Raw genomic sequence first — 144,179 nt, forward strand, 5'->3', positions numbered from 1 at the left:
TTTATGTTGTACTTTGAGATTTACTGCTAATGTAAAGTGCCCCTATAAATAAAATGCATTATTATTATTATTATTTTGAACCTTTAAGACAAGCTCCCCATTGTTACTCATGTCTGTTTTGAAGACTACAGGTAAAAGTTGTGGGCACTGGCTGGTAAGGGGTGAGCATTTTCTGGTCTGACCAAGAAAGGTCCTGCCTGGTTTTTGTGCCATATTTGGGAGGACTCGCACCATTTTAGCCAAGTTTGAGATTCAATTTTACATCGGGAAGCTGTCTGGACCATTTTAAAAAATTTTATGTTTGTATCATTTAACATTTTTAGAATGCTTTTGGCATTTATTTTTTACAAATATCCTTCAGATTCACAATGATGCATTAGTGGGGCAGTTCATATCTAGAAAATATGGCAATGATTTTAATGCTTCAGTTGTGGAGGCCAATTGTGCCCTCATTTGTAACCAATGTTAACACAGAGCTTCCACAACTCAGGGATTGAATACTGATACAAAGAGTATATTTCCTTTTCTTTCTAATATAAAATGATGTTTCATTAGAAAATAACAAGTTTGAACTTCAGTGCCAAAGCGTAGGCTTTAATGTTCAGTATGAATAAGGTAAGTACTTTTGCAAGACAAAACAATGAGAGCTTATATAAGAGGATACAACATTATAATGTAAAACATGGTATAAAGTTAAGTACAAATCTAATATTATATTCAAATAGTCTTACTGTTCCTAAAATTAACTCTTAGTATATCGATGACATAATTATTCAATCTTTATATAATGTTATTCATTCTTACGATGAAAGCATAAACAAATTTACCTGAAATTTTTTACTATCTGAGTTCATGTTTAAGAGCTTTGCTTTTATTTAGCTCTAAACAAAACTTTCTTTAATAACACTGATGAGGTATTGGAAAACAAAAGGTCTCAGCTGTCATTTTGCTCAGTTCTGAAGCTATCCAAGATGCTCTCGAACAGGTGTTATTATGCAACGTTAAGGTATCATTGGAGTATTCAGAGCTTTGAGTTGTGACATTTCACCTTCCCACTTCAGTGCATTCATGCGAATTTCATTTCAGGCTATTTGAAGAAATTCAAGGTCACTATCGATTTGTTGAAAAAAACTAATTCAAGATAAACTGTACATTTTTTGTAAAAATAAAGAGCAGGCTAAACTTATCAAATATGTATCACTTTGTCCCAATACAATTTGACCACAACATGTGACACTTGCCTACCCAGGTCATATTTTTTATTTGGCACAATTGAGTAAGGTGAAAAACATTAGAACAATCTGGATACGAACAGGCCATTCAGCCCAACAACGTCAGTCAGTCTTATCCACTTAATTCTTCCATAATAACATCAAGTCTAGTTTTGAAGGTCCCTATAGTGATACTGTCTGTAGCACTACTTGGTAACTTATTCCATGTGCATATGGTTCTCTGTGTAAAGGAAAACCTCTTAATCTTTGTGTGAAATTTACCCTTAACAAGTTTACAACTGTGTCCCCGTGTTCTTGTTGAACTCATTTTAAAATAACAGTGTCGATCCACTGTACTAATTCTCTTCATAATTTTAAACATTTTATTCATGTCACCTCTTAATCTTCTTTTGCTCAAAATGAAAAGGCTCAGCTCATTTAATCTCCCCTCCTAACTCATACCCTGCAGTCGTGGAATCGGCATAGTCACTTTTCTCTGGACTTTTTTTAGAACAGTTATGTCTTTTAAGTAGCCCAGTGAACAAAACTGCACACATTACTCCGGAGGAGGCCTCACCAGGCCACCAAGCTTGAGCAGAACCTCCAAAAACTTGTACTATACACATTAAGGTGCTATATAACTTAACATTCAGTTTGCCTTCTTAATGGCTTCTGAACACTGTCTGGAAGTGTTGAGTTTGCTATGACTCCTAAATCCTTCTCATAAGATGCACTTTCAATTTTCAGAACTCCAATTGTACACTTAAATGTAATATTTTTACTTCCTATGTGTAATAATTTACATTTACTAACATTAACATTGCACAAATCTGTCTAAGCCTGCATGCTGTCAAAGTCCCTCTGTAATGATTGAACAGATGCAAGATGATCTGCCAATCCCCCTATCTTAGTATCCTTTTCAAATGTAACCAGCTTGTTACTTATATTCCTATCCAAATGATATATATATATATATATATATATATATATATATATATTAAAATAGCAGTGGCTGTAGCAGTGACCCTTGAGGTACACCACTCTTGATATCAGTCAGTTCTGATAAAGTTCCTTGTACCATAACCCTCTGCACCCATCTACACACTACACCCTGAACTCCCATTTCTTTAAGTTTGATGCCCATCCCCTCATGTGGTACCTTATCAAATGCTTTCTGAAAGTCAAGATAAATAATATTATATGTACCACTTTGATAATTTTCTTTTCTTGCTTCCTCATTGAATTTCAGCATGTTAGTAAAACACAACCTCCCTTATCCAAACCCCTACTGGCTGTTCAATAAAACGCCCGTTTTTGACATGTGCTGTTCAATCTTTTCTTTAAAAATTCCTTCCATTAATTTACATGTAATGCAAATGATGCGAAAGATGTCACAATTTGGAGAATTCGGGTAACTTTGTGTTCCCTGAATTGTACAACTTGTAGCTCTGAGTTTGCAGAGCATTTATGTGAAATTTCAAACTCAGAAACTCGTATTTACCATCTGTCTGACAGCATGTGAACACAGTATTAGGACCCCTGATCCCTGAGAAGAACTAATGGAAAAACAAGCAACCTTGAATATGTTAGACATTAGGAAAAAGTTTGTTTAATGTGACTGGTGAGAGCTTTTGCAGAGATACTCTTTACAGCACTGTAAAGAATGCACTATTTGATTCTATTAAAACTCCCATTAATTAATTTCCCCATTTTTCTTTTCTGGAAGGTAATGACTCATAGCTCCAAATCCCAGCCTAGTCACTGTCAGTGTTAATTTGGCGCATTTTGGCTTCTGACTGCACATATTTTCTCTCAGTACTCTAGTTTTCCTCAAATATATCAAAGATGATCATATGTTAGGTCAATTCTAAACCTTTTCTGAGTGTGGGTGAGTGAATAAGTGTAAGTCTGTGATGAATTGGTGTCTCATCTGGGTTTCCTAAACTTTACCAGATGTTACTTGGATATGCTCCAGATCCCCTGACTCTAAACGGGGTAAACAGGTAAAGGAAATGAATGGATAGCTAGATAGAAACTACATTGAACCAGGAGTGACCTGCGCTGCAAATGGAGTGCATAAGTGTGTGAATGAAACACATTTTCAAGCACTGAATGCACTCAACCCTTTGGTATTAGTACCCATTTTAAACACACATTATTTTAATTCCTAATATAAAGTGTCTCATATTAATTGCTGCTTCACTTTCAGAAAATTAATCATTCAAGCAATGGTTTAATTTGTAAAAAATGCTCTTTTATTTGTTAGAAACAATTTTGCACTATTGGAGAGAAAAACACAAAAGCAGGTTAAATGAGAATGCAAAGTCTTCCTCTAGTGGCCAATACAGTATATGCAATAACAGACATTTTGTTGTTCTGATCACTTGCCGGCATTTTGGTATCACACTGTCTGCATTAACACATCCATCTTCCGTTCTGACATATGATGAGCTGGAAAACAACTGAATCCAGCTTTCTTACTTTTCAGGCGGCTAGGTGGTCACATTTTGTTGTTGCTCATTTATATTTCTTGTAGCTCCTGTTTGGAACTTAAACTGATCTTCAGGCATAACATTCAGATTCAAACTAACAAATTGCCTCTTGTTCTGTACTTTCAAAATGACCTTAGCCACCTTGTATCAGTATTTTGGATTATATTTACATCCCTGCCTGTTTTAATTTCTACACTTGATTTTGTTAATAATAAAATTTTAAAAATATACTTTATAATAGTGCTTACTATAATAGGCACTACTAAACTAAACATATCATTTAAACTATATGCTTATAATTAATATGCACAGTTTTGAGATCGTTGCTTAAAGTATAAGTTTGCTGTTCTTAGTATTTCTTCTTTGCCATTCTAAAAGCTCAAGTTAGTACAGGTGTAGCAAATATCCTTTTATAGTGAACATTTACAGAGCCAAGAAAAAAGTTGAACCTATGTGGTCTTCACTTCTGACCATCTGGTATTTTTAGAGATTCATGCATCCCATTACAAATGATAGCTGCCAGCCTGGGTTAGATGCAAATTCAGAGTTCAGGTGTCTGGATTTTTACCTTGATTCTCTAGGTTTCAATTTTAGTCAGATCATGCCCTGCTTATTCCTTATAAGTCTGTGTGACATTTAATTTCAGAGGTCTGCTACACATTGTTTAACTCAGGGAGGCTAGTTTTTATCAGACTTCCCTTGTTTACATATACCCCCCTTATATATTCAGCTTATGAGCCCAGGTACGTAGTTTTCTGCATCAGTTCTCTTTAGTTTTCAGTTACCCACATTTTACTCCTGTTTCCTTGTTTCAATTATCAAATGCTGAATATTTAGCTACAAGTAAATTTATTGAGTCATCAGAATCTGGCAATTTCTAAAATTTCTGTTTTTTGGTATTTCATTCCAGTCGTCGTTTTGTTTTACACCTAAGTTTCATTGTTTCAGATAAAGATTCCATGCACCATTGTTTACCACAATTTTCTTTTTTGTAGCTGCTCCTGTTAGAGGTCGCCACAGCAGATCATCTACTTCCATATCCTCCTGTCCTCTGCAACTTGCTCTGTCACACCCATCACCTGCATGTCCTCTCTCGCCACATTCATAAACCTTCTCTTAGGCCTTCAACTTTTCCTCTTGCCTGGCAGCTACATCCCTAGCACCATCTTTCCAATATACCCAGCATCTCTCCTCTGCACATGTCCAAACCAAAGCAATCTCACCTCTCTGACTTTGTCTCCCAAACTGTCCAACCTGAGCTGACCCTCTAATGTACTCATTTCTAATCTTGTCCATCCTCATCACACCCAGTACAAATCTTAACATCTTTAACTCTGTCACCTCCAGCTCTGTCTCCTGTTTTCTGGTCAGTGCCACCGTCTCCAACCTATATAGCATAGCTGATCTCACTACCGTCCTGTAGACCTTTCCTTTCTCACTTGCTGATACCCGTCTGTCAAAGATTACTCCTGACTCTTCTGCACCCACTCCTCCCTGCATGCACTCTTTTTCACCTCTCTTCCACAATCCCCATTACTCTGTACTGTTGATCCCAAGTATTTAAACTCATCCACCTTTGCCAACTCTACTCCTTGCATCCTCACCACTCCTCTGACCTACCTCTCATTTACACACATGTATTCTGTGTTGGTCCTACTGACCTTCATTCCTCTCCTCTCTAGAGCATATCATAACTGTCTGTTGTTCAATTTCTGCTTCTGGATCACACTTGCCATGTCCAATTCAGGTTCCTAATAGTTTTGCTTTTATACCAAAACCATCTGAAATTTAAATTCAGAGCCATACTTGCCACTTTTTTCATATTTCCAGAATACAATTACAGGTGCCAGATTTTACCCCACTATTTCCGGTGCCAGTATTTCTATTAATATGGATTTTGTATTGCAAATGTGCACAGTACACCTTCTTAGTTAATGTGACATCAGTTCTTTAAGTATTGATTTGGGTTACTATCTTAAAGGGTAAGTTTTGTATTTTTCATGTCATAGAAATTTCTTCACAATCATGGTATATAGTAATTTGCCATATGAAATTGTGTTCTGAAGTGAAGCATATCTTATTTCTCTATTATAAAAAAAATCTTGGGTCGAGATGTCACCTTCTTGGAGACACTTTAACATCCCGCGAGACAAGGCAGTCAGACAAAAGGACAGCTGCTGTACAGGCTTTTAAATGTTCAAAGTGCTGCGCGACAAGCAGATCACATGGCACAGCAGCAGCAGCATCAGCAGCAGCAAGCCAACAGCGATTGAACACAGAGGAGGTAAAAAAATGTATTTGTTTCCCACTGTATCACCATTTAAGAGAGGGTTTTCTGGAGGAGCGACCGCATCTCCTTAGCGTGCGTTCAATCCCCCTCTTCACAACGTGAGCAGCAAAGTCGAAGTGCCTGGTGCGCTGCGCGCCCCGGAGTACGGGATGGGTGAACGAAGAAAGCAGGGGGCAAAGCCCCCTAGTAAATTTAAAAAATAGCTAGCCTGCTCTTTAAAATGGAGCTAAAGGGTACCAGGGTCCTAAGTGAAAAAAGCATTAAAACTTACAGAATACATCAATTTTTCAAGACCAAAATATTTTGAGTATTGATGTACATCTTGAGATTGTACACACATTGCAAAACAGTGTATCCATGTTGTTTAAGGAAAGAAAAATATAAAAACGCGTTTGTGAAATTCAGCCATTTTAAAAGGAAACTGGCGATGTACCTCGCTTTGCTACTTGTCTTCTTCCATGGTACCTTTCAGTACCAGGAGCGAGGATTCATATAGTGGAAAATCATCGACAAGCACAGTTATTAAGATTATATTGAATCTTGATGTCCAGATGTGAATAACTAAAAAAAAAAGTCATACTTACAATTGCTCATTTTCATTCACTATATGGACGTTTATTTTGTTATTTCGTAAAGATATTGTCTACTGTCACTGGTATGATAATGCACACGTGTGCTTCTCTGGTCTAGCGAGAGAAAGACTGAGCACAAGAACTGAACAGACATTATAGTTATACATCTAGTTTTATTCAGATTGGAGTTTATGATATTTTAGGACAGGCAGACTGGTAGCACAGTTATTCAGGCATCACAGCATCAGGTTTTTGCGTTGTCCTTGCATATTTACAGATTGATTAGTATCAGTGAGTTTACTCACTCAAAAATGTTGTCCCCAGTTCTTTTATTACGATATCCTCAGCAAGAAGGACTCATCTTGTTTTAATAAATTTGGTAATTAGTTTATGGCACAAACTGTTTCATTGTGGTTGGGCTCTAATGCACACCCTGCCCTTTTCATTTCATCTGTATCTTTTTTATCATGCATTATCATTCCAGATAAAGAGGCGTTTGTTAAAGGAATCTGTAAGCAAGTGACACACCATCTGTGGTCTAGCGACCCATGTCCTGCTTACAGAAGAATCAAACCATTACGCACATCCGAATCTGTTCCTTGGAGAGTCGCAGTCAGGGCGGCTGATGGAATGGTCCTTACAGATGACACTGCAGTTGTGACTCACTGGGCTGGCTACTTTGAGCAGTTATTCAAAGGTGATCCTCCAGCTAGGATGTTGGATATCTCTGGGTCCATGGTCCTTGGGGCCAATCCTCCAATTAGCTGTGAACCACCCAATCTCACTGAGATTGCACAGGTGGTGAACCAGCTGAGGGGGGGAAAGGCTGCAGGGATCTGTAGTATCCAAGGTGAACTTCTCCAGGCAGGTGGTAAGGCTGTCCTCCTGGCATTGCAAGCAATCTTTGCTTCCATTTGGGAGACTGGCATCATCCCAACTGACTGGAAAACTGGACTTGTCGTCCCTATCTGGAAAGGGAAGGGTGATCGCCTGGATTGCAGCATCTACAGGGAGATAACACTGCTCTTGGTGCTGGGTAAGGTCCTTGCTAGGGTTGTCCTCAATAGGATCTGTGATCACTTGCTCACCTACCAGCGACCGGAACAGTCTGGTTTTTACGCCTAAGAAGTCTCGACCGCATCCTTGCACTGAGGGTTCTCATGGAACGCAAACACGAATATCGGCAGAGTTTCTTTGCAGCCTTTGTTGATTTTCGTAAAGCGGTTGACTCAGTTGATCGAGCTGCCCTGTGGGACATCCTGAGGGTTCGCGGGATCCCCTCGAGGTTGCTGGATATCATGGCCGGCCTGTACACTGGTACTGTGAGTGCTGTGCAGAGTGGAGGCAGAACCTCTGTGTTTTTCCCAGTTGATTCTGGGGTTCATCAGGGGTGTGTTCTTGCTCCTACTCTGTTCAATGCTTGTATGGACTGGGTGTTGGACAAGGTCATGGGGTCCAGTGGCTGTGGGGCATCTATTGGTGAAGAAAGATTCATGGATCTTGCCTTTGCTGATGATGCTGTGATCTTCGCAGAGTCAATGGAGGCTCTGATCAGGGTGCTCGAGAGACTGAGCAAGGAGTCTGAGTGTCTGGGCTTGAAAGTGTCCTGATAAAAACCAAGATCCAGGCCTTTAATGACCTCTTGGGAACAGCCATCAGCAGTGTGTCTGTTTGCGGAGAGAGTGTTGACCTTGTCGAGAGGTTTACTTACCTGGGCAGTGACATTCATGTCTCTGGCGACTCTTCCTATGAAGTCAGTAGACAGATTGGGAGAGCATGGGGGATCATGAGGTCGCTGGAAAGGGGTGTGTGGCGCTCCCGATATCTATGCAAAAGGATGAAGGTCCAAGTCTTTAGAGTCCTGGTGCTTCCTGTCTTGCTATATGGTTGCGAGACATGGACGCTATCCAGTGACCCGATACGAAGACTGGACTCCTTTGGTACTGTGTCTCTCCGGAAAATCCTTAGGTACCGTTGGTTTGACTTTGTGTTGAATGAGTGGTTGCTCATGGAGTCCCGAATGAGGCACATTACCTGCATTGTGAGGGAGCGTCAGTTATGGCACTACGGCCATGTGGCGCGTTTCCCCGAGGGTGATCCGGCTCGTAAGATCCTCATTGTTGGGGACCCGAGTGGCTGGACCAGGCCAAGGGGACGCCCACGGAGGGTGGGACTGGACCGCGTGTCTGCTTGGGGGGTTGCCAACCTGGATCCTGAGTTGTTTCATTGTGTAGTGGGTGCGGCAACACATTGTACCAGAGTATGCTCCCCAACTAGAGTTGTATTTTTTTTAATCGTGCATTATCATTCCACGCTACGGAAAGTGTGATATGCAGGTGGCTTGGCTTTTTCAAAAATCTAAAGTATACAGTAAAATGAACCTCTTATGTGTGCCGTTCAGTACAACACCGCAACTTGATGTGAACCTCACTCTGTAGGCGATGTACAATGTAAAACAACAGCACAAATTATAACAGGTGAAAAGTAAGCACCATTGAGGAAAAATAATCAGGTGATTTGAGTGTGCATCTGTCTGGCAGAGCATAACTTCTGATGAAACGGAATTACAAAAGCTATGTAGGATAATAAGCAGAATATAGCTTGGCAAAGGGAGAGTAGTCATAACTTGACCCATGACACCGGGTGGGAGCAGACAAGCGAGCAACAAATGTATCTTTACCTCGAGAAAATAGTACCAAGAATCTGTGATAAAGTGTATTGTTTCCAGTTTACTTTTGTTGTCACAAGCACGCCTTAAAAAATGCAGTAGGCACAACCTCTTTAAAAATCAAAAGCTTTGCAACTTTAGTGCGGACGTATTCAGTAAGTTTTAAGGCTTTTTTTGCACGTTGGGACCCTAGTATCTATTAGTTCCACTATAAAATGCAAGAGCAGGCCAGATATTTTTTAAAACTATTATAAAGTGTGTTTCACTTTAGAAGGCTATTTCATGTGGCAAATTACTATATACCAAGATTGTGAAGAAATAACTACGACTTGAAATATACCGAATGTATCTATTAACCTCTATCCCTTTGTTTACGAACTGTTTTCAATTGCAATTTTTAAATTTCAGCTTCAACTACAGTCATTTTTTTCCTTTCTGGTTCAAGATGACATTTTCACTTCAGTTCCTTTATGTTCAGATATTGATTGCACAAATTTTTAACCTTCATTCTCTAGTTATCAAATTCTGATTCCACAAAGCATACATCTGAGACCTGATGTCGATATTTTGTGTTCATTTTCTCATCTGTAATTACTGGTTCAGGTTATCATTTTTTCACACATCTTTAAGGTTCATGGTTTTTAAATAATAGGTGATTTTTTTAAATCTCACTTGTATATTTTTTAGCCACAGATTCGTAGTACTTTTTAAATTCATACTACAAAAGCCTAACTAGTAGATGTAGTAGATTTTTAATTTTGATTCCCAAGTCTTCAGATTATGCTTCTGTTTTCCAGTTTCTTGCCACAGTTCCCTGGTTTACATATTACAAGTTCAGATGGCAATTCCTCACATAAAAACTCTCTAATTTTCTGATTCTCATTATTGGGTGCATTTTTCCTATAAATTATTTTTCAGCTAAAAGTGTGATTTTTAAAATTAGATACCCTGAATTTTAGTTACTGAGTTTAAGTGCTAATTTATTACTTTGATTCCCTGGTTCTGCTTTTGAGCACAGGTGGTAATGTGCCTGCATTGACAAGTGGGGGAATTGCACTTTTGACTTATTAGAGTAAGATGCCTGTTTATCTTCTATTGAAATGGGGACTGGCTTAGTGATGTGAAAGAATGAAACAGCATCTATGTAGCCATCTGTGCATTGTGGTAAGGAAATGAAAAACTGATACTGGACGTAAAGAATGCAACAAAATGATAAAGTGAGACGAATCAGGGACAGCAATCTTCATTATCTGAGTGATAACAGCTTCAGATATCCGGTCCAGGGTCTTGATTTCACTCATGTATTAAAGCAGAAGAGTAGTTTAAGACTGCAAAATGTTTAACTTTAGTGTAAAGGGGAACCAGCAAAATATTTAACCACATAAAGTTTGCTCTCTGCGGTGGGTTGGCACTCTGCCCAGGATTGGTTCCTGCCTTGTGCCCTGTGTTGGCTGGGATTGGCTCCAGCAGACCCCCGTGACCCTGTGTTCGGATTCAGCGGGTTGGAAAATGGATGGATGGATGGAAGTTTGCTCTGAGTGTTTAAATCAGGTAAGGGTCAGGCATAGTAAGTAAACTCTCTGCAAATCTTGGTCAGCATGGTGCATGTTTCAGTGACGAAGTCTCACTGTACTTAGATTTCAGACTGGGATATGTTACAGCCTTCGCAGAGTTTGTAAGTTTGTCTTTTGGTTAATTGAACCAGTTTTCTTTTAATATTCTTGGGTTCAGTGTTGACATTTTGGTGTGGCACCCCATCCAAGCTGTAGGTCCATACACGTAGACCTATAATTCCAATAAGAGGAAAAAAATGTGGAGAAGGGTGAAGAAGATGGAAATTTGTCTTTGTCTTGCCCAGGCCTTGGACTGTACAGTACATGGCAGAAAAATCTTGCTTGCATATGTAGAACAATAAAGCCACTTGACTTGACTAGACTTGAACATGTACATAAACAGTACATTTCTCAATCTGGTCTTCACTTCATAACAAGGGCTTTTTTATTCAAATTATAATTTTTGAATTGTTTCTAAATTGAGAGAAAAAAATAAAAATAAAGATGAAAACAAGCACTTCAATGCCATTAATTCTAAAATGCATCAGATTCCCTGAGGATAAATCCATCATCCAGCATGTCTATGAGTTTCAGTTCTGATTTCATAAGTAAAGGTTAAGTGCAGAAGGTGTGAGGCAGCTAGCCATGAATTTTGGCCTACAGTGTAGCCGAGGTGCAGCTGACTGAACTTTCTGAGATTTCTTTTGATGGTGTTGTTCAAAATGGAAATACTTACGCCATGAAACCCAGTCTTGTTTTTTTTATTGCTGTTTCCTAGATATATGTCCACTCAGCATGTCCAAGCAGCTTTAGATTAAAGCTCTATGAGGTGTTGCTGCTGTTTCCAGCTAAAGCTTTATCAGTCCCATGAAGGTAGAGTGATCCTCAAGCACAATGCCAGCATTAAAGCGAGGAACAGAAAGCTGGAGTACAGACCCTTTCTCTAAGAAGTACATCCCTGTGCAAAGATAAAAGAAAGAGACACAGCTGCATAACAAGTTTAGCAGAATGGCTTGAGATAAATTTAAAATATGTTAGAATGATGCAGTTTAACTAGCTGAGAACTTTCCAGATACAGTATGCTAAACCAGAATTCTCCAACTCAGCATATGCAGGATCCTTGTTGCTGTGGGTTTTTGCTCCAGCTAGTTTCTAACCAGAAGACAATTACTGCTGTTAACAAAAAATACACCGTATTTTCTGCACACATATGTAATTGTGGATTTTTCTTTTTTTGAACATTAGAAACATTTTTATGAGAGCAGGCTTTTCAACACAACAATGGCCACTAAGTCTATTCACCTAAGGTTTTTTCAAAATAACATGGACATTAATTCTGAATGTCCCCTAAGTACTATTGTCTATGACAGTGCATATCTTACAGTGTGCATAGCTTACTTGGCAAATTAAACTTGTGTGAAATTTACCAGATTCCACTTGTGGCCTCATGTTCTTGGCCATCTCCACATTGAAAAGTTTGTTCCAGTTTACCATTTTTTAGGCTTCATCGCATCTGGTTAAAAGTCACACTATTAAAAGATAGGTGCTTGCTAAAACACTGTTAAACTTATTGTATTATGACCAATAAATTGCTGACCCTCTGACACAGGAAAGAAATGGGGCACCCACCAATATTTAGAGCACTACTGTAAACACAGAGTTCTGTGAGCACCATTTCTGCACAAGACCCAAGTGTGTCTTGACTTTACAAAAAACATGAAGTGCATTTGTAATACTAAAGCCTAATTAATGGTGCTAGACTTTGGTGCAGACTAAAAAAAATATCCAAACAGTGAAGACGCAGAACTAGACTGGATTTGATTGAAAGCAAAGAGGTGGGTGAACAGGGTGGAAAAAGTCATTGAGAAAGGGGATGTGAAACAAAGGTTCAATTGTACAGTTTGAAATCCGGGAGGGATATGCCCTCATCTGCCCTGGCTGAAGTAATAACTGATTATTGTTAAACCTTTGACAATGTGCATTCCATAAAAAAAGACTGCAGCAAACTTAACACCAAAAGTGAGGGGAAGGTGGGAGTTGGGATACACGGGTAACATTACACTCACATAGTTTAAAATGGGTAGTATATTTATTTTTAATCACAAACAGACAAGACTTAAAATGAAAAATGGTTAGATTGTTCTATGAATTAAAGTATGCTCTTAAATCCAAAAAACTCCTCTGGATAACTGTATTTAACAAAGCTTGAAGTGTATCATTATGTTTTTTGACAACATTTTTAAGTTCAGTAATTATCAAGGATGAATGATTGCGATCAGCTACCAAGGCACCATCACTCTGGGCCTTGAGGATTTTATTTGTTGGGCTAAGAGTGAACAATTCCAGTGGAGTTCCTCTACTCAAGGACACCATTTTGACCTAATACAGTAAAATCTTTACTGTATTAGTAGTGTTACAGGGACAGAATTATTATGTAGCAGAGTCAGAAAAATATGTGAGTTACAAAGAGCTGCTAATGAATGAGCATTCTCAGGAGAGTGTTGCATGGACTCCCTGATAAGAAGATCCTAATGCATTGATCACCTCTACTCTCTGAATTCTCTCCTAATTATTATAGAAATATCCCCATAAATCTACACCACTGTAACCACCTTGTCAGTTCCTCTCCTCAGCCTATCAATTAACACTCTAAATATGGATTACAGAACTAGCTACCTGCCCCTACTTATTTAACTCTTTCGAGGCGGGTGTCGACTTACAACAACATATATTAGTGTCTTCCTGCTACACAGCTGATGTTGCTACATCTCTTTCGTTTTTGATCTCCAGATCACTTGCCTCAAATTTGGAACGCAATAAGTCACAGACCAATTCAGCAATAATACGCAAAACGTTTTCTACAGAGTATTTTGCTTTGTGCATTCGCTTCGCTCTCTCGCCAGATCCGCCTTTAGCTCCGTGCCTGTGTGAAGACATCTCAGGTGGCCGGCAGCTGATCTGCTGTGCGTTCCTGCCAGCTGCCCGAAAAAATATTCAGCCCTCAAAGAGTTAATTTGTTCTAACATGCCAGGCTGCAAGTCAGGCCAGGAGCCTATCCACCTATTTAAGGAAATCTCCAACCTGTTCTTCAAGAAGGTAACACACTGTACAAGACTCTCTGTTCTTGGAACAAACATGAGTCCTTGACTATTACTACTCTTTCTAGGAACTTGTTTGAGCTAACCTATTAAGGCACCTCATCCCAGCCTACCATTGCAAAGTTACCAGAATCATTGTCCAGAACCCATAAGGTCCTGAAAGTAGTTGGATACATCCTACTCTGGCATGACATCCAGGGATTCTTGCCCTACATTTATGTCCAATCATGATTCCTATATCTCTTGCTCATTGGTTTGCCGTGTCCTCCTGTGCCACTTTGATGGTACATGCTATTTCTCAAAAGAATTCCTAGGCAACAACCAACAATTTACCACTAGTATAGAGGCTAGCTACATCTTCCCTTTGCTCAGAAACTCTCACATTGAGTTTTGAAGTAGCTGAGATCTCATCTCACGCTTTAGTGATAACCCAATAACAAAATCTGTAGGAATAAACCCTGTACAGGTCAAATACCTTTATAGCAAATAGTAAGTAACAAAGTTTTCAGAGTAACGAATACTTTTTGTTAGCCTGGACAAATGTTCATACAACATAAAATTTAACTGATTTCTTTTTGTTAGCCTGGACAAATGTTCATACAACATAAAATTTAACTGATTTCTTTTTAATGAAATGTAAATTTCAGTATAACAAACATTTTTTCAACCACAAATGGCAATAATAATGCGATGCAAAAATCACTTAATGCCGCGCCTATACTTTCACAAAGTCTCAGGAACCCTGCAACAGGCTGTCTCGTTCTTGTTAGACCACAAGAAAATGATAGTCTGTTGCAAAATGTCCGGTTTCAGGAAGTCTCTGCGAGGCTTGGCAAGAGTGTAGGTATGACATCATACAGGTATAGCCAAATTGTCAATGCTCCACCAAGTGCCCATGTGGGTAGCTGTGTTGTGTGTGAATACTGTACTGTTTGAGTTTCATAGTGCTTCTCGTGGCTGAAAACAAGTTACATCTAGCGCCTCACTTTCATTCTGTATTCATACCTGTATTTTATTTGTATATAAAAAAAGTTACATCTAACATCTCATTTTCAAGTAAAATATTATCTGCAGTTTAAGTAGGGCTGTTTTTTATACAGGTATTGTCAAGCTTGAGTCACAGAGTTGCACAAGAAGGTGAGTCCAGGTTTCCAAGGAAAATAAAGGTACTTTATTACTATATAGAGAAGACAGGCACAGTCTCAAGACTTTTTTCAAAATAGTGACTGCTACTTCAGTACTCAAGCACACAAGACAAGAGCTGTAACACAGGGATAATCGTCCTGCTTTAGCTCCCATCTTTAGATTAGAAGAACACCAGTGGCTTGGAATCACCACTGTAGCAGACCAGGAGAGTGCGAGAAAAAGCAGGTGAAAGCCCAATGTTAAATGTTCTGAACATTGTGTGACAAGTATGTTATGCAGTAAGCCTGATCATGCAGAGGACAACCAATTGCTTTGCCCTTAATTTACTGTTTAAAAGATGCAGCAGAATACCTACAGAGCTGTCCTTGTGCCATTGCCATTAGAGATGGCGAATTGCCGGCGACTCCGGTCACAATAATATACGTATTTTCCCCATATTCGTGCCTGCAAAATTTCCATTATAATGAAATATTTTTAAGGTCCCATGAATTTTGTTACAATGGGATTGCACTTGTATTTTAATCCACCTGACCAATCCTCTCCTCCAAAGGCAATGCTTCTTTTTAGGTAGTTTTATTTTAATCTTAGATTTAATCTATGTTTAACACAGTGCAAGCACCCTTGTGATTCTGGGTATATTACTGTCCACAAAAAATCTAGCTGAGAAAAAGAAAAAGAGAACAACATAAGCCAAAGCTGATGACACACTAAGGTCTGATGCAGTGAAGGCAGAGAGTGAGACAGACACAGGAACTGCTTAAAAGGGTTCTCAAGTTGCAGAAGCAACCCAATTAATTGGAGCTTCTCTGGCAGTGACCAGGTTTGTTTGAGAGAGAAGCTAGTAGCAAGGACAAAATGATCCCAGGAGGTTGTCTAAAAAGAACTTACAGAACATAAAGAACACACAGAAAGTGTTCCAGGCTTTAAGAAATTATTAGTCAAGTGAATGGACAATATAAAGCAGAATATAAATCATAGGAAAGATCCTGTTTAAGCAAATGACTTGAGCACTATGAGTGCATGCTGGACAAAATGGAGAAGGATCTTGAAGACAACTTTGAAAAATGGGAAACAGTACTGAGATAAAAATAAAAAGTGAGGCAAGTAAATTAAAGCAGGAACTCAATTTGTTTGGTGCTTAATTCGGTGATATGAAGAATATGTTAACATCTCATGTGGCACAACTCAAATATGATGTGTTCAGAGGACGAAAAAGTGATGGTCTTATAAAATGAATGTAAATTGCTTTGAAATAAAATAACCAAACTGGAGGACAGGACAAGAAGAGGAAATATTTGCTTTCTTGGTATAATGGAAGGCTCAGAGGCCGCATACCACAAAATTAACAACCACATTCCTGCCCATAATGAACTGTTAAAAAAAAAAAAAAAAGCAGCAGGCAGGGTTAACATAGTTAACTACCTCCTGAAATTTTTATTCTTGTTTCAGAGTATTGCTATAATTATAAATATATTATTTTTTAAAAAGCTTAACTCTTTTTTAAGCTCATTTATATAGAAGGCAAAAAAGACGATATATTAAAACAATCATCATTACAAAGAACAAAATAAGAAGGTGGGTTGGCATTAACTGACTTTCAGCTACACTACTAGGCTTGAAATATTTGAAATTTGAGACAATGTAAAGAAGAAGATAGTACTGAATATGCACATGTCTAGCTGGATATGGAAAGAAAATCTTGTAAGTAGACCTCTCTGTATGTTCTGCTCTGTACTTTGGTCATTAATATTTATTCCCAATTGACTTTATTCCTAATTGACTTATTATTGATTTAAGATTATCCATATTACTAACCGAGAATGGTAAACCGGATATGGACGCAGGTACATGCCTATGGACGCAGGAGACATAGTGCGCAGGCGCCACACAAAAACGAGGAATCAGCCCCCCGCCCCAGAGTGAAACGGGAGAGACTATGAAGGACACAGCCACACAGACAAGAGGAGTCAGCGCCCCGCCCCAGAGTGAAACGGGACAGACTACGGAGTCCACAAAGGTTCACAAATCAAACCCGAGATATTACGGTAAGCGGTAACGATACAGCCCCCCGCCCCAGAGTAAAACGGGACAGACTACAGAGTCCACAAAAGTCCACAACACACAGCATGATCAAACCCGAGATGGTACAGAAAGCACAGGCGCCTACAACGCGCTATACACCGCCAACAACGAAAGAGCTCAACTAACAGAAATAAGAAACAAAGCAACAACCCCAGAGAATACGGAACCCTAAACGTCCACACCACACAGCAGAGGCAAACCCGACATAGTACGGAAGGCGCATGCGTCATCGCCATATTGTGAGTGGCACTACTGCGGAGTGAAGGCGCAGGCGTCACCGCCATATTGTGAGTGGCACTAATGCAGAGTGAAGTTAGGAATAATGTGCTGCTTGGGATTGTACAAACTGCTGAATGCTTTACACCAAATTCAAACACAATACAGCTCAACGATATAAACATGAGCCCACCTGGATAAGATCAATGAACGCAGGCACCTACAACGCGCGTCTGAAACTGCGGAAGCAAAGCAGACACGGGTTCAAAACGAACGAGCTCGACTGACGGATATACAGCGCGCGTCTAAAATGCCGCGGGGAAAGCTGGCTTGGCTCCAAAATGAACGAGCTCGACTAATGTATTTCAGGATACCCAACGCCGGGGGTAGGCAATTATCATATAAGAGCTCACCCATCAAAAAACACTCAGTCGTGTAGTACACACAGATCATGTGCTCTCAGCACATATAAAGCGTATAAGGACAATACGGAGAGTAGAGACCCAAAGGCGTTGGAGAGAAAAAAAGGCAGATAAGAGATTATGAAAGCAGTGGAATTTGAAAGGCTCCAACAAACGATGGCACGATACACATGCAGAGAAAGGTACAGAATATGAAAGCAGCAAAATCCAAAAGTATTGTAGCGTCCCAGCCAGGTTGAGGGCTGTTTGGTTTTAAGTGACTGTTAGGTCCGATGGAGGGAGGGCGGAGTACAGCACGGAAGACTGATAGCGGGGTATTGATTGATGCGGTAAGGGGGGGCGTTGGAGAGGGTGCTAGAAAGTTGTGTTTGGGGTTAGGAAGTCGGCAATTGTTCAAGTAAAACTTTTGTGACACTTTATCATGTCATTCGCTACAGTATCAAAGAAAAGATAGAAAAGATCTCATTATCGCAAACAAAAGGTGATTAATCATCAGAGCCAGGTGTAATTGAAAAAATAGCAGGCCAAATCAGGGTCAGAAATAAAAGGCAAAGAGTAAACAACAAAGTCTTTTCGCATTTGCATCATTCAATGCACAAAACGTGGATTTACACAATAATGGACCATACACCATGAGAATCTGTGGTCCCGGAACAGTTAAAGCAACAAGTTAAATCTCAAAGAATACACAATTCGGTCAGGTGTATATTGATGATCACGGAGAAGCGATACAAATTTTAACAGGCAAAAAAGAAAGGTTATGTATATATTCCGCAAATAACATTACACACCAGAGGAGATCGTGATATGCCATTCGCATTAAAATGTTTATGGTTTACCGTGAGAATAGCATTTGATATGACAATCGATAAATCACCTGGGACAAACATTTGAAAAAGTCAGATTATTTATTAGAGAAACAGAAACACTATTCACTTATGGGCATTGTCACAATGTGTCTCCAAACAAAATTGTTTTTAATGAAGCTTTAAAGTAAAAGTGCAAATAATGAAATTGAAACAATTCCAAAGAAAAAAAAAATGTAAATTGTATATCAGATTAACCAAACACAGGGGTTGGTGAGCGAAGCGAGCAGGGGCCGAAGCCCCCTAGTGCTTCACTAAATGAATCTGAATATAATTTGCATTAGGTGCACAAATCAGGTGCCAATGATAAAAACACATTTTCATTAGTGAGCAGCTTGAAAGATCCAGCTTTACATGAAGAACAGTAATTTCATTTAATTTGGACTAGTATGTTACTACCCACACACATCTCATCATGCCAATATGTATAAGATGTACAGAGATTCTTGAAGTCCTCAGAAGAAATACTGGTGGTGATCATGTCACAGTCATGGGAGAAACTACAAAGATTTTTAAAATGACTTTCAAATCAATCATTATAAGATTTTCTATCAACATATTGCTAATAATCTACCATGAACAAGCCATCATGTCAAATACTACTCACTCTCTGACTGAAGAATGCTCAAAGAGTCTAATAACTCCAGGTTAACATCAATATATTTCTTGTGACAATTAATGAACAAATGCACAGGTTAACTATCAGAAAAAGACTATATGGAGTTGGTTTACTTGACATCAGCTATTCTAGCCAAATAAATCAATTTATGATTTCTCTCTTTGAAATCTCACCAGACTTTTGCCATATCCCACCAAAATCAGAATGTCTAGAAAGGGGCTGGGTGTCAGGTTGGCTTAGATGAGTTGCATTTAACTAGATTTTTTCTAGTGATCTTATTTGTAACCTGTGTTGACAGGAATTTTTTGTCCTGTCCTCTGGCATTAACTTGTTTTATTTATACTTTAATGTTTAAATATGTTATTACTGGAAGAAATTTTAATAAATTATATTTAAAAAAAACAATCTAATATACAGTACTAACAAAAACATGCAAATACATGAAAGATACAAATTTTATCGAGAACAGGTGCCTCCACAAACAAATGGTCATGGAGTATAAGCAAATTAACATCACATTGCATTTAACTTCATGGTTTAACATGCTGGCTACAGCCAGTTGCTCATTATGTTGAATACCATGAATGGAAGAAGATATTTCAATGTCTATGGGAAAATGCTTATTTTTGGGATATATTTTGCTGGTGGTTTAAGTGATAAACACAGCTGAACTTAAACATTTTTCACAAGGAACCGTAGCTAAAGAGATGTTAACAAAGAAGTCAGATTAGAACATGTCATCAGCTATGGGCAAAAGAAAAAATCCCTTGACTCTGACATCCATGCATTAATGTGTGATGCAAGAAAAACAGATAAACTCTTTCCTAAAGCGGATGCCAGTTCATGGAAAAAAAATTTCATTACTTGTATTGCATAATCTACATGTATGCTCAAAATGTGCAAAACGCATGCATTTTTTGCTAAAATATTGTTGAATAAATGCTTCCGGAAAAATCAGGTATAAGTAGGAAATACAATTTGCATGGAGTAAAACTTGAATTGAAGATCTGCCTCTCCTCCACTTTCAATGGTCAGGAGTCACCACAGATAACCATTCTATTATCGACTTTTTTTAATCTCCATTCTCCATGAAAACATGAGATAAAAATTTTTTCTTAGTCATCACTACAAAACACATGGGGCAACTAACATAATTAAAATATTATTTTTGGGTGAAGTATTCCATTAAGATGACTACTTGTGCTGAATGCCACTACTTTAAATTGCATTTACTTGGTTTATGCTTTAGTTATTGTAATACAAATCAAATGCAAAATAAACGGTAGCCCCAATTATTTTACATTTATTACAACATTTTCCTTGACTATATATACAATAGACAGCGATCCTACATTTAACTGTAATTTTGATACTTAAGTACACTTAATATCAGATACTATTACAATTTCTACTTGAACAGTTTCCTTATGACCAACTTTTACTTTTTATTTGGGGTCACTTTCCAGAAAGGTATCTCTGCTTTTATTCAAGTATGACTGTTGTGTACTTTATACAACACACCATACCTCATTCCAGTATACTGTAATTCTAGGCCCTTTCAGCATCTATGCCAAGGTAGGGTCTGGCATCCCAATTCCCTATTAAAGTAATTTGTTTAGGATTGTCTTATATTTTGTAACTTACAAGCTGTAAGTGCTTGAGAGGGTGGAGGATAGTTTCTTACCCGGACAGGAGGCCAGAGTGGAAGGACAGATGAGCATGCCAGCTGGCTGTGGAATAAGCTGTCCACTGTTTTGGGCTCAGTGGCACCCCCTTCTGGTTATAAAGTATATTCATTTTGATGTACATAATACATAGTGGTTTTATTTTAATTTAATGACTTTTGTCATTTTGTTAAAGTGCACATTTTGCCAGTTTTATATTTGTAGACTCTATAACACTCTAAACACACTGTAAAAAATGGAAAATGTGCTGTATACAATAAACTGAATTTACATGAATTACAATCCCAGCCCCAGGTTCATTTTGCGCAGGGCCTTTTAAGAACTAATGGAAAATCAGGAATGCCCTATTAAACTTGAAGTTTTCTAGTCCAGAATTGCCTCTATTGGTCTTAGGCAGAAATACCCTCTGAGCTTTCTGTTGGTTTTAAGGGAAGTACCAGTACAGTCATATGAAAAAGTTTGGGAACTCCTCTCAGCCTGCATAATAATTGACTCTACTTTCAACAGAAAAGATAACAGTGGTATGTCTTTCCTTTCCTAGGAACATCTACTGGGGTGTTTTCCGAACAAAGATTTTTAGTGAAGCAGTATTTAGTTGTATGAAATTAAATCAAATGTGAAAAACTGGCTGTTTAAAAATTTGGGTCTCCTTGTAATTTTGCTGATTTGAATGCATGTAACTGCTCAATACTGATTACTTGCAACACCAAATTGGGTGGATTAGCTCATTAAGCCTTGAACTTCATAGACAGGTGCGTCCAATTATGAGAAAAGGTATTTAAGGTGGTCAATTGCAAGTTGTGCTTCCCTTTGACTCTCCTCCAAAGAGTGACAGCATGGGAGCCTCAAAACAACTCTCAAAAGATCTGAAAACAAAGATTGTTCAGTATCATGGTTTAGGGGAAGGCTACAAAAAGCTATCTCAGATGTTTAAACTGTCAGTTTCAACTGTAAGGAATGTAATCAGGAAATGGAAGGCCACAGGCACAGTTGCTGTTAAACCCAGGTCTGGCAGGCCAAGAAAAATACAAGAGCGGCATATGCGCAGGATTGTGAGAATGGTTACAGACAACCCACAGATCACCTCTAAAGACCTGCAAGAACATCTTGCTGCAGATGGTGTATCTGTACATTGTTCTACAATTCAGTGCAATTTGCACAAAGAACATCTATATGGCAGGGTGATGAGAAAGAAGCCCTTTCTGCACTCACACCTCAAACAGAGTCGCTTGTTGTATTCAAATGCTCATTTAGACAATCCAGATTCATTTTGGAACACAGTGCTTTGGACTGATGAGACAAAAATTGAGTTATTTGGTCATAGCAAAAAGAGCTTTGCATGGCAGAAGAAGAACACCGCATTCCAAGAAAAACACCTGCTACCTACTGTCAAATTTTGTGGCGGTTCCATCATGCTGTGGGGCTGTGTGGCTAGTTCTGGGAAGGGGGCCCTTGTTAAAGTTGAGGGTCAGATGAATTCAACCCAATATCAACAAATTATTCAGGATAATGTTCAAGCATCACTCACAAACTTGAAGTTACGCAGGCGTTGGATATTCCAACAAGACAATGACCCAAAACACAGTTCGAAATCTACAAAGGCATTCATGCAGAGGGAGAAATACAATGTTCTGGAATGGCCATCACAGTCCCCTGACTTGAATATCATCGAAAATCTATGGGATGATTTGAAGCAGGCTGTCCATGCTCGGCAGCCATCAAATTTAACTGAACTGGAGAGATTTTATATGGAAGAATGGTCAAAAATATCTCCATCTAGAATCCAGACACTCATCAAAGGCTATAGGAGGTGTCTAGAGGCTGTTATATTTGCAAAAGGAGGCTCAACTAAGTATTGATGTAATATCTCTGTTGGGGTGCCCGGATTTATGCACCTGTCTAGTTTTGTTATGATGCATATTGCATATTTTCTGTTAATCCAATAAACTTAATGTCACTGCTGAAATACTACTGTTTCCATAAGGCATGCCATATATTAAAAGCAAGTTTCTACTTTGAAAGTTCAGCCAATGATAAACAAAAATCCAAAGAATTAAGAGGGGTTCCCAAACTTTTTCATATGACTGTAAATATTTTTGGCTGCATACATAAAGGGGGAGGTGATTAAGGAACTAAGTGAATATAAAACATGTATAAAATACATAAATAAAAGGCTGTCTGAATCAGAAAACTGCAGTCTCTGTATCCTTACAGTACTGAAGATACCCAACTTTGATTTATCTGCAACAGAAACTGTGAAGGACAAATAGCCTAAATGGTTATTTATAAACTGTTTTTATGTTCTTATAAATAATTTTAGATATATGTTTCTTTGGACAAAAAGTCCCAAAGGCATGGGTCCTCACCTGCACTGTAACAAGTATTGAAAGCTTGCTCTTTCGTACTGGGCATGCTCTGTATACATTTCAGAAGTGTGACTTCATTGCTGGTGTGGTCTCCAACTGTTCTCTTCATTATGACGTGACCCATGACAAAGGTCATATCTTTGTACAAGACCTTACAAAATAAAAATTCAAAAGGTTTTCATTAGGAGGTTTAATAAGATCTGTGAATAAGAAGGCTCATTTAGTAAGGCTGCTTATAACCAACCACATTATTCAACCCATCTTATACATTTATTAACTTCAAAAACTTCAGTTTTTCTTATATTTTCCACAGTTTACAAAAATGATTTTCTGCACTCATTTTAGTTTATATTATTTCCTGTGGTGAAGTTTGGAAATGATTAGAAATCAGTTCAACTGGGATTTATCCTAATCATAAAAAATGCCAGTCCTACCTGACTGTATACGTAATACAGTCCACTGTCTTTAATGGTAAGCGTTGTATGGTTCACTTCAAAGGCTCCCCCTTGCTTGATGCCGATTTTCCACTCGATTTCGGTAAGGTCCAGGTCTTCTGAAAAGTTATGAAAAGGTCTTATGAAAGATGCAATTGAAAGACAGTGGAAGAAAATGTTTAATTCCTCAGCAGCGCTGCTTAGGGTCAGACTTGCTTGGAAGCAGCACATGGAATGGCATGGAGAGGTATGAAAAACAAACTATTTATATCTACAGCACAGTTTAGGGTAACTAATCATTCTGCATATCATTACCGATTTAGACGTTCCAACTTGTTCTTAAAAAATCTTGATATGTTGTGTATTTTAGACATAACTGGTGAATAATATCCCATACGCACTGCAGAAACACACGCATGCCCTGAGGCGTTCAGCTCATTTCATCACACAAAGAGTCCTGTTTTTAATCACCAATCATGTTACCTGTTTTAGACATAAATGGTGAATAATATCCCATACGCACTGCAGAAACACACGCATGCCCTGAGGCGTTCAGCTTATTTCTTCACACAGAGTCCTGTTTTTAATCACCAATCATGTTACTTCTGTTTTAAACTGACACAAGATTCAACCAATCACCTTCTGCGCAATTCGACGCTCGTGCATATGTCTACGCGCGCCATGTCCAATTTGCTTGTTGTGCAGTGTGTGATGGAAACATAAGAATGATCGCTTCATGTGAAAATTTGAGCACCCAAAATGATGTCAGCTAAGTAAAAATGTTGATAAATTCTGTTTTTTGAGCTGTCCGAACCGCTGTCACTAAAATAGCTCACTGTTTTAATATACTATTTTAGAGTTTATGGTTCCCCTCCCATTTTTGTTTTTTGTTGTCGATGTCAATGTTGGAAAAGCATATACTGTATAACGCTTTGCCTACAGTACACTGATGAAGTAGCATTGGATGTTTTTCAGGAATTCTTTTAAAAGTCACAACTTATTCTTCCTGATGTTTACAGTTGTTTAATTTTGAAATCTGTTCTTTCAAATGACTTGTTATTTCTGCTATTTTAGCTTTGAATAATTGCTTAGTTTTGCATGTAAAGATTTGCATTCATATTTACCCAAAATGCCAGACTTGCAAAGGAAATATTGCATTGGTAGAGAAATTTAAAAAATGCACAAGGTGAAATACTGTAAAGTATAATGAGAAAATATGGTATTTTTAAATTATTTTTTTCTTCCATACTATACTTTTTTTGGTGGCACGGTGGCGCAGTGGTAGCGTTGCTGCCTCGCAGTAAGGAGACCTGGGTTCGCTTCCCGGGTCCTCCTCCGTGTCTGCGTGGGTTTCCTCCCACAGTCCAAAGACATTCATGTTAGGTGCATTGGCTATCCTAAATTGGCCCTAGTGTGTGCTTGGTGTGTGTGTGTGTGTGTGCGCCCTGCGGTGGGCTGGCAACCTGCCCGGGGTTTGTTTCCTGCCTTGCGCCCTGTGTTGGCTGGGACTGGCTCCAGCAGACCCCCATGACCCTGTGTTAGGATATAGCGGGTTGGATAATGGATGGATGGGTACTGTTTTTCCTATTAATTTTATGTAGTCTTAGGAGAGTTTGGACATTCAAGATAAGGCAGATGTTGTTAAGAAATTTGAGATATTTAGTTAAAATATTGTTGATATATTCTTAGCTTATGGGGCACAGTAGTGCATGCAGATTAGCACTGCCACTTTTTAGATTTCTGAATACTAGATTCAAATTAAGCAACCAAATGCCTCCGTGGAGTTTGCATGTTCTCCCTGTGACTCTGTGCTGTTCTTCTGGGTCACTGCTGTTTCCATCACACAATCTCAAAGCCTTGTATGTTTAGTTAAATGGTCCCAGTGTGGGGGTGTGTATGAATGAAGCTTGTGATGGAATAGTACCCTGTCCATGCCCTTTACCTTTATTATGCCCAGTACTGTCAGGATAGACCCCTGTTCCCTGCTCCTCTGATTTGGAGTAAGCAGGTTTGAAAATGACTATGACAATGATTAGTTTGTCAGTGAGGATATTTGCTTTGAAATAACTATGAACTATTGTTAAAACCAAAGAACATTTCTAAAGGATCATAACAGAATGTGCAAGCGAATTATGGGATCATAGGGTACAGCCTACTACAGAGTCCTCATTTTTATGGTGAAATGTCTTTGTTTTCAAAGTTAGAGGTGGCAGCCTTTACCATGGATATATCTACAGACGATTTTTCTTCAAGTTATCCTTGAGCATTGTTTCGTGTTTGTCACTGCTTTTACTTTTAGGTTTAAAGGCAGTCTGTCCACTGCAGACATATTAGAGAAATGATATTTACAAATGTCTAAAGTCAGTTTGTTAAAGGAGGGAAACTGAATACAAATTCACTAAACAATACATATGAAGTTTCTTCAGTTTTTTAGAATAATTTTCGTGCAAGAGAATACTAAAGTCTGTTTTTAGCCCTCAATTTAACAAAGTTTAGTGAGTTCCATGTCTTTGACACCTGATGCACATTTGTGCAGGTCCACTTGAACAGCTTGATCACATTGCTGAAGTCTGCAGCTGCAAGATCCATTTAAGAGCAACTGTGACACATAGCTGACATCCTATGCATGCAAGATTAATGAAAGTAAAGGATAAAAAAAGTTAATTCCTAAGTAAAAATAATGAGGCACAATTATAAAATGGTAAATTTAAAAAGACATTGGAAATTTTTGCACCAAGCAAGACAGATTGCTAACCAAATAAATATCTGTGGGAAAAAAAAAATCAAATTTTCAAGAATGATTCAATTTTTTGTGTGTGATACTTGCAATTGCTCACCAAATTTCAAGCATATACGTCGAAGTATAGAAACGCTGGAATTTGGGTAAGGGTAGATTATGAAAGTGCTGTGTTGTGATTTATCCATTTCAACAATTAGAATAAGCTAAGGATGTTTCACCTGCAAGCCTTTCTGTTCTGGCCTTTTCTGTCCGTATGCTAAAGGTAACATGCCAGTCATTTAATTTTTTTATTGTGCTCTTCACAGAGTTTGCTCAGAGCACTTGAACATACATTATGAAATCGTAAAGTATATGCATAGATATAAATATACAATTTACAACAAAGAGTGACTTCACTGATAAACATCTTGCGGAGCCAGACATGATTCTTAAATGAACATACACATCTTTGGACAACCTGATTAAAAGTGTGTAGTGAATAGCGACAAAATCCTGCGCCACAAAGGTTTCACCCACAGTGCTTCTTCCTAATACATCAGCCCCCAATTTCTTCATTCAGTACATTTTAAACTGCTGCTGGGGTTTTAGGAGAAGAGCAAAAGATACTGAACAAAATACATGATGCTGAAAGAAAATAAGAAGCAAAAATTGCTCTTTGCCATTCAGTAGCAGAAGATAACTGAAACTTAGTAATTAATCTGCATATTTTAATGAGCGTTGTGACAGTGGTGACAGACAGACACACACACACTTAGACCACCACTGCTACTGGGCTCCACACGTTTGAGAAGTGACTCTGTCTGCTATAGTATCCTTCTGTCATTTTAATTAAAACGTAATAACAACAAATAGAGTTGCATTGTGGTCTGTGGATATACAAAACACTGTGGCTATTCTGGCATGGCATGTTTGCATTTCCAGTTAGACAGTAATGTTAACTTCATTTAGTTATTCGTTTAGATGTACAGTCAGATTGTGGGTGCTGTGTGGCTTTCTCCCTGATTTTTCTGATATCATTAGGCAGGTTTGTTGATTTGGGTGTTTTGAGTTCTGAAATCTGCACCTCCTGTGGCTCCTCCTCGTTATCAGCTCTCTTAACAGCTGTCCGTTTGATGGAGTGTGATACACCGTTTACTTCAAAAGCACATTCTGAACTCCATATTTTCATGAATATACAGTACTGTGCAAAAATTTTAGGCAGGTGTGAAAAAATACTGTAAACAAAGAGTGCTTTCAGAAATATAAATAATGATTGTTTATTGTTATCAATTTACAAAATGCAAAGTGAGCGAACAAAAGAAAAATCTAAATCAAATCAATATTTGGTGTTACTAGCTGTTGCCTTCAAACCAGCATCAATTCTTATACTGTAGGTACACTTGCACAAAGTCAGAGATTTTGTAGGATTCTAGTCAGGTGTCTGATCAACCAATTCTACCAAACAGGAGCTAATGATCATCAATGTCACACGTAGGTTGAAACACAGTCATTAACTGAAACAGAAACAGCTGTGTAGGAGGCTTAAAACTGGGTGAGGTACAGCCATACTCTGCTACCAAGGTGTGGTTGTGGAAGACAGTTTCAAGTCATGGCAAGATTGAGCACAGCAACAAGTCACAAGGTAGTTCTACTGCATCAGCAAGGTCTCTCCCAGACACCGATTTCAAAGCAGACTGGGGTTTCAAGATGTGCTGTTCAAGCTCTTTTGAAGAAGCACAAATAAACGGGCATCGTTGAGGATCGTAGATGCAGTGGTCGGCCAAGGAAACTTTGTGCAACAAAGACACATCAAGCTTATTACCCTTCGAAATCAGAAGATGTCCAGCAGTGCCATCAGCTCAGAACTGGCAGAAACCAATGGGACCTAGGTACCCCATCTACTGTCTGGAGAAGTCTAGCCGGAAGTGGTCTTCATGGAAGAGTTGCAGCCAAAAAGCCATACCTCCGACGTGAAAACAAGGCCAAGCGACTCAAGTATGCACGAAAACATAGGAACTGGGGTGCAGAAAAATGGCAGCAGGTGCTCTGGACTGATGAGTCAAAATTTTGAAATATTTGGCTGTAGCAGAAGGCAGTTTGTTCATCAAAGGGCTGGAGAGCGGTACAATAATGAGTGTCTGCAGTCAACAGTGAAGCATGGTGGAGGTTCCTTGAATGTTTGGGGCTGCATTTCTGCAAATGGAGTTGGAGATTTGGTCAGGATTAATGGTGTTCTCAATGCTGAGAAATACAGGCAGATACTTATCCATCATGCAATACCATCAGGGAGCTGTATGATTGGCCCCAAATTTATTCTGCAGCAGGACAACAACCCCAAACATACAGCCAAAGTCACTAAGAGCTATCTTCAGCGTAAAGAAGAACAAGAAGTCCTGGAAGTGATGGTATGGACCCCACAGAGCCCTGATCTCAACATCATCAAGTGTGTCTGGGATTACATGAAGAGACAGAAGGATGTGAGGAAGCCTACATCCACAGAAGATCTGTGGTTAGTTCTCCAAGATGTTTGAAACAACCTACCAGCCGAGTTCCTTCAAAAACTGTGTGCAAGTGTACCCAGAAGAATTGATGCTGTTTTGAAGGCAAAGGGTGGTCACAGCAAATATTGATTTGATTTAGATTTTTCTTTTGTTCATTCACTGCATTTTGTTGATTGATGAAAATAAATGATTAACACTTCCATTTCTGAAAGCATTCTTTGTTTACTGCATTTTTTCACAACTGCCAAAAACTTTTGCACAGTGCTGTAGCTCCCAGTGTTTTGAAGTTTATGTAATGGTTATCAACTGAGAGCACACACAGCACCTGAGACCATGAGGTCTGATTTAGATCATTTATGTTTGGTAGAAGCCCTATGGGTGCGGGGCGGTCTCGTGGCCTTACAGTCTATCTGGAGATTTTTTTTTGTTTTTTCTGTCCTCCTGGCCATCGGACCTAACTTTATTCTTTGTTATTTAGTATTGCCTATTCTTATTTTTGTTTTTTATAAACGTTTCTTTCCTCATCTTGTAAAGCACTTTGAGCTACACCATTTGTATGAAAATGTGCTATATAAATAAATGTTGTTGTTGTTATAGTTCATGTTTACCATTCGTCCATTGATAACATCTGTGATAGACGGCCGGGGACCTTGCCCCACCGGGAGACCTGGAGAGGGGCAGTTCCTACCCCGGGATGCAAGATGGCAGCCCTCTGGGATCACATGTGAAACTCAAACCTGTGGGGATCCATAGCCACCACCAGAGGGCGCCTGGATGGTTCCAAAGCCACGACTTCCACCACACCAGGAAGTGCTGCCGGAACAGTAACCAGGTACACCCAGAGTGCATCCGGGTGACCATGCAGCACTTCCGCCACACCAGGAAGTGCTGCAGGAAGGTCATCAGGGACCACCTGGAGCGCATCCGGGTGCATTATCAAAGGGGCCGCCAAACTCTGACGGTGAGCCTGAGTCGGGTGGAAGAGGATGGAGCTTGCGAGGAGTGAAGTAGAGGCGGCAATAGAAGAAGAAGAAGACTTAAGAAAGGACTGTGAGCATTATTGGGGGTTGTGCACTGTGTGTGCTGTGCAGAAGGTGAAAATAATAAAACGTGTGCGTTTTAGACATCTGGCTGTCTCAGTGTCTGTCTATGTCCGGGCTTCTTTCACACATTGCTTGCCAATGTATAATCTGATAGTACAGAAAGGTTTTCCCCTTGCGCCAGGTTATGTTTATTTTTAATAAATAACAGGTTATGATAATTATTTTAAATGGGCAATGAGCTCTGTGCTCATGTGACACACATTTGTCTAATAGGGTTTTGTTAGGAGACTTTTTGTAAACAAAAGCTTGCCCTCTGTCAGAACAGATTATCGAGAGCACATCTGGTCTCTGTAGTTCAAAATCACCACCCCAACTTTGAATGTTGCCTTCGTGAAGTGTTGGATTGACTTAGAAACGTGACAGTCAGTGAGCCATCTAATTGTTCCCAAGCAAAATTCACCAAAATATATATTATACGTCTGGGTTCAGTTAGACTAGATAAGTATGAACAAATCGCAAAACCATAAAAGTTGTCAGCGTTGTAATTGAGATGTGACAAGTTGTAAATAGAGGGGAGAAAAAAAATGTAAAATGAAAGAACCAGTTTATACATGTGTAAAAGCAAGTATAGAATTACATAAATTATCAACCACACAATTAAAATTTTAATAAGCAGCACAAAATACATTTTTAAGCAAGCAATCAATAAATCAATCATGTCATAAAAAGAAATCAGTAACACATCATCTGTAGATTGTCAAATCTGCTTATTCAGTTCACAATTAACACTAAGGACGAGAAACCAACTCTGAACAGAATGTCTGTTCATCTCATTCACAACCCCATTTACTCCTAATGGGCTGGAAGGAAAACTCCATGTAGATGCACAGAGAACATTTAAACTTAAGGCAAACAGTAACCAGGTGCAGGGTTCAAATCAATGACACTGGAGCCATGTGGATAAATATTCAATAACCAAATAATGAAAGAAATAAATCAGTTAATTGATCAGTAAAAGGAAATAAATATAGAAATAAACAGATATACCAATAAATCAATGATCTCAATAAATAGAACTATGAATCATTAAATAACTAAATAAATACTGTCCGTGAATTAGCAAAATTAAACTAATCAGTTGCTTAAAAAATTGCATCAAGAAAGTTTAGCAGAAATATTTTACATGAGACTGATATGGTCAAGTAAAAGTAAATAAGTGTGTCATTGAAATATCAAATGCCATAATAAATAAGCAATAAGAAACCACATCAGCCAGAAAAAAAATAAAATTACATCAGGAACAATATTGCAGAATTGTTTTTTTTTTCAAAGTTAACTGAAATGATCAAATAGTAGAGATGCAACATACCGTTTGTTTGTGTGGACAACGGGACAAGATGAACTACAGATCGTCTCCCTGTGGGGTAAGATGGCAAATGGCAGCAAGTAAATATCAATGCCATGGATTATGGGTCACATATGAGGTAATGCTTGTGGTTTCTTTCTTAAGCATTTTGTGTTAATGATGGATTTGAAAGGTACTGGTTACCCAGTTGTCTATTTTTTGCCTATTTAATGGTGACAGTTTCCTCTCTAACAGCAATTATTTTACTTTCTAGGAAAGAACAAAAAGACATTTGTGTTATAATTTCTTGCTATAACAAACATAATCCCAAGGCATTTTACAAGTACTTATGCTATTTATCAGTTATATTATATTTCTACGTTCTCTTACAGTATATACTGTATTACTGGTTTATATACAGTATAGGGAAAATATCAACAAAATTTTCACATTTTTGGTATCTCTGAATGTGATTTGACCAGTTGCACAGTAATTTTCACTTTTCTCTCTGTGTATCGTAATGTGGGTCTGTGAAATAATCAATTCAATTGAAAGTTGGCACAGATATTATCATTGTAAATTCACATTCATTATAAAAATTGTAGCACAAATGGAGAGATGGACAATATAATGTTTTACAACAAGATATGATTCTTACATTTCATTTTACAAAGTAAAGTATTGGCCTGCAAAACTCACACTTTGATACTGGGAAAAGTCACATACTAGACACCTCAAATTTTTTTTTCTTTTTTACATTTGGATCCCATGCAGGTAATGTGACTTGCTGTTGGTCGCACATTGGGTCAGGGGAATGAATAGAACCAGTAGCCTTTGGGTTTAATCTTGTACTTCTTAAGAGTCAAAATTGTATAAACACATTGGTTTGTACAGAATCAAGGAAGCAATAAAACTAAATTATATGATTTTGTTGGGCACTAATCAGCCAATTTATCTTTATTTTATCTTGCACTTTTTATGGTGACAATTTTCTTAAAGTGGTAAATCCCTTTTGCATGTTCCATTTAGTACAGTACCTTGATATGTATGGTCAACTCATAAAGCTAACCAAGGCTGTTCACATTCATGCTTACTTGTGTAGAGTAATAAGTTTGTTAGTTCAACATTTATCTTTTATTGATAACATGATAACAGATATTCTTGGACCTGCCTAACCCAATTCAGGGTTGCACCATCAAGTGCAAGGTGAAGAACCAGTCATGGACAGGGCACCAGTCCATTGCAGGGTCAATTCACACTCACACAGGGCCAAAATAAGAATGCCTGTTAATCCAACTGTAATATTTTTGGCATGTGGAAAAATAAAACCTGACATAGATATGGGAATTATTACTTATTTATTATGCTGACAAATTTATCTAAGACGACTTACAATATTTGAGATTGGTTACATTCCCTATGTTTTTCCAATTGGAGCATGGGCAAGTGAAGTGACTTGCTTATGGTCACACATTGTCAGTAGTGGGATATGAAACCCCAACCTCAGGGTTTGGATCAAAAGTCTTAACCACTATGCCACACTGTACATATAGACTCTTCACAGCCAGCTATCTGTCACCCAGTATTCAAATCTGGGGGAGGTGGGGGTGGGGCATGTGTTGTAGTCATGGTTTTGGAACATCTTGATCTCACTTTTGGACTTTGTGCTACTTACATTGTGTATGTGCCATAAGAAACAGATGTGTATGGCAGCTGGATGTGAAAATGACTTCTTGTCCAGCCAGAGGATTTCAAATAATGGACCAGTGGAAGCTGGAGTCCAGGAACAGTTCCATCCCCCATACGACAAGTGGAAGTGGTACTCCTAAGGTGTTCCAGTTTGGACACCTGCAGGGGTATATGGGAGGTGAAGTCTGATATTGAGACCTGTTGCGGTCCCTGGGTGTCATTAGAGGGTGCTGTCAGGGGAGGACCTCCATGGTTTCCAGATGACTCGGAAGTGCTACCAAGAGGACACACTATGGCACCGGAAGAATTCCCGGGTCCAGCTTTAAAGGAGCCCACCGCATCACCTGCATGGGTCAGAGTCGAGAGGCAGTGGGTGACACTCAAAAGGAGGAACAGCAGGAGAGAAAGAAGAGACATTTGCTTTATAATTGTGGTTTGGCTGGTTTTGTACACTTGATAATTTATATTATGTAATAAAAATCCTTTATTGGAACCCGGGACTGTGTTGGGTAATTATTGTGTCTGAGGTTTGGGGCTCACTGGCACCCCTTTGTGGTCACAAGTGTTTTTTATCTTTATTCTGACAGCACCATTTTGTGTTCTCTTTGTGGAATTGTTACTGTTATTTTGAGGCTGTTTCTGCATGGTGACAGACATATTGTTTATTATCTTAATGTCAATCAGGGTTGACAGGTTCCTAAAAAAATTGTAGCCCAATGACTGCTTAAAAATAGCAAGTTTGTCCAAAAAAATAGCCCAATGCCTGAGTTAGACAAAATGACACACCAGAAAGTGAGAGGCTATGTCAGAGCAGGAGAGTTAGGTACATACCAAAGCTGGAGTTTTGGCCCCTTTGAGATATTTCAGAATAATAGAATAGGTATATACCACCACACAATGGGGGGGGGGGGGTGATTTTACAATGGTAAAGAACATAATACAAGTGCGAATAGCAGGGGAAGGGGTGCCAGATGGATGAAAAACATGTTAAAAATTAATTGGGGAGGTTTTAAAAATGGCCCAAAATGCAGCATTGTTTTTGAAAAAATAGCCCAAAAGACACAACCCATGAAAGCCCATATTTTCCCACAGATGATGAACCAAAATTGCCCAATTGGGAGAGAAACCCGCAGCCCCAGCAACACTGATGTCTATTGAGAGTCACATGACACAAATGAGATCACATTATCCATCCATCCATTTTCCAACCCGCTGAATCCAAACACAGGGTCAAGGGGGTCTGCTGGAGCTAATCCCAGCCAACACAGGAACCAATCTCGGGCAGGGTGCCAGCCCACCGCAGGACACACACTAGGGCCAATTTAGAATCGCCAATCCACCTAAACTGCATATCTTTCGACTGTGGGAGGAAACCGGAGCGCCCGGATGAAACCCACGCAGACACGGGGAGAACATGCAAACTCCACGCAGGGAGGGCCTGGGAAGCGAACCCAGGTCCCCAGGTCTCCCAACTGCGAGGCAGCAGCGCTACCCACTGCGCCACCGTGCCGCCAGATCACATTATGGCTTGTGTTATCATGTTTTGCTGCTTGCACAGCTCCTGGTGTCCATGTACTGGTTTTCTCTAATAAACCTTCTATTTCTGTGAACCATTTAGTGTTTTGACTTATTTGTGTGTTCCATTGATTATGATTCTGGATTTGTCTTTGGCTTTGTTTACTTGGTCCTTTTTCCTCTCAGTTATAAATCTAGTCTATTGCCTTTGTGTTTTTTTTTTGCTAATGTCAATGTTTTAAAACAACATCAGTAATGCTTTAGCCAAAGTGCTTTACATTAAAACATACAATAAACATAAATAAAATAAATAGAATAAAATACAATAAAATGCAATACAACCACCAGTAAATTGAAAACAAACAAATGACTAAGAGGGGGGAAAGTCACTGAAAGCTAGAGAATGGAAGTGAGTCTTCAGTCTAGTTTTAAACCGTTCAATTGAAGGTGACTCCTTAATGTAGTAAAGTAAAGAATTACACAAAAGAGGTGCAGCAGCTGCAAAAGCCCTGTCTCCCTTAGTTTTACACTTAGTATAAGGGAGCACAACAGACAACTGACCGGTAGATCTAAGCTGTCTGGATGGATCATGTATAACACATAATTCAGATAAATAGACGGAAGCATACCCATGTAATGATTTAAAAACTAGCAGTAAAATTTTAAAATCAAGTCTAAAACTAGCGGACAGCCAGTATAAAAAGGCTAAAACTGGAGATACAGAGGCAAACTGAAAACAAGCACCAGCATTGTGAACCAACTGCAACCTGCCTGTCAGGGATTTACTGATCCCAGAATACAATGAGTTACAGTAATCAAGCCGAGAAAAGATAAAAGCCTGGGTAACTTTCTAAAGATCCCTAGGAGATTAAAAAAAGGCTTAACTTTGGCTAAAATGCAAAGCTGGAAAAAGGAACTCTTGACCTCAGAATTAATCTATCTCGCAAAAAAGAGATTACTGTCAAAAATAACCCCAAGATTCTGAACCTGAGGTTTGCAAAAGTCTACGAAAGAGCTAAGAAGTTCAAAACCAATTTAAGCTTTGGCTGCAGATTTAGATTTAGATTTAGATTTCTCAATTTAGATTGAGAAAATTGTCAGCCATCCAGGATCTTAGTTCTACAAGACAATTGTGCAGCCAATTCATTGCAAATTACACAAAGGAATAGAAACCTGTGTGTCATCAGCATAACAATGAAAAGAAACATTAAAGTCCGTAAAAATAGCTCAGATAGAATGAATATATATAGAACATAAAATAGGACCCAAAATTGATCCCTGAGGAAGACCATAGTTAACAGGAGCAGTAGGTGAAAAAGAGGAATTGAAAGCCATTGAAAAGTGTATAGCAATAAGATATGACCTCAACCACTTGAGAGTAGCCCCTTTAAGCCCCACCAGAATGCTCAGGCCACAACAGCAAGATCTCATGGTCAATAGTGTCAAAAGCTGCAGAAAGGTCTAGGAGGACAAGGACTGTTGCCCCACCTCAGTCAGAAATAAGGGAGGGCCGTCTCAACACCATGATAACTCCTAAAGCCAGATTAGTAGATCTCAAACAAATTACAATAGTTAAGATGATTAACTAGTTGATTATAAATAATTCTTTCTGATACATTATTTTAGCCAAAAACGTTAATTGAGAAGTTGGATGAAAATTAGCTAGCGTTTCCAGGATCAAACATCAACCTTCAAGGCTTCTGTCATAAGGGACTGATATAATCTCCTGCAAAGCTGATCATAGAGCACTGAAGGTACTGGCTCATTTATGGTTTGCTTACTTTAAAAAGATTGGATAAGATGTTAACACCAGCACCAGTTACAATATACTATAATGCATGCCTTTAGAGAGGTATACATTTTAAAAATTGCATATCTTCTTAGCAAAAATTGCAGTCATTCAGAAATATATCAAAGTGTGCGTTGTTGCATAAGGAGACTGGACAGCCAGTTGCAAGCAGGATTTTATTCCACCAGTCCTGACTCCCTTTCCACATTAACACTGACCACAGTGCACCTGAACTTTGGCAAAAGCTGTAATATGTGTAGAACCTCTACATCTTTGCCTAATCTACAAAATAATAAAACCATTTTGTATGTGTGTGTGTGTGTGTGTGTGCGTTTGCGTGTGCGTGTGCGTGTGTGTGTGTGTGTGTGTGTGTGTGTGTGCCCAGTCCCTCAGAGCAATCTGATTGGTCAGTTTGGTTTTGGTCACACAGTCAAATGCAATAGGCACAGGAAGTGCTTGGAAAGAAAAGTTGATGCACACAATAGGATACCAAGGAAAGGCCTAAGAGGAACATTGAGAATTTCCTTCAAACATGATATGCGCATCAATGAGCTTTGTGTGCCTGCGACCCTTGTCACTGGTTCACATGTGTCCTTCCTTGGACCACTTTTAGTAGGCACTAACCATTGTATACAGGAACACCGTACAAAACCTGCTGTTTTGGAGATACTCTGACCCAGTTGTCTAGCCATCACAATTAGTCCATGGTCATTCAGATCATTACGCTTGCCAATTGTTCCTGCTTCCAACACATCACCTTCAAGAACTGAATATTTACTTGCTGCCTCCTTGACAATTGCTATTGCAATAAGGCAATCAATGTTATTCATTTCACCTGTCAGTGGTTTTAATGTTGTTACTGATCGGTGTATATTCTAGTTGAAAAGTGCAAGGATGACTCCCACATGTCTTTTCAGTATTTTACTAAGGATGACAAACTACTTCTGGCTTACCTAAACAAATGTTGATCATGTGTTTGACATCGCATTAAACCACACTACAAAGAATATCAGAATAGCATGTGTGGTACAGGCATGCAGGCTACATTGACCTTCTATTCAGTAAAGTGGTTGGTAGCCAGTGACCTATGTTACCTGTGTAGGTGTAATTAAAGAGGTTGCTGCGTGGACCTAATCCACCCTAACTGATGCGCCATGTAATATCGATTGAAGGAGATTTTTTCTTCTGAACAATTTTTAAGGTCATGCCTAATGCAAACATGTTAATAATAAACAAATATGATAATTAAATCCAACCTGCTGTAGGCTTCTCTTGCTTGTCCGTCACCTGTCCTAAAAACAGAGCAGACCTGTTATGTGTGGGCCTTAAGGAGCCATGGACCTATCAGACTACTAGGCCTGTCCAATAATGTTTTTTTAATGATGAAAAATAGTCTTTTCTATTTAAAAAAAGATGTTAAAATATAAAAACATATACTTGTGAATTTACAATGAATTAAGCAGACTCTTTTAAATTGAAAGGTGCCCTTCTAGCAGTTGTGTTTACACTTCTTGCCCAGATTTGTTTTTTGATGCTGGCTGTAACTCAGCATTACGTTAGGCATGAGCTTTGGGCATATGTGCAGAGTCTTTAGTATTAATCATTGATAATTACAACAACAGCAGAAAGAATCATTTTTCAAAAATCACAGTATCAATATAAGAAGCTACCTAAAATCACACACATTTTATTATAGAAAATATTGAAAAAGACTCTCCCTTCTATTCCTTTATCGTAAGTCCTGCAGCTTGATGGTGATTTGAGGCAGAATGCAGATGACAAGCGATAGGGCTTGTGTTAGTATTAGCAGCAATGAAAGCACCAAGCAGAATCAAACTAAGTGACTAGTTGGCACAGTTGGTTTGTACATTATGGATGACACTGGTGCAGACAGTCCTAAACAATACACGCACATACTGAGGGAGCTCCACATAGTGAGTTAACGTTGTCGACTCTCTCTGCTTTGTTGCATGTGTGCCCATCCTACTTCTGTCGTGGTATTTGTATTGCATAAATTTTATGTATGTATTTTTTGTACCTTAGTGATGCTTAATTCTGGTGTTGTGTGTGTCATTACTGTATATATTATAGAGTATAGCCATTGATTGTTATATTTGTTTAATACATTTTTACATTATGCCTACCACAAAATGTTTAAACATTTTCTGTTTGTATTTATGTGCTGTTCTTTGGTTACCTCTAGTTTGGCTACTGTGTAAAGATCTTGCTCATTGATGTTCCTTTATTTGCTGTAGTCTTAAATATCAGTCTATAGTCACACCGACTTCTTGTTACAAAATCGTCTCTTGTAGTGCTTAATTTATTACTACATTAGCATTGCTACCACTCATTTAATTTTAATTATTTTGACATCAATGCTTTATTAAAGTAGTTGCTGTTAAGTCTTGGTTGTTTCAATTTGTATGTTTTATATACAGTATATTCCTGTTTTAGTAGTCAGTACAAGCTATTGAAACAGAGGCAGAGGCTTCTGCATGCATTGTGCTGCCTGTATAAACAATGGCTTTGTGGCCTGAGCAAATCTCAATCACATGTCACACAAAACCCTGTTAAAAAATATTTCAAAAAAACAAAGATTTGAGATCTGGTTGATGAAGTAAATAAAAAATAAACACACTCCAACTTTCAAAATAGTTAACCCAATCTTAAAATGCACCAGAATGTTATGTATTTCTAACTTGTTAAAAAGTAAAAGTAGCTGTTTTGACACAATTTCAATAAGTAGGCAAAAAAGCTTAAAAAGCAACATTTTCTGTCATTTCAATATCATTAACAGTACTGTTTTCACTCACCTAGTATGTGTCAATATGAGGGAGATTTACTTACTATTGTATAGTAACTTTGTACTGCAAACAATATATGATATTTGACTTGGGATATAATATGAATATGTAGCAGTATGGTTTTATGGTTCACCTGGTCCACCAGCCTAAATGACCCACTCCACCCATGGTTAACTAACATTAATCAAGCCCACATCTGCTACTACAGTAAAGTTCATAGCTAAATTGTTGAAAATGTTACTAACCAATATCCTACTACCTTCCTTAGCAACCTGTGAATAGCTATTTGTAGCACAAGAAGAGCAAGAATAGATTTCTAAAAATTTGAAAGCCAGCAAATTTTTAAAATGAACAACAACCTATTAGGCTTTAAATAAGAATAGAAGGACAAAAGAGTTCTGAAGAGAGGGAAACCAAAAAGGCAGGGGTAGAAGGCATACAAAAAATAAGGGAGAGACGGTGAAAGATAAAAGGAATAAAAAAGAAAGGAAAGGTTGGTTAAAAATGAGAAACTGCTTTGTTTGCACAGTTACAGTGTAAAGGTATACTGTTGTTATTGATTTTTGATTTAAAAAAATGTTTTTTGTAAAAAGAAGGTACCCTGGATTAGTTTCCAGTTTGTAAAAACTGTTTAAAACAAGGAAAGGTTCTACATGAACTTCTACTTCTATGTAGCAAGTGTTTGTGACTTTGATATTTTGTTTAAACTGACACTTGCTAGTTAGAAGGTTGCTTTCCTGATCTGTCCCAAAAAGCACAAAAGCTTGATTTGTGCCTTCATCATTACAACAACTGTGACTTTCAGATGAACATAGCCACTGCAACTGCGGTTTTGTTTGATTGAAAATGCTTGTTCATATGTCCTTACACACCAACAATATTAGATAGAATCAAAAACGTTTTGGCTAACTAGACATGTAATACACAATAATGCCCATTGCCATGTTGATTATTTCATCATAAACTTCATGTAATGATCCTTAACTTCTATCACCTAGGCGGAATTCAGTTAGCAGACAGTTGCAAAGACTGCACAGTTGGAAGCTTGTGCGTGTCGTGATACAACTGCTAAGAAATGTGTTTTTTAAAGTTAACTTTATTTTGTAGATTAAAAGACAAAAGTCAAGTTGTTTGTCCATAATCTGTTTGTCTGTCCAGAATAAAAAAGGTAAATGAAGTGTTTTTCTGGTTTTCAGTATTGCATTTGAAAATTAAAATGAAAGAAGTCATGTCCTCCTGTTTCTAAAGTGCCACCATATAATTCTGTAATGCTATAAAGGACACAGACGATCACTGGCATTTTAAGACACAAACACACCACCTCCAAGGAAAAATTCATTAAACATTTTAGACAAGAGTAACTGAATTATTTAGAAGAGCTGCACAGAGCATGTATGAAACCTTTCTGAAAAGCTACATTTTTGAATAAATTTGAGTTTCTGTATTTTATGTAATACATTGCTTTATGTGCTGACACGAGTGGAGTATTTTGCACAGTCTTATCTTTGTAGCCGATTTCTTGGTATTTTAGTGTTATACTATATTAGAAAGATCAGGTGGCTCTGTGATACATTAGAATTAAGTCTGATGTTGAGTAGCCATGAAAATGTGTAGTTTCAGTTTGGGTTCATGTGACTTTTACTAATGCAGCAAAATACGCTTAATGAAGCTGGGGGTTACTATTATTACATATTTCTAGAGAGTTTTTGGTGTAATGCCAGGTGAAAAACCATACCTGAAATAAATTAAGTGGCCTAATTTTATCCTACACTATTGTTTCACATTGTGATTATTAAAAATAAAAGTGAAGCATGATCATCTAAAGAAATGTGTGTTTTTAGTCTCACACATCTTCTTTTTCTTCTTCTTTCAGCTGCTCCCGTTAGGGGTTGCCACACATCACGCTATAAAAATATTTTAAAATCATTACCTGTTAAGAACATTTGTGTTTTGTTCATTTGTGTAATTTGAAGTATAATCAGATTTTTTGTTTGGGATTAGTACTATATATTCACTACCACATTTCTGTGTCTTGTTACGCACACTCCCCAACCCCAATCAGCGATTTCTGAAATCCTTTTCCATGCTTCAATCCACATTGTCTAATGTGAATCAGCAGGGTTTCTGTAGACTACTCACTTACAGTAGTTACAGTTGGGCTGGAACTAATTAAATTCTATTCAAGGCTTAGTCTTGACTTGGTCTCAGCCCCCTTTTAGACTTGGTCTTGACTAGCTGAAGTCCTAGTTTTGTCTTGCACTTGGTAAAGACAGTCTTGACTACGGCATTAGCTACTGGTATCCATGTATTGGATATCTCTCAAAAACACCTACTATCTTTTTTGTTAGTGGCAGTGGAAGTTAAAAAAACATTTAAATCTGTTCCTTTGATTATGACTCTGATTTAGTTTTACTCTATTCTTTTGTTTCACAGTTATATCTCTTACATGACCTTGATACTTCCATACCCTTTGCTTGTCTCTTTCCTGGTCGAAAACTATCATTGACATTGATTTTTACACCATCAGGGAGCAGTGCAATGTGCCATCCTCCAGCCATCCTGTATTGAATTTTTTTCTTGCCTGTTTCATAAAGAACATTTTGAGGTTGTTCTCTGTGAAGGACACTATATAAAACAAATTGCTTGATGGATGTTTTTGCAACTTTCTAAGTTTACAATTGCTCCAACTAAGAGAGTGCATTTTCACAAGCGGGAGGAACTGTTGTGCTAAATACAGATTGTCATCTGTAAGGATTTAGCAATGCATATGTAAAAGCCACAAGAATGGTGCTGGCACAGCTCCATGGGCTTGCCCACATTACCCCATCTTTGTACAGTATTTTCCATTCTGTTACAGATTTCACTGAACGTCACTTATTATTACTCTTTTTATGGGTGAGTGCTTTATCTTCATTACATACAGTATGTAACATACAGTAACACTACAGCACAGAGTCAAGTGAAGTAGTTTTGATTTAACTTTCTTACTTCCTGAAGGTCCCCGTCCATCTTTTCCCGACTGCCTCCTTGCTCGAAATGCATTTTTCCCTAGAAATGTGTCTTCATCTCCTAGGGGCGGAGGGCTACAAGTGACCTGGAAATATTAAAGAAATTGATTTGTTTTTCTTACCACAGTCTATGGCATCTCTCTGAAAGGTCTGCCAAAAAAAACCAAAAAAAAAACCCAAAAAAGACAAAAAAAGTTCATTTTCTTGTATAATATGCTCATGCAGTTTAAAAGGGGAAGGAAGTGCCTTAAGAATGAAATGACTTGATTTCTAAATGGAAAGCTATGCAGATACATGAAGACCAAAATGTCTTTCATCGAGAGACAGATATGTTAATTCAAAGTCCAGTAGACTGGCATTGTTAGCATGGGGCAAGGGAGACGGTATTCTATTCCTGAAATTCAAGAGCTGTTACAAGTGAGAGGTAAGACATGTTCTGAGAGCAGCTGCATTCCCAGCTTTTTATGGTGACATTTTGTCTCATATGTTTGGAACACCTCTAAAACCTTTCTGTGTGAAGGCAGCATAGTTTGATGTGGTTACAGAAATACATGCTTGGAATTTTTTTTCTTGTCTTCAGGGTCTTCCCTTTTTTTGTTTTTAAAACCACAGGAAACAAAGCAAAACCAAAGCTTTACATATGTATGTTCCTTACAGGCATTATCAGTGTCAGTCATTCCGACTTACCATGCATGGTTGAGATGTATGTTCTTCCCGACTGGCTGCTTGTAACGGCCTCCTATTGGACTCAATTTGTTCTCTTAGCTTCACCAACTCCCTTTGTACCTCCTGCATCTGAAAGGACTGTGAAAGCAGCAGGATACAGCAAACTAGCAAGCCTAGAAGAGCAACACAGCCCAGCACTGCTGCTAGGCTCACCTTTCTCTTCTGCTGCTCTCTAGCCATCTTCTGCAAATGTTTGTCACCATCTGCAAGAGAGACACACAAGCACACTCACACGCACACGCACACACAAACATACACACACATGCAAAGTTACTTTCACTTTCTTGTAAACCACAACAGCAAATAGGAGGCAGGATTGCATTCTGATTGGTTGAATCATTTGAAACAGCCACACACACAATCACATTGCAACCAGGAATACGCAGAATTAGCAGCCAAAAAAAAAATATATATGGTCAGTATCCAAGAATTAGAAGAGAATAAGCCAGAGAGACCAATACAGCTGCTAAAAATGTGGGAACAACTTCTGAAATAATGTAAGTGGATGGTAATACACTTCCGTCGGGTTAAAAATTTATGCAGATTTTTGGAATCGTAATAGCATTATCCCTACAGTAATACTATAATTAGGCAGAGTGCCTGCTGTTGTTTTAAAGGATGATTATTAACCTTTGTCATTCAACATTTAGAAACACTTTACATGTTTAAACACATGTCTGCATCACCATCAGATACTGGCCAAAAATAAAAATTCAAACCCTAGTTTATCCATGCTGCTGACTTAATATATTCCAGGGAATTAGACCAAATGCTAGCACTGCCAGTCCTAACTGATTTACAGTAATTGTTGTCAGCACTCACACAGTATTGCATTCTAAACAACATACACATTCCACAATGCCTGTAGAACCATCTAAAACTATATTAAGGCAAGCTGCTGTACGACTTAGGGCAAAGACACAACAGAAAAGGAATGTCAACTGAGACATACAATTCAGGTGTATGTCAGTGAAAAGACATACTGACAGGGTCACATTAAAAAATGACTGCCAAAAAGAGTGTTGAGTAAAATACCATTTGTTAACAAATGGCAAATGTGTGACAGCTGACAGCCTTCCATCAGTTTACTGAATTTAGTATTTTTACTCTATCCTGGTAGAATTGGGTACAAGGCAGGAAACAACCCTGGGTAGTCCATTGAAGGGCACTCTTGCCCACAGACTTATACTAGAAAAATTCATAGTTATCTATTACCCTGCTCTGCATTTTTTTGGGATATGGGAGAGAAAAATTCATGTTTGCACAAGGATAACCAATAAACTCTACACAGACAGTAAGGCTGTGATTTTAAACCAGTCTTATGGAGCTGTGAGGCAGCAGCAGTGCTAGACACTATGTGACTGTTCACTAATATGCCATCTATAAATAAATATGCAAATATGTGTTAACAGAAGACCAATGCCTGATATGTACTACACCCATTGGCATATTACGAAAGTCTGTCACATGAAATGAGCAATAATATGTTTGTTAACAACGGATTGCTGAGTATAAGGAACAGTGTAACCAATCACAAAGCTGTCAAAAGCAGCAGCAATAGCAGCAGCCATGATGGTAGCAATCTGATTTACATGTGGAAAAACTTTTTCCACCCTCAGCAACCCAGTCAGACATAGGATGGCAATAGAAGCAGTCACCGCCACTGGTTGGACTGCGTGGTCACTGACTAAATCGGTTGCATTGTGGCATGATTCTGTGCACAGTGATGACCATATGGAATTATGGGCTATGAGACTGGGTTTAAGCCGCAAGCTCAGTCATTATGCGCTGGAAGTACAATGTTGTCTGGGTTGCACCCTACTGTCTGATTGGGCTTTTAGTGCTGCAGGCAGGGTTAATACAATACAATTTATTTTTGTATAGCCCAAAATCACACAAGAAGTGCTGTAATGGGCTTTAACAGGCCCTGCCTCTTAACAGCCCCCAGCCTTGACTGTCTAAGAAAACAAGGAAAAACTCCCAAAAAAACCCTTGTAGGGAAAAAATGGAAGAAAGGAAAGGCAGTTCAAAGAGAGACCCCTCTCCTGGTAGGTTGAGCGTGCAGTGGGTGTCAAAAAGAAGGGGGTCAATACAAGACAATACACAGAATGGAACACAAGTAATCCTCAATACAGCATAAAAATAAAAATATTACAAGTACGGAGCAGAATGTAACAGTAGATATCACATAATATGCTTTGGATTTGTTTAGAGTCCTGGAGGCCTCAGCCATCAAGCTGCCTCCTCCATTTGGCCATTCCACAGCTGAAACAGCGCTGGGCCAGCCAATCCGATGAAAGGACCCCTCTACCTGACAATTCCTGCGATCCTCCATCAGGGATGACTTTACCTTAGGCAGGCAAAACAACTTGGCAGGTGGGCCATGGCACAAAGTGCCACATTTGAGTACCAAGAAGAGAAACAGAATAGGTGAGGGTTAGTAACAAATTCTAACTATCATGTTACTTATGTTTTAGTGCTAATAACTAACAGCAGAGATGCAGTCTGCACAGTTAATCAGCAGCTCTAGTCAGGATATGCTAAATTGAAGTAGTGAGTCTTCAGCTGGGATTTAAAAGCTGAGACCGAAGGGGCATCTCTTATAGTAGCAGGCAGACCATTCCACAGTTTAGGGGCCCTGTAACTGAAAGCTCGACCTCCCACTGTTATTTTATTAATCCTTGGAATCATAAGCAGACCAGCATCTTGAGATCTTAATGTGCGTTCAGGTTTGTAAGTCATGATAAGTTCAAACAAGTAAGCTGGACCTTGGCCATTTAAGGCTTTATATGTTAAAAGGAGGATTTTGAAATCTGCCCCAAACTTAACTTGGAGGTCCGGGAGCCAGTGTAAGATTTAAGAACTGGGGTTATAGTGTTCATATTTTCTTGTTCTTGTAATAATTCGTGCAGCAGCATTTTGGATTAACTGGAGGCTATATAAAGAACAGTTTGAACATGCAGTGATTACCGCATTGCAGTAGTCAATCCTACGAGAATTAATGCATGAATTAATTTCTCAGAATCCTGTTTATTTAGAAAGCGCCTTAATTTCCCAACATTTTTAAGATGGAATAAACATAATTTGGACAACTTTGTAATGTGCACTTTAAATGACATGCTAGAGCCTAGATTGCGGGCTGATTCAGTGAAATTAATGGTGATTCCAACTGAGTTAAAGAAGACAAAATATTATTGTGATCAGCGTCATTCCCTCCAATAATTAACATCTCTGTTTTATCGGTGTTTAAAGATAGGTAGTTTTCATCCATGCACTCCTTTAATTCACTAACACAACTAATTAAAGACAACATTGGAGAAACTTCATCTGATTTAAATGAAAGGTATAACTGGGTGTCATCTGCATACGAGTGAAAATTAACATTATGTTTCCTAATGATAGATCCCAGTGGAAACATGTAAAGTGAAAACAGTGAAGGTCCCAGTACTGAGCCCTGCGGGACACCATATCTCACTTCTGTGTATAATGATGGGGTACTGTCAGCACATTTCTGTACATATTGGAATCGATTTGATAAATAAGAACTAAACTAAGCAAGCACAGTGCCTGTAAGCCCAACATCATTGTCTAGCCTGTACAGTAAAATAGAATGGTCAATGGTGTCAAACGCTGTGCTTAAGTCTAACGACATAATTACAGTGAAGTTTCCTTCATCAGAGGATATCAGAATGTTGTTTACAACACGTGTTAGTGCTGTTTCTGTACTATTAATCGGTGGACAGACTCACATTCATAAAAATGAGTCCTGGATCAGAACAGATTTCCAGCTCTCTACTTAAGATTCCTGGCGGTAGATCTTGCCTGTCCCTCTCTATTGCCTTCTCTTTCTGGTTTTCTGTAATTCTTAGGATGCTTAGCTCATGATGGCCAAGGCTCATTGAGTTCATGCTTCCTTCCTGTTTTGATATTAAATTCTATTACTGTTATTTCAGATATATCAATTGGGGCCAAGCCTTAGTAGGATCATGCTTCCTGCTCCTCTTGCCACTGTCTGCAAGAAATTTTACTGTTCTGATATTTAATCCTATTAATTTTATCTTAGGGAAACACTGTAGTACAATGGTTAGCACTGCTACCTTACAGGTTAGGTCACATTTTTGGCCACAGTAATCAGTCCGGCATAGTAGGTGAATACTAGCATTCAGGGACACTTAACAGACCATTGCACCATTATAATCCACTCAAAACTAATTCAGTTCCTCCTTTCCCATTTTCCTTCCCGTCCCTTCATTTCACTGAGTTATGCAAAATTCCAGAAGCTTTCTGTGATTTTGCCACACTCAAGGCAAAATTAATTCAGCAGTGTTCATTCATCACTAGTTACAAGAAACACACTGATTAAATGTGATTCCGATTATACGGTTTGTATCAAAGTGTACTGACGCAAAGCATGTTGAGTGAAAAGGAAAGAGCAAATGTCTGTCCATAAATACGAATCATTTGATGCACAATACAGCATACTAGTGGGCGTCAACAAAATTATACTTAGGGAAGAGCACAAAGCAAATGCCAGTGAAGTACTTAGTAGAAAAAAAGTAACCAATTATGTATGAGATATCAGTATGCCACAGGGTATATTCATGTACACATCAACTGTCATTTATAGCTACCAGTCAGTCTAATTAGCATGCCTTTGGGATGAAGGAAAAATCTGGAGCAAAACTAAAATGGATATTGAGAGAATGTTCATATCCTACTCAATACATTGAATGAAATTTGAGCATGGAACTGGTTTGCTATAATATATATATAACTCTAAAATGAATTGGGGGCTATCAGTTGATCACATAATATTGTCACAGATCTCTCCACCTCCTTGTGATGTTAGGAGTAACTGCATAGAGAAAACCCAGGAGCATCAAAGAGTGGTTCCTCTTTTTCTCAAGTATGAACCAGAATTTACTACAGAATAGACGTTCCTAGGAGAGTCAAGGAAACATCCCAGGAAAAGACACACCTTAGAATATCCTCAGAAGAGCAATCAAGGATCACTCTTTCCTGATGCATGATCCAAGAAAATGCTTTTAAAGGGGCAACTGGAAAGGGAGAAGGCAGATCACATTTGGCTGCAGCCAAAGGAGGAACTTCACCCTTTAGAAGGTGTACTGTTTGCCTTTGTGAGATTAAGCTTATAAAGAACTGGACAGCATTTCTAGATGGAAAACAAGACTTTTTAAAAGAGTTAGTTCTAACTTTGTGGTATACAAGAAAACCTGGTAGGTTAGTATTGAATTGCATTGTTTACATTGTCATAAATAGTTGATGTTTTCATAAAGAGCAGCCTATATGTGGTATTCTGTCTCATTCTGGTGTTCAGAACATCCCTATAAGGTGTCAGTATATATACTGTATATACTGTGTATCTATATAATTACACACCATCAAAAAAAATTAGATTGGAGGACTGGAGTACTTATCAGTTTGCATTTACATGATGATATATTTTTCTTATATATTTTTTTAGAGTTATCTCAAAGCTCTGGGCAATAGTGGTAACCCATCCTTCTGCTGATACCAGCATAGGAGAGAGTTTCCCCCCACCCACAATTACAGCAGCCAAGGTAAGCAGAGAGATGAGGAGACTTCGTGCCAGCAAAACAGTGGGTCCAGATGGAGTATCACCACGACTGTTGAAGGCCTGTGTGTAGGAATTGGGAAGTCCTTTACAGCGTATCTTCAATCTGAGCCTGGAACAGGGGAGAGTCCCGAGGCTTTGGAAAACATCTTGCATCACCCCAGTCCCACAGGTATCATGTCCTAGTGAGCTGAATGACTTCAGGCCTGTCGCCCTGACGTCACATGTGATGAAGACCATGGAGCGGCTGCTGCTTCACCACCTGAGGCCACAGGTCCACCATGCCCTTGACCTTCTGCAGTTCGCATACCAGGAGAAGGTGGGAGTGGAGGATGCCATCATCTATATGCTACACCAATCTATCTCCCACTTGGACAGAGGCAGTGGTGCAGTAAGAATTAAGTTTCTGGACTTCTCCAGCACCTTCAACACCATCCAACCTCTGCTTCTTAGGGACAAGCTGACAGAGATGGGAGTAGATTCATACCTGGTGGCATGGATTGGGAACTATCTTACAGACAGACCTCAGTATGTGTGTCTCAGGAACTGCAGGTCTGACATCGTGGTCAGCACCACAGGAGCGCCGCAGGGGACTGTACTTTCTCCGGTCCTGTTCAGCCTATATACATTGGACTTCCAATACAACTCAGAGTCCTGCCATGTGCAAAAGTTTGCTGATGATACTGCTATTGTGGGCTACATCAGGAGTGGGCAGGAGGAGGAGTATAGGAACCTAATCAAGGACTTTGTTAAATGGTGCGACTCAAACCACCTACACCTGAACACCAGCAAAACCAAAGAGCTGGTGGTGGATTTTAGGAGGCCCAGGCCCCTCATGGACCCGTGATCATAAGAGGTGACTGTGTGCAGAGAATGCAGACCTATAAATATCTGGGAGTGCAGCTGGATGATAAATTAGACTGGACTGCCAATACTAATGATGTACAAGAAAGGACAGAGCCGACTATACTTTCTTAGAAGGCTGGCGTCCTTCAACATCTGCAATAAGATGCTGCAGATGTTCTATCAGACGGTTGTGGCAAGCGCCCTCTTCTACGCGGTGGTGTGCTGGGAAGGCAGCATAAAGAAGAGGGACGCCTCACGCCTGGATAAACTGGTGAGGAAGGCAGGCTCTATTGTAGGCACGGAGCTGGACAGTTTGACATCTGTGGCAGAGCGATGGGCGCTGAGTAGGCTCCTTTCAATCATGGAGAATCCACTGCATCCACTAAACAGTGTCATCTCCAGACAGAGGAGCAACTTCAGCGACAGACTGCTGTCACCGTCCTGCTCCACTGACAGACTGAGGAGATCGTTCCTCCCCCACACTATGTGATTCTTCAGTTCCACCCGGGGGAGTAAACGTTAACATTATACAAAGTTATTGTCTGTTATACCTGCATTTTTATCACTCTTTAATTTAATATTGTTTTTTTATCAGTCTGCTGCTGCTGGAGTATGTGAATTTCCCCTTGGGGATTAATAAAGTATCTATCTATCTATCTATCTATCTATCTATCTATCTATCTATCTATCTATCTATCTATCTATCTATCTATCTATCTATCTATCTATCTATCTATCTATCTATCTATCTATCTAATCAATGGTACCTTGACCAGGTGTTAAAAACCATAACATTACAAGCAGCTTCAACTGACTATACCCAAAATGATAGAGAGGCTAATGTAGTCATGTACCCCACTAAAAGGGCAAAAACAGAGAACTGACATGTATATATTGGTCTAGGGAAGCAGCTCAGTACAATAGGTGACCAGACTGAGACCATATTCTTTACTACTATCTAAAACCAGAAAGCAGGTGATCTTAAAGAAATCTGCTGTCCTCAGGGGAGTGTAGAAGAAGGAGGCTATTGAAAAATTAATCACTGCTACTGACAGGTGGACAGTGAAGTGTGTGTGTCTGTTCAACTGGACTGGAGAGAGTATGTAGGACTGTAACTCTATGGGATCTTCATCAAAAATATTACATAGTGCAGAGAGAGCCTCAAGATGATTGTAGATTAGGAAAAGTGAAAAATGGAAATATGTGTTTTTACATGAATTCTAAGCTTGTTTGGCTGTATAAGGATGTCTGATGATATGTAAAAACACGTCGAAACTTATAACATTATTATTAAAATATTTTATTAAACTCCTAATGCTTCCAACTTTTGTACTTACTCTGAGTTTTGTTTTATCTTTTAAAACTTCCATGGGCATCACAAGAAGTTTCCCATTCTTCATGATTTTATAATCCTTCGTGAAGTTGTTTCCAGGTAGTAGATTCATATCTTGGCATTATTAGTGGGAAAGTAGATAAAAGTGAAATAACCTTAAGGAGTTAACCTAATATATTGGGAAATGTAGTGTTATAACTACTACTAGGTGTGACTATAGCTTCAAGGGTAGAAGTTCATTTCATTAGTGCAGTAGGATAAGTCAGTTTGCTGGGCTGTTGATCACTGAGTTCTATAGTAAAATATAAGATGAACTCCACCCGTGGTGAATGTATCACAAATGTTAAACAGCAATGATACAACATTAATATAAATATTAAAATAAATAACAGGCTTATTAAGAATGGAGAAAGCATGAAGACTTGGTCATTAATTAAGTTAACAAATGTTTCCAGAGAAATGGATAACAATTGTAACTTAGCCGGGAAGCAGACCAGATTGGCACAGGGAAAAGGTTGGGGCACCAGCTGGGTCATCTCGTTTAAATTAAAAAAAACAAACCGTGTAACTGGACCCAGAAATAAAACAAATGAAAATGGCTGCAGTCAACCTTGCTTTGAAACAATATAGTATCATCAGACCTCTGTCCTCCTCAGAGGTCAGGCTTGTAAGAGATGCCACCTTCCAGGAGTGGCACAGGGTGGAACTTCTTACCTACCAGGTGAACATGCTTCACAGAATATTGACCCATTTATTTCTTGTGTGCTGGTTAAATTTATTCATAACTCTAAATTGGCTTACTGTGAATGGTAAATACATGTATCTGATAGTACCAGAGTAGGCCTTTGTTCCCTGTGATCCTGTAATACAAAAAGGAATCTATTATTCATTGTTTTATATATACAATACCCTTCCTGGAGCACACTACGCACTTTACAAAGAAAACAAGTGCAACTTAAAATAAGATAAAGGACAGAACAAGATTAATCAATGCCTAATACATTATAAAGAATCAGTTTGAAAAACCTACTATAAATAAGCTGACATGAAGTGACATTAAATGACAGTAAGTGCTGACACTCCAGTAAAAATAGGACTAGTGTAGAAATTTTGCATAAAAGAGTCAGTTGCTTTAATTTTTCTGTAACATATTTATTTATCTTGTGAATATCAAGACTGTATACCCAGAATATAAACCATGACAAAATCCCGGAAGTTGCACAATCAATTCCAGAGAACTAATAAAGTGATGGAAATGTCAAATACAATTACACACAGCTGTTACTCAGTCTCAAAGCCTTATAAACAAAAAATTGAAATAATATTTGTCAGATTAGTCATCCTACCTCCATGGTAATTACTTTTGACCTATTTTGAACCATACATATTTTAAGAAATATATGATTGTCCTAATTGCCATACACATTAAAATGATTTTATCCAATTATCCGAGCACATAAGTTTTGGTATGAACATGACAAAAATAAAATATTTCTTGTAGACTTTTAGAATTTTAATATCTTAAGATATACCTTTTTTCTGTACCCACTTAGGGCTTTCTGTGGGAATTGGGATCTATCCTAGCAGCACTGGGCACTAGGCAGAAATCAATTCTGTGTGAGTTTTAAGTTTGCAAAATGTGAATTGCACACTGACACTTGCTCCACACTCACACCATATTAAGTCTTATTTGGCTAATTTAGACTTGATATTCATGAGAACACTAAAACCATCTTTGGGGTCTTCTTTAGGATATCTTGGGTATCCCCACATGATGACTCTCCAGAGCTCACCATTGTTGCCTTAGCAATGAGCATCTGACTGAGCCCCTGGTGAATTCAATTGACAATACATTTCATGAGTTGCAAGTGTTGAGGACAGTTAAGCTTTCACAAATTCTCAGGTTGGGCTTCCTTTACCCATGATACCCATACCAAAGAATAATAGCAACTGTTGCTTTTGCATGAACTGATACATCCTAGAAGGTCTCAAATATACAAGAGTGCTTCAGAAGTGGGTCTACCTTTTTCCAAGGCAGAGATTATAAGCCTTAGAAGAAGGGGCCTTGTTGGGTTTTGTTGGTAGTTGAAGAGAGGCAGAAGGTGGTATACTTGCTCCAGTAACTGTTGTCTGCATCCATTCCAGATGACTTCTAATCCTTAAGTGGACTCCCTCGTCTAAAAATCAATTTTGTCCACCTTCTTTAATGCTCAAACCCTGGAAAAAGAGAACAGTAAAGCTAGTGAGAACTAAACTGTAGAACAATGGTCTCAAACTCTGGTCCTGGAGGGCTGAGGTGGCTCCAGGTTTTCATTCTAACCCTTTTCTTAATTTTTGACCAGTTGTTATTGCTAATTAATTCCTTTTCGTTTCATTTTAATTGACTTGTTTTTTAATATTTGTTCCCCTGGATTTCTTCATCGTTCCTCTGATTTGCTTCATTTCTTTCCTTAAATGGCACCCAAACAGAAATGAAATATGAAATGAGTGAGCCAACAGAAGACCAACTAAGTCAGGGGCTCAAACTCCAACCAGTTGCTTAATTAGATGCTGAGTCTTGTTAATTAAACTTGTTCTTTAATTCCATGGCTTGTTGCTGCTCTCATTGTGCAATGGCAGACATTTCCAAAATTATCGATTTTCTCTTTCCTAAGAGCACTGTTAAAATGTTCTGTGGACCTGAGCAGATCAACATTCCTGAGACCTTCACCTTTCTTTATTTTCAGATATTGTATGACAGACACAGTCTTCTGGTCATGTTTGGGCTCATTTTGTATCTCATTATTGTTTGGCTGCTAATTAAGGAAAAAGAAACAATTAAGGGTATGAGTCTTCAAGAACATGTCAATTAAAATTAATTCAAAAGAAGTTAATTACCAGCAAAAACAGGTCACTGATGAAGAAAAGGGTTAGAATGAATCCTGCAGCCACTGCAGCCCACAAGGACAGGAGTTTGAGACTACTTCTGTAGAATGAGAAGAGAGAAAACAAAGTCTGACTTGGCTGTAAGGAATATCTGGAGAAGAAAAACGAAAAGGGAGTGTGTAAATTTTGAAGAGTGTAAAAGAAGGTGAGTTGGAGGGAAAGGAACAGGTGAAGCTAGAGAAGAGAAGTGATAAGACGATAGGTAGGTCATAAGTTCATTTTTATTCAGATCTCTTTTGTTTTAGAGGAGTTTTCCATTACTGCCAGTGGAAGGTTGATAGGGCTTCAATTCCAAATAAATGGACGCCATGCAAATTTGGAACCACAAGCTATATGACTCCAGTATGTTATTTGCCTTTCATTATAATACTTGACATTCCACATTTGTAGTATGAATAAAATTACTGATGTTGCTGGAATTTTATTGTGTTAGATAATAAATTAGAGGGAATGAAACATCAATAAAGGTGCCCATTCCCCAGATACTCATGCATAAATGGAGGGCATTTCACACAAAGCAAAATGACACTGTAAACAATTTTGACAAATTCCACTTCTTGGAATTGCACTTATGAATCTGCATTTTTCTTTATTAAGTGCTTGAACTTTTTGGAGATGCTAGAATTTCGGATGAAAGCCCAGATTAATAATGTACTGTCTGTTTATTAGACCATTTTAAGGACACAAATAATCTCATTTAAAGAAATAATGATAAAAAAGGGGCGACACAGTGGCGCAGTGGTAGTGCTGTTGCCTCGCAGTAAGGAGACCTGGGTTCACTTCCCGGGTCCTCCCTGCGTGGAGTTTGCATGTTGTCCATGTGGGTTTCCTCCGGGTGCTCTGGTTTCCTCCCACAGTCCAAAGACATGCAGGTTAGGTGCATTGGTGATCCTAAATTGTCCCTAGTATGTGGGTATGCGCGTGCCTTGCCCAGGGTTTGTTCCTGCCTTGCGCCCTATGTTGGCTGGGATTGGCTCCAGCAGACCTCCGTGACCCTGTGTTAGGATATAGCGGGTTGGACAAAGGATGGATGGATGGATGATAAAAAAGAAGAATGTCTGCCCTTGACTGCTGTTGCTTTCTAATTTGTTGGGTACACTTCCCTCAGAACGTGGAGTATTGGTAAAAAAAAAAAAAATCAACAACAACAACAACAACAACTGTAAAGTAGTGTGAGGGATGGCTGGCCATTTACCCTGGCCAATACCCCCAGGCCGCTAGATGGAGCCCTCCCTGTAGCATGGAAGTGCCCTGAAGACCAGCAGGGAATTATGGACAATGGAGTTTTTATTCCCAACCCTGCTGGACACCGTGGGGCCCACCAGAGGACGCTGCAGGGAGGCTCAAGGACTCTTACATGCCCTATAACCCGGAAGTGCGTCATGATCACATGACAAGAAGAAACGATGTGCTTCCGGGTTGAGGATTATTATTATACAGTTTAAGGTTTAAGGTCTCCGTGACCCCTTGAACCCTCAGACCACACGTCAGACACCAGGTAAAATCCAAAGATGAATATTTATTATAATAATAATAATGTGCACAAAGAACCACTACTCCACACTACTCTAATAATTAATAAACAATAATCCAATCAATAAACAATCCTCCACACTCCCAGACACGTTGCCACCCTTCCACCCAGCTCAGCTCAACGTCTGGGATTTCCCATTGTCCTTTTATATTCCCTGACCCGGAGGTGTTCCTGTCCAACAATCCCACAAGTCCTTATGACTTCCGGGTAAGGGTAAAAGTCCTTTTCCTCAACCCGGAAGCACGTTGTTTCTTCTTGTCATGTGATCATGACGCACTTCCAGGTTATAGGGCACGTAAGAGTCCTTGAGCCTCCCTGCAGCGTCCTCTGGTGGGCCCCACGGTGTCCAGCAGGGTTGGGAATAAAAACTCCATTGTCCATAATTCCCTGCTGGTCTTCAGGGCACTTCCATGCTACAGGGAGGGCTCCATCTAGTGGACTGGGGGTATTGGCCAGGGTAAATGGCCGGCCATCCCTCACAGTAGGGATACATATTGTTGAATATTAGCCTGTGCCCACTGCATATTACAGTTGTTACAGTCAAAACAGTCCTGGAGCATCAATTCTGCTCCTTCCACTTTGCAGGGTTCCATGGGATTTGGAGTTGGGCACAACCCTGTTGGGTTCCGTGACAGCCTCTGGGTGGACTGCAGAGCCGTACTTTGGGCTTTCACCACACCTGGGAGTGATTCCAGAACCCTCTAACGAGTACTCCCTGGTGCAGCTTAAAAGGAGCCACCTACCTGTCGAGGTGGAAGGACTGAGATAAAGAGAAAGAAGAAAAGAAAGTGCTCTTTTATTGTAGTCTGTGCTGGGACTGTGCACAGAGAAATGATTGGGAAACATTTCCCCTGTTAACAAAAATGTGTGTTGTGCTTTGAACTTGTGCCTTGTGTCTGTCTATGTTGGGTTTGGGTGGCTGGTGCGCCCCCTGTTGGCCACAATATACAGCTATACAGTATATACAATGGTGTGGTGCTAATGCTGCTGCCTTGCAGAAAGGAGACTAGTGTTTGCATCCAGGGTGTTCCCTGCGTTCAATTTGTGGGTGCTCTGGTTTCCTCTCGCAGTCTGAATACATGCAGGTTAGGTGGATTGGCATTGCTAAATTGGCCCGTGTGTGTGTGTGTGTATGTTCATCCTGCGGTGGACTGGTGCCCTGCCCTCGTAATGTTCCTGGCACATGGCTGATGATTTCTATATTGTGCCTTGGTATAAGGTAAGTCAAAAATCAGGATTTAAATGTTAGCACAAATTAGGGAAATTGCTATACACCAAACTTCAAAGATGTACAAATGGACACAAAACAGATCAAAAGCTTGGAATAATGAAAAGCACAGGCACACATTTTTTGGAGACTGCCCATTACTTTATAAATATTCAGCATTTGCCCCCAATAATTCTGAGTTGGAAAGAAATATTAATCATATGCCTGCTGTTTTAGAAAAGATTATATACAGTAAACTTCACAAGGAAGTTTTGGGACTTCACTCAAAAGAAAATAAAGCCAACATCCACATGCTGTCCTAAAAAATTAAGAAAATCACACCAAAATATCCTCCTCACTCTGGACATCTACATACAAAAAACTGCATGTAGTTAAGGTGCTCATCACTTCTGAATCAAATAAAGTTAATCTCACACGCCTCTTTCATGGCAAGAAAGGCTCTCATTACCGTAATGCTTATCCCATTCTGAATTAATTCAGAAATTAAAATTGTGTTTGCTGTGAGAAGGCGATGATATGGAGTTTGTGACCAATCAGCTGTGAGTTGTGAATACTTTAACTTGCCTCATGCATTTGTTATGAAAATCGTCATCAGTATCAGACAAATTATTGTTCAACAGGTTAATATCTGGACCACTAGTACAGATATGACAATAGCAAAACCCAGGGGTGCCACACTAAAACATTTCATAGATCTTTTATATCCAAAAATGCTCACAACTTTTTCTTTTTCTTCTGAAGCATACATAACAACACATTGTTTTGATTTTTTTTATTTCAGAAAGACATAATTTTTCAGGCAAGGTTGTTACACTCTTTGATCATAGTGCTGGATTGTGGTGACATATTACGTGTTGATTAGCATGTGCAAGTTAAGAATGTCACTTTACTCTTATGTAACCATATTCAGATGCATTTATTACTGATGAAATAGGAGGCCTGTTTTTATTTAGATGATGACATTCGACCAAGGATAATCCTGTGCAGCATGCATCTAAAGACACATTTAAATGACAATTCACAATTCAAATGGAGAAGATAAAGTACAAAGCACAAGGATATAAAAGGAAAAGGATAAAAAAAAATCAAGACCAAAAGTGCATACAGTATAGCACAATGGCTTCCTGGCTTTGTATCCCACAACCAGGTGTCCTGTGTGTAGCTGGCATGTTCTCTCTGTGTTTGTGGGAAACTTTCTTGCTAAATGCCAAAGAGGTGCATGTTGACTTAACTGGCAAATCCTTATTGGTCCAGTATGAGTATGGTTGTATGTGTGAGTAATCCTAAAATGGACAGATAGATAGATAGATAGATAGATAGATAGATAGATAGATAGATAGATAGATAGATAGATAGATAGATAGGAAAAGCACTAAAGAGAGATAGACAGATAAGTCAATACATATTGATAGATAGATAGAGCACTATATAATGATAGATAAATCAATAGCACTTTATTTGCCTGCAGGGGAAATTTGGCTGGCTCCCCTCTCCAGCATGGTGTCCCGCCTTATGTTGTCTGGTTAATCTGTGGGACCCCTACAACCCTAACCTGGATTAAGTGATCTTTAAGAGTCCAGCCTTGCATGTTTTGGATGAATTTAATCCGTGTTGAATACAAGTAAACTTTTTAGAAAACCAAATATTTTTTAATGAAAGACCAAAGATAAGAGGGTACTGTCTTGTACATACCTAAACATCTCAAAAGACCCTTAATTTTTTCATGTTGTTGTTGAGGTGTTTTTTTTCTTTTGTAGTATATAGACTGGAAAAACATGCTTAAATCCTTTATTGTTTATTTCTGCATGTTGTTTTGAAATGCACTTACTGTCACAGGTTCTTTGCTGCCAACTAGTGGCTTGAGAAAGCAGTGTCCCCTATGGTTATGGTGGCGGATGCCTCCTTGAGAATCATCTTTGGGGCATACATGGTGATCTCAGGGATTACAACATCCATGTGGTCCTGCCTAACTGCACTGTTTTGCAGAGTAGCTGTCCAACTGTCCCATTCAATTGGACAATCAATGACAATATCAAAGGTCCTGCTCAGGCGCACATCCACATGGGGCCTAATTAGAGTCGTCAGTTAACGTAAAATGCAAGTCTTTAAGATGTGGAATTAAGGATGAGAAATGTGTACTTACTCTGTACTGTTAACACAGTAGTTACATGCTGTTAATATCTACAGCACCTATTAAAAGTATTCACCCCCTTGGAAGTTTTCACATTTTATTATTGTAAAACATTGAATTGTAGTGGATTTAATTTGGCTTGTTTTGAGACTAATCTACAGGAAAAAAAACCCTTTATAGAAATGAAAACAGACCCCCTGCAAAGTTGTCTAAATGAATTACAAAAATAAAACACAAAACAATCGACCCCATTGAATCCTAAGAGGTCAGTATTTAGTAGATGCACCTTTGGCACCATGACAGCCCTCAGTCTGTGTGCACAGGCTTCTATTAGCTTTGCATATCTGGACTCTTGTACCACATTCTTCCTATAAAACTACTCAAGCTGTCAGGTTGTATGGTGATTGTGAGAAAACAGCCCTTTTAAAGTCTGGCCATAAATTCTCATTTAGCCTGAGCTCTGAACTCTGACTGGGCCACTCCAGAAGATAAACATTGTTGTTTTTAAGCCACTCCTGAGTAGCTTTGGCTTTATGCCTTGGTCTTGCAAGGAAAACAGATCTTCTGCCAAGGTGAAGGTTTCTTGCAGAATGCCTCAGATTTTCCTCTAGGATTTTCCTGTATTTTGCTGCTTTAATTTCCCTCTCTTCCCTCACTGGCCTTCCAGGACCTGCTGCAGACATGCATTCTCATAGCCAGAGGCTGCCATAATCGTGCTTTACTAAGGGGATGGTGTGCTTTTGATAATGTGCAGTGTTTGGCTGACACCAAATATGGTGCTTAGTCAAATGACCAAAAAGAGACTTGGACATTTTTTGTCACCATCCTTTGACTTGTGCTTTTCAATTATGGAGTTTCTTGTTGTGTTATTTGGTCTTTATTGTGTAGGTTAACCAACCATACTGACTCAGCACAAACTGGACCTTTTAGATAAGGTGCATTTAGACTCCAGTTGAATGAAACTACTTGAAAGATGAGAAAAGTCATTTTCTGTGACTTCTAAAACCAATTGGCAGCCTCAGTGATGATTTAGGTGTGTCATATTAAAGGGGGAGAATACCTAGGAGATCAACCAGCTGGGTTTTATATTTGTATACTAGCTCTGTTACCTGGTCTTGGGAAATTTCCTAAAATAATAGCAATCGGTTACAGTGCCAAGGGTTAATCGGATGTTCAAGTATTATGTAGCTAACAGGACTTTTTGTACATGATATTTGTCCCCTCTCCCAATATTATGAGGTTACTGGAGCTGCTTACTCTTGAACATGCTACATTCAATTGCACAGTAGTAAAACATTCTTGCCGCAGATCAATTCCTGCTTATGTTGATAAACATTTCAAAACGCAAATTTAGGGGGAAAAATATTCTTTTGAATTCAAAAGGTTATTAGTTGAATAAGGGGAAATTTTGGGTATAAATATAAATTTCACCTGGTAGCACATCCTGTAAAAATGGTAGCTTCAGACGGTTTTGAATGTTACACTTTGATCTATAATCTTGTACTGTTATGAAGATTTAGAGGGTTTAAATTAAAATCAATATACACTGAATTATAGTTTAATTTAGTGAATTAAAGAAGAAATAATATAGCAAACTATGTACAATGTCAGCCTTCTCTGTGTCCTGTCCATGGGGGACCTCTTTAGTGAGCTGCACAAGTGTTTAAACTGACCAAGGCACTCAGGTGGAAAAAGGACACGGCACCTAAGAACAGCCCACTCGATACAGCATTACCACCACCAAGTTCTTTTTTCTGTAATGTTACCAAATTTCAATCAAAACAGTCTATAATGTGTGGAGGGGAGAGGTTATTTATCAAATTATCCTGTCTTAATGGACACCTACTGCCCTAGATGTACCATCCATCCAGCCATCCATCCATTATCCAATCCGCTATATCCTAACTACAGGGTCACGGGGGTCTGCTGGAGTTATTCCTAGCCAGCACAGGACGCAAGGCAGGAAACAAACCCCAGGCAGGGTGCCAGCCCACCGCAGGGCGCACACACACCCACCAAGCACACACTAGGGACAATTTAGAATCGCCAATGCATCTAACCTGCATGTCTTTGGACTGTGGTAAGAAACTGGAGGAAACCTACACAGACATGGGGAGAACATGCAAACTCCACGCAGGGAGGACCCGAGAAGCGAACCGGGGTCTCCTAACTGTGAGGCAGCAGTGCTACCCACTGCGCCACCATGCCACCCCTAGATTTACCATTCTGGTGAATTTCAGCCTTATAACTAAATGGGAAATAGTGATTTGTTGATGAATCAGTCAGTTAGTCAACCTTGCCTTTTATTTTATTATATATATATATATAAATTAACACGCAAATACTTTTTAAACTTACACTTTTACTGTAAAACTTCAGTAAAAACAGTTTTTTGAGTTACATTTTCGTCAATATCACATTGAATTTTGATTCTGTGTTTGGACTTACATTGTGACAATGCAACATATAACTGCCCGTGAGTGAAGGCCAGACAGTGTTAACAGTTGTAGATATTCTTCGGGATATTGTAAGTTGATGTTTTCATTTTACGCACGATCACCAGCAACTGTTTCAGCATAGTCTACTAATACGCATTTAACGAATCTGCTGTGTAACCGATCGACAATTTTCTTGTTAATTCATTTTACTTCATTGTTTCTCAATGCTAGGATTGCCTGTTTACTCATTTCTTCTGTTGATAACCCTTTGGAATTAATTTCTTGAATAAGATTTGGACATAATAAGTCTTCTTCATTTGGGAAGTTAAAGTGAGGAAAAAGTAAAAATTTATAAGAGCCGAGAGAGCAGCATTTCTGTCTGTCAAAAGCATTCACATGAATGAGAGGTGAGAGGACCATGGTTGAGGAGGGTGGGACTTGAAAAAATCTCTTGGAAATAGTCTTGTTTCAGGATTTTCTTTTATAATATTTTATATATATATATATATATATATATATATATATATATATATATTAGTGCTGGGCGGTATACCGGTTCATACCGAAAACCGTTTTTTATTTTTTTTTATGATATGGATTTTTCTTATACCGCAACACCGGTTTAAATTGCCTAAACGACGTTCGGAACTTGGCGCAGCGGGAAACTGTTCAAGTGGGGACCTTTTTCACTGCTACACCGCTAAACACAGATTTGTTGCACTAGGGCTCTTTTTCACTGCTACACCACCAAATAGTGGGCGGTAGCATAGGAATGCTGCGTGGTGAAAATGGACAGAGAGCCAGGAGATACTTTAGTTTTAAAAGGTCAGATGTGTAAATACTGTTTCTATACTACTGGATAATACTGCAAGCCAAGTTGTACTTGTTTCATTTGTTTTCAATACAGTGTAATGTACCTGGGTACTGTGTAATAGTGTGGCGACATGTTTTCAAACCCCGTCATAAGTTATATAGCACATTAAATGCTTTGTGTTAAGTGATTCTTAAACCGACTTCTTCTTGCACTAACAGGAGGCGCCGGCAGCGATCGCCACACAGAATACATTCACTTCATGATCTTCCTTCTCTCTGAACATTTAGAATGCTAAAATAAATACTTAATATAATTTTCATGGTGAAATGCATTAAAGCATGCATTAATCATATGGGGGCACGGCGGCGTGCCTGCCTTGCATTTGCATATTTTTCTGGTGGGTTTACTCGGCGCTTCAGTTTCCTTTCAAAGTCATATAGGATGTGGGGTTTTGTTATGCTATATTGACCCTGCTAGTGTATGTTTTGTTTGTATTTATCCTTTGATATGCTGGCGACTTGTTCAGAGATGGGCGCAACTCTGAATGGATGGCATAATTAAACATGTATAACGAAGATATTTTTAAAGTTCTGAACACTCCGTGGGCCAAGTTTATAACTAGTTTTAATTTCACAAAGACGTTTATCGTGTGGTGATTGGTTATGTGGAGAAAGAAAAAGGACGGATAGGAACTGGGGTTTTAGTACGTCAGATAGCACGCGTGCAATAAATTAAGCCCGCTCAGAAGAACATGCATTGAATTCTGTGTTCGTGTCTCCGACCACCAGATCACAAACCCAACATTTACACAATATTTAAGTTAAACCTGTGCGATACCCATTCATACATCCAGTTTTTTGGAGCCTCGTCACACCTGCCATAAATGTCTCTACACTGAATATACACCTGGGGACACCTTACTGCCAGGGAGCAGCACTACCGCCTCACTACCGTGCTTGTTTAATACCTGCTTTAATGCATTTCATCATGAAAATGATATCAAGTATTTATCTTAGCATTCTAAATTTTTAGAGAGCAGGAATACCATGAAATGAATGGATTCTGTGCGGTGATTGCTGCCTCCTCTTAGTGCGGAGGAAGTCAGTTTAAGAAGCGTAGTGATTAACAACTGGGTCGGGGAACACAACACAAAGCATTTAATGTGCTGCATTAACTTATGACGGGGTTTGAGAAAATCAAGTAAATTAAACATTGATTTTAGGATGAAGTTTAGTTTATGACATTCTACTTTAATTATGAAGTAAACTATGAAAATAAAGTGGAAATGTTGACTTTAATCTTGACATAAGCGTCAAAATTAAAGTGGAAATGTCGAGAATAAAGTCAGCATGTCGACTTTATTCTTGACATATACCGGTAGTTTGTTTTTTTTCTTCCCTCTTTACTGTATTTTTTTTTCTTCACCGTGGCCCTAATGCACTTCCGTAGGGCTATACCACACATAGCATTATACAGTAAATGCAAGTTGCAGTTATTTTATTTATGTATATAGCTTAGCTTGAAGCAAGGCCCATATTAATGCAGTTTGCCTAAATGATGGTACAGTTGGTAAGGATGTCATCACAAAGTTGTACTTGTTTTATTTTATTTTAATTTGGTGAATGCTGTGTAATGCACCTGGGTTTGAAGTCTTGAAGTAATAGTGCAACTATCAGTAATAATACTATTATTTATTTTATTGTTATTATTTATTAGCTTAAATATTATGCGGTTTATTGATGGTAAAGTTGTTTAAAAAGTCACTTTAATGTGTCAGTGGACATAGATTGTTAACATTAACAGAAAGTGTAGTTGGTTCACAAAAAATATTTACTATTTATTACTTTTCTAAGACATGTTCAGTGCAATACAAGTTTTGACAAGAACCTCTGGATATTTTACTAAGTCTAAATGCCTCTTTGGATGGTTGAAAATATGTTGTCAAAATCATAGTTTAAGTTTTTGCAAAATTTGTTCAATAAAAAGGTTCTATATTTTGACTGCAACTGTCATGCAATGCGATTCCTTCTTTTCATTAGTGTCACCCCCTTGAAAACTATCACTTTATGGGGCCATGCAAACCTGTATTAATACTTGTGTGCACATTAAAATGTTTTTTTGTACAATGTACAATTCTCATAACAGTGGAATAGGTTATTCTTAGCCAGTCTACTGCAGTAATTGCAGTGGAAAATGTGGTTAACATTCACTCATGCATGGGGAAAAAAATACCGTCCAATACCGCGAAACCGGGATAATTTAGAAAAATACCGTGATATAGAATTTTGGTCATACCGCCCACCCCTAATATATATATATATATATATATATATATATACACATATACAGATAGATAGTGTGGCGAGCTGCTGGGAGCAGTACCCAGTCGGGACACCCGGAATGACCGGAAGAAGGATTACACCTCCTCCGGACCACGAGGGGGCAGCCACCCTGATTGGTATGGGGACCATGGGACCAGAGCATGGAAGCTCAACCCTATAGGGGCCCGTGGTCACCGGCAGAGGACGCCCGGATGCCTGAAGAGCCATGGATGTCAGCACTTCCGCCACATCAAGGAAGAGCCGGCAAAAGTTCATTGGGAGGCACCTGGAGCATGTCCAGGTGAACATTCGATAGGTGGAGTCGGGTGGAAGTGGACATAGCTTGGAGGAGAGGAGTGGAGGCAGTGAAGGAAAGGTATTGTGACAGAGGTCTGGACTAAGGGTGATTGGCGCTGGGCACTGGGTTGTGTGTTAGAACCTTCTTTTGTAAATATGTATAATAAACCATGTGTGGTATTTGAACCTTCGGCGTCTGCCTGTCTGTGTCCAGGCTGCTTCCCACAATAGATATAGATATATATAGATAGATAGATATACAGTCATATGAAAAAGTTTGGGAACCCCTCTTAATTCTTTGGATTTTTGTTTATCATTGGCTGAGCTTTCAAAGTAGCAACTTCCTTTTAATATACGACATGCCTTATGGAAACAGTAGTATTTCAGCAGTGACATTAAGTTTATTAGATTAACAGAAAATATGCAATATGCATCATAACAAAATTAGAGAGGTGCATAAATTTGGGTACCCCAACAGAGATATTACATCAATACTTAGTTGAGCCTCCTTTTACAAATATAACATCCTCTAGACGCCTCCCATAGCCTTTGATGAACGTCTGGATTGAGGTATTTTTGACCATTCTTCCATACAAAATCTCTCCAATTCAGTTAAATTTGATGGCTGCCGAGCATGGACAGCCTGCTTCAAATCATCCCATAGATTTTCGATGATATTTTAGTCAGGGGACTGTGATGGCCATTCCAGAACATTGTACTTCTCCTTCTGCATGAATACCTTTGTAGATTTCGAACTGTGTTTTGGGTCATTGTCTTTTTGGAATATCCTACCCCTGCGTAACTTCAACTTTGTGACTGATGCTTGAACATTATCCTGAAGAATTTGTTGATATTGGATTAAATTCATCTGACCCTCGAATTTAACAAGGGCCCCAGTCCCTGAACTAGCCACACAGCCCCACAGCATGATGGAACCTCCACCAAATTTGACAGTAGGTAGCAGGTGTTTTTCTTGGAAAGCGGTGTTCTTCTTCCACCATGCAAAGCTCTTTTTGTTATGACCAAATAACTCAATTTTTGTCTCATCAGTCCAAAACACTTTGTTCCACTTTGGTCTTTGGAGGTGATCTGTGGTTTCTCTGTAACCATTCTCACAATCCTGTGCATATGCCGCTCCTGTATTTTTCTTGGCCTGCCAGACCTGGGTTTAACAGCAACTGTGCCTGTGGCCTTCCATTTCCTGATTACATTCCTTACAGTTGAAACGGACATTTTAAACATCTGAGATAGCTTTTTGTAGCCTTCCCCTAAACCATGATACTGAACAATCTTTGTTTTCAGATCTTTTGAGAGTTGCTTTGAGGATCCCATGCTGTCACTCTTCAGAGGAGAGTCAAAGGGAAGCACAACTTGCAATTGACCACCTTAAATACCTTTTCTCATGATTGGACACACCTGTCTATGAAGTTCAAGGCTTAATGAGCGAGCTAATCCAACCAATTTGGCGTTGGAAGTAATCGGTATTGCGCAGTTACATGCATTCAAATCAGCAAAATTATAAGGGGACCCACATCTTTGCATAGCCAGTTTTTCACATTTGATTTAATTTCATACAACTAAATACTGCTTCACTAACAATCTTTGTCTGAAATACACCCCAGTACATGTGATTTCTCAGTTTTTTTATTTTTAATAAATTTGCAAAAACCTCAAGTAAACTTTTTTCATGTTGTCATTAAGGGGTGTTGTGTGTAGAATTCTGTGTAAAAAATGAATTTAATCCATTTTGGAATAAGGCTGTAACATAACAAAAGGTGGAAAAAGTGATGCGCTGTGAATAATTTCCGGATGCACTGTAGATAGAGATAGGAAACCAGGGGTGATACAGCTGCCCCAACCCCAACACAAACAGGCACAGACCAACGTGCAGCACAACCCAAGTCTTATTACAGTGGGAAACACTTTTCACTCATTTCCCACCTGCAGTACTCAGTACACAGCCCAGTATGACACAGTCCCATACACACGGTACTTTGTCCTCCTTCTGCCTTCACTTCTCCTGACAAGCTTCATCTTCATCCTCCTGACTCTGGCTCTCTGAATGGAGTGAAGTGGCTCCTTTTATGCAGCTCCTGGGAGTGCACCAGGTGGCTCATGTTACCTGAACATCCTCCCATGTGTGGTGAAAGTCAGAAGTAGGGCTCTGCAGCTCTTCCTTTCGGCCCCCACAGAACCCAACAGGGCTCTCCCAAACTCCAACTCTCCTGAAGCTCTGCGGGAACCCATGGAGCCACAGCAACCCCAGGGCTGCCCACTACTGATTCATCTGTTCCCCCAGTCCTTCCAGTATGTCGGCCTCCTGGCCATGAGGCAAGATCTTGCATGGAGCTCCAGACCAAGGGCAATTGATGGTCATTTTATATTTCTTCCATTTCCGAATAATCGCATCAATAATTGTCGCCTTCTCACCAAGCTTCTTGCTGATGGTTTTGTAGCCCATTCCAGTCTTGTGCAGGTCTACAATCTTGACCTTTGACCGCTCTTTGGTCTTGCCTATGGTGGTGGAGAGGTTGGAATGGAAGAAATGGATTCTGTGGACAGGTGTGCTTTATACACATAACGAGTCGAGATCAGGAGCATCTGTAATTGATTGATTCATTGTATTTGTGGGAGCCAGAATTCTGGCTGGGCTGTAGGGGATCAAATACTTGTTTCACTTAATGACTTGCAAATCAATTTATAACTTTTATGTAATGTGTTTTTTTCTGGATTTTTGGTTGATATTCTGCCTCTCTCTGTTAAAATGAAACTACTATAAAAGTTACTGACTGCTCATTTCTTTGTAAGTGAGCAAACTTACAAATTCAGCAGGGGATCAAATAATAATTTCCCCCAGTGTACCTTTAGTGCCTTTCCCCATATTTGCATGTGCAAATGGCTTCATCAGTGCGCCCTGTCTCGAGGTGCGATTTCCCGTAAAGCCTGCTTCTCAGTCTCCTGCCCAGTTTTGTACTTTCCATCTTTGAAGGCGACTCTCTCAGCGTGCACATTTACCATTCCTTGTGCTTCTTACACTTAAACGTCTGTGTCACCAAAGCCAAAAATGGACCAGTCAGATTGCTTAGAGAGACTGGACAAACAGACCTTCTTGCTTTATTATATAGTAGATAGACAGATATACTGTAGAGATAGATTTAGACCACTTTCAGAGATGTGATTTCACTTTGGCATGAATGAGTCTTTTTCAGTCATTCAGTGCCAAAACTGCTAAATAAGTTCCACTGTGATGGGATTCCGGGTGGCGAATACCTTTTATGTACCACAGTAGCTGCACTGTGAATTGGATGCTGGTAACTGAACAAGTCCATCATAAAGAAATGCTCAAGCCCAGCATTGCCAAGTCTTTGTTCTGCACCTGAGTGATGTGTATAGCTCAGATGCCCAGCTCTCTCATTCTAACAGTTAAGTTTGACCTATCAGCCAAACTGTGTGCAACTCCTTCATCCTAATGGTTTTATTTTCTTGTATTAAGCATCCAAGTGTTGGCTTTATTAATAAAAAATAAATTACAACCGTATAAAAAATAAGAAAACAATTTATTGATAGTGATTGTTAAAACAAAGTACAATATTATGGATAAATAAACTGGTAGTGTTCTCTCTTACAATGAATGCTAACCGTTGTTTTATCATCACATCGTATACGGTACATTATACAAACATATATATAAAAAAAGTAACACCGTTATGACACTGCATAAACCACAACTGTTCCAGCTGTTCAGAACACACAGGTGTGATCTTCTTCTGATTGGATTAGTGGATATGGTGCATTAAGCTACTTTGTCAGTCTCTACTTAAGAGGGTCACTTCAGATATGCTAAGATAAAATGATGAAAACAACTTGTATAAAATTTATGACTCCACTCAAGTATCGCACAGGTCACTGAATTGGTTGTGACACGGATATCAAATTCCGGTCCCTGGGGGTGGTGGCGGCTGGGGTGGTGGTTTGTGCAGATTTTCATTCTAACCCTTTTCTTGATGAGTGACCGGTTTTTGCTGCTAATTAACTTCTTTTGAATTAATTTCAATTGACTTGTTCTTGAAGACTCAGACCCCTCAATTATTTCTTTTTCCATAATTGTCAGCCAAACAATAATGAGATATAAAATGAGCCAAAACATGACCAGCATGCTGTGTCCATCATACAATATCTGAAAATAGAGAAAGATTAAGGTCTTAGGAATGCTGATCTGCTCAGGTCCACAAAACATTTTAACAGAGCTCTTAGAAAAAGGAAAATGAACAATTTCAGAAATGTCTGCTACTGCACAATGAGAGCAGCAACAAGCCATGGAATTATAGAACGGATTTAATTAACAACAAGAATCAGAGCCTCATTAAGCAACTGGCTGGAGTTTGAGGCCCTCACTTAGTTAGTTGGTCTACTGTTGGCTCACTCACTTCACATTTCATTTCTGTTTAAGGAAAGAAATGAAGCAATTCAGGGGAACAAACCTTCAAAAAAAAGTCAATTAAAATGAATTCAAAAAAAGTTAATTAGCAGCAAAAACAGGTCACTAATTAAGAATGAAAACCTTCAGCCACTATGGTCCTCCAGGACTGGAGTCTGAGATCCCTGGGTTATGATGACACCCAAATTGAAAAGGGCAGAGCTTCTGTATGTTAGTTTGTAGTACATATTCCACTGGCATAAAAATGTCATTTTCACTTTAAAAACATGGCTTTGTCTACTAGGATGTACATCTTTTTGTTTATTTCTAAAACACAGGCAGGTAATCGAAGAATACAAAGACATTCAAGCATGTCACCAACTGCAAATGCACATACATTTACTCACAGCAACACTACCGGGACTCACCAGACTTCTTAAGGCTTTGATACCGTAGTTTATGGTGATGCCTGCTGCCTCAAAAGATCCACAAGACCAAGTGTTAATCCGTATCACTCTTGTGTGCCGTGTGTCCCAATCCTGGTCCTTTCAGCCTCTGCCAGCTACAACTCAAATATTCCAAGTGTACTCAATTTTTGTATTTAGTTGAACAATTTTGGCATTTAGTTTGAACCTTCTCAAACACACATGGTTGTGTTTTTATTTTTTCAAATAAAGCACATACATATTTGCCACCACTTTCAGTGTATTACTCGCTGCACAATTAAAAAAAAAAGAACAACAGTCATGCCTACAATTAGAAATGACAAAATAAAGTATATGCATAAAGAAAGAGGGTACTGTTTACTAAACATAGTTCATTTAAAATTTGGAATTAGTCTGATGAAAAAAAATGGTTAGGGCAAAAGAAAAAGCACAAGTCCAATACACCAAAGAGTTCATTGTGGAACTGAAAATACTAGCATGGCAGAGTTGAATTAAAAAGCTTAATGAAATGAAAAAGACTTCAGGTTATAAAGAAATTAGAATTTTTAAACTAAAGCAAATATTAACTAATAGACCCCAGAGAAAAAAAACAAAAATCAAACTCTTATTAAGAAAATGGTAGGAATGAAAAGTGCGACTATTATGGACCAAAAGTTGGGAATCGGCCACTTCAGTTCAGCCTGTGTTTAATGAGCCGGATTCAAAAAAAATGAGGTACAAATAAATGGCTGGCAAGACATTATAGACTTTAAAAAGCACACCTTTGCAAAAGTTCAATTAGAGCAGTTTCTCCATTTACAAGTAGCAAAGTAACACTGACTTTCACATTCCTTTTGTTAAGACTAAACAAGGAAATCTTTTAGTGCTGGAAGGCACAAATGATGATGCGGATGGTGATTCATGTAAAGTGCATTTTGCGGTACCAGAATACAAAGAAAACAATCAGTTGGTGAAACAGTTCAGTCAATACTTCAACCAAAGACTGAAACTACAACCCAAACAGGTTGAAAAAAATAAAATGCATAAATTGCGGAGCGTGAGATTTTCTCTTGCACAGAAAATGTTGCAATCGCCAATTCTCCAGTTCAATGAGTAAGCAAATATGCAGATTAAAGTACCTTATCACGACGAGCTGTGCATCAAATGGCTTAGCGGCAATGATCTTCATCCAGGTCCTCATTCATAGTGCAAGACTGCTGAACAAATCTGAAGTCACTCTGTCTTTTTGCTGGGGTGGTGGGAAAGCTGGTGTAGCTGTGCCACCGAAATATTCACAAAGTGCATCCTCACAGTGAATGTGTTTAAATACATAATGGTGGTCTCCGGAATAAACTATGCGAAAGCTGTCATATCACAGAGAGAGGTTTACAATGTTGTTTAAGAAGAGTAAACCTCTCCTCGGCCGAGGCCACCAGTGATGCTGTTGGGGGACTTCAGAAGAGGGATAGCTATTTCAGTCTTTTGTCTCTAGTGTGGTTTGTAGGTAAATGAGAGGAGCAACACTTTTAAAGCACAGCTCTGTTTTTGTTTATAAAGAGTCTGGGTCCAAGCATTAAAATAAAATTTTTCTTTAATACAATATTTCTTAAGTTGCAGTTTGTTTAGTTGGTATAAACACTTGCACCACATTATTCCAGGAATCCCCCCTTTTGTCCCCTAGTTAGTGAGAAGTTAAGCAAAATGACAGTTTTTATTGGCTAACTAGAATTAGATTACAATATGCAAGCTTTCGAGGCAGCTCAGGCCCCTTCTTCAGGCAAGATCTGATTTCTTGTATGAATAGGTAAAGCTCCCTTAAAGAGCTGGGGTGAAATGTTACTATGAGAAAGGAGAAGAACAGAAATAAAAGTCAAACGTCTCATTGAGAAAGCGACAATATACACAGTAATGACATCCCACACCTTGTCTTGCAGCAGATGTGGCAAATATTAAAAGATAAGCAACTGTTATGGTAGCTGATGTGTGTGAGCTTGGGGGGGGGGGGGGGGGGGGGGTTCATGTAATGGATATTTCTGCAACGGTTTAAGAATAGAATGACAGGGGGTGGGGTGGGGCTGCATCGGAAATCAGCGTTTCATCTTTGCAGTGGGTCAATATAAGCTTTTCTTTCCAAACCAGTCTGAATGAGTAGGGCAAAAGATTGGGGCTCACGTCAGAAAGGGCCTGCAAAAAAATAAAAAAACCCAACAACTTCAGCAGCAGTTGAGTGGCATTCAGTAAGTTAAGAAAACTAAAACTAAGGTTTTTGTCCTCCATTTAGTTCTTACATTTTTCTTGGAACTGAACCAGTTCATTGTTCACAAAAGTATAGTGTACAAGTTGTTCGGATTTTAACTGATATTGCATGTAAATGTATACCTATACATAACATACATATTTATACAATGTCAGAAACAGAATACTTGTAGTCAATAGAAGATTAATGTATCTGTGTGTGTATTCAGTAAATTCTACACATAAATGAGTATTTGGATAAAATGGCAGCTCAGAGTCGAAAGATACAAATGTGGGCAGTGAAAACCTTTTCGAATTGTATTTAGTATGGGAATGAAGCAGAAACACTGTTACAATTGCACTCTATGGACAGGTGCCATTGTTATTCTAGTGCACTTGGGCAATCTGACGCCTGTGAACAGCACTACGGAACAGTGTTTTCTCCTTTACTACCAATATTTGGATATTTTTTTTAAGTATTTGAACCAGAGTGCCACTACTGCTGGTACAGTCTATCGTTCTCCAAGCCTTGATCTTAACAAGTTAGGATGAAACAGTATGGAAATATTTGCGTGATTTTCTAAACTGAATGTAAATGTATACATTTTACTTAATTGTTTATTCTGAAAGGATCAATCTTAAGTCTGTTTAACTAAGTTCATTGCTAATCCCCATGGCAGATATTTAACCAAGATTCCTGCAACAATACTGCACAAAATAACTTGGGAAGAAAGGAAGAACATCTACATCTCACTGGCATGCCAAACAGTGATGGCTGGACAGAGGTTTAGTTTGGGCATCGTTTTAGCTGCTGCTTTATGTAAAGATGCCCCAGAGAGTTTTTTTATCACCAGCCCATGTAGAGGTGATGCTGCACAGAAAATGTAGGGAGGGGTTGACACAGAGAGATGAGCGGATGTCACCAGGAAGTGCGCTACTCACGGTTTTCAGAAGCGGTCTCTGCGTGGCTGACTAAGCTCATGCTATACGGAGGTCAATTCTGAGACACGTTTCAGGCTTTTGACAGAACGCTGGCAGTGTACTGCAAATTGTGGTGCAAATCAGCCCAGCACAGGAATTTATGAAAAAACTTTTAAAATGGAACCATAGCTGACACGGACACAGTGAATTAAACAAGAAGATAACATGGATAAAAACTCACAAGACAAATACAGTAAGTAGTAAACACACCATTTCAAAGAACAAAAGAACAGCTGACATGAAATTCCACTGCATGACTGAAACTAGTTATATTGGTACAATCCCAAATAATGTCTAAGTTTAGTCTCGTCCATTGTCCCAAGATTACTAAGGCCTTTCTGCTACAGCAGATCAATCCAAATTATATGACATTTCCACAAACTAAATATGAACCCTGTCTGCTAGGAGAGATTTTTCAGTGTTTAACAACAAATCTGTTATTACTATGTTACTAATCTGTTACCTGTACTGTGAATCACCGTGACAGATGCCAGATTTGACTTATACTATGTACCTATAAAAATTAGTTTTAATAAGGTTATTCATTTTACAAGAATATATTCATAAGATGAAAGGGTAGAATGGTGAACTCATTTGTTCATCATTAATCATTTAAAAATCGACTGGTAAGCATGTAGCATGGACATTTCTGCTGTAAGACGATGGCATTTTATCATTGCCCGGACACCAATATCCAAACAAAACACTATATGCAGTTTAACAATAAAAACATCACACATCACAAAGGCTCCAGGCAATTTTGCAATTGTAATTCTACGTTCAAAGCAGACATAAGCACCTCAAGACATATTTCTGTTTCAGGACCTCACTACATAAAGCATTAACGTAACCTAACATTCAAACCTGCTTAATCCACATTGTTGTCATTGGGTGGTCAGAGCCTATCTTCGCAGCAATGGTTGCAAGGCAGGAATCAATGCTGGAAGGGACACCAGTAAATTGCAGTGGCTCACTTACAAAGCATACGGGGCCAATCTAGAATTGTCAGTAAAACACACACAGGAAAGTCATGGTTGCCTGGAGGAACATCCCCACAGACATACGTATGTGCAAATTCCAGACAGTGACTGGGAATATTAATTGAAGCAACTCACTAACTACACATAATGGACACTAACTAACAATAAACAAGTATTTTTGATATTAATGTATTTAATATGGGCTTTATTTTTTCGATAGGCACCCAAAATTAAAGGCTTATTAATGCTGGCCCCTTGTAATACTGTGTTTATGGTTTACTAATTTATTTTTTGTTAGAAAGGAATGGTCAAACATATTTGTAATTTAGAGCAGGTCCTCATGTGATTGCTTTTGGACCCCTCCCAACACCCACATCATCCCCAGGTAGTTGGCAATTACAGGAAGCAGTCTACCCTGTTATAATCCTCTCTGCAGGCAGACTTACTATTCATACTTTACAGACCTGCCTAAATACAAAATGATGTTGTGCTGAGGCCTGCAACAATTGTCAGTTAAGTCAAATTTGGCACGAATGGTGACGGAGATGTTAAATGCAATGAAAAGCAGCAGATACAGTTTACTGCAGTGAACAATGCTAAGAAAACCACAGCTATGGAAAAATGGAAAATTTCCAACTGGAGGCTAGAGCATGTAATCTTTACGTATTGCACACTGTTGTTTTAATTTGTAACTAGAATGACTGCTCAGAATCTGAAGGCTTCTAAAGTTAATGGACCTATTGGTCTTTGTGCCAAAATGTGCAACTTTGAAGCAGAACACTGAAAAGTATACAGATAAATGTAGCCAACATTAGTAAGTGATAAGAAATCCAATTTAACTTTAAAAATATGTAAACACTCACTTTTGACTTTATGCACCAAAACAAATGAAATGTTAGATGTTTTAAACTGGAGTGTTATTTACTGTGCCAGTTATAGAATTAATTGGAACTTTGAGGACGAAATGTCTGCCTTGTTGTGTGACTCTCCATCTTCAGGTTTATGCCTATTCTGCTGCTCTTTGAAGAACGCAGAAATGCTTGGCTTTCGGTCCTACAACTAACAGTCTACAGGAAGACAAATAATAAGGAGTTTGTTTTGTTCTTGGATTTGTCTTGGATGAGGAAGTGAATTCATTCTTTGTATCTCTAACCATGTCATACAGACTTCTCTGACCCTGGCTGCTAAGTTTACCCTTGCCATTGTCCCACGCAGCAGCTGTGAAAATAAATGGGTTGCTAGAGAGGAAAGAATATGTATGTGTATGAACTCTTTCAGTTCTTTGGTAATAATCACTTCCTGACAAGTCATTGGAGAGGCACTGGCTGAAGAGCCACATACATCATCTTCTCCACTATAACATGAGAGTTAACAACTCTTTTATCTCACAGGACATGGCAGCGAGTCTTCACTTGCTGAAACTCTTTGCTTTCAGTCCACATTTACAGTTGGTAATAATGGTTTATACTTGATTAAGAAATAAGGGTAGCACTGGTCATTTTCAAAAATCACATATATACTTGGATCTGTAAGTTTATCAATGCAAGAGTCATAAAGATCACTGGTAGGGTTATCCAAATGCACAGGTGGAGGTCGACGCATATCCGGTTTTCCCACAACTGACTTTCCAACCAGAACTTTGGATAGGAAAACATAATGTTCTCCGTTCGGAGATGGTTGTGCATAGCGATGGGAGTAGCTGGCATAACGAGCAAAGTAACTTCCTTGTCCATAAACGGTGGCATGTTTGCCAGAGAGTCGAGGATCAAAATTATGCTTGCAGATAGCATCAATTGCACACTGGGAGGTTCCATGGAAGAGGTGACGTTCATTACGGAGCTTTTCCTGCGGAGACATCTTTCGGAACATATATTCCTTTTTGCTATAAAAAATACAGAAAGGAAAGACCTGAGTACATAAAGAATATCAGAAATCATACAACAAACAATTGATCTAGGATGTTGACACATTATGTTAAACAGATGTTAGTAACTTAGATATGTTTTCTTTACATTCTCATGAAAAAATGATGGCTCTGTTGGATATTTTAGGCTCACCAACGCCCAACAGCAGATGTGGCAAATTAATCACATAAAAGTAAGAACTATTTGTTAACACTAGAATCCCTGAAGCCAATGAAAATATTTGTAAAAATATAACTATTTGTAAACATATTCACAAAAGGTATAACAAAACAAATGTGCTTTTATTCAAGAATATAACCAAAGAAAATAAATTATTCAAATTACATGTTGCAGTCAATGTTTTTGATATTTGGACTTTAGTCTTCACACATTACACACTTCACGTCAGCATTTTTGTCATGATTATTATAATATGAAAAAATTTTGTTTTAGGTAGTGTTCAGCATTTCTTGCCTTGCATTTCCTGTCATTCTACATTTACAGAGATCGTTCTACACATGACATATACATACACATGAAATGTATGCATTCCAAATAACAATGTATTATTTACCCTATACAATTCCAGATAAAGAGACTTCAGCTCTGAGAATTTTGCATCTGACTTGACTTCAGCTGCCTCGGTGTGGAATGAGTGAGCAGGCTGAATGCTGCCAGTGCTGATTGACACAATTGCAAAACAAAGACACTGATGAGGAGATGTGAGGGAACTGAATATGGCCGGGCATTACAAATATTTTTGTAGGCATCAGGGATTTTACTGTTAAATAAACGGTAAGACCTTAGTGTCCCTCTCACAATAAAATAGAAAAAAAAGTTTTATTACAAATAAAATGGGATTCACAAAGGAAGCAAATACAAAATACAAGTAAACAGAAATCACATCATCATTCATTTTCTCCACTGGCCCTGAAAGTCTTTTCTTACTGGTAAGGAGACCCTCTCATTTGCCCTTCTGAAAAATAACAATAAAGCTTCTACTCGTTTTCTGCTTTTCTTTCCCTTAACCATTGCCTGTACTACTTTCTTTTTAGTAAGCCTTTACCATGCCTGCCTCCAGCTTTACCAAAAGTTGGTTAGGAGCTACTGTTTATACTCCCACCTTAGAGATTAACTTTCCACTTTAGTGAAAATGACCTTTTGTGCTTTCTGCCCCAAGAGATGGACTTCCATGTACCCAAGATGAGCTTACCAGCTTTTCTGGTTTCCTCAACAGAATTTCCTTCCAAGGCATTCTTTATGTTTAAAAGAGTTTACTACCCCTGTTGGTATTGTTTAAACCACAATTGTCTTTTTTTTTTTTTTTTTTTAAAGGATTCTGAAATCCTTGAGTGTTTCTCTCAAAATATAAAATCTATCAATTATTTCCTCATTCTTATGCCACCTTGATATCCCTTTGTCAGCCTTTCGAACAATTATATAACAAAAATCAAAGAGGTATGTGTTTTTTTTTGCAGAATGTGAGACAAGCAGGACAGTACTAGAAAGTTCATCACGATGATAAGAATATTTTAAACAATTAATAAGGCAGTCAAGAAAAGGAACAGATTATATTAAAACTGAAATGTTAAAATGACTAACACTTCTAGCCTGAATGTGATCCTTTAATTATTTTGATCAACAGTATTGCACTGTAAATGCTAACTCTTTTCTATAAAAGAAAGAAATACTATGCAAGAGATACTGACAGACTTCCCATTATGTTATGTATCCATCGACTGCATTCATGTCTAAGATGCACTTTGAATGCAAACTTATTATAACTAACAACAAACACGCACAATTAAGTTTATAAAAATGTGAAGGGTGCAACATTTTATTCAAGCTATTCAGAAGAATAACATGGCTGTTCTAATACAACTCACAGTTCAGTGGAAACTTACCGTTTGTACTTGTCCCAAAGAAAGTGGTTCTGCACACGAGCAATACTGAGAATGATGTACTGGGACTCCATCATGGTCTTATGGAAATGTTGATAGACAGTGCGATAGGCAGGATCCTCAACAGCTAGAGATACCTAGTAGAATTATGCAAAAGTACAAATACAAGGATTAAACTATAATTATTAGTTTTCACAAGGAGGTAAACTGTAATTTAAATCAATATTCAAATTTTATAAAAGCAATACTGCAGTCCTATTAAAAGCTAATTAACTCCGATATATTAGTACATTTAGCTAATAGTCTTTCCACACAATAGGACCAGACTCCAAAATTGAGAGTAATATTATTTATGATGACTTGTAGAAAAAAATAAATAAAAATGGCAATTATAGTATGCCAGTCAATAAGAAGATAAAGCAAACTGTAAGACTGGAAGCAAAACTAGATTTTTAAAGCATCGGGGTGTACTGTATGTGTCGTGGGATTCCCAAAAATTAGGTGTAACTCAATTAGCCGCACACTTATTTTCTAAAAATCCTATTCTAATCAATGAGTTTTACTTTAAACAGTGCATTTAATGCCATTTACCAGCAAGTGGTCCTGTAATCTATCAAGATAAAGAGTAGAAAAAGGGGTAATGGCAGCTTGCTTATACTGCTGCCTAGATTACAGTGCATCTCTCTCTTTCATTTAACATTGTTCCTTAGATTTATCCTAATGTGTTTTTTATAAATAGTTAACATAATATTAAAGAATAAATGTTATTAGTTACCTGCTCAAAAATGTTACAATAAAGTAGTATTCATTACTATATATAGTTTTTTGAGCTAATGCTCACTTTAAGCACTGCACGGAGGCACAGTGGTAGGACTGCTGCACTGCAACAAGGAGACTGGGATTTGTGTTCTGGGTGTTTCCTGTATGGAGCAGTTTGCATGTTCTCACTGCCTTCACATGGATTTCTTGCAGGTGCTCCAGTTTCTTTCCACAATGCAAAGACATGCAGGTTAGGTGAACTGGTATTGCTAAATTGGTCATTATGTGTGTGTGTTCATTCTGCAATGGGCTGGCACCTGGTTCATGTGTTGTTCCTGCTCTGGATAAGCGAGTTAGGAAAATGAAAGGATGGATGTTCACTTTTAAAAGACATAATGGTTACATTAGACAAATTAAACTTGGCATGACTGGAAGAGAAGAAACAATTTACAAGTAAAGTTAAGATGCATTTACTAGGAACCGTGATCTCATTAGAAAAATACATGCCCATTAAATTTTTTTAATGGTGGACAGAAGCAAAATAGTAAATTATATTTTTGGCACACAAATGAAGTTAACTCTTCTCATACCTTTGAAAAAATTAATTCCTAATTTGGTTTTTGATTTTTGTCTGATTACCCGATCTCTGTCTGCCTTTCAAAGCCAAAAACATTACACCATTTTGACACATGGAATATTTCCTGCAACTTAAACATTTCATGTATATTCATTTAACTTTATTTCAATCTTGTTTTCATGTTTGATACACAAAAGCTTAAACAATCTCAACAGGTAATGCATGAATAACTAACTGCTACTACTACTGTAATTATCTACCAATTCACAAAGGTAACATGTGTTTTTGAACTGTGGAAATGACTCCACATAAATACAGGAAGCACATGAGAAGCACTTCGACCAGAACTCAAAACTGCTCTCTGGCATTATGAGTATTGATTTAGTGTGTGAGGGAGAAGTTAGATAAATTAGTATGACAAACAGTAATCAAAGTAATCACGAAAAAGTAAATTGAATGGTGGAGAAACAATCACACTACAATCATTACTATGTAAACCCAAAAATAGCATTGCTTTTCTAAAATTCAAACCATGCATATTTCTAATGTACAATAAATCGACACAAGCGATGGCTCTCATCTTGGACGGTGAGTTAATTCAGTGGCCAGGTAGCAAATAAAAGGACACAAAGCCTTTCTGTGGTTCAATTTGAAAATATAAACAAATGAATTAAAAAATCGTATGTTATTAAATGTTTCTCCGCCAGTGCTCAATGCCAACACCACAAGCAGGACGCTCAGATATATTCACAGTAGTGACCCATTTTTGAAAGGTTCAAGATAAATGTTCCTTTCAATTAAAAAAATAAACAAATGGGTGCATTCTAACCACAAATGGTGCATAAATCTGAAAAAAACGGCAACAAAGTTAATGGTCTCAGGCTGTGAAAGATATGCACGCTACCTAGATCACGTATTAAGTTGGTCAAAATAGTAAGTATGTTACTATGGTAAACTGATGAGATTCAAACCATTTACTACCTATGCTTATGAAATCTGTTGTCATACCTATTAAATTCATCTTTTGTGTATCCTTGTCTGAATCCCTTCAAACTACTCAGAAGACATCCAACATATATTGACATCCAAAACGAAAAAAAAGGGCACAGAACACAAGATACCCAATGAATTACATGCACAAGATCACAAAGAAATGTATCACTTATTACATGATTGTGCAACTCCAAAAAGTAGATCAATAAAAACATACATTACATAATAATACAAATGTCTTGTCTTACCCGTACGAAGTCTTGAGTATTATCAAACTGAGTCCAGGTTTCAGGATATGGACTGTTGGGATTAGGAATATGACTAACCGCAGTTGATTTACTTTCATTCCCTGGCAGAGGAGTTCCTGAAAGTGTTCTGTTTAAAGAAAAAGATGAAAGAAAAACAGAGGTAAGCACAGATTTGAACAATGCAGATCACAGTAACAGCAGAGTGCCGTAAAATGGTAATACAGTCATCCCTCACCTATCGCGGGGGTTACGTTCCAGAGCCCCCCGCGATAGGTGAAAATCCACGAAGTAGCGACCTATATTTATTTTATTATTTATACATATTTTAAGGCTTTATAAACCCTTCCCACACTCTTATAAACCTTTCTCACTCTCTTGTTAACCTTTCCCACACTCTTATAAACACTTCCTATGCTCTTAAACACTTTCTACATTCTTAAACACCGCAGACCAACACTGCACACTGCGATCAGACGTCGATGTGTCTGCACTCGCTTTGTGAAGGGGGGCAGCTGAACTCACGCTGAGCAGAAATGGACTTTGTGCTGCTTCTGCCAAAATGCCTGCTTGTCGCTCTGTGCGTTCAGAAGGAGGAGGAGGAGTGGGGTTGTGTGAGGGCTGAACGCACGTTTGCTCAAACCCCCCCTCCCCGGAGGCGCAGTACGCTCCTGCTACTTCGCATTGTCAAGGGGGTGGGGAGCTGAATGAATGCTAAGGAGAAGTGGACTTTGTGCTGGCTTTGTGCTGCTTTTCGCTCTGCGTGTCAATAATTTTAAAGCCTTGTATTTTCCTGTCTCACTGTCTTGTCTTGCGTGAAGTTAAAATGTTTTATAATAGTGAGATGTTACTCATATCCTTAGCCCGACATCCACATATCATATGTATTAACAAAGTGTGTTTTATAAGTTTACATGTGTTTAAAGCATGTGGGATGGGTATTTTAAGGCTTAAACTATAAAAATGTTTATTTATATGGTCTTTCTATATCGCGGATTTTCTCCTGTTGCTGATGGGTCTGGAACATAACTTCCGCGATAGGCGGGCAATCACTTGTATTTAAAAACCCGCGAAGTCGTGAATCCGCGAAAAGTGAACCGCGAAGTAGCGAGGGATTACTGTACTCAAAACTCAGTCCTGGAGCTCCCAGTTTCTTTGTTCTGAAATATTTCAAACTCAGTGCCTTTCCTAGCTGAATTAATTATTTACTGATACAATTTCAATGTTTTACTTTAGCAAGAAGTTTGGAAAGATGTTTTTTTCTTATAGACTCACTCATTAATGTAGTTTTTTTTTTTTTTAATGTGCTCCTTGACTATATCTATAGACAGATACTAACAGATAATAACTATTTCAGTTTCATTTACCAGTGGTGTGCTCATTAATAATGAAAAATGTGAATATCCAAAATAGGCAAACTATTAGCAGCAAGATAAGGTAAAATTTGATACTTCTATGTATGAAATCTTCAAAGACCAAATAATTTCTAATACAATATGAATAAACCTTGTTTGGAATTTCTAGATTGGCATAATACAGGTAAAAAATGGAAAAAGACATTTTTATTCAAGACCTGTGTCTGTAAAAGCAGGAATTGGTAAGAAGAAAAAAAGTAAGTGCACAAAATAAGAAAACAATCAAATACACTTTTGTAAACTTTAATTAATATCTATAGCACTAGTAAAATAATCTTATTTTGATTATTAAGAAAAAAAGTTTGATCACAATCTAAAATACACAACCCTTGCTATATAGTGACCCTGCATTTTGAGCATTAATCTTGCTGTAAAATTTTGCTTTCTGTTCTTTAGTGCTTTTTCTCATAATACTGTACTCATTTTACTTAAACTTTAAAGTTGTTTTTAATTTTCATCAAACAGATTAAATTTGAGCTGTCAACTGTAATCAACAGCTTTAAAATTATGTATGAAGTTTTAAGAAATACGAGGAAAGAGGCATGGTAACTCATGGATTTAATGGTACATACATGGTACATAAATGGATTTAATGCAGTACACTATAGTTACACTATTTTCTTCTCCTGCTATAATTCATCATTAAATATTCTAGCCCGGTAGATTAGATCAGAGTAAATCTTCATGTGTAAAACAAGATGTTTGCTGCCAGCTATACCGCATCCATTGGTTACTTGTGATCTCAGCTGTTTTTCTCATGTGTGAATGTGCAATTTATTAATCAACTTAATTTGAATAAAAAGCCAACAGTGTTTCAACACCTTCACCTTACTCATTATTACTTAAGTTCTTAACCAGCTCAATTAGAATATACATTCAATTGATCCCTTACTAGTACTCATTTTGATTGGTTTAGAAATAACATTTGGCTTCAAGAAACTGCATGAAACAAGCAGCTCTGTGTATCATGAACAGGAACTTTCATGCTAAATGTTCAAAATGGCTTCTCTCAATTTTTAATTGCAGGTACTAACCTAGCAAAATTCAGAATCTCAGAAAATAAAAATATTGTGAAAAAAGTTCAATATTGTAGACCCATGGTATCACACTCCACTCAGCTAATTAACCTCAAACACTGCTAATTAACCTCAAACACCTGCAAAGGTGTCCTGAGCCTTTAAATGGTCTCTCAGTCTGGTTCAGTAGGCCACACAATCATGGGGAAGACTACTGACTCATTGCTAAAGAAGTTGGCTGTTCACAGAGTGAGGTATCCAAATATATTAACAGAAAGTTGAATGGAAGGAAAAAATATGGCAGAAAAAGGTGCACAAGCAACAGGGATAACCACAGCCTTGAGAGGATTGTGAAACACAGCCCACTCAAGAATTTGGGGGAGATTCTCAAGGAGTGGACTGAGGCTGGCGTCAGTGCTTCAAAAGCCACCACACATAGAAGTATCTGGGACATGGGCTACAACTGTCACAGCATTCTTTGTGTCAAGCCACTCCTGAACCAGAGACAATGTCAGAAGTGTCTTTCCTGGGCTAAGGAGAAAATTGACTGGACTGTTGCTCAGTGGTCCAAAGTCCTCTTTTCATATGAAAGTAAATTTTGCATTTCATTTGGAAATCAAGGTCTCAGAGTCTGGAGGAAGAGTGGAGAGACACAGAATCCAAGTTGCTTGAGGTCCAGTGTGAAGTTTCCATAGTAAGTGATGATTTGGGGAGCCATGTCATCTGCTGGTGTTGGTCCACTGTGTTTTATCAAGTCCAAAGTCAACGCAGTTGTCTACCAGGGAATTTTATAGCACTTCATGCTTCCCTCTGCTGACAAGCTTTATGGAGATGCCGATTTCATTTTCCAGCAGGACTTGGCACCTGCCCACACTGCCAAAAGTACCAATACCTGGTTTAATGATCATGGTATCACTGTGCTTGATTGGCCAGCAAACTCGTCTGACCTAAACCACATAGAGAATCTAATGCAGACGAACTGAAGGCCACTATCAAAGCATCCTGGGCTTCCATAACACCTCAGCAGTGCCACAGGCTGATCACCTCCATGCCACGCTGCACTGATGCAATAATTCATACAAAAGGAGCACCGACCAAGTACTGAGGGCATACATGGACATACTTTTCAGCAGCCCAAAATTCTGTATTAAAAATCTTTTTTTTTTTTATTCGTCTTATGTAATATTCTAATTTTCTGAGATACTAAATTTTGAGTTTTCATTAGCCATAATCAGCAACATGAAAAGATATACAGTAATCCCTCGCTATATCGCGCTTCGACTTTCGCGGCTTCACTCTATCGCATTTTATATGTAAGCATATTTAAATATATATCGCAAATTTTTTGCTGGTTCACGGATTTCTGCGGACAATGGGTCTTTTAATTTCTGGTACATGCTTCCTCAGTTGGTTTACCCAGTTGATTTCATACAAGGGACGCTACTGGCAGATGGCTGAGAAGCTACCCAACCAGAGCGCGTATTACGTATTAAACAAAACTCCTCAAATATATTGTGAGCACGGGGGTTGTTTGCACCCCTAGAGGATACGGCCGCTCCTCAATAAACGCTGAAAGATTACCTTCACATTGCTCTCTTTCTTGCTGGGCTTATATATGGCTGATTTGTCAAGCGATATGCTTCCCGCACTGTGCTTCACATACTTAAAAGATCAAACAGCACGTATTGATTTTTGATTGTTTGCTTTCTCGCTCTGACATTCTCTGCTCCTGACGGAGGGTGTGTGAGCAGGGGGGCTGTTCGCACCCCTAGACGATATGGACGCTCGTCTAAAAATGCTGAAAGATTACCATCATGTTGCTCCATTCTTTGCAGCTGCTTTGTCAAGCAACATGCTTCCTGCACGGTGCTTCGCATACTCAAAAGCTCGAAGGGCACGTATTGATTTTTGATTGTTTGTTTTTCTCTGTCTCTCTCTCTCTCTGACATTCTCTGCTCCTGACAGAGGGGGTGTGAGCAGAGGGGCAGTTTGCACACTGGCCTAGAGGATACGGACGCTCCTCTAAAAAATGCTGAAAGACTACCTTCACATTGCTGCCTTCCTTGTCCGGCGGTGCTTCGCATACTTAAAAGCCAAACAGCCCCATTGATTTTTGTTTGCTTTTTTCTCTCTCTCTCTGACATTCTCTGCTCCTGACGCGCACTCCTTTGAAGAGGAAGATATGTTTGCATTCTTTTAATTGTTGAGACGGAACTGTCATCTCCGTCTTGTCATGGAGCACAGTTTAAACTTCTGAAAAAGAAACAAATGTTTGTTTGCAGTGTTTGAATAAAGTTCCTGTCTCTCTACAACCTCTTGTGTTTCTGTGCAAATCTGTGACCCAAGCATGACAATATAAAAATATCCATATAAACATATGGTTTTCACTTCGCGGATTTACACCTTTCGCGGGGGGTTCTGGAACGCAACCCCCGCGATCGAGGAGGGATTACTGTAAACGCTTGAAATATATCACTCTGTGTGTAATAAGTCTATATATGAGTTTCACTTTTTGAATTGAATTACAGGAATAAATTAACTTTTCGATGATATTCTAATTTATTGAGATACAACTGTAAAAAGTCATTTTGTGATCCAGAAGAAAGCCTCTTAACCTACATTAGCTGAAAACAGGCCATATAAAACAATATGTAGTACGGTAACTTTGAAACAAATTGGAATGGTCACTAGCGGAGTGGTCCTAAATAAAATAAAGATTAACCGACTGTTTTAATTGTATTTTTGTGCACTAAAACCTAGAGTACCATGAACCTGATGGTATTCTTCTAGGTTATTTTGGTTTTAGGCTTAGCTGAGCCATATAAAGTACATGTTAACACACTATTTTTACTTCTCATTTAAAATACCACTAAATGCATATATCCTACGCTATGTTAAATCACAATTATAGAAAATAAAGAGTTTAACTAAATGTAACAACCACCTTGTGCAAACCAAAGCTGATGATAATCAATCTAGCAGTTTATTTTAATACAATGTTAACATGGGCAAGTTTTTTAAATTCCATTTTGGGGTTAATTAATATCATTCGATGTTTATGGAAGTAGGTGGCTAACTGTACAGTCTCTTAAGTCTGCATGCCAACAAAGACAAAAAATGAGATTGTCCCAAATGACCTCATTCAAAAAATAATACTTGTACATTATTTTATATCACCCTCAAAATATACTTCATTAACAACATTGTTTATTTCTATAGCACATTTTCATACAACGAATGTGGCTCAAATTACTTTACAAGATGTCTAAGAGAAAGGTACAAGAAAAGAAAAAGAACATAAGATTAGGTAAGAATATTAATAAATAAGTAACAAAGAAAAAAAAATCAATACAATCTTATAAAGCATAGATCTATAATTAGAAGAAGGGTCATTGTGTACAATATCATATTACAAGTCTCTATAGTTGAGTATGATGATATGGTGAGATGTCCGGGGGAACAGAAAAAAAAACAAAAAACTTCCAGTTAAGCTGGAAAAAAAATCTGCAGGGGTTCCAAGGCCAAAACACAACCCCACTGGGCATTTTACCTAACATAAATTTGCCTAAATCATTCCTCATTGTTTCCTGATTTCGTCTGACAGGATTTGAAGTAGTGGGTCTTGTGGACAGGGGTACTCACCTTCATTTGAGTATCACAGATGGTTTTGGTCAGGTAGTGATGGCCCAAATAATAAACATACATTTTCCAGGTAAACTATTGACTTATCAAACATTTTGTTCCTCTTTTCATTGCATTTTTTCAGTTTCATTAGTCACTTCCCATGTTATTCTAAGAACACGTCAACTAACTTAATAGCCCTTCACCGCAGCTGATAGAATTTGATCAAGGCAGGATTGTGGTGGCGGTGTATTTTTGTGGCACACACAAGATCTCTTGACACAAGAACAATGTTTGAATAGCAAAGTATATCTAAACCTTCTTGGCAGTGAACTCATCTCAAGTCTGAAATCTTAGGCCTATCCAGTCCTTGTATACAAATCATTCAAGAATCTGTGGAATGAAAAAGCCATTTGGAGTAAAGATCCACAAGTAGTTAATTTCCAAAAGAAAAAAAAAATGGTGGGAGATAAAATCAAACTGGGTCAGCATTACCACACCACAGTTTTAATGTCATTTTGAGTTTATAATTTTCATACAGGTTTGACAGTAATTATCAGGGCATTTTATAAAATTATTTGTCCTCTCTCTTAAAAGAAAAAAGATAAACTGACTTTATTTTAATGATGATAATTTTCATTTTTTTAATCCTACCTTTAATATTAGTTACCATCTAGTGGATTTAATGAGAGTGATTACAGTACATAGAGTACCATCACCAAAGGGGAGCTCCTTAGGAGGATTAACAATTGTAATTTTCTGGAATATGCAGGATTGGATAGCATTGTGAAGAATAACTTCCTGTTACTCCGACACTGACTATGTGAAAAATCACACCTAGATGCACATCTGCCATGGAAAAGTTGACTGCCTGTCTCAGTGCCTGAACACCTGGAAATTTCTTTCAAATCAACATAAAACAAAACAATTACTTTTAGTGGGATCACTCGGAAAGCTCAAGAAACTTGAGTTCTTCTAGCAAAACTTCAGTTCCTGTAAAATGACCCCGTCTTCCTTTATGATCAACCTTAAAGACACACTTAACAGTAGCCTGTGTTGAATTCCACATTCCTGCTGCAGAAAATCTGATTTATTTTATTGATGTCCCCTCCTTGCAAATTCAAACACACCCTGATTTTCACTGTGGCTAAAATGCACACTAATTGTTGAACTGCTAACTGTAAATATTTTGCCATGCATTAACAATTTTCTGTTTTTTATGACTTTATCTCACTTTTCCACAAGTATGTTATTTTTTATAATTTTACTGTTTTGTATTTATTTGCCTTTACATATTTTTAAAGGACTAATTAGTAAGTATATTTTGTACTATTTGTATGCTTTTTCATCTGTACATTGCTTTGTAAATGTGTGGACTGTTAATGGCACTAAATAAAAGAGTTCAAATACAAGACAGTTAGGACCAAATCTTAGATAAACTCAAAAAAGGGCACAAAATTGAATTTCATTATGGAATTATAAAACCAATCAAAATTGTGCCAACAGTTATACTTGAGCATTAATACAAGGAGGAACACCGGAAAATTAGTACAACTGGCGTTAATGAGTTTTGTGCAAACAATATGGTTATGCTTTGCCAGGGTTAAGCACGAATGTCTCTCAGTTTACAGCTTACTTAAAAAAGTTCGCTGTTATTTAAACATTAGTTTTGTTTGTGCTGAAGAACTTTAACTAACAATACGATGCAAAAAAATGAACAAAAACATGTAGTTATAAAAGTAATTCTTGTTTGTATCTATATTATACATGGAATGCTCTGATTTTAGATTTCTTTAGAAAAATAATTAGCTTGGCAAGATGTTTATATCTGGTTCCCCAGCTATAGTTGGTTTGTGATTTGTACTCGCTAAGATGATGATCAGCTTCAAAGGATGGATGTTACTGTTGGATCTTTGAAATATAGGCATACACCCTTAAGGCCCAATGTATTTGGATTTTCTTTGTGAAACTGAAGAGACACTAAATAAAATTATCATGCGCATTACTTCATCTAGGAAATTTGCTTAGTATTTAGCTTTAGTAGTCTGCTGTTCTAAAGAGGTAAACAGATATTCAAATTGAGTAAATGTTTTATCAATTAAAATGCATGTTGCCACAATATGTACAGGCTGTGTGCTTCATGTTTATTTTGCACTTTCCTATTCAAAATGGCTTTCCATATAAAGTTTAATTCAAGAATACAGTGGTAAAATTTTGGTAAATCAGTGACAGTAATGATGAGCACTTTTCATGGCAAGACTTCATTCAAGTTGGGTTACATACTGCCATTATTCTAGATGAGATTCATACTTGGTGATGTATCATTTACCAAGTCACTTTTAAAATTGAGCTAGCGTGCTCAGCTGGTCTTCTTTTAAAACGGCTCAATCTTATCATTTTGATGCTTTTTTGTTTGAAAATGACATGTATAAGCTATACACTGTGTATGTAGTCTTAAGACACAAATGAATGCTTGACAACTTTCTTAGGTTGAAAAATGACTGCAATCTGCAAGTTTTTTTGTTTTCCAGGTTCTATAGGGTTCAATTGTCAGGAGTTGCTCTGCATTTTTTAAAATTTATAAAATACACTTAACTTTAGAACATTTGGCATGGTAAACGTGTATACCATGTTTGTGAAGAAATACCTTTGACTTAAAAAACACGTAAAGCATCTTTGAAGGAAGATGCTTGATATGCAGGACTGTGCATTGCTTATCCTCAAAAAGATACCCTTTTCACATTAATCACTGCAAGCATCACAATTCAGCAGCATATTATGCCCTTTTGAAAGCAAAAACAGTCACATTACAGATTGTTAAACTATATATAAAAAGAAACATCTTTATCCCCTAAGGCTACTTAAAAATCTTCTTTTTTTGAAGGTCTACATGTTTAAATTATTAAATACCAGTAAACCCCTGATTCTCTAAAGAATCGCAAATGCAAGAATGGCAATCAGTTTCTATTCCCTCCGATCTGTGGAGGAATGAAAAATGATGGAGGGTGGGAGCGTCCTGGTAAAGTTTTCATTTAATTAAATAGACATATTTGTACTAAAGTGGTTTCTTTTTGGACCTGTGACTCATCTGGTTCTGGTGTTTCACAAGCGCGCTGTAGGCGCCTTCGTTTATTGTTTTTATCCATGCTGTCTCGCTTTTGGCAGCGGTGGTAGTGTGTACGACTTGCCTGTTGCCTCTGGCATCTGTGCATATATACTGTACAACCTGGCGTGCCCGCTTTACCTCAGGTTTAGTATACAGGTCGTAGCCATACGGGCTCGTTTTTGTATTACTAATTGTTGAGCTCTTTCTTTTTGGAGCCGTGACTCCTTTACCTCTGCTGTTTCAGAAGCGCATTGTGGGTGCCTTCGTTCATTGTGTTTATCCATACGGGCTCGTTTTTGTATTTCCGTTAGTTGAGCTCTTTCATTGTGGAGCCGTGACTTCTTTGCTTCTGGTGTTTCTGAAGCGCGTTGTAGGAGCATCCGTTTATTGTTTTTATCCATGCGGTCTCATCTTTGTTGTTCTGTGGCTGTGTCGTTAGGTAGAAGTCATTTACTGTTAGGAATCATAATTCAACTTACTTTTAATACCGTATTACCGTTATGTGATTCAAATATGCCACACTGACTGCTGGCACAGTGGATTAGAGCAAGTTTAGTTTACAGGTTGTGTTGTTTGGGCGCCACCTACTGACTCTGGGAAGCCGCTGGGTTTGACTCTGGGGCGCCTCGGTGCGTCCTGCATCCGTGCATATAATTATACAACTGTCGTTTAGTAATATAGATTATAATTATTATATGAAAAGAGATCACAAAGTTTCTTTTAACAGCACTACCGATACTTATGTGCTGTGAAAAGCATGATATTTTCATTATTTCTGCTTTATAGATCTGTAAATGAGAATTAGAAGAAACTAGGAAATGATACCAATCAAAGAAAATGTTTGATACATCACAAACAAGTCTACAACTCAATACAAAAGAAAAACAGGCCTACCTGAGGTATGGCATAAGTACCACACGAGCCTTAAAGACTGGACGTAATCGGATTGCACGTTTCTTCCCTGTAGCTACATTCTGCTGAAAGCCTCCAGAGAAGGAGATGAGGTAGTTGTGTAGCACTGTTGACACTTGGGCCTCTAGCTGGCCCTTATTTAAGGCATCCACAATTGCAGTTAAAAATTGCTGTGAGATAAGGAGATTTATGGTACGTTAGCCATTTGCACATTTTCCAAACTGAACAAGAGTCACTTTGTAAAAGCAAATGTCATGACTTTGAAATCTCATACCTGGTTGTACTCCTTCCAACAACCCTCATCTCTCCAGTAGTACTTGTACTGGAAATGAATGGTGTTAAAAGGATCAGAGGAAGTACTGAGTCTTCTAGCAGCATCAAAAGGCACATGCACACCTGGCCAATGAGTTATGGACATGTCAGCAAAATTCAGTGTGCAGCAAGTACCTCTGTAAAACAGAATACAACAGTTTAAAGTAATTACAACAGACCAATTTTGGTAGTAATTCAGTGGGGTTTTTTTGACAGTACTTAAAAGGTCCTAAAAATAAATATATGCGATTTCCTTCTAATCATGATCAGCAACACAACCTACAACCCCCCAAAACAAACCCAACAAACTAATAGTTAAAGATTCAGTTTCACTGTTTCTGAAACCAGAACCACATCCTGGTTTACAAGCAATGTTCTTATACACCCAGAGACAAAAATATAAATGATGTAACTCTACAAGCTTATTTCCTGGCATCATGCACTGAAATAGTTACACAAGGCTTCTTTAAGTGCTGGGAAAGCAAAGAAGAAATGTTCAAAAATTTCTTCTGTACATAGTTTCAGGCAGCTTCCCTGTTTAAACAAATAGCTATGGCAGAAGCTCTTATTTTTAGGGCCATGTAGTACCTTAAGCAAAAGAAACTAACTGAAGGTCATTAAATATGAACCACAGGCACACATATGGTCTCTCACTCTCTCTCTAATCCTGCACTGAAGTCAGCAGAAAAACTGCAAATTCATTTCAAGTCTGCAAAAAAGCCTAGTAAGACTTATTGTGGGCCAAAGGACCAAATATAACATTTTAAATAAAAATGACATTTTGATTCTAAAAATAAGTTGCTGTCTGCGGTGGGCTGGCACCCTGCCCGGAATTGGTTCCTGCCTTGTGCCCTGTGTTGGCTGGGATTGGCTCCAGCAGACCCCCCCGTGACCCTGTGTTCGGATTCAGCGGGTTGGAAAATGGATGGATGGAATAAGTTGCTGTGACAACTAATGTTGAAAATGTTGCTAAAGTAAATGATCAACTTTAAGACTGCATTCTTGAGCCTTCAATCCTAAGCATATTAAATACAACAGAATTTATTTTTGTATAGCCCAAAATCACACAAGTAGTGCCGCAATGAGCTCTAACAGGCCTTGCCTCTTCACAGCCCCCCAGCCTTGACTCTCTAAGAAGACAATGAAAAAAACCCAAGTAGGGAAAAAAATGGAAGAAACCTTGGGAAAGGCAGTTCAAAGAAAGACCCCCTTTCCAGGTAGGTTGGGGGTGCAGTGGGTGTCAAAAAGAAGGGGGACAATACAATATACAGAACAATACACAAGTAATCCTCAATACAGTATAACAGTAAAATAAAATATTACAAGTACAAAGCAGAATTTAACAGTAGATGATATCACATAATATGATTTTAATATGAGCCATCAAGATGCCTCCCTCAATTAGCGCTGGGCCAGCCAATCAGATGAAAGAACCACTCTACCTGATGATTCCTGTGATCCTCAGGCAGCACTGAACAGTAACCTGAATACCATTACATTTAGAATATTAGCTGATACATTTTTACATTTGTTATGATGTAAGTAGCACCCTGTTGGTTAGGTAGAGCTTGGATATTTGTGGTTAGATCAGGCAAAGTCTCTTAGGTAGGTACAGGTTTGACTGTGTGAAAACCAGAAATGTTACTGCATTTTAAATACCTCAGGGTAAACAGTTACTGTAGTTTCAGATACCTTTTTTTTTTTTTTTTTTTTTTTTTTTTTAAATGTGTATGTATGTGAATTTAAAAAATACATAGAAATCTGTTCCTATATAGCTGCTGAGCATACTATTAAAATGAACTTTATATAATATATAGTAGGGACACAAAATTCACTTTAAATTCCACACATCAGTTTAAACATGCCCATCACCTTTTTGAAATATTTTCATACATGTATGTATTAGTTACAATTCTATAATTATTTATAAATTATAAATATAATTATTTTATATTATTGGATTTATTTCTTTATGCCTTTTTAATATATAACATTTATCCATTCTTTCATTTCACATAAAGAAAATGCTCAAATTCTAAATCATAATATATGGTTTATTCTAGCCTTGTCTCCTATGTTACCTAGGAAAGGCCAACAGCCCCATGACTCTGGTCTGGATTAAGGGAATAGAAAATAACATGACATGACAATATGTAAATCTGAGCTGGATCGGATGCCTTGGGTGAGATAGTATTTTAATCTGCAAACTTTAACTGATGTTAGTTGCTTCACAAATAACATACATCTTGAAGAAAAGTAAATGCATAGTTAATTATAAAGTTGGATAATTCAGTGTAATAATACACACAAAAGACAAATAGCAATACAATTAAAAATAATTCAATTAATGTTATTTTGAATTTACTTTTACGACCACACAGCCATGAACTGGACTAAGCTTGTTTTAAAACAGAAGTATTAAAGACTGTATTGTAAGTCAGAAAAAAACCCAAAAACTCTTGCCCAGACGCTGTTTGTGAGGAGTTTGCACATTCTCCTTGCGTCTGTGTGGTTTTTCATGGAATACTTTGATGTTTTCCCTACCCCTCAAAAATGACTTTGTTAGGTCAACTGGCAAGTCTAAGTTGGTTCCCTGTGTATTAGTGTATCCTGAGATGGACTGTGGTGCTGTCCAATATTAATGTCTAATTTCTGTCCAATGCTCCCAGGAGAGGTACTGGCTATGAACAAATCAAACATGTTGGAAAAATAAATGTTTGGGGTATTACAAATTTTGTGCATATATAGATTAGTCAATCAGGTAACATAAGATTCTCCCCCTCAACCATGTATGCTTTTCAAATCACTAACCATTGCACAACATTGCGAAGCAGTGGCTTGGATTAGAGCATAGACCTTTTTTTAATCTTGGTTCTCCATGAAAATATGATATGCATTTTTTTTTCAGTCATCATTACCAAATCCATGGGGTAAGTAACATATTAAAAAAAATATTATTTTTGGGTGGAGTATTCCTTGAAATAGGTTGTTTCCTAAATTTCATGTGAGGTGTTTACATTCATACCAACTGTTATCTGTTATAAAAATTTCTGCTATTATTTTACTTTGTATACCACACTATAATAAGCCTTTGGGTTTATTCAAGGTTCAAAATGTTACTTTTTACATTTACTTATTTAGCTAACACCTTTATCCAAGGTGACTTACAACATTTATTATACAATTGGTTACATTTCTTTTGGTTTTCCAGTTGCAGCACAGGCAGGTCAAGTGACTTGCTCGGGTCACAGTGTCAGTAGCGAGATTTGAACCCTCAACCTCTGGGTTTGAAATCCAAAGCCTTAACCAGTAAGCCACAAACAACTTAAAATGGTGCATCAAGAAGAGATAATAAAATATATATAAAAGCTTTAGTGTGTGTGCGTCTGTGTATATACATATTTTTTGACACATATGCGTGTCAGAGGGTCAACTTCCAAGTTCTTCACAGGTAGCCGTTACCATCCCAAACTGAGAAGGGGCGCAGCCCCCACTAACTACCTTATCTCCTCTCTGTCCCACAGCACAGAAAGCCCACCTAGTGAGAGCAATTAACTCTGCCCCTTCTGATCACTGGGCTATAAATTCAAGGCAGTCATGGGGAAAAATGTCACTTGAGGCTTAAGTGATCAAGGAGGGGAACATCAGGCGTTAACAGATAGCGCTTTAAAGAAAAGAAGATTCGACTACCTGATTGCAGAGGGACAACTTTATTTTGTTTATATTATTATTAAATGCCATCATGTGTTACTTTTATTTGTATGTGTGTCACGTAAAAGGGAACAGCCAGCTTGGCACTCCAAAGTGTTACAACTGTACCAGCCTATTATTCCTTGGACAACCACTGTATATACATTATATATAATAATAATACATTTTATTTATTTGTAGGCGCCTTTCTAAACACTCAAGGACAACGAACAATAGATAAAACACAGATTATAAACAAAACTAAAATACAACAATTAAAATCAGATAGAGCAATTGTAATCAAAGAGAAAAAGCAGTCTTAAACAAATGAGTTTTAAGTTTAGATTTGAAAAGTGAAAATGATTCAATATTTCTAAACCCAGATGGTAGTGAGTTCCAGCGCTGGGGAGCAAAGCAACTGAATGCTCTGCTCCCCATAGTGGCAAGAAGGACGAAGGGGACAGTCAAGTGGATGGAGTAAGAGGATCTAAGGGTACGGGAGGGAATGGCAATATGGAGGAGGTCAGACAGATATGGAGGGGCAAGGTTGTGGATAGCCTTCAAAGTTAACAGAAGAATTTTGAATTGAATGCGGAACTTAACTGGAAGCCAATGAAGCTGCTGCAAAACGGGAGTGATATGGTGAATAGAGGGGGTTCTAGTAATGATGTGGGCAGCTGAATTCTGGGCCAGTTGAAGCTTATAAAAGAGATTTGCGAGAAAGACCACAGAAAAGGGAATTGCAATAATCCAGATGAGAAGTGACAAGGCTATGAACAAGGATAGCAGTGGTGTGGGGAGTGAGGGAGGGGCGAATACGATTAATGTTACGCAAGTGGAAATATGCAGTCTGGGAGATGTTATTGATGTGGGACTGAAAGGATAAAGTACTGTCAAGGATGATACCCAGACTGTGGGGAAAGGGAGACAGAGGAATTATATATATATATATATATATATATATATATATACACACACACATTGTGAAAAGGCACTATTGTAGGCACTCGACACAGACTGGACACAGAGTCACACGTAAAATAAATAAAGAAAAGGCACTATTGTAGGCACCTGACACAGACTGGACACGGAGTCACACATAAAATAAATAAACTATTTATTTTTCTTCACCTGTGGGCATGTCTTCCCCGTAGTCCCCACAGGCACAACACTGTCCCAAGCACAAATACCAAGTAAACACCAAGCAAAGCACTCTTTTTCTTCCTCCACCACTCCTCCCAGGCAACCTCGTGTGGTGACTGCTGACCCGTTTTATAGTTCACCCGGAAGTGCTCCAGATGCTTAATTGCCGAGTTCCTGCTGCACTTCCGGGTGTGGTGAAAACACTGCCCACAAGGGCTCAGGAGTTCTAGCTGCAGCCCCCCCGGCGGAGCCTGAGGGAGGACCCAACAGGGCTGCTCCCAACTCCAATTCTCATGGAGCCCTGCAGGAAACTTAGGCACCGCTCCAACCCAGGGGAGGTATTACACCATCCATGGCTGCTCCCACTGAGCATATAACGAAGGGGCGTCCCGGCCGAACACCACCACATACATATATATACGTATGTATGTGTGTATATATATATATAAAATATATACTGTATATATACACATACATTGTGTGTGTAGCTTAAAGCTTCATAAATTTTTTAGACATGATGTAAAGTGAAGACTTGTATGCTGGCCTTAGCATTTGTCCTGAAGCACTTGCAAATTACTACTAAATCTTCTGCTAAATAAATAAGCATAATGTATAAATCTGGGCAGTTAATGATAGAGAAACTCTCCTGAGGTGATATAGTGGTTTCAGGGCTTTCTTACAAGTACTGTTATTTATAATTCAGTATCTTGCTTGTGCATTTAAGCAAACCATTTAATTTAATTGATTTTTTTACCATGTATCTCTCCCCTCAAAGATTACAGACATCTCGAGATTGCACTTATCACTTTAAATCACACTATTTAAAGTGTTAACTGGAAAGCAAGTCAATACATACATACACAAACAAACAAACAAATACATAAATAAAGGCTCTTGATAAGCAGGTGCAAGGGGAAATACACTAGCTGCACTTAAGCAAAGTGCTTAGTCATTTCCACAATTGTAAGTATGCATCTAATATTTTCTTTAATTTCTAAAGAGGAAGGAAAAAAAACTACAAGTTTTAAATCACAAACAAAAGTGGAAGGATTAGTAAGGAGGAGAAATTTATTACACTGTTAAGTACTCCGACATGTAGAAACAGCTAAACCAGAGGTCCTCAATCATGGATCAGTCCTTACTGATAATGAAAACTTGGTATTTAACTATATGCCTGGTTAGTACTTAATACTATTTAATCACATTGTCTGCACAATTCGAAAACAACATTCACAGTACAATGGAAAATCTGCCCTAGGTTGCTATTAACACACAGCCATATGTTTTATGGATTTAAAATTTAATTGCACCTCATAATTGCTGTTTAAATGGATTCATAAACATTTATTTTCAAAAAGAGACACTTTGTTTAGCAACACAGAAAATAATTCAAGGTTAAATTTCCCAGAAATATATTTTTTTATTCTTGATTTGTGTGAGAATGACTTTTAATGTTAAGTGACTGTATTTGTTGGAAAGACTAAGTGTGGGTGATATAACCAAAATTAATTATTACTGAATGATATTTACATAATTTTCAATAGTTCCAGGGTGTTGTACCGTGTTAGCCTGAATGTAGTAACAAGTCAAGTAAAATGACACCTTTTATTGGCTAACCAATAGCCAATAAAAGGTGTCATTTTACTTGACATGTACTACATTTATAATTTTCAATGAAAATGACATATATCACTATTTCTAACAAATGTGGGTCTGCTCAGGTCCCCTTGGAGATAAATGAGAGTACAATGGGTCTACATGCAACAATTTACTTCCAGCGTAGAAATTAAAGTAATCTGGTATATACTACCAAAGTAAAATTTGGTATTTCAGTACTGGTATACCATGCGGCACTAGCTCTAGTCTCTGAATATTAAAATGATGAGCTGGGAGAGGGGATGGAATGTTTGAGCATCCCACTTGGAGTCTCAAGATCACTGATTACATTGTAATGAGGAGCAGGATGGTAGGGGGTGTCCTCCTTGGAGATCACAGCATGTTCTTATTCATATACTCCCCTCAAGAAGCGTAAGGGTGGTCACAGCATGAGGTGCCGGTATGTGACCACATTAACTTCCAACGCCAAAATTAATATAATACTGGTATAATACGATTTTAAAATTTTGATTGTAAAGATTCTTTTTTAGTACTGATTTAGTGTGCAATACTACATGGCATAAACCTAGAAATCTAAAAATGTTCTTCTGACTTAATTTATATGAAAGTTACTCTTGGGAGTCTTGTTTTAAACTTGAGAGCAAACAACATTTACTTCTACTATATTTGAACAGTAAGTAAACTACAAATAAACAAATGAAACAGAACAAAATTTACCAAATAATATTTTCAGCAGTGCAAAAGTCACTTGAAAACTTAAGTCAACAATGTGCCACCTTGCGTGTAATGTAAAAGTAAGCAGCCATCATCTAAGTGTGCCAAGTGTCTGAAAGAAGCAAAGCTGTCAGTATATAAGGTACACAACCAGCCACAGTTTGACAGGTAGGAAAATGCACAAAAGATGGCATATCATGGATAGAACAAACTGCTTATACAGAGAGGAGCATACATCAAACCGATGCTAGCTGTGTACTTTGTTTTTCACACTGTTTGAAAACATTACAATGCATAGACAAAAGCAAGAGAAAAAGTCGGCTTTCTTTGCCTCTGCATGCATCTGCACTTAAAATGTTATGGTTCAATATGAATGAGTGTATGTAGGGGATTCAAAGCGTGGGTATTTCGATATAATCACCTCATTTGTGGCCAAATACCACGTTTCATTAGTTCCTCCATGTTTACAGAAAAAAAGTTCTACAAGTGAGCGATCTCTGTGGTTTTTAATTTTTATCCACCTCCCTGACTCACCCACAGCTCACTTCATCCACAAAGTGCCCCCTTGTGTGTTCTCCTTTCCCCATGTCAAACTGATTCTGGTGGTGTAGTTTGTATTCCAAGTGTGAAAACACATTCCAGTACAATCTGAGGTGAGTATATATTTTTATAGCTAGATGAAATGACTGGAGCACTAAAGTTTTTGGATTAGTGTGTGATATTTTTTATTACGTGTACTGAAAAACATGACTGATTTTTTTCTGCAATTATTATAAAGTTGTCTGTAAGAGAGTGAGAGAGCAATACATATTTGAGTAGCAAATACCATATGGGTGAGTGTGTGTATATGATTCATTGCAAGCGCCAGTATTCCAACATAGCTGTACTCAAATCTTATATTTTTTCCCTCTCATTCATGTCAAAGTACCACATTCCATCTATCCTTCCATTTTCACAAATAAAGCATACTGATCATTGTTCACTTTCTTTTTCTATCTCCACAGTTGTAGCTTCTCATGCTGAATTGTGCCAGAAGGCAATGGAACACCCACTCCCCACTATGTGCATCACCTTTGCAGCAACAGGTGGCATTCTGATGTGCCAAACTGAAGTAAAAAATAATATACAAAAATTTCTCATGGTTGACAGATTTCTGCTGGTGTTTTGTTTTTGCTGCCGTACCGCTCACTACTATCTGAAAGCATTTTGTTACATTACTGAATCTGATCTCATCACCTAAGCATGTCATATCCATATTACTAACCGAGAATAAACCGGATATGGACGCAGGTACATGGCATGCCCATGGACGCAGGAGACATAGTGCACAGGCGCCGACAGCGAGCACTAACGGAAGTACAAAATAAAGCAACGAGCACAGACAATATGGAACCCTAACCGTCCACACTACACAGCATAGTCAAACCCGACATAGTACGGAAGGTGCTACAGTAATACAATAATATGAGTACTCACAGACAAAACAAACACAACAGGCTTCGGCGTCCCGCCCCACAATCAATCCGGAGAGAGTCCGGCGTCCCCAAACGTCCACAAAACACAGCATAGTCAAACCCGAGATAGTACGGAGGGCGCATGCGCCTACAACGACTACATGAAACACACACACGGCACTGGAGGTATAATATTAGCTCAACTAACGTAAATAAGTGTCTACAACGCGTCATGGCTCAAAAACAAAGGAGCTCAACTAACGTAAATAAGAAATGAGGCAACGCGCCCATAGGTAATGACACAGCCAAACAAAAAAAGAGGATTCAGCCCCCCGCCCCAGAGTGAAACGGGAAAAAGTACGGAGTCCACAAAGGTCCACCATACACAGCATAAGTACGGAAGGCGCGAGTTAGTACAAAAGCCGAAGGCGCCTACAACGCGTAATAAGAATAAACGAACGCTCCGTTTTAAATGTACATCATCCTCACACGTCCAAACTGTAATAAGAATAAACGAACGCTCTGTATCGAACGTATGTCATCCTCACATGTCCAAACTATACAGCATAAGTGAATCACATTACAGTGATGCATTATTAACAGTACAACCATAGAAACCGCTCCATATTAACAGGAAGTGCAATTATTCATATTACTAACGGTGAACAACGGAGAACTAATGGAGTCACGATCATGGCTCCAAAACTATACAGCTCCACTAACGGAGCTACAAACACGAGCCTGCATGGACAAAAACAATAGACTTCGGCGCCTACAACGCGCGTCTGAAATAAAGTTTCAGAAGATGAAAAGAGGTGACAATCCGGTTTTCATGCGGGCAGAAAACTTGGTGACAGTGGCATGGCACGATGGCAAATGGGTGACTTGTCTCTCTACAGTACACACTAACAATATATGTGAGAAAGTGCAGCAACAGACAATTGAAAAGTAGGCACCAAAGCAACACATATTGTAAGGAGTGCAATGTGGCAATGACTGAAATTGGCTGCTTTGAGCGAGATCAGACTTTGCAGGACTTTGCTGTGTAAAATGTATGTGATATGTATGTGAAATCATAGAGTATGCAGGCTCATACAACATGCAAGACAGTAACATTTGTCAAAAGTAAATATTTTTTGTTGATTTGATATGTTAAACAATTGCTTTGTGTTCTTTTTTAAAAAATGTTAGTTTTTGGAAAAATATTCAGCCCTGGGAGATAAGAAACAAAAAAAAAATTAGCCCTAAAAGAGTTAACAATGGTGCATAATGAATGACAACTTGTGTCTAGTTTTAAAAATCCATCAAACAAAGGAATTGCAATTTTCTCTCTCTCAAATCTGATGATGGAAAAATAACTATAATGTGTCTGTGTTTCTTTTTTTGTTATTTTAATGCTTTTCAAATCATGATCTTTTAAGAACATGTTCAATGCCACAGCACTGTTTTTTGTTGGCTAAACAAAAAAGAAGATTTTTACTAATCTACAGCTTGTTGTACCTTAAAAGCAAGTACCTATTTTATGCTGCCATTGACTTTTTAAAAGATGGAAATTATTTTAGGCCTTCATCATTTCTTATTCATCCACATCACTAAAATTAGTTATCACTGTACCAAGAATTAATTCCCACAGGAATGCTGGTCTATACTTCAGTCCACATATACTTTATATTTATAAAGTCAGAAGTACCTGACAGAATTTCTCAACATTTCAATGAGACTTCTCAGAGACCAATAGCACCCAAACAATTGGAGGGCTGAAATTTCATACATGCTTTTGTTAGCTAACTAGCTAGGTACAGAACACAAGTAAAGGTTACAAGCTGTAGATTTTGGGTAATTAGAAGACAAGCATATTCACATTCAGTCACAATGAACCATACAGAAAAAAGACGGAGGAAAAAGCAATATTCTATTAAAAACTTTTTTGACAAAATAGATGCACTGTGTCCTGTTATAAGGTAACACAAAAGCTAGTAACTGTTGGTAAACAAGTGTTTCTAGTTATAAAACTTCAAAATTAGAAAGTTTTGAAGAAGTTACGATCCTAGGTTAGTTTTGAATACATAACTAAATTTAAAAAGGCACTATATATAATTAAATTTCATCACATAGCATACGAGCCTTTTCACTACTGCTGAGGATAAAGATTTAAGCACAGGAATATCACAGCACTTCTTTCCATTTAATTTATTCATGTGTCGTTATTTTAATTTATTTGTCTAAAATAAAGTTCCGGTATTGGTGGAATCTTCCAATTGTGTGTATTTTGTATTATCATTGAAAATAACCCTTTAAGTGTACATGTAGCCATCACTTTCTGCAAATTGCAATAATTTCCATTATCATTAAAAATAACTTTAATTGTCCTATTTACTTTTGCTCATGTCATCCTCCCCTAAGTCTCAACAATCTTGTTAAAGAAAACTGAAGAAGTACCAAGACTGTAGTAGTGAATACCTATAGCATATAATACATATTTCTATGCAAAAAAGAATTTTTCACAATGCAGGCAGGTAAGACTATTCAAGAGTTTAAGATCTTAGGCAACAATTCAGCACAAAATGGGGCCACAATAAAACAGTGTAAACCATTAAAATCAATCTTAGACTCACAATATTACTTCCATATATTAAAAGTACACATTATGTAACTTCCTAAACAATTCATAAGTTTTCGATAATTTAATTTCAACCTAGAGGTGGGCGGTATGACCAAAATTCTATATCACGGTATTTTTCTAAATTCTGCCGGTTTCACGGTATTAGACGGTATTTTTTTCCCCATGCATGAGTGGATGTTAACCACATTTTCCACTGCAATTACTGCAGTAGACTGGCTAAGAATAACCTATTAGACTGTTATGAGAATTGTACATCGTACAAAAAGACATTTTAATGTGCACACAAGTATTAATCCAGGTTTGCATGGCCCCATAAAGTGATAGTTTTCAAGGGGGTGGCACTAAAGAGAAGGAATCACATTGCATGACAGATGCAGTCAAAATATTGAACCTTTAATTGAACAAATTTTGCAAAAGCTTAAACTATGATTTTGACAACATATTTTCAACCATCCAAAGAGGCATTTAGACTTAGTAAAATATCCAGAGGTGTTTGTCAAAAGTTGGATTGCACTGAACATGTCTTAGAAAAGGAATAAATAGTAAATATTTTTTGTAAACCAACTACACTTTCTGTTAATGTTAACAATCTCTGTCCACTGACACGTTTAAGTGACTTTTTAAACAATTTTACCATCATTAAACTGCATAATATTTAAACTAATAAATAACAACAATAAAATACATAATAATATTACTGATAGCTGCACCATTACTTCAAGGCTTCAAGCCCAGGTGCATTACACAGTATTCACCAAATTAAAATAAAATAAAACAAGTGCAACTTGGTGATGACATCTTACCAACTGTAGCATCATTTAGGCAAACTGCATTAATATGGACCTTGCTTCAAGCTAAGCTATATACATAAATAATAAAAACTGCAACTTGCATTTATAATGCAGTTAGTGGTATAGCCCTATGGAAGCGCATTAGGGCCACTGTGAAGAAAAAAAAATATGGACACGGAAGAAAAAAACAAACTATATGTCGAGAATAAATTCGACATGTTGACTATGTCAAGATTAAAGTCGACATTTCCACTTTATTCTCATAGTTTATTTTATAATTAAAGTAGAATGTTGTAAACTAAACTTCATCCTAAAATCAATGTTTAATTTACTAGATTTTCTCAAACCCCGTACAAGTTAATGCAGCACATCAAATGCTTTGTGTTAAGTGTTCCCCGACCCAGTCGTTAATCACTACGCTTCTTAAACTGACTTCCTCCGCACTAACAGCAGGCGCCTGCAGCGATCACCGCACAGATAAACATCTTTGTGAAATTAAAACTAGTTATTAACTTAGCCAACGGAGTGTTCAGAACTTTAAAAATATCTTCATTATACATGTTTAATTATGCCATCCATTCAGAGTTGTGCCCATCTGTGAACGAGTCACCAGCACATCGCAGGATCAATACAAGCAAAACATACACTAGCAAGTACAAAAACAAGTACAACTTGGCTTGCAGTGTTATCCAGTAGTATAGAAACAGTATTTACACATCTGACCTTTTAAAACCAAAGTATCTCCAGGAAACGGACGTGATTCCTTTTTTTTCGGCAAAACTTTATCGTCAGCTTCAGTTTCGGAATGCTCTCTGTCCATTTTCACCGCGCGGCATACCTATGCTACCGCCCACTATTTGGTGGTGTAGCAGTGAAAAAGAGCCCTAGTGCAACAAATCTGTGTTTAGCAGTGTAGCAGTGAAAAAGGCCCCCACTTGAACAGTTTCCCGCTGCGCCACGTTCCGAACGTCGTTTAGGCAATTTAAACCGGTGTTGCGGTATAAGAAAATCCATATCATAAAAAAAAATAAAAAACGGTTTTCGGTATGAACCGGTATACCGCTCAGCACTATTTCAACCTATAAAAAAATTTAACTACTTTAAGTCTAGTACATTTTTTCTACTACAGCATTTCAAACACAACTGACCTTATAAGCAAAGTGACATGGTTGCAATTTGGGTCACAGTAAAAACGTTCAATCATTTCGCCGACATCATCTCGAAGGCTTTCCCACCACCGAGTCCCTTTTCTGCGCAGCTGCCAATGATATGGCAATGCCGTGTGGTGTTGTGGACACTGACTGGCATGCCAACACAAACTGCTAAGAAAATAAGGGCAGATAGAGATGCCATCCTCCTGATGAGTGTGATACCGTAGCTGCTCTAAAAGTTCAACAACATTGTCTACCAACATATTATCCTCCTGATTAAACATGTCTGTGCCACTCCCAGAGCTGCTCTCTGCCTCATTCACTTCTAGTTCCATCAGATCACCCCTATCCAAAAGTGGAGGCTGCTGTGAAGGGGCCACTCCATCAGTTCCAGTTTGAGGCAATGTCTGCATGTCCCCTAAGCAATCAGTTCCAGGAATGTCTGTCTGTGTTATGGCAGATGACTTTAAAGGCTGCCCATTTGCTGTCCCTTTTCCACGTCGATGGATTCTGTTCAGTAAGTGCAGTCGGGCTAGGTTCTTGTTCTGTTGTCGCAACTTTCTTTGCTTCAAAAAGTTACAATTTCTTACTTTTCCAAACCTTTTATGTTTGATCACTTTTCTCTTTCTGGCTACTGCACATTGGCAATGAAGTGGCTGGACAGTTGCAGTGGTAGCACCACCTGAGGAAATAGGGACAAGGGCAGGAGCAGTAGAAGTGGCAGAAGCAGCTTCACAATTCATGTCCATCATCTCACTGTAGGCAAAAAGAAAAAAGAAAAATTAATAATAATAATACATTTTATTTTTTGTAGGCGCCTTTCTAAAGACTCAAGGACACCGAACAACAGATAAAACACACATTATAAACAAAACTAAAAATGCAAAAATTAAAATAACACAGAGCAATTATAATCAAAGAGAAAAAGCAGTCTTAAACAGACGAGTTTTAAGTTTAGATTTGAAAAGTGAGAATGAATCGATATTTCTAAGCTCGGATGGTAATGAGTTCCAAAGCTGAAGAAGGGGATCTAAGGATGTGGGAGGGAATGGCAACGTCCAGGAGGTCAGACAGATATGGAGGGACAAGGTTCTGGATAGCCTTAAATCTTAAGAGGAGAATTATGATGTAAATACAGTACTTAACTGGAAGCCAATGAAGCTGCTACTAAACAGGAGTGATATGGTGAATAGAGGGGGTTCTAGTAATGATGCGGGCAGCTGAATTCTGGACCAGTTGAAGCTTATAAAGTGATTTGCGAGAAAGACCAAAGAAAAGAGAATTGCAATACTCCAAACGAGAGGTGACAAGGCTATAAACAAGGATAGCAGTTGTATGTATGCAGGTGGAAATATGCAGTCCGGGAATTGTTATTGATGTGGGACTGAAAAGATAGAGAACTATCAAAGATGACACCCAGACTTTTAACCTGTGGGGAAGGAAACAGAGGAATTATCAATAACAAATGAAAAATGGTCAGTTTTGCACAATGATGATTATGTACTAATGAAGAAAACCTCAGTTTTGTCACTGTTTAATTTAAGAAAATTTGAAGAAAACCAGGATTTGATTTCTGCTATGCAGTCAAAAAGTGGGGAAGGTGGAAAGGAAAAAGTATGGTTGCTAGTGAGGTTAAGCTGGGTGTCATCAGCGTAACATTGGAAGTTAATGTTATATTTACGAAAGATACTGCCGAGGGGAAGGAGGTTAATAATGAAAAGGAGGGGCTCCAGGACAGAGCCCTGGGGCACAACTGAAATATCAGTGGTGGGTTGGCATGTGAAAGTTTTAGGTTTAATGAATTAAGTGAACATGTGTTGCGGCCAAAAAGATAGGATCTGAACCAATCTAGTGGAGTGTGGGTAATGCCAATCGAAGATAATCTATTGGGAAGAGTAGTGTAACAGTGTCAAAGGCCGCACTCAGATCAAGGAGGATGAGAATAGTGATTAAACCAGAAGCAGCTGCCACAAGGAGGTCGTTAGTAATTAGCAATCATGTTCTGGTGACGCTCTCCCAAAAATGAAAACTAAAATCAGAAATCAATAATCAACATCTATATAATCATAACAGTTTTTTGGAAGAAGAAGTATTGGTATTTCACTGTTAGTAATACTTTTTTATCATCTTATCCTATGAAACAATAACCAATATCTCATCCAACCAGTTTAATCTAAATACATTGTTTACATTTCAAACATTGGAAGAGACAAAGATAATTTGAACCGATTTGTCATATGCAACTGATCAGTTTTAAAACACTGATAAAAAAAAAAAAAACACTTCATGGTGGACACTAAATCGGGAATATATTTTAACTCAAGAAAATTACACAGCAAGAAGAATCTGCAATTTTGAGAGATATGTTCTTTGTACACACTATCTTAAAAACACATTTCAGCACTCACTTTTTCCATATTTTAAGAATATGTCTGTGTGGGATTTTGACATGTTAGATAGGAAATATCTCTGAGTCATACATTCGTCATCACAGAGTCCCTTCCAAAAGGAATACTAAATGAGTAATAAAATAAAAATGATGACATCTCACTTTTTATATACTAATTAATTTAGGTCAGTGCTTTTAATATCACCTCTGGGTACTTTTTAGGGATAGTCTTTATTGACATTGTGATCTTTTCCCCATTTCTCTTAAATGCTCTAGCTTTATCATCTTGAGGAATAGCAATGGATTACATCTGAATTACTGTTTTCCTTCAAACATTAAATTATTCAATAAGCTGTTTATGCATTTTGTTCATACATGTTTTCTGAAAAATTGATGCCTTCAATTATGTAAAGGGGAAATATTTTTTCTTCATGTTCTGTAATATATGAAAACTTTTTAAAACTTCCAGTTAAATTAGAACAATTTTGTATATAATTGTTGCAAAAAAAAAAAAAATCTTACATTAACCTTTGACAAATTCAAAAATCGGGAGTGGTCTCCCCTAGACTTTCTTGTATACTCAGATATGGGGATGGATATTTGAGGAGTAAACTGCAAGACAATGAATATATTTTTTATATTATGTACATTAAAGAACAATCAACAAAAAATCAAATAAAATTAATAATATATTGAGCAATTATTATAAAAGTAAAGTTATATAAATTGTACTCTGCAGCTGCATTAATAAAAGGTAAAGTTTTGTACCTAATACCTGTATGCAAAATTTGGTTGACCTAAGTGAAAGCGTACTCAAATTATCATGTTTACATACAGACAAACACACTGACAGACACACAGGCATAATTCTAAAAATGGTATTTTCTGACTCATGGAGGTATAAAACGTTGATATTCAACAAAATCATGAAATGGAAGATTTGGAGGATTCCAATACTTTCCCTATATTTCACATACGAGAAAGTTAGGGAGGTCTAAAACGACTATATTTATCAAAATCTTGACATCAAACTTTTGGACGATTCCAATACTTTCCCTATAATTCATATACAGTGCATCCGGAAAGTATTCACAGCGCATCACTTTTTCCACATTTTGTTATGTTAACAGCCTTATTCCAAAATGGTTTAAATTCATTTTTTCTTTAGGAATTCTACACACAACACCCCATAATGACAACATGAAAAAAGTTTACTTGAGGTTTTTGCAAATTTATTAAAAATAAAAAAAAAGAGAAATCACATGTACATAAGTATTCACAGCCTTTGCTCAATACTTTGTCGATGCACCTTTGGCAGCAATTACAGCCTCAAGTCTTTTTGAATATGATGCCACAAGCTTGGCACACTTATCCTTGGCCAGTTTTGCCCATTCCTCTTTGCAGCACCTCTCAAGCTCCATCTGGTTGGATGGGAAGCGTCGGTGCACAGCCATTTTAAGATCTCTCCAGAGATGTTCAATCAGATTCAAGTCTGGGCTCTGGCTGGGCCACTCAAGGACATTCACAGAGTTGTCCTGAAGCCACTCCTTTGATATCTTGGCTGTGTGCTTAGGGTCATTGTCCTGCTGAAAGATGAACCGTCGCCCCAGTCTGAGGTCAAGAGTGCTCTGGAGCAGGTTTTTATCCAGGATATCTCTGTACATTGCTGCAGTCATCTTTCCCTTTATCCTGACTAGTCTCCCAGTCCCTGCCGCTGAAAAACATCCCCACAGCATGATGCTGCCACCACCATGCTTCACTGTAGGGATGGTATTGTCCTGGTGATGAGCGGTGCCTGGTTTCCTCCAAACGTGATGCCTGGCATTCACACCAAAGAGTTCAATCTTTGTCTCATCAGACCAGAGAATTTTCTTTCTCATGGTCTGAGAGTCCTTCAGGTGCCTTTTGGCAAACTCCATGTGGGCTGCCATGTGCCTTTTACTAAGTAGTGGCTTCCGTCTGGCCACTCTACCATAAAGGCCTGATTGGTGGATTGCTGCAGAGATGGTCGTCCTTCTGGAAGGTTCTCCTCTCTCCACAGAGGACCTCTGACAAAGTGACCATTGGGTTCTTGGTCACGTCCCTGACTAAGGCCCTTCTCCCCCAATTGCTCCATTTAGATGGTCGGCCAGCTCTAGGAAGAGTCCTGGTGGTTTCGAACTTCTTCCACTTACGGATGATGGAGGCCACTGTGCTCATTGGGACCTTCAAAGCAGCAGAACTTTTTCTGTAACCTTCCCCAGATTTGTGCCTCGAGACAATCCTGTCTCGGAGGTCTACAGACAATTCCTTTGAGTTCATGCTTGGTTTGTGCTCTGACATGAACTGTCAACTGTGGGGACCTTATATAGACAGGTGTGTGCCTTTCCAAATCATGTCCAATCAACTGAATTTACCACAGGTGGACTCCAATTAAGCTGCAGAAACATCTCAAGGATGATCAGGGAAAACAGGATGCACCCGAGCTCAATTTTGAGCTTCACCGCAAAGGCTATGAATACTTATGTACATATGCTTTCTCAATTTTTTTATTTTTAATAAATTTGCAAAAATCTCAAGTAAACTTTTTTCATGGTGTCATTATGGGGTGTTGTGTGAAGAATTCTGAGGAAAAAAAATGAATTTAATCCATTTTGGAATAAGGCTGTAACATAACAAAATGTGAAAAAAGTGATGCGCTGTGAATACTTTCCAGATGCACTGTATGAGAAAGTAAAAATCTAAGAAAACAAAATGGTTTTACAAGGCACAGTATGGAAGTAACTGGTCTATTTGAAAGCATAATTACTGGACTTAAGCAATCCTGGACTTAAGCAATCCAGGGTTCAGGTTCTAGAAGGGGATGTGGGCAAAACTAATGCCCTGAACCAATTTTTTAATAGATTTTTCCTCTCATTGCTTTCTTCCGAAGACCAGCCCCCAGTCTCTACATCAACATCCTCTACCAATTCAACTGGAATGGCCAGTAATGAGTCCACCCTTGACCTTCAGTATGGACAAAACAGTGAGGACAAAACAATGAAGTAGCTAAATGCAAGAAAAGCAGCAGGACCAAATGGAGATAGGGGAGTCCTTGAGTTTTCAACGCCTGTACTGAACAACTCTTTGGTATCCTCTGTCTCCTGTTCAATTTGTCATTAAAGATGAAAAAAGTGCTGCTGCTGAGGAATACATCCTGCATTGTTTCTATTGCAAAGAAGGTGGGTGAGACTTCACCCAGTGACTACAGGCCAGCAACACTTGCATCTCACATCATAATGACTGGCTGGTCATGGACTACAGGGAGTGATCGTTTGTGGTAGACCACCTGGACCCACTGCAGTTTGCCTATCAGACAACGATTGGAGTGGAGGGTGCAAACATCCATCTCCTTCACAAGGCTTATTCTCACCTGGACAAAGCTGGCAGAACTATAAGGATTACATTTCTTGATTTCTCCAGTGCCTTCAATACCATCCAGCCGTCTCTGTTAATGGGTAAATTCAGAGATGTGCAGGTGGATAAGCCTATGGTGCCCTGGATAACCTGATCATCTGTCAGGCAGACTACAGTTTGTGTGATCTTAAGTCTGTCTCTGATATGAAGGTGAGCAACACTGGAGCATCACAAGAAACACTCTGGTCTCCTTTTCTCTTTGCACATCAGACTATAAATATAACACCAGGTCACTCACAAAAATTCTCTGATGACTCTGCACATATGGAATGTATCGATAAGGGGGATGATGAAAGAGTATAGGAGTGAGGTGAGAACTTTGTTTCTTGGTATAGAAAAAATTATCTGTAAACAAACATTAGCAAAACCAAGGAACTGCTTATTATTTTTCGCCGAACCAAGAGCCTCTATATCCATGGCACTATTCAGGTAGTGTATGTAGAGGTGTTGCACTCCTACAAGTACTTGGGGGTCTACATCAATGACAAAGAAGAACTACCTAAGAAAGTGCAGAGCAGGGTCTTTTTCTTAAGAGACTGCATTCCCTTAATTTGAGTAGCGACACTTTTCATATCTTCTACAGCTCTGCAATTTTCTACATTGTGGTGTTTTAGGCTGGTAATATCACTTCAAAAGAGGCCCAACAAATCAATAAACAACTTAAAATGGTAGGCTTAGTTATGGGATGCACTCTCGACCTGGTGGAGGTAGTAGCAATAGAGAGAAAAACTGAGTGTCATTATTAACAATGCTCCTCTTTCTGACAAACTAACACTGGATACATTCAGCCAACAAATTCTGCAACCGAAGTGTGCCAAGAAACACTATTGGGGCTCCTTTATACTAACAGCAATACGCCCTCATTTTACCTCGCTGGAACTGAAACTGCCAAGTCAGAAGTTTTCTTTTCTTTTAGTCATTCTATTTTTTGTGTGGATGTGTGCTTATTAATGTATTTAATGAGCTTCTGTAAAAAGCCAATTAAAGTTCTAGCTAACCTTACCTAATGCAGAAGAAAAGTTCACACTCGACCTTAAAATTGATTACCACCCAGACGACAAATGATTAAAAAAAAAAAAAAAAAAATTCCAAAAACCACCAAACCAAACAATTCACTTGTAAAAACAGAAAGGTGGTACAATGACTACCAACGTGAAATTTGCCAAAATGACCAAATTTGTATAAATTTTATCCTGTGAAACAGATGATAGCTACTGGTCAAGCATTCAAACATGATCACTGCACTCCGAATAAAATAGCTTAAACTATAGCTTAACTAAAAAAAGCATATTCTGGTACATCCAGAAAGACAGTGTTTCATGTTTTACTAGACAAAAAGCCTGTTTCGACAACGTAAGATGAAACGGGCACGAGTTTGTGTCAGCAGTGTATGAAGAACAAATAATAAGTAAGAAATAAATAAGAAAGTGATGTAATGATAATTAACTAAGAGGTTTGGAATATGTATGACTTTATCACGGCAAAAAATACCGTACACTTAAAAAATACATGCTATGACAAACGTTTTTTGTTTGTATACTGGAGGCCTGTCAGTATGCAACTAAAGTTGTAAAATCTCTCTGTAGACTACATTTTTTGTGAAGACACTCTTCACTGTTTGGTAGTAATTTCCCTTGATGTGGCCCATCTTTAACTTGCACCTTCACATCACTCGCCCTTCTGACTCTTGAAAAAGCCACATACAATTGACCATGGCTGAAAACGGGTTCGGCAAGGAATATTCCTACCATGTCAAATGTTTGTCGTTGTGACTTGTTTATAGTCATGGCGAATGCTAGTTTGACAGGGAATGCCCTTTGAATTTGGAAACACATGTAGTCTTTAAGCTTAATTTATTTTGTGTTATGTGCATAAAAATTGCCATATTTTATAATTATGTAGGCCTATGGCAGTAAAAGGGAAAAAATGAGAAATACAAATCAACGAAAAGTAGAAGAAGAAACTAAGTTTTTTTGTAATGATTTTAGTCCGCTTCACTCATTACTGTACAGGCTTGTACTGTTAGTTGATGAATTTTCCAGGCCTATAGTATAATATTGAATGATGAATGTTCCAGTAAAATATGGAATAGTAATAAGTATAAGCACCACAAACCTGATATAGGTGTATTGAATGAATGCGTAATTGAATCAGAATGCGTAATTAGGCCTCAAGCTGTAGTCGAAATCGCCTTTCAGGCCTCTAGAGCTTTAATCGAAGTCGCCTTTCTCTTTGAATTTTTGCGGCCGTTGGCACCAAGTTGCAAGAATAAGCAGTTTTGAAAGGGCGAGGATGCAAGGGGCATTAAAATCATTCCAGATGGTGCCGTGAACATTCAGTGCTTGGTGCGAATAGGCCAGCAGCGTTTTATTTTACTCAGATCTCAGCAGCAGCGCACGACAATGCGTACCGCTCCACCTGTGGAGATTTGTATGCGGCTTAGAATGTGTACCTTGCTTCGCACACATCAACATCTGCGGACGACGGTAGTGTAATGATCGTGATGGCTGTGGAGTCGTTCCTGCCGCTGAAAGTACTTAATAATAATATGTTCTTACGTATTATTTTGAGTGCGAGGGTTGGCTGTGATCGGGGCTAATATCCTACGCCTGGGCGTAAGGATTTGGGATTTCAGAATAATAATCCCTGCGGTGGATTGGCACCCTGCCCAGGATTGGTTCCTGCCTTGTGCCCTGTGTTGGCTGGGATTGGCTCCAGCAGACCCCCGTGACCCTGTGTTCGGATTCAGCGGGTTGGAAAATGGATGGATGGATGGAATAATAATCCCGAAATGCGTAGGCTAAATCCGACACCTGCCACGATGTTGGGGTTGGATTTCGGTCTCGTAAGGTTTTTCGGGCAGCTGCGCAGAAGGCGACTGCGCATTTGGCTTCGGACGTGCGCAGAAGGCGACTGCGCATTCGGCTTTGGACGGACATGAGTGAGTGAGTGAGGAGGCAGGCGAATTATGTATTAAGATGTGTATTAATATGTGGGGAAAATACCTCAAGTAAGCTGTCAATTTTCTGACTCAACTTGTGGTTGGCATACTTCTCTGCCAGTTAATATCTCTTAAATATATAACTCTGCCAAGAAAACAATGCATAAGTAGTGTCTGGTAGTGACTTAGGGTGATTCCTACATCAGCAAGGTAGTGTTATATGTCCTATAAGGAAAGACAGGTATTCATCAATATGATTAATCTAATCAATAAGGTAAGGGGTCTATCCAGACAGCACTGGAGGCAAAGCAGAAACTAACCCTGGAACAGCTGGCAGTCCATTACTGGACACACATATGCACTCAAATATTCATACACAATGGTCAAGTTAGGAGTTGACATTTTACCATTTTAAAAAAACAAAATAAAAATCTTGTCTCCCCCCCCCCCCCCCCCCCCAGCACAACAGTGCACCTGGAGAAAACCAAAACGAATATCGGGAGAACATACAATGCTGCAGGTTGGAATCTGGATATGTGAGGCAATAGTTATTTTCTACTTTTTTACTGCATTTGCTGCTAAGAAGTCATGGAAATCTGCAGCCTATCCAGACAGTAGTCTGTACAAGACAGACAACTACCCTGGACAACAAATCAATCTACCACAGGATTCACTCATGCACATACACGCTCAACTTGCTCATATACAGTTGAGTGACTTTAAAGCATGCAAAGCACTGGAGTGTTAAAAATTCAAATAGAATAGAACATGCAAACTCCACACAGATAACAACTATGCAAAACTTGAACACAGGATGCTAGACACAAAAAGTGGCACCACCAACTACTGCCCCCCCCCCCCCCCCCCAAGACGCCCATTCCAGATCAAGACCTAGTATAATTCTCATTCATTTTTTGGGTCTGGTAATATGGAGCAAAGCATGCAAAATAACATTAGGATGACAAGAAAATATGTGGACATTGGTAGTGAGTAAAACAAAATTAGCTAGTGACATATAAAAGGACCACTGGTATCTCAACTCTTTTGCAGAGCTTTGTTTTTCAAATCTTTGCAGACATTCTGGTAATTGACTAGATTCTGAAATAAGATGGCTAACCTTCTATCAAACTGAAAGAAAACAGGCCCACTTATTACTAGATGTGGCTATACCTTCCTACACCATCACCTTTACTGCTACAGACTCCATAGACAAACCTCACAGTGCGCTTAGGTGAGTGTAAAGCATCTGTGGAAAGACAGACTCTTGATGCAGGTGCCTCTCCAGTGAAAATTCAGTTTTCTGCAAATTTGCACACTATAAAAGAAACAATTACCTAAGTTTTTTGATCCTTGCAGCTTTATAAATTGCCTTTGCTATTTTTTCAGTGTGCTGTCCATTGCATTTGTATCTACAAGCATATTTGTGATTCAAGTAAATTGTTTAAGGTTTAAAAACCAGACAGACATACACACAAATACAGCACATCATCCTCGAGTTGCAGAGTTTTCACCTGTTAGGATTTATGCCCACTCATGTAGGAATGATGTACAAAAATAATATCACCCTAGGAAACTACTGGGTGTGAACATGCAATTCCCACCAACTGAATAGTTAACCAGATCATTTACTGGATTCTGTGTGAAAGATCCTGTAAGCAACGTACTCATTTTACTCCTTTTATTCTGCTGCCATTTATAAAGCCAGACTGAGAATCCTAGGATTTGAAGTGAGTATCAATTAAGAAATGTATTGTTTAAACCCTATAGCATAATACTCTCAAACCTTCCTAATTTAACTCGGGGTAACAGGATTGGGTCCAAGACTATTCTGAAAGCATCAGGCACAAAACAGGAACCAACCCTGGATGGGGCGCCAGTCCACCGCATGACCCAGCCATGTATACAATTCACACAGTGCCAAAAAGGTGTTGTCAACTGTGATAGACACAGCAAATGGACTCTGGACTCAAACCCAGAAAGCCGAGTGGTAGTAGCATCAACCACTACATCGCCATGTCTTCCATTTTATAACATGGATTTTGTTTTTTTTTAACATACATAAAGAGTACATCAATCAACACAATTGTTATAAGTTGAGTTGGAGTCTATGAAAGCTATTTCTGTCAGCACTAGCCTATTTGGGCTCAGTATTTAATTACATAATATTGTATAATGGTGTTTAAAAAAAGGTTTTGCATGTACTCCACCAAAACATTTAAATACATTGTAACTAATGATATTTTGGAATAGGACTCATTGTTAAAAATATTTTAGAGAGAAAATAGTTGATATCTTGGTCTTTAATTAAGCACGTAAATAAAAAGTAATTGTGCTTCAACTTTCAAATTAAATCTCCGAATGCAACTGAATATTACAGCATTTGTACATTTTCTAACTTGTTGGTGTACTGCTGTGGAATGTAACACTGATACTCATATTCAGCCACAAGTCTAAATTAGCCCAGAGAAAATGAGTGTGTGTGCATACGAGCCTTCAATGTGATGGACTGGTACCATACTTGGTTCCAGCTTTCACCCTATTGTCTCTGGAAAAAAAGGCTGCTTTAAATAAATATATGGTTTGGTCATGCTGACCAACAATTGGATTATATTGTTCTTGGAACAGAAGGTGCCACAGAAAAATGTAAAAAGCACAATAGAACATGTTATTCAGAAATAAAGTAACATGAAAATGGTAAATGGAAAAAATGGCCTGCGGTTTAGGTGTGTTTTTGGGTTAAGTTCATATCCATATTAACAGACCACAACTGGAGTAACCATCTTCCTAAAGACTTGCCAATGACTGGTTTCTACGACATGTAATTCATAAAAATATAAATGTAACAAATTTGATCATTCAAACAATTATCTGTGAAATCTCTTTTATATGGCAGGTTTATTTTCATAGAGCTGCAGTATGATTTGGATGAAACTTAACATGTCTTCCAATTGGCATCATGTGCAAGTCAGAATTTCACTGTACTCTATACATGTGGCAATAACAACCATATAAACCTTATTACATAACATCATAGTTAACTTAGGTTGCATACATTTTTATACAACTCCCTGTGACATTTCTCAAAACATTAAACAGTTAAAAAAATAAATAAATAAAATAACTGCTGGGGCCAGCAACATAATTAGAGTATACAAGTGTGAGTTTACCAAAATGTATGAAATATAAAAAGTCACTACTATATTTAGAACTTTAAAATGCTTTGGACTGAACTCAAAATTCACAAAAGTCTTCTTTCAAAGTCCTAAATACGTATGCCTAATTTTATAAACTTCTGAGCAATGGTTTAGCTCTTATTGATGCTGTCTTTAAAAAACTTTTAAAAACTTTGAGCTTTAAAAACTTAAAGTTGAATAACTGGAAATCATCCAAACTCAATCAACTCTTAAGAGTAACGAGTGCAAGTTGTCAAAAGAATTTCAGAAGAATCAGTCCTTTCACTCTTGAAGTACAGTATATATCCACAATATTTTTTAGCATAGACACAAGGACATGTACATCTTTCCAAAAATGCCCAAATCATGGCCTAGGAATTTCAAAACATTGAAAACTTAAAGATAATTTTTATGAAAACAATTCTTCCTCCATATATGAAATATGAAGAAAGTAAAAAAAGAAAATGGACAAAAAGCTGTTTCCTGCATACATAGGTGGAAAATATGTGGAGCTGAAATTTGATGATCCTCAGTCTCTAACTTTTAGGTAAAATGCCAAGTGCCTGCTTTCAAAGAGTACACATGTTTATGTTAGGAAAAATACCTATGAATAACTGTAAAACATATTAAGTTTAACTGTTTCCATTTTTGACTATTTGATCATTACCCAAAAAATAAACAAATAAAAAAAGCAACAACAGCCACCAAATTTATTAAATAATGAAAAATTTCATACCATACTGTACTTTTTAACACATTTTTTTATTTTCCAAAACCAGAACACTACAGTGTCATTCAACAGATCAAACATATTATAACAACATCCCTGATACAACCATTTACTTCAAATTACAATGAAAGCAAAGGAAAAATAAAAATACAAAGAAAAAACAACAGCAGAAAAAATAAGACAAAAAAGAAAGATTCAACCCACCCCGATAAGAAAGTGTCTACATTCATATTTTTAAACAATTTAATCCTTTATATGGTTACAAAGGGCCTATAATAGGTATTTCGATGACATACAGGACCCATGTCTGCACAGGACACCAGTCCACCAGAGCACAATTGCATAAATGTCCACATTCACAGATATTGCAATTTGCTGTTAACAACCTGACACACACGTACTTCTTTGGGATGCAGCAAGAAACAGTAAAAACTGAAGAAACCTTCCACAAACACAAAAAAAGAACATGCCTACTTTACCCAGAAAATGAACCTGGAGCAGGACCTGAATCATGGTCCCTGCAACTATGACACAGCAGCACAATGTACAGCACCTACATATCATCCCACTTCCATTATATTTTAAAGTGTGATCTCATGGGTACCGTCAACATAGCATAGTGGCTGGGGCACTTGACTTGAAATTACAGGACTGTCATTTCAGTCTTTACCTCTGAATCACTCTCTGAAACAAAGCAAATAACTGGATATGCCTCTGACTTAAGGTTTTTCTTCTGAGTGCACTAGGTACACCTTCATCCCAAACACATTCATGCATGTAAAGTTATCTGGAGACTAAATCAGCTCCATACGTGTAAATGTGAGTTTATGTATTATTCTGCCCTACAGTAGAGTAACACCCAACTCAAGGATGATTCCTATTCCTGCCTTGTGCTTAATGCTGACAGGACAAGATGGGGCTTTCTGCAACTCTGAACTGGATTAGCTGGGTTACATACTAGATGAATATTAAGTAAAGAATTGTAATGGATTCCATAACTTACACAGAGTAAAAATGTATGTCAATAACAACTAATGACGACAATGTATGTTCAATATAATGACTTCATATTTATTATTACTACCTATTATTTGGCTGGAGCCTTTATCCAAGGTGACTTACAACATTTGACAGTTACAGGTGGTTATATTTCTTTTGTTTCTCCAATTAGGCACATGCTGGTGAAGCGACTTGCTCATGGTCGCACAGTGCCAATAACGAGATATAATACAACCTTTGGGTCTGAAGTTCAATGCCTCACTGCCTGCCTACATTTATATAACCCAGAAGTGCACTGCAGCACATAACCCTAACTAAACCAACACTTATTTTATCATATCCGATAAACTATTTGGACTAGCAAGTCCTCCACAATTCCCAAGTGTTTTTCTCTTCCCTTTTCTATTTTTTTTTTTCCAAACCACAGACTAAACTGACTCATGAGTGAGTGTGACAAGTGTCTGGTACAGTGGACTAGCAATCTGTCCTGTTTAGGATTAGTATACTTGCCTTGCGCCTAATGCTTCGAATGTGGACTTTGGCATCCTATGACCCTAATTGTCAATCAGAATACATAATGGATGGCTGGACCAAGTGTGCAATTAACCTGTATCTGTTTTACTATATGTTGATTTCTTATACATAAAAGGGCCATTAATGTGTCTCATATCTAGGTAAATCTGATTAGCATACCCAAGTATGATATTCACTGTACTTAATACACATAGCAGTAATGATACTCAACCTGCTGCCCGTTTGTTTCTATTGGCAAAAACTTGTACTATAAATATAAATACTAAAACGTTCCGAAAAATACATTTCAAACAGGGTAATAAGGAAATCCGAAATAAAGAACCAAAAACACCTCCTAAAACAAAATATGACAATTACAGTTAGATTTACTATCGTCCTTAATACTTTTTATCTCATTTGTCTGATTTAAAAAAAAAAAGTTGCTAGTTCCGATATGGGGGAGGGGTACTTGCCCGTAGAAGGTTTTGTTTCTGGCCGCCTGGTGGGGGATACTCTGTTAAGTGAGGAAGAGTGCTCTTCTAGAAGCCGTTTCAGAAACCGCACATAAAAATATTAACAATCTAAAATTCACTCATGAAAGAGAAGAAAGAGCAAGCCAAACCGTTGAGTGCCAATCTAGATCAAGATTTGAAAACAAGCAAACACTAGCCCAAGAGTAAAGTGCGACTGCACAGTCACGGTGGTGTTTCAGTCGTGTAAAGTTTTGGGCTTGCCCTCAGGAATCCTCATCATCGCCTCCCCCCAGCAAGCGAGCGCGACAAACGATTACCTTCCCCCCACAGTATCTCAAGAGGAAGCAGACATTCGGGTGCATGAGTAGGCACACAAACGTACATAAGTCCGACGACTACTTACTAGTTTAAATTGTACGATAATAAACCAGACAGCTTCTGTAGATATGGCAAATCCAGGGGGAAAAATGAAGCTCTCTCTCGTACACACAAACATATACATGAATATATATATATGTATGTATTCTTGATCTTAAGCTGGATTAAGCGGGTTCACACAGTATGTGTATATATATATATATAAATAAAGATAATATATAAAGACTACATATATTCAAATTTTTTTATTGCTTAACATTTTTCATAACTACATGCATTTGAATGTCAAGCACAACTCTGAATTAAACCCAAGCTTCAAACTTTCAAATATCTTCTTCACAAATTGAGTTTGTCTAATTCCGCTCGTTTACTTTTTTGTTAATTCAGAAAAGACCATTCAGCCTTCCTTAAAAAAAAAAGAAAAATGGGAAATACATGCATATTACAGAAAAAAGATGATCGTTAAGTGAGTTACCTATAATCTGGAGAGGAATGTGCAGCCTGCTATGTCTTCCTTCACTCACTTCTCGCCAGTCGTCTAAACTAGCTTTGCTTACCGGTACGGTACAACTTCCTGCCGCCTTCTGTTTACAGTACAGTACAAGCTATACCAAAGTAAAAGCCACGCCCTCTGGTGATGAATATGGGGCGGAGCCTAGGAGACATCCCAGCAACGCGGGCGGTAAGTGGCAGAGGGGCGAGGCGTTAGTAATGGTGAAGATTTTTTTGTTTCGTTGTGCTTGTAGTTAAGCCACGCCGCCTCAGAGGAACAGGAACAGAAGTCATGTCTAGCACGTCACATCAACGGAGGCTGTTAAAGGTCAAACGCTGATGATAAGTCGTTTTAGTATTGTTAGAGATCAACTTTCAAAATGCCTTGTTTTAAAAACTGAAGTGGATTAATTGTTAAAAAATCCATATTTTACAGCAGTACTGCATTATGAACAGCTGAATTCTTGATACTGCCATCATTTTTGTAAAAATGCATTTTTATTGACACATCCACAACAATACCAATTTACATATAACAGTCATTTTCAAATTCTATCTCTTAACCGAAACCCATACTGCCAATATATGTGTTTTTTCTGAAAGGAAAGACTCCTTTAACTATGATGTCAAACGTCGCTGTTTACGTTACATGTGTTGTATACAGTAATGTGGTATTTACGTTATTGAAAAGTAAACTGTTTTTCCCACGCTTCCTTATTTATTCACATTGTTAGTGGCGGTCTTAGCTCTGTTGCCTGGCAATAAGGACACTGGACCAAACATCTCGGGTGTTCCCTGCGTTAAATTTGCATGTTCTCCCTGTGCCTTCCATGCAGTCCAAAAATAAAGATGTTAGGTGAAACTGTAATAATAAATGGACTGGCGCCCATTCCATTAATTATTCCTAACTTTGTGCCCTGGGATTGGTGATTCACATGGTCCGCAACCCTGCCCTGGAAAAAACGGATGGACAAAGAGCCGGTCAATCCATTACGCTACATTCAAAGCTGTCATCTAAGGGGAGCCATCTATGAACATTAGGGGGAGAGCGCTCGGAACACTGAGGTCGTCGATTTCTGATGATATCGAGTGGGTGTTGTTACGCGCATGCTCCGTACACCATGGGGTGTAGGCTCCATTTAAATCCGCGGTATATACATAAAGGGGCAGATTTTGTGCTACTGATCCGGACACCGATGGGGAATTGCAGTACGTCGAATTATAATAATACCAACTAACCGCTATGGGCAACGAGGGGCGACGTTCGTCCTCGCCGCGTAGTGCTCCAAATGGGTGGATGGATAATGCTGACACATACTTTGTCACTGCAGGTGTACTTAATGTTAAGGGTGCCTGGCCAAGAACTGGCATCCCGCCGAGGACTTGACTTCCTTAACTGTGTTGTTGCCTTTGTAGGCTTTGACCTCCAGCAGTAGAAATACCGCTTGTATTCAAAATGGATATGTAGTTTGATTATGAATTAAAGCTGAGTCATTTTGAAAATAGATTGCATTTGCAACAATCCCATGGTTTTAAAACTTACAAATTATCCATGTATATCTGAACACTAAATCAATTACAGTTCATAGTAAAACGAAAAAAAACTGTATTAATACTGAAAGTGAACGGTTTAAACAGTTATAAACTGAAAAAGTCGATCATAAAGCAAACTCTTGTCCTGCACCCATCAACATTAACTTACAAACTTTGGACTGTGGGTGGAAGTGTCGCTCAAAAGAGAAACTTACATGATCAACAGGAGAACATGCAAACCGCAGAGAAGGGTCCCTAGCTGAGAATTCTGTCCTGGTCCATTTGGTGCCCAATATTTTCATTAGAATTTTTATTTAATTCTTAATGTATATAACAATGTGTATATGTTCTGACAATGGGATTGCCACACTATTACTATTTAAATATATATTTTTTATCAATACGAACATCTTTTACAATGATCAATGTGATTTTCTCAAAATTAAAATTGAGTAAATACTGTGTTTTTAATGAAAAGGTTTCAGCTAATGTTTTTTTTTTAAATTTTGATATACTTAGTTAATGTTTCAAATATTAGATAACCAGGCTCAGAAAATGAAAGAATTGCTGGAGTTTGGTTATTTTTTATGAGTTCCTAAACTGAATTACAAAAGCATCTAACCTTAAAGCATTTTTAAATAAAATTAGCACAATACTTTTAGAGTTGTCTGCCCATATTACAAGGCTGTCTTGGCAGGTTTTAAGTGCTTCCTGTTCGTCAGCGTATCAGTTTTAATTAGATGACTCTGCACTTTTTTCCAGATTCCCACAACTTCTTTATAGGCAAATCAGTGTTTTGGACATTACAGTTAAATGGAAAGCACACTGCTGTTTTTTGGAGTTCAGTTGGGTAGTTACTACAGTTTATTTTTGCTGGCAGACATTAGCATTCCAGTAAAACTCCTGTCGGTAAACTTTTATGTGTCTGCTTGCCTCTTTTTCCTTATCATACACAGTTCAAGAGTTTGATGTGGGCAAGCTTTATAAATAACTACCTCTGTATTCATCTGCTAACCCAAGTCTGAAGTAATATGTGTTTGAAGGTCATGACTCCGTATGAGGGAGTAAATTGTTCATTTGAAGGACTGCATATGGAAATATTTGAGCAGGGAGGAAGCAAAACCTGTACATAAGAAAAACTATTGTGGGCTAGAGCTTCAAAAGGGCTCCACAAAGCTTATTTTTTAGTTTATAAACTAAATGAGCTGTTTAAAAATGTGCTCCCAAGGGACATAAGTACAAGCAGTTTTGTTTTTTTTCATTATATTGTAAAGAAATCAAGCAATAACCTTAGGTTTTAATAGCGTAAGGATTACTACTCCAGCCCAGCTCTGGATTAAGCAGGTTTCAGAATGCTATGTTTTGTGTTATCTTTTTATAATGAACAATAATCCAAAACATTTTAAATGTTCACTGCTTTTGTATCGTGGGGACACTGGCAGGTAAAATGACTACTTTTGAGTCTCAAAGGAAGTGAACCAACCGCCACATTGTTTACAGTTCACTCCTGAGCCAATTTCTTAACACTGCTTGCTATCCCAACAAAATGTAAAATACACAGTTTGAATACCTGTTTTGCTGCAAGCTTGCTAACAAAGCACAGGGAAATAGCTCCTCTTACACATGAGTGTTTGCATCCCCAGAGTTCTGTTCTTATGTAACATTCAGTTTTCATTTCTTTGTTATGAAATCTTGTTCTGCACTGAAAACTGATTTCATTATGCACTCAATTTTCTTTACCTTTTTCAAAAAGGTTAGTGGAGGGCTGAAGAAAATATTTTGCCCCTTGTATTTCTTGATTTACTATACGTTGGTCTTCGGTGGTTTCAAATGGATTGTGGATATTCATTTATTATACTTTTTCCATTATAGAGACAAAAAGAATGCAGAACCTGACAGCCTCAGCGCATAAGGCAAGAACCAGGTCCTGGACGACATGCCATACCTACCATGCAGAGTGCTCAAAAATAGATATTAGTCTGATTTACACTCACCATTTAATCTAAGATGGGTATTTTTCAGGGTGTAGATGGAAGCAACTGACTACTGAGATAAAATCTACTCTACACTGTCAGTGATGGTTGGAAATCAAACCTGGGTCAATGGAGCTGAAATGCAGCAGACTCCAGATCTCCAGACCCCTCTAATGAAAAAAGAAGCTAAATAAATGGATGGCTAGATAATTGGAGCATTCATTCTGTAACATGTCAGATTTTAGATTTCTAGATTGTAGACCAGCATTGATTTCAGGAAAAGATAGAGAAAGGCAGTAAGAGAGTATTGTATACGTATATAAAAGTGGAGTTAAGCATGCAGTATTTCTCTCATTTCTTCTAGTACTCAAGAGGCCGGAATCCATACCTAACTAAACTAATTTAAAAATTAAACCAAATTTTCAGTATACTGTATGCCACACATTATAAATTGTTCATAACAAAAGTTTTCATAGCCTCCAGCTTAAATGTATTTCTTAGAATGCTTCAGTTGCAACAAGTTGTAATAAAGAGGATAACACTGGTAAGTATGCAAAACACTAATTATGTAAAATCCCTAAAAAAGAAAGTAACTCAGATTTAAAGTTAAAATAGAATATATTAGATTGTAAGGCATATACATTATCCTTCAATCAATTTTCTGTACCTTTTTCGTCCAATACAGGGATGCAAGTGAGTTGAGGCCTATCCTGGCAGCACTGGACAAAAAGTAGGAACCAGTCATGGATGGAGTTAGTTTGACACACATAGGGAGAAGGCAAAAAGTCCACAATATTTGATTAGAAAAATGATAAAAGGACTCAGCGTAATATGGGAAAATGTAAGTGTCGGCTGAAAGACAAATGTTCAACAGAAAACAAAATCTACTGTACCAGGAAGTTATTATAATATTAGGAATTGGTTTGAAAGAAAACAGTAAGGGTGGTTCAGATTGGAAAGATCTTAAAGGGATTTAAAAAAAGAACCCATTCTTTGAAAAACAAAGAAGCTCTATTATAAGAGGAACATAAAACTTTTAAAATAAATTTTATTACCTCCACTAATATCTTCCGAAACTAAGGTTATTAAACAACATTGGTCATCAATGCTTTAACTTTATTTGGGGAGGGGGTCATACATAAATGTATCTCAAGGAATATATGAACAAAGTAAGAAATTAAGAAAGAAAAGAGAACATTTTTAGCAACATTTTATATGTTAATAGTATCCAGAAAAAGTCTAAAAAAAGATGTATAGTGCCATGTAAAATATTTTCCCCTTCTTGATTCCCTCTGTTCTTGCAGATTTCAGGGCAACAATATTCTAATATTAGATAAAAGGCACCTGAGGTAAAAAAAATGCACACTTTTTAATTTAAATAATGAACAGTAATTTTCCATACCAACTAGTGCTGCGTGAAAAAATTTTCCCGCGTTAAGACAACCCAATTACGTAAAAAATTTAAATGAGATGATTGAACACCACCAGCCCTGCCAAATTTAAACCTCACTTATTTTGACCCCTGCCATCTACCACCAACTTGCCACTTCAAATATTCAAAAGCATATATTGTCATGGTGAAAGGAAATTCTTGAAGAGATCATAAAAAAGAAGTATGGAAAGAACCACAAACTCCTTTCTAAAGCTCTTGGACTTCATTGACTTACATTGAAAGCCATAGTCCACCAAAAAGGGAAAACATCTCAACAGCAGTGAATCTTCCCGAAGTGTCCAGCTTGCCAAAATCACTCCAATGGTGCAGTGTTAAATTATCAAAATGGATCATAAACAAATCAAAAACAACTCCTGGCTTCTCTTGTGTCAGTAAAGGCCAGTGTTTGTGACTCCACAATCAGGAAGATACTGGGCAGAAATGAGTGTTTTTAGAGAAAGTAAGATGGAAACCTTTGCTAACCAAGAAGAATGTAAATGCTAATCTCTCATGTACCTGGAAGTACCTGGATATTCCATAGGACACACGTTAAACTCTGTAGACAACATAGGTTCATTATGTCTGGTGTAAGGCAAACACAATATTCCACAGTAAGAACATCGTACCTACAGTCAAACATGGAGGTGTTAGCAGCATCTTGTGGGTTTGCTTTGCTGCTTGAAGACCTGGAGGACTTGTCTTAATTAAAGGAAGCATGAATACTGCTCTGGATCAGATAATTCTTAAGGAAAATGTGTAGTCATTTGTTTACCAGCTGAAGCTGAAGTGCAGTTGGTTCATACACCAAGACAACAATCCAAACACAAAAGCAAGTCCAAGTAAGAATGGCTGAAAATAAACAAAATTAAATCTTTGGCCTGACCTAGTCAAAGCTCACACCTAAGCCCACAGGAAATGCTGTGTCAGGTTCTGAAAAAGCAGTTCAGTCTTGAAAACCTGGCTGCATCACCTTCACAAACCAAATTCTGAAATAGTGAAGTTCTGCAAGGGAGTGTAAGCGAAAATTTAATTACACCAACATTAAATACCGATATAGAATTATAGGAAGTAGTTACTGCAACTATAGTTGTTCAGCCAGTTAAGAGTAGGGGGCAGTTACTTTTTCACAGTGCTAACTGATGCTGAGTAAGACTTTGGATAGTCCAACATTCAGTATATAAATAAGTGATTAAATAGTATGTATTTAGATAAAAAGAGACAGAACCATGGAATGGCTGGAAGCTCTTTGTCCAAACTATTAAAGACAAGAGTGTGTATGGATCAAAGAAATAAGAAAGAAAGATTCAGAATTGGTATGGGCAGTGCTGGCTAGAAAATAATGACTCGAAAATTGAGCAGGTCTAGCATGGCAGGAAATGTTAAATATTGTATATCAGATACTAATAATCATTTATTCAAATGGAAATGAACTAAAAGCACAAAATATCCACATAGCAATTGTCAGTAGACTGGAGAAATTAAATACACTTTAGGGGAATGGCATGAAAATGAGAATTATTTCAAATATGGATTTACAAGAGCAAAACAAAATAACTATCAGAAACATAACTGAGTTAAAATAGACGTTATTAAAGCAGCCATAAAGCAAGATATTTTAAACAAAATGAAAAGTGTATTTGTCAGATAGCTTCAGACAATAGCATTTTTTAAGAGAAGTATGCAGAAAGAGTAAGATGAGTAAAAGTCTAAATATATATTGCTAATAGATTTTTGAAATACAATGGTTAGATTTCATGAAAATATCTACCTCTAATCTTCTGAAAAAAGTATTGGCTTTAAAAATCAAAATAAGACAAAAATGTACATAGTGGGAAAAGATAAAAGTACATTTGTATTGTGGGAATATCAAATCCATTGCTATTTAGCGATTCTGGAAAGCATCCTTAGTGGTAATATGGTCATTAGGATAATCAATTCAAGATTCTATTAGTGATCAGTTAATACTCTTCTGGAAACCACTGTGAAGAGAAAGAGTGTGTTCTGACCAAACACTTATACAGACCTTTGAGCATTTGAGAGGGAGTGGGAAGTGCTGGATTCTGGTGATGTTTAAAATGCAAAAGAGTAATGATTTGTTGGCCATTTTCATTAAAATGAAACAGGCAGCACAGTTCAGATTAAGTGAGGGCAGAGTGTACCAGTCATTGCAGTAGAAATGTTTAAGTGCTTCAAAGTGCTGTTGTGGTCAATGATGTGAAATGCAGCACAGAGGTCAGGGAGAGCAACTGGCGTTAGTGCTAAGAGGTGCAATGCAAAGTATAGCTGTTTAATATAATGTTAAGAATCATGTACCAAGTACAATTGGCAGATATTGTTTATCAAATTAATGATTTATATTATGGATAATGAAGAAAGAAATACACATGGAATGTGGTGGATTGGCGCCCTGCCCGGGATTGGTTCCTGCCTTGCGCCCTGTGTTAGCTGGGATTGGCTCCAGCAGACCCCCATGACTCTGTGTTTGGATTCAGTGGGTTGGAAGATGGATGGGTGGATACACATGGAAACAAATGTATTAATTGTTATGAATTATTGGTTCCATTCCTGGCATAATGAATTATATAAACTAGGAGAAACAAAAACTGGTAAACAGATCTGTGAAGGAAATTTCATCTTAAAGGAATATCCCACAAAAAAATAAGTTATGTTTTAAATAAGATACTTACCTCATGCAGTAGAAAAAAAACGTATCTCATGTTTTAATGGACAACTTTCTGATAGAATGGGTGTCTACGCAGAACAATGCTGGACCATAGCAGACAGAGTAAAAATGTCCAAGGAAAAAGTTTCATGTTACCTGTTATGCATAATCCATAAGTCATTATCCAGTTGTGTGCTCACAATGGGCAAAACACATATATTTTTGCTCATATATTATTAAATCAATGATTCAGGCAAATCAGAGCAGTGTACACATATGGGAGCAATCTTCTGAATTGAAGACAAGACTCTTGACCAATGAATGAGGGGGAGAGGCAGGTCTTCAGTTCAAAAGCTCAATCCTGTGTGAATGTGTTTCTTCTGTCTGCACTGCTCTGATTTTCCTGAAGTATTTATTTGATATGTGATTCTTGTACTTTTTCTCATTGTCAGCATACAGCTGAATGATTTAATGTTTGGATTGTGGCACGAGTAATGTGTGATTTTTTTCATGAATATTTTTAGATTGTTTCCTGTGCTCTAGTGTTGGTCTCCATTCTACCAGAAACTTTGTTATCTCCATTCAGCATACATAAGAAACATATGAAATATGACAAATGAGAGGAGACCATTTAGTTAATCAAGCCTGTTTTTTCAGCTAATTTTAAGTTGTCCCAATATCTCATTCAGATACTTCTTTAAGGTTGTGAAGATTTCAGCTTCAACTCCATGTCACCGTAGTTTGTTGCAGATTCCCACAACTCTTTGCATAAAAAAGTGCCTCCTGGCTTCAGTCCTAAATGCAGATTAGTTTAATTTCCACTGTGTCCTTGAATACATGATTCACTGTTTAGTTAAAGGAATTCTCCAGGATCTACAGTTCTTTATTAATGCATTTGAGAATTTTGAAGACCTGGATTAGGTCCCACCACAGTCATATCTGCTGGAGACTAAAAAGGTTTAATTTCTGAGCCTGTCTGAGTATGACGTGTCCTCAAGTCCTGGGAAGCATCTGGTTGTTCTCCTCTGCACAATTCAAGTTCTGCTATGTCTTTCTTGTAATGTGGTGATCAGAAATGCACGCAACATTCCAGATGCTGTCTTACTAGTCCATTATATAGTTTCATCACAATGTCCCTTCACTTATACTGAACAGTTTTTATGATATAACCTACAGTAACATTTTATTTGCCTTTTTAATTGCTTCTTTACAATGCTTAGTCTATGAAAATGTTGTGTTAACATAAACCCCTTAATCTTTTTCAGAGGTTGCTCCCTGTAGAACAACGTCTCCCATGTTATATTTATAATTGATGTGCATCAAAGTATGAGAATTAATTTTTTTCTCATCCACCACTAAAACAACCAGGGTTAAGTAACATATACAAAAACAGTTTTGGGTGGAGATTTCCTTTAACATTCTGCTGTGTATTTTGTCACAAGCAGAGATGAGTTGTCTGATTATCTAGGATAATCCAAGAGTGCCCTAGAACATGGGTGTCGAACTCCGGTCATGGAAGGCCGCAGTGGCTGCAGGTTTTCATTCTAACCATCTTTTTCATTAGTGACCAGTTTTTGCTGATAATTAACTTATTTTCCCTTAGTTTTAATTAATGTGACTCAGCCCCCTTAGTTATTTCATTTTTCTTAATTAGCAGGCAAACAAGACACAGTACGAGCTGCCACATGACCAGCTGACCTGTGCCCATCACACAATATCTGAAAATAAAGAAAGGTGAAGGTGGTCTCAGGAAGGTTGATCTCTCAGGTCACCTAAACATTTGAACGGTGTTCTTAGAAAAAAACACAAAAATCAAGAGTTTTGGAAATGTCTGCTGTGGCAGAATGAGTGCAACAACAAGCCATGGAATTAAATAACGGGTTTAATTAACAGCAAGAATTGGCTTCTCATTAAGAGATTGCCTGGAGTGAAATTGGTTGGAGTTTGACGTTCCAGTTTAGCTGGTAATCTGTTGGCTCGTCTTGCATCTCATTTCTGTTTGGTTGTCATTTAATGAAGAAACAGATCAATTCAGAGGACTGAATCCTTAAAAACAGGGCTATTAAAATGAAGGGAAAAGGGAGTTAATTAGCAGTGAAAACTTGTCACTGATTAGGACAAGGGTTAGAATGAAAACCTGCAGCCACTGCGGCCCTTCAGGCCTGGAGTTCGACACTCCTGCCCTAGAAGGTGGCAGATTCTAATCCTGTCTCAGCAAATTTTGTGGACAAGAAGTAGAAACAACACAATATTTAATATTAGCATGAGGGTTATAAAAAAGTAATGAGAGTAATTAAATCATCAATAAAAGCCTGGCAAAACTGAAAAGCATGGTGTCCTGACCTAGTAGTTCCACTTACTGTCTCACACTTGAGTGAAAACCGTCAACCACCTCAGTCTCTTACATGCATAATTCAACATGAGAAAAATGAGTCATTAGGGCAATGTTCAGGGAAGAATAAGTTACACCACCATAATTTTCATTTTTGCTCTTAACATGCCACAAGAATATCACAGCTTTATGTACTTCACCTAACTTTAAAAAATGTGGCATATTAAAAAATGCTGTTTATTTTATTTGTTGATTTTTTACAAAATGTCATTCATATATTCTTCAATGCAAACCTATGCAGAATAGGCACAAATTAAAGATCTTAAATCACACAAGGGCTGTTTTATCAATGGTTAGAAACTCCCAAAACTTTCAGGAAGGTCAATATCCATCCATCCATCCATCCATCCATCCTTCCATCTTTCTAACCCACTCATCCTGAGGAGGGTCAAGGGGAAGCTGGAGCCTGTCCCAACAAGCATTAAGCACAAGGCAGGAACAATCCTTGGACAGGGCACCACTTCATCGCAGGGTGAAGACACCACACACACCCACACACACACACACACTATAGTCCAATTAGCCACGCCAGTTCACACAACATATTTAACTTTATTGACATGTATACATAGTAAAATGAAATTCTTACTAACACGTCCCCCATTAGCTAATGACTCCTATACAATACCAACAAACATGAATACAACATAGAAAATAATATATTTTGGGTACTTACAGGTCGTTCTTTTAGAATGATAAACACCGATAAACGTCAGATCAGCGGAATGATGAAAACGCATCATCTACTCTTAAAAAATACCGTAAATACTATAAAGGTACAGTTTCGTATTGGGCTGTTATTATCCTGTTGATGAGTCAGTAGTGAAAGTATTCATCGAACAATTACTCAGGAACGTACACCACATATTTCTGTTCATATCCCTGGTTTAAAACGTGCCCATTTTCAGTTTCTTGCTTCCGTTTGAATGAGTCGTGTCGGCGTCATGGCTCGTGTTTGCTGCCGGGCGTAGCAGTGTGTTCTCGCCCTGGGAATGCCGTGCACTTGTAGAACGCAGTCACGGCAGGTTATACACGCTATGTGAATCAAAACTTGAAAAAAAGAAAAACCGAAACTTTACTACTGTATAGATAAAATAACATTAGAAGGATTGCATATAGATAAAACGTGTGGATCAAGAATTAATTTAATTAAATTGCATTGATGGGCGCACTAATAAATACATGATTCCAGAGAAAGCACTGATACTGTATACAAAAGTAGTGTACATAATAAACTGTAAAGTTAAATGTAGCCGGGAAGTTTAATTTGGGTAGTTTCCTCTAGGTGCACAATATTTTCAGTAATTCCGCATCGATTTTACTTCATGTGCTTCCCATATGTAAAATGCATCCCCCAACGAAAATTCCAAGTCACGGTTAAGTTTCATTTTTCATAATGATGCTCGGTACTACATCTTATAGTGAACTGGGCGTCCGGGATTTAATCTGTCTGGGGGAACCACGTTTGCGTTTCAAAAAATGTTATGTGCCATTATTTGTCCAATTGTTTAAACGGCAAATTAATGTAATTGAGCGAAAGGTACGTTTTTTGGAATTATTCTCGTGATCAGATTGCATTAACGTGTGTATCCATTTCACACATTGATTTTCCGGACCTGGCGTCCCATCCAGGAAAGGCTCCAGACCCCGCCATCCATGATTTGGTTAAGCGGGTTTGACAGTGGATGAACTATTTGACAGTGGACCGGTTATTTCAAATCAAGGAGCTAATGCAATTAAGTTTTACTATTGGCAGGAACCATTGATTGTCTTTTTATAAATCAAATTTAGTATGGCACCTTAAAACCGGAATGATTAAAACATGTAACTAATATATGAGAATTGAAATTATAAAACAATTTGACAGCTCGTACGGTTATTTGTGGGATATCGATCCTTATCTCAATCAACAGAAGTACTGTTGACCTGGGCTATTTTACCCCCAATTCCATTTTTGTTTTGTTTTGTTATACAGATTAATAATCCTGAAGTTAAACGTAAATTTCAATTGCGAAACGAAAAGGTTTTTACACGTGCATGACTTTATGATCGACATAGCAAAAGTTAAGAAATTGTACAGAGAGGCAACTTTAACGTAAAAGGTTTCAGATTCTTTACACAACAAATTAAAACTGAATGCAAACACATTTCGATTCTGTTGCCACCGAACTGTAAAGAGTGACAGAAGTCGAGGTTGAACTGGGGGTGATTCATTAGACAAACAGCTCAAGGCCGAGTCACCGGTGCGGCGGACGTCAGAGATCCCGTCGATTGCATGAGAAGTTAAAACTCTGGCATGTGGTCTTTCCTCAGGAGTACGTTTTGTATTTTTATCCAGAAACGAAACTAGAAAAGGAACTGGTGGGGGAGTGGGTCGGGGGGCTGCTTTAGTGGTAGGGTTTTTTTGGAAGGGTTCTAGGAGGGGGAATGGTGCTGGCATTATAATGATGGAGACATTCTCCCAAAAGTATATTATTGTATATCAATAAGAACATAATTTAATATATGAAGTAATACCATTCAGGCAAATACAATTAATTACTTAAATTAAGTTGTTTTTTCAACGCATCAATCCATTTAGTGAACTCACTTAATTCATTTATGCTGGTTTTATTTGCGAAGACTTACTCTTAATGCACGGCAAACTGTTCACCCATCTATCTCGCTGGCTAAAGCATACAATATATTTTTAGAAATGTACAATATATTATTCTTATTATTTTACATTTTTGTGAATGTGTTTCAATTTTCCCCATTAAGCGTGATGGCAGGCAAATAGGTTCGATTCTCGTGTTTTTTCGGGTAGTCATTTTATTCTATAAAAGGTGTGCCTGTTTGATTACATGGTGACCCTCTAGACACAGAGTCTAGACGAAAGTGTGAGCGATGTCCCTTGCTGTGGAGTCGCACTCATTTAATAGTTACTTCTTGTGTAGAGGAACGGCTGCTGGGTTAGACTCCATACACTTTCTGGTGGCTCGGTAAAGGAAAATCATAATTATAAAATGGATGAATGGATGGAAATATATTTCATATCAGAGAATGTGTGAATCTACATTTTCAAATAGAAAAGGAGAAAACTAATTTGAAGAATAACATAGGTCTATGGGGTTATCATTGTCACTTAAAAAAAGTGCCCGAGTGGCTCTTCAGAGAGGTGCCATAAGGAAACGATTCTTGGAACCAAAAACCCATCCACATGAAGACTCCGGCAAGAACCTTTAATTGTTTAGATCTGTAATAAGCTCCATGGAGTTTTAAAAATAAAAGAATAGACGGTAACATGGTCCATGATTAAAAAATGCTATTACTGCTTACAGTAACGCAGGCAAAGTCCAGGTCTCCTTAATCTGTTAGTGTCCTACAGGTAGCCTAACGCACATTGAAGTTTTTAATACATATTAGAAAGTTTTTCAAAGCAGAAAAAAACAGCTTAATATACAAAAACCATTCCCAGAAAGAAGATGTGCTTCGGGTTCCCCAAAGAACCACATAACCTAGTAAAGGACCATAAAATGCCATTAAAGAACCGTTATCTTTAAGAGTGTACTTTGAAAAGTGGAATTCTTATTTGTATGTGAGACCGGGCTTCGAGTCCCGGGGTGCTCCCTGATGGAGTTTGTATGTATCCCCGTGTTCGCCTGAGTTTCCTTTGGCTGCTTCAGTTTCCATCTCCAGTCAGAACTGCGAAAGAATAACTTTTTAATTGCACTTTATGGTTCTTTACTGGGTTGTGTGGTTCATTGTTAAACCTCTGCTTAACAAAACACCGTTTCATTCGGATTCTTTGTATATAAACTTGGCTCTTTGTGCTTTGAAAAATTTCATAATATTTGGAAAAAAAGCTGAAATTTTTTAATGTACAGTAGGCAGTACATGACAGATTAGGAAAACCTGGAGTATATGTTATTGTGTGCAGTGAGAGTTATTTTAAAACCAGAAACCCGTTGGTATTTCACAAATCTGATATCAAGATTATGTGTATGGGGCCTGTTACAGACCTAAATAAAAAAAAGGTTCTTTCTGGAACCTTCAGGTGGGAAAAATGGTCCCCATATGGCATCGCTCCGAAGAACCACTAGGGCACCTTTATTTTGAAGAGTGTATTTGAAAAAATGTGTAAAATAAACGAAAGACGAAACTTGATGCAATGTGCATTTTGTTAAAGAATAAAAAAAAAAAACATTTGTGAACGTAGTTTTTATTACAGGATACAATATAAAGAGGCTTGTAGACTTTACAGCTACATTGTTGCAGACGTTATCTCTGCTGTCCAAGCTCCAAAGCCGATTTTGCGTCTTCTTGTACTTGCCCGGGTTCTATTAATAAGCTTGGCGATGAACCCGCGACCCTTTTATGCAGCGTAACTGCAGCGATACAATTGTACAATCGGACAGAGGACAGAACAGGTTTGGAAAATGGATGAACAGATACTCAGCCCCAGGACTGAATAAATAATCATTACTGTTATTAGATGAAACGGAAAATAACGTTATAACAATGCGGTTACATAATGGTTGTATATAACTTATATTCACTTTTCGCAAGCGCTAAATTCACTTTTTGCAAGCAAGAGGAGATATGAAAGTGATGTTTGCTTAAGATGGTGCGTATTTCACGTGACTGAAGTATTTGTTAATAAACTGTCTCAACACGGGAAATAACATCAGAATTAGCATTTTATTTGCTCTTGCGATATGATATTTAAAGCACAGCATAAAATGAAATACTTGCCAGTGGCGTTAATGCTGACTCGCGCTTATAAAATGCTCGTGTTGAAGTCCACTTGTCATAGTTTATTTTCCAAAGCGTGGAATTCGGTATCCCAGAAAGGAAACCGAAACCTATACTGAGGTTCACTGCTGGCAAATATTTGCAGATATTCAATAAACAGACGAAAAGATGGAGGCTTTCTGGGACACCATAAAAATAATTTATACTGTGTTACAGTTTCAGATAACTAGACGTCAGTTTTTAGAATGGAAAGTTAAAATATATGCGCGGTTTTATGTGCTGAGCATTAAAAATAAAATAACTGTAAACGAAAACGAAGTACTGTACCAAGAAAATGAGAGGATTCATATTCATATAAACATCTTCAAGTTTCCTTAACCCCTCATTCAGCCCTGAAAGTAGGTCCATCAACTTGCAGGGAAAACTTATGGGTTGGTGGCAGGATTGGCACTCCAGCCCAGTGTGGTGCTAAGGTGTCACCCGTTTCCCGGCTGCACTCGGGTTCCAATCCGGGTGGTTCGTCGTGTGATAGGTGAGGCAACGGGCTGTAAAATCTGCGCATGCTCCTAACCTCTCCATCTCTTAATCTAATTCTGTCTCTCCGAGGGCCGGGGCCTCTCCGACAGAATCGGGGGAAAGGCAGGAATCAGGTGTGTAAGGGGTGCCAGTCCAGCACAGGACACATTCACGCGCACTTATCCATGTTACACGCACGGGGCCAAAAAAATGTTACAAAAGAGCCTAATCTGTGTTTCCGCCGGAAAAAATAAACACATGCAGATACAGGGAAAACATACAAACTTAGGATAGATAGGTTTTGTCCATGTTGAAAAACTCTCCCTGTGTCTCTCTGGATTCAGTTCATCCCCCCTTTCTTTTGGCACACTTTATTGTGTTGTAAATACATTTTTAAATGGATACATTTGCTGTGTTTGCCCATTAATATATTAATAACCCATAATGACAAAGTGAGAACATATTTCACAAAGGTTTGCAAATTTATTAAAACTCAAAATCTGAAAATTCTCATTATTGTAAGTATTCTGACCCTTGCTTCAGGACTATGTTAAAGCGCCTTGCCTGAAGTTCCAGCTTTGAGTCTACTTGGTTCTTTACAAGCTTTATACACATCTGGCCAGTTTTTTTCCATTCTTCTTTGCAGATCTTCTCAAGCTCTGTTAGACTGGATAGGAAGTGTCCGAAAACAGCCATCTTCAGGTCTCTCTGGGGATTTCCTATGGGGTTTAAGTCTGGGCTTTGCCTGGGCCATTAAAGGATAGTCATAGACTTGTCCTGAAGCCACTCCAGCCTTGTCTTGGCTGTATGCTTCAGGTCATTGTCATACTGAAAGGCGAACCACTGAGCCAATCTGAACTTGCATGCTTTTTGGAGCAGGATTTTCCTCCAGGACCTCTCTGTATTTGGCTGTTTTCATCCTTCCCTCAATTTTGACCAGTCTTCTGGTCCCTGCTGTTGAGAAGTGCCGCCATAGCATGATGCCCCCAACAACATACCTCACAATAAGGATGTTATTAGGCAGGTGATGAGCAGTGCCTAGTCTTCATCAGACATAGTGCTTGGAGTTTTATCCAAAGAGTTTAGTTTTGTCTCATCAGACTAGAGAATCTTTTTTCTCATGCTCTCTGAGTCCTTTAAATGCTGTTTGGCAAACTCCATGAGGGAATTAGCCATTCTAATATAAACACCTGATTGATGGAGTGCTATTGAGATAGTTGTCTTTCCAACATGTTCTCCGTTCTCAGGCAGTGGGCTTCTGAAGCTCTGTGAGAGTGACCACTGGGTTCTTGGTTACCTGCCTGACCAAGAACCATCTTCTCTAGTTACTTAGTTGGCCAGACAGCCAAATCTAGGAAAAGGTTCCAAACTTCTTCCATTTCACAATTATTGAGGTTGTTATTTTCTTGATAACACTCAAGGCTTCAGAAATGATTTTACACCCTTCCCCAATCTGTGCCTCACTCCAGTTTCATTGCAGAGGTCTACAGAGAGTTGCTTGGACCTTGTGGATTAGTTTTTGTCCTGACATGCAGTGCAAATTGTGGGACCTTCTACACACAGGTGTGTAGCTTTCTAAACGATGTCCAATCAGTTTAATTTGCCACATGCAGACCCCATTCAAGCTGTGGATACATCTCAAGGAGAATTAAAGCAAACAGGATGCACATGAACTCAATTTGTGGTGTCACTGCAAAAGGTCTGAAGATTTGTAGAAATGACAGATTTCAGTTTTTGATTTTTAATAAATTTGCAAATCTTTCTGAAAACATGTTTTCACTTTCTTGTTAAGGGTTATGAGTGTAGATGGAGGGAAAAAATGGCAAATTTATTAATTTAAGATTACAACTACCAACACAATAAAGTATGCAGAAAGTGAGGGGTTCTGAATATTGTATATATATATATATATATATATATATATATATATATATATATATATATATATATATATATATATATAGCGCCTGACCTGACACAGATTGGACATGGGAGGCACGTGTAAAATAAACAGACTTTTATTTTTCTTTGTCTGTGGGCTATGCCTTCCCCGTACCCACAAACACAACACAGTCCCAAGCACTAAGCACACAAGTAAAACAAAGCACACTTCTTCTCTCTCTCTCTCTCTCTCTCTCTCTCTCTGGCATCACCACTCCTCCCAGGCAACCTTGTCCTACTCCACCTGAATCTGGCCGCTGAGTTGTGGTCGCTGGCTCCTTTTATAGTTCACCTGGAAGAGTTCCATGTGCTTGATCACCGAGTTCCGGTTGCACTTCCGGGTGTGATGGATTGGCTGCCCACACGGGCTCAGGAGTCCCAAATACAGCACCCCCTAGAGGTGCCTGCTGGACTCAACAGGGCTGCACCCAACTCCAATTCCCATGAAGCCCTGTAGGAAACCGAGGCACTGCTCTAACCCGGGGGGGCAGCCATCTAGCATCCAGGGTGAGGTATTGCACTGTCCAGGGCTGCTCCCCCTGAATATAGTGTGTAGGGACATCCGGGCTGGGCATGGACCCCAGCCGCCTGCCACAATATATATGGGGTTAGGTCCATAAATATTTGGACAGAGACCACTTTTTTCTAATTTTGGTTCTGTACATTACCACAATGAATTTTAAATGAAACAACTCAGATGCAGTTGAAGTGCAAACTTTCAGCTTTAATTCAGTGGGGTGAACAAAACGATTGCATAAAAATGTGAGGCAACTAAAGCATTTTTTTAACACAATCCCTTCATTTCAGGGGCTCAAAAGTAATTGGACAATTGACTCAAAGGCTATTTCATGGGCAGGTGTGGGCAAGTCCGTCGTTATGTCATTATCAATTAAGCAGATAAAAGGCCTGGAGTTGATTTGAGGTGTGGTGCTTGCATGTGGAAGATTTTGCTGTGAACAGACAACATGCGGTAAAAGGAGCTCTCCATCCAGGTGAAAGAAGCCATCCTTAAGCTGTGAAAACAGAAAAAACCCATCCGAGAAATTGGTACAATATTACGAGTGGCAAAATCTATAATTTGGTACATCTTGAGAAAAAAAGCAATGCAATGGTGAACTCAACAACGCAAAAAGACCTGGACGTCCATGGAAGACAACAGTGGTGGATGATCGCAGAATCATTTCCATGGTGAAGAGAAACCCCTTCACAACAGCCAACCAAGTGAACAACACTCTCCAGGGGGTAGGCATATCAATATCCAAGTCTACCATAAAGAGAAGACTGCATGAAAGTAAATACAGAGGGTGCACTGCAAGGTGCAAGCCACTCATAAGCCTCAAGAATAGAAAGGCTAGATTGGACTTTGCTCTAAAAAAGCCAGAACAGTTCTGGAAAAACATTCTTTGGACAGATGAAACCAAGATCAACCTCTACCAGAATGATGGCAAGAAAAAAGTATGGAGAAGGCGTGGAACAGCTCATTATCCAAAGCATACCACATCATCTGTAAAACACAGTGGAGGCAGTGTGATGGCTTGGGCGTGCATGGCTGCTAGTGGCACTGGGACACTAGTGTTTATTGATGATGTGACACAGGACAGAAGCAGCCGAATGAATTCTGAGGTGTTCAGAGACATACTGTCTGCTCAAATCCAGCTAAATGCAGTCAAATTGATTGGGCGGCGTTTCATGATACAGATGGACAATGAACCAAAACATACAGCCAAAGCAACCCAGGAGTTTATTAAAGCAAAGAAGTGGAAAATTCATGAATGGCCAAGTCAGTCACCTGATCTTAACCCAATTGAGCATGCATTTCAGTGGTTGAAGACTAAATTTCAGACAGAAAGGCCCACAAACAAACTGCAACTGAAAGCCGATGCAGTAAAGGCCTGTCAGAGCATTAAAAAGGAGGAAACCCAGCATCTGGTGATGTCCATGAGTTCAAGACTTCAGGCTGTCATTGCCAGCAAAGGGTTTTCAACCAAGTATTAGAAATGAACATTTTATTTCCAGTTATTTAATTTGTCCAATTACTTTTGAGCCCCTGAAATGAAGGGATTGTGTTAAAAAATGCTTTAGTTGCCTCACATTTTTATGCAATCGTTTTGTTCACCCCACTGAATTAAAGCTGAAAGTCTGCACTTCAACTGCATCTGAGTTGTTTCATTTAAAATTCATTGTGGTAATGTACAGAACCAAAATTAGAAAAAAGTTGTCTCTGTCCAAATATTTATGGACCTAATTGTATGTATTGGCACTCCCTTTGTGGATCTCCAGCTGCAAATATGCAAACCATGTCACAGACCTTCCCTTCCATATATATATATATATATATATATATATATATATATATATATATATATATATATATATATATATATATATATATATATATATATAAACCCTTTTTGTTTAATGTTTCAATTACATTTCTTTTTATTTGTGACATGCTGTGAAGTATAAGGAGACTGGTAATATCAAGCACCTGTTAAATAGGACTTATACATGACTATCTGAAAATGTCACTGTGCAATACATACAATTAAATAAATATATATTAAATTTAAAATACCAATGTGAGAGGGTTTTTCCTTTTATTAACTGAAGATTTCAATGTTTTTACATAAAAAGTAGCACTGCTCATTCTCCTGTTTAACATGATTCATATATTGTGAATTAAATGAGTTAATTGTGTGTAACAGTCAGGACTTCATTTACAATACAGAGATAATATGGCCTCTACTCCTAGCACATGTCCGATTGTTTCATTAATCCATGACCCTTTGAAAACCATGCATACTTTACATTAACAACTGAGTGGAGGATTGTTGTTGGCTTATAGAACTCTTGTCTAATGTAAACTGCCAATATCTGCGTGTAGCCTGTGGTTTCAAGATAACACCTCAGCTTGCTTTTGCAACACCTCACACTCATTTCATGCACTTGTTTTTCTCTTTGAAATGCTTATATTAAGTGTTCCGTTGCCCTTTGTACTGTTGCACTTCTGCAATTCTGAAGTTTTGTGCACAAGATGAGGACCAGACCTAGACCAGGCATGAGCAGTGCAGGAGGAACTTGTGCACCCTTTACTGTCTTTTACACTCAGAACACTTAGAAAAATAAGAAAAAAAGTGGAAATATTCCCACAACAGGCACATTTACTTAATTTCTTCTTTCATTCAAGATATGAAAATATAGTATGGAAACTAAAAAAAAGGAATTCATTATTAATTACATTGGAATAGTAGTAAATTAACTAAATCAAATAAATGATAAAAATAGTGAATAATAGTAGAGTCCTCATTTAAAGCCAAAATGCACCCTTAAAATGAGAACATTTAAATAACACTTTCCATAAAGATAAAGATTAATATCTGTGTCAGCAGTTGGGCTGAAGCATGGATGACATCTTTGATGTCCTGGTGGATGGAGGCTCTCTGATATCTCTGTTGCCTCTCTTGGATGGTCCACTCTTTATTCCAAAATGCACATGTACAGTTCTGTACATTGTTATGATACACACGATAATTGGCTAACTGCTGTAGTGATGGGCAGCTCTGCCTAAAAGCTTTGATCATGAAAATATGTCGAAAACACTTTATCTTGTCAAGGGTGTTATGTGTTGAATATCAGATAACTTTGGGGAAAGTTCCCTCATAGCATGGAAGTTATAGGCTTTATGGTTGATAAGCACTTTGAGTAGTGAGAAAAGCGCTATATAAATGCAAAGAAAGAATTATTATTAAACAGAAAACATTCTCCTATTCTCAGTGCTGTGCCACTCTCATCTTTGCTCCTCACGTAGTTTCACGGCTCTGCTTTGTGTCCAGAGAGTTCATTTATAGCTCACTGCAGTCTGTCTCAGCCTTAAGTTGTACACAAGAACGAAAATAATAATAATAATAACATATTATTATTATTATTTACATTTATATAGCACTTTTCTTAATACTCAAAGCTCTTTACATAGTGAGTGGGAAAATGATATTCAAAACTAACAGCATTCATAAAATACAATTACATGCATTAGAAGATCACAATGTCTACAGTATATGCATTTTAACAGTACTTTACAATGTCATGTAGTTTAAAATGTAGTGAATAAAAGGCTTATGTTGGCTCGGTAGCTTTAAAAGGCAGCAGAATCCACTTCAAGTGATGTAAAAATGGCATCGATTGATGTGCTGTTGTTAGGTGTTGGTTGTGGAGGATCTGTGACTGTAGTTCAAATTATTTAAACAACATTTTGAAAGCAACGTTTTCAGAAGTTTCAAAATAAAATTATTGGCTACTTCGCAAAGTAGGAGGTTAGGAGATTTTTCTTTAAGAACATTAGAGCATTAGAACAATCTGGACGAGAACAGGCCATTCAGCCCAACAGAGCTTGTCAGTCCCATCCACTTAATTCTTCGAAAATAACACCAAGTCTAGCTTTGAAGGTCCCTAAAGTCCTACTGTCTACCATAATACCTGGTAACTTATTCCATATATTTATGGTTCTCTATGGTGTAAACATGTTTGTGTGAAATTTACCATTAACAAGTTTCAAACTGTGTCCCTGTATTCTTGATGAACTCATTCTGAAGTAACAGTCTTGACTCACTAGACTCATTCCCTTCCTAATTTTAAACATTTCAATCATGTCTCCTCTTAACCTCCTTCTTACTTAAACTGAAAAGTCTCATCTCTTTTAATCTTTCTTCATAATTCATCTCCTGTTGCCCTGGAATCAGCCTACTTGCTCTTCTCTGGACTTTTCTAGCACTGTTATGTCATTTTTGTAGCCTGGAGACCAAAACTGCACACAATAATCCAGGCGAGACCTCACCAGTGTGTGAGCTTGAGTTTGAGCAGAACCTCCTTGGATTTGTACTCCATACATCAGGGCGCTATATTACCTAACATTCTGTTAGACTTCTTAAAGGCTTCTGAACACTGTGTGGCAGTTGATAGTGAAAAGTCCACTACAACTCCTAAATCCTTCTAATAGGGTGTACTTTTGATTTTCAGTCCTCCCATTGTGTTCTTTGCTGATAAGTTAATGTGTCAGAGAAATATTGAATTGTTATAATGCTTTTCCATTCTTCAGCTGTCCAGTTTTGGTGAGACTATGCCCACTGCAGACTTAGCTTTCTGTTCTTGACTGACAGGAGTGAAACCCAATGTGGCCTCCTGCTGTTGTAGTCCATCTGCCTCAAGGTTCGGCGTGCTGTGCATTCTGAGATTTTTTTCTGCTCACCACAGTTGTACCGAGCCGTTATCTGAGATACTGTAACTTTTCTATGAGCTTGAACCAGTTGACCATTCTTTTCTGATCTCTCTCATCAACACAGGACTGCCACTCACTGGATGTTTTTTATTTTTTTGTACCAGGAGATCAACAGTTACAGAAATACTCAAACCAGCCCATCTGGCACCAACAATTATACCACATTCCGAATCACTGATTTTTTCTCCATTCTTGTGTTTGGTGTGACCACTGTCTGAAGCTCCTGACCTGTATCTATATAATTTTATGTATTGCATTGGCTGATAGATAAATTGCATGGATAAGCAAGTGCACAAGTGCTCTTAATAATTTGCTCACAGAGTGTATTTGTTCACTCTATGCCTTGCTTTTCTTTTATATTTGTTTATAGATAAGTGAGTTTTTCTTTTTTTAACTTCTAACAAATAACATACCTCAAGGAACAGGAGAGGTGAGCTGGTGTACAAGAGGTTTGCATGCCCGCAGTTCTTCTGATGTTGGACTAACTTGTATTGGGAATCTGTTTTGCTGTTAACTGAAAAAAACAGGAAAATGTACACAATATGCAAGTTGAAATGACTGTTCTCAAAGTAAATTTGAAATAGTGAACTCATCCAAGAAGATGCCCAGATTGTTTCCATATGTTAAGGTAGACAAGTCTGAAAATTCACCCAAGGCTTTTCAAGGGAGATTTTGAAATTTCAAAAGTATATCTCAATGCAAACAACTTTGTCAACAAATTTCCTTGAAGAATAAATTTGCTGAATTTCAACCAAATCAGTCCCCTGAAAACCTAGTTGTTTCATGTTGAGAAGTAGATGGACAGATATGGTGACTCCAGTAGATGTTTTTAGCACTACATACAAATGCACCTAAAAAATGTATTTGCTCAATATTAGCAGAATATTAGTTTGAATTCTTCATGTAATGAAATCTCTAGTGTGACTCTGCACTGGATTAAACAGAAATGCACATGGGTGTTCAACATTGGTTGGTGAGTGCAGATGTGGACATGAATGTGTCTTGATTGGTAGTCTGTCTAGGTTTGATTCCAGCCTTGTGCTGCTAGGATGAGCTTCAGTTCCCCATGACTTTGAACTGCATAAGCAGGTCAGAAAATGGTTGGATGGATGTGTTTGGCAATGACTCTGGTGTTTAGAATATCAAGCATGGCTTTTGACATGGTTCAATGGCCTTTTTGACATCAGTTAAACTCAGAAGTGTGATGAAACAAGAACTTCTCATAAATAACTGACCTAATGTAAAACTTAACTTAACTTAACTTAACTTAGAAACTGCTTGCTTCTTTTGATTCACTGGACTATAAATGCAACATCATCTCTGTCTGAAGTTTGGCCATTTGCTTAGTAAAGATGCTAAACATTGACTAACAGTCTCTTGATTCTGGTATCTGGTGAGAGTCCATCCATCCATTTTCCAACCCGCTGAATCCGAACACAGTGTCACGGGGGTCTGCTGGAGCTCTGGTGAGAGTGTTCAGTCAAATTCCTCTAATAGGTGTCAATGAAAAAACAAAGAGGATGTATTTATTTTTGAGCAGTCCCTAAGACTGGAGTATAAGAATGGATTTGACAAATCACTTGTGTATATACCAAAGTCCTGTGTGCCTTAACAAGTGAATCATTCTGGAACATTCTGAAGCACTGAAACAGCAGTAAAATGTCCAAACCTTCTATGAAATCTTTCTTTTAGCAAGCAATCTCTTTTATGATTATATTGATACTGAATATAAGAAGTGGTAGGTTTCCATAAGTGCAGAAATGCCTCTCCATCTGGATGCTAAAAACTTTAATCTGAATCCAGTCAATGAGGTTTTTGACACTGCAGATGACACTTCATATAATTGTTATAGCATCCTGGCGTAGCAACATTCATAGCTGAGATCATTCTATTTTTTTTACATAGCAATGTTCATAAATGTCTCAATTGCTCATTAAAAGACATATTTATTATAGATCAATTTTACATTGATGTCTATTTAATATTTATTAAAAATGTGTCTTGAGAAAACATATCAGCATGAATGTAACCCAAAAGACTGAGGTTTTTGTTTCATGTGGTCAAAGTGTCCCTGTCTCTCTTTCTGTGACACCAGTGTTTTATTCCGTCAAGCACTGTTACCTCATGCTGGTGACAGGGAGTGGCTTCTCAAAAACAGTCTGGCTGAAAAGGGCTTGCTTCCTCTTTGACAAACACTGAGGTTATATGCTTTGTCAAAAGCACTTTGTGCAAAAGTCATTATTAGAATTTATACAGTGAACTCAATATCATCCATCCATCCATTATCCACCGCTTATCCGAGGTCGGGTCATGGGGGCAGCAGCCTAAGCAGGGAAGCCCAGACCTCCCTCTCCCCGGCCACCTCCTCCAGCTCCTCTGGGAGGACCCAGAGGCGTTCCAAGGCCAGCCAGGAGATATAATCCCTCCCACGTGTCCTGGGTCTGCCCCGTGGCCTTCTCCCAGTGGGGCATGCCCGGAACATCCCCCCAGGGAGGCATCCAGGGGGCATCCTAACCAGATGCCCGAACCACCTCAACTGACTCCTCTCAATGCGGAGGAGCAGCAACTCTACTCTGAGTCTTTCCCGGATAACTGAACTCCTCACCCTATCTCTAAGGGAATGTCCAGTCACCCTGTGGAGAAAACTCCTTTCGGCTGCTTGTTTCCGCAATCTTGCTCTTTCGGTCACTACCCAAAGCTCGTGACCATAGGTGAGGGTAAGAATGTAGATCGACTGGTAAATCGACAGCCTTGCCTTTTGGCTCAGCTCTCTCCTCACCACGACGGACCGTTGCAGAGCCCGCATTACTGCGAATGCCGCACCGATCCATCTGTCAACCTCCTGCTCCATTCTTCCCTCACTCATGAACAAGACTCCGAGATACCTGAACTCCTCC

The 144,179-nt window shown here is 38.2% G+C and overlaps 2 protein-coding genes across 4 annotated transcripts; both read right to left on the reverse strand.

Moving 5' to 3' along the window:
- Positions 1–9,673: 9,673 nt before the first annotated feature.
- tnfsf13 (TNF superfamily member 13) lies at positions 9,674–43,133 on the reverse strand. Of its 3 annotated transcripts, none has more exons than XM_028796209.2 (6): positions 42,821–43,133; positions 42,114–42,219; positions 31,353–31,400; positions 23,721–23,836; positions 23,287–23,437; positions 9,674–11,744 (listed from the first exon to the last, which is right to left on the reverse strand). In XM_028796209.2, the coding sequence occupies exons 1-6, from the start codon at positions 43,037–43,039 to the stop codon at positions 11,635–11,637; spliced, it is 750 nt and encodes a 249-aa protein (XP_028652042.1). In that variant the 5' UTR covers positions 43,040–43,133; the 3' UTR covers positions 9,674–11,634. The 3 variants fall into 3 exon arrangements, with proteins under 3 accessions (XP_028652042.1, XP_028652043.1, XP_028652041.1); XM_028796208.2 differs by having other exon boundaries at positions 9,675–11,744; positions 23,721–23,839; positions 42,821–43,132; XM_028796210.2 differs by lacking the exon at positions 31,353–31,400 and having other exon boundaries at positions 23,721–23,839.
- A 24,727-nt stretch (positions 43,134–67,860) lies between these two features.
- Positions 67,861–119,173, reverse strand: LOC114648920 (protein mono-ADP-ribosyltransferase TIPARP-like). The gene is made up of 7 exons (XM_028798264.2): positions 118,811–119,173; positions 103,302–104,060; positions 90,084–90,258; positions 89,792–89,979; positions 79,743–79,869; positions 77,169–77,302; positions 67,861–75,242 (listed from the first exon to the last, which is right to left on the reverse strand). The coding sequence occupies exons 2-7, from the start codon at positions 104,054–104,056 to the stop codon at positions 74,792–74,794; spliced, it is 1,830 nt and encodes a 609-aa protein (XP_028654097.1). The 5' UTR covers positions 104,057–104,060; positions 118,811–119,173; the 3' UTR covers positions 67,861–74,791.
- Positions 119,174–144,179: the final 25,006 nt, after the last annotated feature.

The sequence above is a fragment of the Erpetoichthys calabaricus genome, chromosome 3 (genome assembly GCF_900747795.2).
Source record: "Erpetoichthys calabaricus chromosome 3, fErpCal1.3, whole genome shotgun sequence".
Lineage (NCBI taxonomy): Eukaryota > Metazoa > Chordata > Cladistia > Polypteriformes > Polypteridae > Erpetoichthys > Erpetoichthys calabaricus.

What these genes read in the sequence shown, in the direction of transcription:
- tnfsf13 (XM_028796208.2), bottom strand. Translation starts at nt 43,039, where the DNA reads ATGGCTAGAGAGCAGCAGAAGAGAAAGGTGAGCCTAGCAGCAGTGCTG. An exon ending in ATACATCTCAACCATGCATG is followed by an intron (nt 42,220 to 42,820) that starts GTAAGTCGGAAT and finishes TAATATTTCCAG; the next exon opens with GTCACTTGTAGCCCTCCGCC. An exon ending in CAATACTTGTTACAGTGCAG is followed by an intron (nt 11,745 to 23,286) that starts GTGAGGACCCAT and finishes ATCTTTGCACAG; the next exon opens with GGATGTACTTCTTAGAGAAA.
- LOC114648920 (XM_028798264.2), bottom strand. Translation starts at nt 104,056, where the DNA reads ATGATGGACATGAATTGTGAAGCTGCTTCTGCCACTTCTACTGCTCCT. An exon ending in GTACTTATGCCATACCTCAG is followed by an intron (nt 79,870 to 89,791) that starts GTAGGCCTGTTT and finishes TTCTTTAAACAG; the next exon opens with AACACTTTCAGGAACTCCTC. An exon ending in CTTTGGGACAAGTACAAACG is followed by an intron (nt 75,243 to 77,168) that starts GTAAGTTTCCAC and finishes TATTTTTTATAG; the next exon opens with CAAAAAGGAATATATGTTCC.